The 144179-nt window shown below is 40.2% G+C and overlaps 1 protein-coding gene across 3 annotated transcripts; it reads right to left on the bottom strand.

Annotated features, from left to right (window-relative positions):
- Nucleotides 1-33849: 33849 nt before the first annotated feature.
- Nucleotides 33850-103704, bottom strand: LOC149202555 (pentatricopeptide repeat-containing protein OTP51, chloroplastic-like). Of its 3 annotated transcripts, none has more exons than XR_016253900.1 (3): nucleotides 103006-103704; nucleotides 35846-37972; nucleotides 33850-34972 (listed from the first exon to the last, which is right to left on the bottom strand). XR_016253900.1 is itself a non-coding variant. In XM_089403184.1 (2 exons), exons 1-2 carry the CDS (start codon nucleotides 103573-103575, stop codon nucleotides 36044-36046), a joined length of 2499 nt encoding a protein of 832 aa, XP_089259310.1. In that variant the 5' UTR covers nucleotides 103576-103704; the 3' UTR covers nucleotides 35608-36043. The 3 variants fall into 3 exon arrangements, 1 of the variants encoding a protein (XP_089259310.1); XR_016253901.1 differs by having other exon boundaries at nucleotides 34904-35306; XM_089403184.1 differs by lacking the exon at nucleotides 33850-34972 and having other exon boundaries at nucleotides 35608-37972.
- Nucleotides 103705-144179: the final 40475 nt, after the last annotated feature.

Here is a 144179-nt window from a genome sequence, read left to right as displayed (position 1 = left end):
AGCTCCGAAATTTTGTGGAGGGGATAGAACACATGAAATCTCCAAGACCCATCAATTGTTTGGTGAAATTCCACCCGAATTGTATTTTATTAAAATAATTAATATTTTTAATGGGGTTCCTAAGTCTAAACTTAGGAAAATTAATATGTTAATGGGTATTAATGAAAATATGGGTGAGAAGCTTATAAGTGACGAAGATCAAGTTTGTTTTAATCTTAGTCGTTGATTAGAGATTAGATCACGGTCATTGATTTCTCAACCGGAAAAGTAGAAAGGAAGGCTTGGGGTCAGTTGGAGAACACACACAGAGAGATTGAGGAAATCGATTTTCTGAGGTGAGAAGTTCATAGGAGAAAAATCGATTGGGGAGATCTTGCAGCTGAGGGGCAGGGATAGTTCGGGAATAATGACAAAGAGGCGGAGAGAAGCTTGTGGAGGCAGCTCAGTATCCAGGAGAGCTGACGCTGGGCCAATCTAGGCCCATGCAGCCTTGACGCAAAGCCAGAAGTGCCAGCGCAAAGGAGAAATTTGTCTTCCACGCATAAAGACGAAACTACCGGAACATCCAAGAAGGTTGACGCAGTGGGCAAAAGAGTTGACGCAAAGCCTCAAAGAGCTCCACTCAAGCACATGCAGTTATTGCGAAGGGGCAACGCAGTTGTAGTCAGGGCTAGCCAGTTTTGTTGCTGAATCAGTCAGAATCTGTCGGTGAAGTGAGTAAGACTCGCTCAGGTTTTTTGCCATTGTATTTCTCTGTCATTGGTTTGTCGGGAGGGCAACCAGCATTTCTATTCAGAACTACTGCTTAATAATAGAAAACCCTTAGAGTTGTTGCACCAGTTTTCCCGCATTGGGTTTTTCCAAGGACGTTTAGTCCAAAAATAAGTGTGTCCTTTGTGTGATTGACTCATTTATTTTTCTATACTTGATCTATATATTGGTGTAGGCTGCAGTGTATTTGCATTAATATTCTCTTAATATTTCTGAAAATAACTTGTTAAACTGAAGAACACAAGTAGGTAATGCAAATCAGTTTACTACAGTAGAATTTCTGGTTTGTTAGATTCAGAAATTTTCACACGAACCTATTTCTCTAAGGGGGAAACCTCACCGCATTGGCCAAATTCCTCCCATGTGTGCACTCAATGTGGGCTTTTAACTTATATTCCCCTGCATATATTTTTTCACATTCTTCAAATGGACAAATATGATAGTTCTTTGGCCAAAGTGTTCGCATATGTGCATGCAAGTTAAAATCCAAAGAAAATGTCTTACCACAAAATTCATGTGAACATGAAAAATGTTTTTCCCCTATATGGATGAGAAAATGGCTCTTCAACTTGGCATTATCTAGAAATTTCCTGCCGCAACCTTTATAATGACAAACATGTAGTCCCTCCTCGTGTACATGTGAATGCTTTCTCCAAGCATCAATAAAAGTATTTTCCAGCCTTTATAACTATAAAAGAAAATCCTTGGGGAAAGGGATTTGGGCCTTTGCTCCTTCTCTTACTGCCATAGAGAAATGATAGCATCCTGATCTTCAATCTTTTCTTCTTCCACTAAATCACTGCTTATGCAGTGATATTGACCAATCCATACTTGTTGTTTTGTATCTTTTCCATATTCAGTGTTTGTATCTACTAATTGCTCTGTAGCGGATGTTTTGAAGACCATCATAGCGCTTCTTTCCTTCCTTTACTAAATTTCTATGGGCACTTGGCTGATTTTTGTATAACCATGACCAATCATTGGAACGAACCTTTGTTGTTGAGTTGTGTTCAAGGTGAAACCTTGTCATCACGCTATCAAAGGGGGTACTTATGTCTTCACCTTCCTCCCTGCTAAGGATACCTTCAATCTTTTATTCAGCATTTCACATCTCTGAAAGAATGGCGTTGTTATCAGAAAGGGTGTCCCTTTCCCTAAGACAACTATTATGTTCCCTGATATTTGGTTGTTTTTAATTAGTACCATTCCCATGAGATATGGTTTCGCCTTTGGAATTTCCATTATGTTTAGGAGGATACAGCCATGTCCATGCTTTTGTCTCTATTTTGGTCTCTCCTGTACTTTGTTTTGTGGACTTGGACTTATCATCAGTGTCGCTTGATTTTTTCCAAAGATCATCCCATTTCCATATACATGTTTTCTGTTCCATGTTCTCATCATCAGGTTCAAGGAATGGATCCCCTTCATTCTCCTTAGATGTTGCAGCCTTTTTGTTAAATTCTTCTAATTTTATAAGGGCCACTCTACTCCCTTCTTGCAATCTTTTAATAGTTTCTGTTTGCTGCTCTTCTAACTTCCACCAAGACTCTGCAAATCCCTTGCCAAAAATTTTGTCTAGCTGCCCCATATTCAAACACCATCCAGGCTGGCAGGATTTTTGCTTTGATACCATTGTAGGGTTCTAGGCCAATTTTTGCACTAGGGTTTCATAGTGTGCTAGAGTTTCAACAACAAATTATTTCTTCAATGCACAATTAATACAATGCAATCGATATAATAAGTAGTATCAATTGTCTTAATGATACAATAGACTAACAGAGCAATGTAGCATTTCAATGAAATCAACCCAACAGTACATCATATGATTCATCAAAAATAGTGCACAATGTCACAACATGATCCAGAGTTAATTTGACAACATTATGATACCCTAGCCAGAGATTCGACTCTTGCTCAACTGTTAAACCCTCTACAAATCCATGTCTGCTTTAGAATATCTAAGTTATTTCAGGTCAACACCAATTTACAGTCTCAGATAACTCCAATGATTATGGGTTGGTCTCCTTAGCAGCCTATCTACTTTGCCACAAAATTCGCAACTGCTTCAGTGGCTTGGGTTTGCTTCAGAGATCTATAAATCAATTGCTTAGGAAACTCAGGTTTGCTATTTGCAACGGAATGTTGGGGCCACCCTCCAAACTACTATAGGAACCCCTGTCACAGGTTGGTTCAGGACATTCGGACCATTATAGAACGTAGACAATACCGCAAGGACCCTCGACTTCTGCTGAATTAGGACTTTGCTTGCTCTCGGGCCATTTGTCTACCATAGGAAGAATGATTTTGTTTGTCACAAGCAACTCATATGGCCTCAGACGAATACTGACCAGAAATCCGCTATGGTTTGTTCACAAACAAATTCGTTGACCTCAGGACAATTTGTCTGCTACAGGAATAATTGCAGAGAAAATTAGTATGACCTATCTTTGCATGTCCATAGAAATTCGCTTTAATCTGACCTCCAAGAGACTCGCTGGCCTCAGGGATAAATTCAGTTTAGTATGCTTCAGCCTTCAGATGGACGTTGCCTTTAGAGCAGATTTTTTATTTGTTAGTCCTTCCTTCAAAACAGATTCTTCTCCAATGACGTGTTGCCAGAACAAGTAGAAAAAGAAAATAGAAAAGGAACTAACTAGGGTGGAATCTTTCACCACCGAAATTAGTAGGGAAAAGGGGCCCTAAAACCCTCATAGCCTCAGGCTCAAAGTAGAACAAAAAAAAAATGAGCCAATCGAAGGAATTCAATCCTCTTGTATTTATAGATTTCTTTGAAGGGATTTTTCTCCTTAATTGATTGAGTGAGGTTCACTCAAAACCCCAACTTTGGGTTTCTTTGCCCAGCTGCCCGAAAAATAGCCCATACATTGGGTATTTTGAGGTTTTCCCCTTTATCCAGGACTATAACCTATAGGGATCGATGGGCTATTTTCAATGTTGTTAAAAGCGCGAGCGGGATTAAATCGGCGCCGGGAATAAAGCGGAAAAAATCGGAAAAAGCGGGAAAAAAGCGGAAAAAAGCGGGAAAAAAGCGTTTGGCACAAAAACATTCATTTTTTTTCCAATTTTTTTAATATCTAAACCATCTACAACATAAAATAAATACATTGACACATAAATATGATAAAAAAACTAATATATAAGATGTTTAATATCATTTCTAGCGCTAAAATCACACATAACATTGAATCATGTCCTGAATAGTAAGTCCTGAATCCCAACTCAGCCTCAAAATATCAACAAAAAATATGATAATGTATCTCATCATGTCATAATGACATAATGTCATATACAATAAAATGAAAGTCTAATCCTATTGATTTCCTCTGCCCCTCTTGCGAGAAAATGGCACAGCTTTCTCTTTCCCTCTAGATGTAGAAGTTGGTGCCTGTGCTGGTGGAAATGGCAGTGGAGTCTGACGTGCTCTAGAAGCTGAAGAACTAGTAGTAGCAGCTACAGGAGGCTGAGGTAGACGGAGACCACGTCCTCTACTGGTGGTAGTGGTAGCCCGAGTAGGCGGTGTCATCTCCTCCTCCTGCTCCTCCTCCTCCACCTGCTCCTCCTCCTGCTCCTGCTCCTGCTCCTCCTCCTCCCCCTCCTCCTCCCCCTCATCCTGCACTAACCAATCATCAGTGGGATCCATGAGAGGCCTCTCGGTCTCAACCCTCCATTCAGCAGTGGTGTCAATCCCATCCAATGAGATGGCTTCCATATCAGGTGTCCTCTCTAGTTGCCTCACCCACAATCGAAGATTGTAGTAGACATAGACCATGTCATTAAGTCTATGGGACTCCAACCTGTACAAAGTTCATAAAATAATAATTAAAAATTAATATTATAAAAAAAATATTGTTTAAAACTTTAATGAATTCAAAAATTTATTTGGAAATTTGCAATATTTTAAATGTTTAAGTGTTAACCTATTGCGCTTCTTGTTGTGTATTTTTTCAAATACACTCCAATTGCGCTCACATCCTGAGGAGCTGCATGTTTGGCTGAGGATGCGTACGGCAAGCTTTTGCAAAAGGGGTACTCTGCCACCATACATCTTCCACCATGCGTCTACAACAAAATTACAAATAAAATTTTAAATAAACATAAGAAAAAAATGGAATTTGAAGAGACAATGAAATTTGAAACAAAGTTACAAAGTACAAACTAAAAAATACCTGGCATTTTAATCGTCCTATCAGTGACAGCCATCTCAAAGCCAAATGTGCCACCTGACATCTTATATGTCTCAATTTGTCTAGAGACCTCTATACGTTGTTCTGGAGATCTCACCATCTTCTGGACACAGGTTAATAATCCTTCCACGACCTCAGCATCAAAATCAAACCCACATGCATAAGAAAATGCAGGGTTCAGGAAAAGCCCAGCAGCATGAATGGGACGATGGAGTGTGTTGTTCCATCGCTCATCAATCACTTCCCATAGAAGGAGTTGTTTCTGAAACCCATCATCTCCCTTATCATCATAGTAGGACCGAATGGCTTCTTTGGCCCTGTCCATGGCTTCATACAAATAGCCCATTGCGGGCTTCTCACCATCAACCAACCGAAGAACCTTTACCAAAGGTTCAGTAACGGCACACACCTCCTGCACTCCCGCCCAGAAGTCTTCCTGGTATGAAACTAGTCTGCATACCGCCTCTCCTTCTGGTTTGCGGCTCATTGACGAAGCACGCCACTCCTCTGAAAGAAACATTCTCTTCAAATCCCACATAGAATTCAAAAGGGATTGAAGAGATATGAAACTCATCGCAAACCGTGTAATGGCGGGGCGCACCAACTCTTTGTTGTTGGTGAATCTTCTCATCAAGCTAAGCACAGATGTATGATTATATATAAATTTTGTGATGCTTTTTGATGAGTCAACAATATCTTTAACAAAGGGAATTTTCCCTATGTCCTCTAACATCAAATCAATACAATGGGCAGCACAAGGTGTCCAAAATAAAGTAGGATGCCTGTCCATAAGCATTCTACCAGCAGCAACATAATTTGCAGCATTGTCTGTTATGACTTGGACAACATTTTCTGCACCCACCTCCAAAATAAACACATCCAGCAAATCACATAAAGTTCTTGCATCTTTGATTTGATGAGTTGCATCAATAGATTTGATAAACATAGTCCCCTTGGGACAACTAACCAAGAAGTTTATAAGGTTCTCCCCTTTTGGTCAGTCCAACCATCTGACATAACAGTGCATCCTGTTTGTGCCCATGATGCCCTAAAATCCTCCAATCTTTGGGTGCAGTCACGCTTTTCCTCTTGAAGAATCCGGCCTCTGAAATCATGATAAGAAGGGATTTTGTACCCCGGGCCAACACTGGCAATAGCATCAACAGTAGGTTGGAAAAATGGATTATTCCTTACAATGCTGAAAGGAATATCACTCCAGAGGAGAAATTTTGCCATCAACCTATCAGCTTGTTCTTTTTCAGTTCTTTTTAGCATTGAACCGATAGTTGGTTGTGAACCAAGTGTGGTTCGAGGAACAAAAAATGATGATGCAGCTACCGGATTGACTGACGCTGCAGTAGAACCAGTGCCACTTGGTCCACCTCCTTCAGCTGACCTTCTTAGTTGCCTTTTGAGTTCTTCTTTGGCCTCTCTAGTGTGCTCTAATTCTCCCAATGCTCTCATGGCTCTTTGGATAAGTTCAGGATTTGTATTTATACAGGGCCCCACATCACGTCCAGGGATTTGTGCAAGGTGGTACTTCAACCTGTACACCCCCCCGCTTATCTCCTTTCCACACAACTTGCAATTCAAGTTTTGTCTATCATTCGGAGCTTTAGGTTCACCATATTCCCAGAAAGGATCCAATTTCCTTGGCATGTTTGTTTTTGAATTTTGAATTTGCAAACCTATGGAAAAATAAGGATTAGGAAATAGGAATTTAGGATTACATAATACAAATTACAATTTAGCATTTACAAAATTACAAAATACAAATTTCCAAAATCCAAAGTTCCAAACCCAAGTTACCCAACCAAATGGCAATGCCAAAAAACAATGAAAAAACATAAACAATGTTTAAAAAAAATGAAAAATAAAATAAAATTGGTTCCCATACTCATACCAAGTTACCCATCCCAAATCAATGAAAAAATACAATAAATTCTTTAAAAACAAAAGGAAAATGGTGCCCACTGCCCATATGAAATTTGCCAACCAAAAACAATGAAAAACAAAGTTTTTAAACAAGGAAAACAAAAAAAAAAAATCTACATACCGTTTTTATGGAGAAATTTGTGATCTCCTCTTGAAATTCTCCAACAAGCACTTGGATTTGCTTCCAAACCCTTCAGCTCCTCTCTCCCAACACTTCTCCTCCTCCAACGCGCGCCCAAGTCAAAAATGACATAAAAAAAAATCGCATTTTGGCTATTATAACCCGCTGCCCCGCGCCTCGCCGATTTTTTCCATAAAAATCGCGCTTTTTTCGGAAAAAAGCGCTATAAAAAAAATCCGCCGATTTTTTGGGATAAAACGCGCGATTTATGCGTTAAGGTGAAAAAATCGCGATTTTTTGAAAAAAGCGCGATTTTATCGCGCTTTTAACAACACTGGCTATTTTGTCTTTTGAGCAATTAATTTCTCGGGCGCATTACATTTCCCAATTTTATCACATGTGTTTGCAAGCTTGCAAGGGGTTTTCCATGTAAACAGGGGAGGAATTAACTTTGAAACTCTGCAAATGAGACATCAAAGCATTCTTTTATAATATGCAACAAATCTGACACTCAACCTTTTCATAATCAACACAATTGAGTGGGCCAGTGAACTACAATGTTCATCAGATACTCCCATAAAACCACACACATAAAGAGGGTAGTCTGTATTTGGTAGAAATGCAACCCACATGGACATTAGTTTGGCATCCAAATTACATACCAAAACATTCAGACTCTTCCAACTATATTCGTACATACAAGCACAAAGCTACCTTACATAAGAAACATACAAATCTTGTTCAATCTTCATAATTGCTGAAAAAAGGAAGAAAACCCATCTTCAAATAATCAAAAAAAGACTCTGGAAGCAGACAAACCACCAGACAACCAAATAAAAAACACCCCTGAACATTCTTTGAAGGTTGAAGCAATAAATAGTTTTAAAAGAGAACCGTATTTGGAAACTAGCCATTTTCCAAGTACTTTATTCCTATATAGTGCATTCTTTTTTCACAGCGTAAGGAAAAAATCATAAGTGACCAAAATGTGAGAACCCCACAAAATATTATGAATGCTGCAATAATAATACCTAGGGACAGGATGAAAATTTATGAGTGCCAGAGAGAATGGTCTAAGGAAGAAAACTGACTGACTAAAGCAAGGGCTCAAATCATGAGAAAGATGTAGGTGAATAAATGCACCAACACTTGAGGAAAATATTCAAATGTTAAGGGAAGTTTACTTATTAAATCATACTGAGTCCTACAAGTAGCCATCAAGCTGCAGTTTTATGTTTTTACTTCTCGGAACAATTAAATCATTTTGTATGATATAAAGAGATTCTATCCCTCCTAGCTATCAAAAACATGGATTATAATTACAATGTTTCTAATAACGTTAAATTGATGATTACAAAGAAATTCAGCGGGATACCTTATCATATCTTATGATATAACAATGCATTAAAAATTTCCATAAGCATTCAATAAAGGTGGAAAACTGTTCAACTTGTAGAGCTTTTATTATCTTTACATACAGCCTAATGAAACATTTCCAATTTTTACAGTCATCTTACAACACAATGACTAACTTCTAACCCAATGTAATATCGTTGTAAAGCATGACACCTTTTCAAAGAGTAAGATTGATTTCTCATATTTTAATTCATTGGTATACACAAGATGGATAAGCATATCCTCAACAAGAACAGTTTTATGCAGCCCTATAATGGTATTCAGGTAGCTCTATGTCAGAACGCTCCACCTATTGCTCCGGTTAGTTCTCTTGCCCATCTAGCATTCTTCTTGAAGGAAGGTGGATCATCTATCAACAGGTAGTCTAACCATTTTAGCAATCATGTGCTCTGATTTAATGTTAAGGGCATATTGATATGAACCACAAGGCAAACTGGATGATTGACTGCTCCTGATTGTATCATTGTTCCCATGCTTCACCTAAGAGGTTAGCCTTTAACCCGAGTCCAGTGGGGCCTCTAAATCCTTATGGTTTAGGAGGGGCATTGATTGATATAGCATGTCCATGGTAATCCATGTTTACCACTTTCCATCCTCCCCTATTATTCATCTCCATTCATTGGGTCGACTGCCATTGGTCATTAGGATTGGCACCCTATATCCACATCCTTGAGTCAGGGCCCAAAAACTTGGCCCCACAAGTTGATGCGACTGAAAGAATAATAAAAGCATATAAAGCCACAATAGGAAGAAAATGTAAAATGCAAAAGATGGTTGGGATTTATTTAGCATGTCACAAAACCTAGCATGAGCTCTACCCCCTCATTAGTCATCATCTAGTTCCTCAAGCATTTAATGCTTCATCTAAAATAAAGGAACTCTTGAATACCCAAGCCCGATGAGCGAGAAATTGCTACATCTTAAAGGGGTATTGGAAATGCACAAAGCAAGCTTGGTGTCCTAAACTATTCACCCAAGAAAGATAAATCATTAAAGCGAAAGGTGCACCAAAGGGGTGGAAAAAGTAGACCAATGAAAGTGTTAACTCATTCCTCCACAATTTCTCTCTCATATCATTATACTCAGAATATTGCACCTCCATTAGCTAGTCTCATGGTTGTGGTATCTTCCTTGAAGTCTTTCCCACTCCATGACCACATTATCACTTGCACCTATGGATTGATGTGTCTACTTAAAACATGTCACTTCCTTTGGGGGCTAGAAACACCTAATAGGGTTGTTGACCTAATCATCCCTAAAATAAGTGAGGTAATTTGTTTCCAAATCTTGAGCTAGTTAGACATTTGAAGGTAAGTCTTATGTGCAGTATCCTTGTGCCCCTAGCATTAGATATGGTCCACTATGATGCTTTAATGGTTTTTGTCCATAATGATGTTGATCTCGCTTGATCTTGAGAAGTTTGTTCAAATGGTTTCACACATGCAACAAAGATCCCTTTAGGGATGGTTTGACTCCTTTCCAGTGCATTCTAGAGGATGCTTTGCCTCGTTTTGAGAGCATATGTGACCTTATAGCCCCAATATCGCCCCTCCAGAGATAAGCATTGGACCTTGAGCAGATTCCACGTGGTTCCACACCTCTTAATATACCTCCAAATGTTGAAACATTGACTGAGGAAGCTTGGACGTTGGCTTAATTGATGATGTGCCTAAACAGACACAAAATGCCCTCACGCTGGCCTTGACCCTATTTGATGGATGTCGCCTTGTTCAAGAGCCCAAACTATTGGAAATACTAAGAGGGGGGGTGAATCAGTATTTCGTAATTTTCAACAATTTAAGTATCAACATGATCAAACAATAACATCACATCAAATGAACACAAGATATATATATATATATACACTATTTTTATATTACAAAGGGAGCTACAACTTTCGGTTTACCAGCTACAACTGGAAGGACTACAACCCCAAGATTTACCAGATCCCACTTGAAGGAGGCAACAACTTCCTGAATGAAGCTACAACTTCCTTTCCTAGCACCACCTTGCAAGCCCATAGAATAAAAGATAAAATAAGATTTTCTTGGGCTCCTATACCAAGGACAATGGCCCAGTTACAATAATACTCAAATGACTTTAGTTCTGCCCCTTTTCATATCAATAGTTCAACTTAAGAAGTGCATACCTTAGATCACAAGTGATCTTACCCTAGCTTGTCTCAAAGTCTGCTTCCAAAGGAGGTCTTCAACAAACTCAATATTTGCTTTCAAGGTTTGCTCAAGAAAGGATTCGTCTAAGGTTGCTTCAAAATCTCATCCAAGGAACTTCAATCTTCCTCCAAGAAACACTCCAAAGACTGCTCCAAAGATGCTTCAAAAAGTTGCTCCAATTGGTCTTCGAGAACTGCTCCAATTGGTCTTCGAGATCTGCTCCAATTGGTCTACTCCAAAGCTACCTCAGTTCTACTCCAAAAAGTGTTTCAAGAAGAATTCCAAATTGGTCCAAGGTATGCTTCAAGAAAGGTTGCTTCAAAAATCTTCAAGAATGCCTCCAAAAGAGTTGCTCAAAAGTCTCAACTTATGCTCAAAGTATGCCTGGAAAATGGGATATAGGCAGAGATGAGGCGGGTTGAGTCTACTCCTTTTGTAGGACACAACATAGAGGTCAAGTTATGTTACAAGGTCGAGTTACCACAGGGATGTAATTTTCTTCCTTAAGGCCAAATTTTAGACCTTCAATAGGCCAAACCACAAGCTGAATAAAATCCACAATTTGAACTGTCACACAAAGTCAAAATGCCATAGAGGGGTCGAATTTTAGAACTGTAAGGAGGCTAAATTATATAGTAAACACAGTTAGAGCATGCGCTGAGTTGTGTCCTTTAGAAAGTGTGAAAATTCGAAATCCCTGAATCACTACTGCAGCAACTAATTATATTTCTCCTACTAAATCAAGTTATTTACAATATTATACACTAAACATCAAAATAAACAACACTGCAGCCTTCACAACTTAAATAATATGCAGAAACAAGAACTGAGCAAGAAAGAAAGAGCACACACAAGTGACATCGTTGTTTTTGGACAAATGTCCCCGAAAAAACTCAATGTGGGAAAACTAGTGCAGCAGCTAAGGGTTTGTATCTATGAAACCGGATTCGCTCAAACTAGGCGACATGTCCGAAGCCAACGAATCGGACACGATTCGTTGGAAATTCAAATCCCAAAAAAGTGAGGGTTTATGAGGTTTTTCAGGGAGGGTTTATGAGGTTTGTGAGGGTTTATGAGGGAGGGTTTATGAGGTTTGTGAGGGTTTATGAGGTTTATGTGGGTTTATGAGGTTTGGGAGGGTTTATGAGGGTTTATGAGGTTTGTGAGGGTTTATGCAGATATTTGAATTTTGTATGTACTATGCATGCTATAATGTTACTAACTTACTTTGTAAACAGTAAAACTAACATCTAGATGAAGATCTATGTTTGAAATCAATGAATTTGTATCATTAATGAGAATTTGTGTAAGAAATATCTAATTTTTAATTATATATATATATAACGAATCCTACGTGTCTTGTTTTGGAGGGTCAACGTGTCTGAATCCGACACTCGAATCCCTGTATCCTACGAACCCTGAATCCCCATGTCAGGTGACTTAGGTTTGTATTATTATGCAGTAAATTTTTAGTACAATTCTTCGGATGTCCAAACTGGAAATCCTATACAGAGATCTAACTGGACAAAAAGATAGTGAGATGATCTCACCTTGTCACTGGGAAATTCGGCACTGATTTATGCTAGAGATGAGCCTCTGTGCAATACTGCGTCACACCCACACAGTTACTGCATCACTGCTGCTGGGACTGTGTTGCACCTCCTCTCAATCCTCTGCTCGCTAGAAACTTCGGCCCTCTAGCCTCCCGATCTCACACCCCAGGCTCCGGCACTAGATCTCGATTGGTCCCCAACAGAAATATTAACTCCCTCTGAAGCTCTGCGCTGCCACAGCGTAGCTCTACGCTACCTCTGCATGGCCCAGTGCTGCCTCTCCGGACTACTCTCTGCCCTCTCTGCCTTGCACTCTCTGGATCAGGAAAACTTCCTTTGGAAAATTATCCCTACCCCTCAATGCAAGAAATCTCCTAGATCACCTTCTTCGGCAACTATTGCGCTGCTCTCTTGCGAAAATCGATCTCTGATCTCCCACCCAATGTGTTTTCCAAATGCCCATCAAGCCTCTTCTTATAATCCTCTCATTGATCAATCAACGGCCCAAATTAGATTCTAATCAATGGCTCAGATCATCTTGACTTGATCCTCGTCTTCTTCTAAAAGTTTCACCCCCAATTTAATTAATACCCTTTAATTATTTTAATTTCTTAAGTTTAGACTTAGGCATCCATTAAAAATAATTAATTATTTTAATAAAACTGTCTCCAGGTGGAATTTCCCAAAACGATTTATGGGTATTATGGAATACATGTGTCCTAGCCTCCCTGCAAATTTTGAAGCTTAGAGCACATCCGATGCTACCAAAAATCAACACTCCCTCTTAGTGAGGAATGTGCTCTAGTAATGCAACCTGTTGAAGCATCACCCTGACTCTGTAACATCTCCCTCTACATTGTTGATGTCTAACATCACTGCCCACCAACTACTACGCAAATGTTGCATCTGTGCTACCGCTGACTCTGCATGTTGCTGCCAACTGCATCTGCACTGCAACTCTGCTCCAACTACTATTGCTGCCTTTTGCAACAACTGCAACGGAAAAACATCCAAAATACTAAACCAACTGTGTTCAGTATGATGCATTCTTTGTTCGAGTTCTGACTGCGGCTAGCCTCTATGCTGTCACTGAAGTCTCTACATTGTTGTTGACTCTGCTCTATGCCAACTACATTGTTGCCAACACTAGCTTTGCACTGCTTAGTATCTCACTGCTACTAGCCATTACATTTGTCACTCTGGCACCTGATTGCACCACCTGACACTGGTTCATCCTGCTACTGCTGATTATGGGCTCTCGTAGCAAGGTATTGATCCAAGCGGTGGACCCCTCAAGGATCCTGCCCATCTACAGTTCTTTCGAACTATAGTACTAGATCACCCCACCTCTCCCCTGGAGGTATCTAGGCAATCATGGCAAACTCCTCGATATTAGCGGCTGCAGCCTGCGGATCATGTTTCTCATCCTTGTCCTTCTTCTTGAGAGGACACTATGTAGCGTAGTGACCAAATTCACCACACCAGAAACATTTTATCTTTGAGACGTCCTTCTTCTGCCTCTATTGCCCCTTTGATGCAAGGGTTGCGTTCTCTTCCTCCTCCTTGGGCTTCGTCCCACTGCTCCTACTGCTATCAAGTTTGCACTTTACTAAGTTTCGTCTCATCTCTTCCTGCAGAAGAGCGGCCCACATCACTTCCCAATCCGGTAATTTCTCTCTACCCAAGATACTCTAGACAAATACTTGTCATTCTTCTGACGCTAAATTCAGGGCCAACCTCAACATCTCTAGAGGCTGAGGTGATGACCCTACAGCTTCCAACTGATCTCGAACTTCCTGAAGCTTCAATAGGAATGGATCAATGTGTTCCCCCTTTTGCATCCTCACAGATCTCATTTTCTCCTCCAAGTACATCTTCCGCTGCTCGGAAGATCCCTGATACAATGTAGCCAAGGCATCCCACATCTCCTTGGCAATCCCTTTGCCAGCAATGTGACATACAACATGATCCCTCACTCCGTTGAGGATCAACTGCTTGGCCTTCACCATTTCAGCCTTGAATTCTTGAATGGATCCGCATTTGCAGGTTCAGCTACCACACTATCGACATAGGTTTTGAGATCATGCTTATCTAGAAGGCAGGAGATCCTAGCCTTCCAGATCACATAGTTGGATGCTTCATCTAATCGATCTTGATCTCTCAGCCCATTGGCTGCCATCTCTGCCAACAAAGTGTCGAACTTCCTCCTCTCTCCTCTGCACTACGGCTAGGTTGGCCTACGCACTTCCTGTTGGAGTTAGTAGATTTGCTCCTCTCTACTGCGGCTCAGCAATTGAGAAATCGAATTCCCTGGCTAGGACTTCTCTAAGGAAGAAATTCCCTCAAAAAGTGTTTGCTTCCTTCTTCTGACGTTTTTTCTACCCCAGCAACTGCTGCAAAAAACTTCATCTCACCTGAAGACTGCTCTACGCTGAAGCTTCTGCTGCGTTACTCCCTCTGCCGCTGACAAATCTCGATCTGGAAACCTTACCTCTCTGTCAACTCACTACTGCGCAATCCCTCTGGGGATTCGATCTGTTGCCTACGCAGCACTTCGATCTCCCTCCTTCTCTTCAACGTTGGGCTCTTCCGGTCTGCTCTCTTGCTTCACCTGCGCTCTGATACCATGTGAAAATTCTGAATGCCTGAATCACTACTGCAACAACTAATTATATTTCTCCTACTGAAACAAGTTATTTTCAGTATTATATGGTAAACATCGAAATAAATACAATTGCAAACCTTCACAACTTAAATAATATGCGGAAACAAGAATTGAGCAAGAAAGAAATAGCACACACAAGTGACACCGTTGTTTTTGGACAAATGTTCTCGGAAAAACCGAATGTGGAAAACTGGTGAAGCAGCTGAGGGTTTGTATTATTATGCAGTAATTTCTAAGTACAATACTTTCTGATGTCCAAACTGGCAATCGTATACAAAGATCTAACTGGACAAAAAGATAATGAGATGATCTCACCTTGTCACTGGGAACTCTAGCACTGATCTGCGCTAGAGATGAGCCTCTGCGCAGTGTTGCGTCACACCCATGCAGTTATTGTGTCACTGCTGTTGGGACTGCGTTGCACCTCCTCTCAATCCTCTGCTCGCTGGAAACTTCGGCCCTCTAGCCTCCCGGTCTCACACCCCGACTCCGGCACTAGATAGCCATTGTTCCCCAGCAGAAATACGAACTCCCTCTAAAGCTCTACGTTGCCACAATGTAACTCTACGTTGCCTCTGCATGGCCCAGCGCTGCCTCTCCGAACTACTCTATTCCCTCTCTGCCTTGCACTCTCTGGATCAAGAAAACTTCCTCCTGAAAAGTTTCTCTACCCCTCAATGCAAGAAATCTCCTCGATCACCTTCTCTGGCCACTGTTGCGCTGCTCTCTTCAGAAAATCGATCTCTAATCTCTCCCCTTATGTGTTTTCCAAATGCCCATCAAGCCTCTTCTTATAATCCTCTCGTTGATCAATCAAGGACCCAGATTAGATTCTAATCAATGGCTCAAATCATCTTGACTTCATCCTCATCTTCTTCTAGAAGCTTCAACCCCAGTTTAATTAATACCCTTTAATTATTTTAATTTCCTAAGTTTAGACTTAGGCATCAATTAAAAATAATTAATTATTCCAATAAAACCGTCTCCGGGTGGAATTTCCCAAAACAATTTCTGGGTATTCTGGAATACATGTCTTAGCCTCCCTGCAAATTTTGAGGCTTAGAGCACATCCGATGCTACCAGAAATCAACAGAAAGGGGTTGCGATCAGGCTACAAAAGAGGTGAATCACAATAGAGAATTGCTTCAAGAATTTGATCAATGATTCACCAAATAACCTTACCCAAAAGTCAAAGAAGCCATAACCAAATACCAAGCATTTTCTTCTTTTACTTTGCCACAAAGATTCATGAGATATGAATCGCTTAACCTTCTTCTTTTGATCCAAATTGCCTCATCTACTTCTCTTACTTGTGTTTATATGAGTGGAGCTCAAATGAGGTTGAATCATTATCAAATTTTGCCTTTCTTGTAATCTCCTTTCAAGGGAGATCTGAACCAATGAATTTAGGCTTTCCTAATTCAGGGATTTTGACATTCCTTTTTAAGGCAACAACGAATGTTTAGGCCAAAAACCCTTGGAGAAAATGTGTTGATGCAAAACCCATTGATTGGGGCACCAATCTTTAAAAATTAATATCTTTCCAACTAGGAGGACCCACAAAATGTTCCACCTATCAAACGAAATCGTATGACAAGGACCATCACTCTAGGAGGTCCTTGTAACCAATTTCGTTGAAATGTGCATGCAAGTCGTCAAGCATGTACTGGCCCATTCACCCTTTGACATCAATGATAAACTTCCAACAATCCCCCCCTTTGTCATTGATGTCAACACGCATACTCCCCCTATCATCGTGTTCCCCCTATCTCTATGCTTCACTTCATCTCCATTTTGCCCTTCGTTTTCTCTCCCCTTTTGACATCAATGGAAAAGGGTGACTCATGTCTTTGGGGTTGCTACCCCTAAACATATGTCACTCAGCATGACTTTTTTCTTCTTATCCTTTCCTTATTTGTTGTTCTTACAATTCTTTTGCTCGGCTGCAATTTTCTTCTACTTTGCTTGGTCTAGAACATATATGTTGTTTGGTCTTCTTGTGGTTGTTGCAACCAATCTTCTTGAGTCTTCTTTGATTTCGCACTTTTGAGATTCAAACAAGAGATTGTACCCTTGATCACACATCTTGCCAACACGTACAAGATTGTGCTTCCAATCCTTAACTAGCAAAACGTTTTATCTCCGAATGCAACATTATTGCTCTTTTCTTTTAAGCTGACAAATTTGTTTCGATCTCCAGTCATATGTGTGAGCATCCACTGTCTATGTACCATTCATCTTCTTTATCTTCACGATCAATGCTAAGTTGTAATCTTCCTTCTTTTTCCCTTCCCATTTCATAGCTGGTTTTTATGTCTTTATGATTGGAGCCTTTTCAAAATGCAATCTTGTGCCTTGTGACCATCATTATTGCATTTGAAGCACACAATATTTTGATTCATTAGCGGTTCAAATGGATTGTAGTTTCTATTGGTAGATCCAGGAACATTTCCTAATTTGTTCCTTCCATAATCATTTATGCTTCTTGCATAATTGTATCTTGTATTGATTTTACAATGGATTGCTTTATGCCCAAATTTTTGCAGGAATAATAATGACCATAAAAAATATTTTCATACCCGGGAGAGCAGGATGGTGTTCTGAAGTTGTTATGTCTTGAAGGTGGTTCAATCCATTGTTGATCTTGGATGTTCTTGGGAACATGAGCAAAACTTCTCGGGGTAGTAGCATTTCTATTTCTCCTTTAATTTCCTCCTTCAAAGGCTTGGAGCATGTGCCTTCCTTGCTTGAAGATGTGCCTTCATAACCAAGACCTGGAGATCTTTGACAGCGAAGGATGTTATCTAGCCCTAGTGATTTATTCTAGTTCTTGTTAAGCTTATCAACTTCAGCCTTCAATGTTACTTATTTTTCAAGCTTCTTACACTCTTCTTCATTCTTTTGCATCTAGATCTTCATCACTTCCTAAATTATTTTTGCTTCTTCAAGATGAACTTTTAAAGAGACAATTTCCTCATCACACTTTTCAAGAATGTTTCTCAATTCTATGTTTTTATTTCTAAGCAAGGCATTTTCCTTTTCACTATTCTTCAAATTTTCTTGAAAGTCTTCATCTTCCTGTTTGGTTTCTGAATCTTTTTTGAGTCCCCAGAGAGAATCTATTGGTTCTTCATCATCTGAATCATTGACCTCTTTGTCATCATGGTCATTATCTTGATTTTCTTGAGTTATGAAGAGAACTTCTCTTGCATCGGGTTCTTTTGTATCACTTTCTTCTGAAGAGCTGTTGTCCTCTTTAGAATAAAGATTTTTCTTGTGAAAGCTTTTATTTTCCTTAAAAGGACATCTCTTAGCATAATGACCTATTCTACCACATTTGAAGCATTTAAAAGGTAACTTACTTTTTTGTTTTCTAATTCCCCTTTTTAGCTTCCTGATAAAATTTGCTTCTTCTACATTTGAATCATCATAGTCTGGAGTTTCTTCCACCTTGAGCTCTTTGTTTCTTGTCTTCCTTGTGGCTTTAAAAGTTGCTTCTTTGGATGATGGTCCGTATTCTGTATATATTCTCATTTCATATGTTGTAAGAGTGTTATGTAATTCTTCCATTGTCATCTTGGTCAAGTCCTTGGTTTCTTCTATAGCAGATACCTTTCCATCGTATTTCAAAGGAAGAAATCTCAGGATCTTTTGTACGACCAAAGGATCTTCGAGTTTTTCCCCTAATCCTCTGATGGAGTTGACAACTTCATCTACTCTGAGTAAGTCGCAACATCTTCATTTTCATCCATTTTTGGATTTTCAAATTGAGTTCTATAATTTTAAATTTTGACCTGCTTGACTTTCTCATCACTATCATACAAAGTTTTTAAGTTTATCCCAGATTTCTTTGGTTGTGGTACAGGTCATCACCTTGGACTTAATGGTTCTTGACAAACCACCCATGATGGTATGAAGAGCTTTTGAATTGTAGCTAAACAACTTCTTCTCATCAGGATCAATTGGAGGATTTTTAGGAACTTTGTAACCATTTATGATGGAGATCCAAACATCCACTCCTAAATCCTTCAAGTAGGTTTCCATACAACTACTCCATAGTGGATAATCATTTCCATCAAACACCAGAATTGTTCTTGAAGAGATGCCTTCCATTTCCATATCTGCTCATGATCTTCCCTCCAGTGATTAGACTATTAGAGGGTAACCTACTCTGATACCAATTGTTGGAAATACTAAGTGGGGGGTTGTTAATTTTAGATAACAATGGTATGTTCTATGCTTGAGACAATTTACTTCAATGTTCCTTTAGCAACCCAATGACAAATTCCAATTATATCCAGTAGCAATCACATTAACTTATAAACATTGACAATAAATGCAGATAGAACATAAAATCATATGCATAAGATAAGCCAAGACAAGAGGACACAACATGTGGCGCATGCCAGGGACAAACCCCAATGTGGGGGAACCCTTCGATCAAATCTTCTTATTATTCTTCAATAGTTCAGCACAGAGAGAGAGTACAAATATAAGCCCAAAACAGATCTACTAAAACAACAGTCAAATCAGCCCTAACCAGAAAGTTAACGCTAATCAAACCAGTAGAAAATCTCCTTCAAATGAGCTCAGTCAAACCCAACCAACTCGGCCTCCAAAGACAGGGAAAGTCACCTCAAAACAGTGCTAAAAATCTCAGTCATACTCAATCAATGCAGAGTCAACGTTGCAGTCAAAAATTTTGCGGTCAACACAGGTCAACGTGCTCCAATTGCCTCAGTTTTTGTGCCAGGAGATGTGGCTTCAAGAGATCGGAATAACTGCCTAAAGAACGCAATCAAAATAAGTGAGTTGACCCTCGGTCAACGCCCCAGCGATTAGCCCAAAAACATTACTGTGATTTCTGCCTAAAATTTTCGATCACCCTTGGTCAACAAGTGAAGAGAGAAGAGTTGCTCCTTTGTTGTACAAACGAATGAGGAGGGGAGAGAGAAAGAAGTGTTTAGTGATGAGGTCCAATTGAGGAAAAGGTCTCTCCTATTTATACACAACGTTGAGGGTGAAGAGACACATCTATTGGGCTTCATGAGCCTACATTTGACTAGAGCCGACCTTGACAATTTGTCCATTGGAGAAATAAATTCATAATTCCATTTCTGCTTGTCAGAATGAGATAATCTTTATAGCAAAATTGTAACTCTCCGAAAGAGGAATCCAATGCAATAATCATCTCCATCATATGAGCTGTCCTAAGGTGGAATTTGGCCTTGGTTGCCAATTTAAATAGGGGTGAATCAGTGTTTTGTAATTTTCAACAATTTAAGTATCAAAACGATTAACGAATAACATCATATCAAATGAATGCAAGATATATATGTGTGTGTATATGTACAGTATTTTTATATTACAAAGGTAGCTACAACTTCCGCTTTACCAACTACAACTGGAAGGGCTACAACCCCAAGATTTACTAGCTCCCACATGAAAAAGGCGACAACCTCCTGAAGGAAGCTACAACTTCCTTCCCTAGCACCACCCTACCACCTTATAAAATAAAAGATAATATAAGATTTTCTTGGGCTCCCGTACCAAGGACAATGGCCCAATTACAATAATACTCAAACGACTTTAGTTTTTCCCCTTTTCATATCAATAATTCAACTTCAGAAGTGCATACCTTAGATCACAAGTGATCTTACCCCAGCTTGTCTCAAAGTCTACTTCCAAAGGAGGTCTTCAACAATTTCAAGATCTACGTTCAAGGTATGCTCAAGAAAGGCTTCGTCGAAGGCTACTTTAAAATGTCTTCCAAGTAACTTCAAGCTTGCTCCAAGAAACACTCCAAAGATTGCTCCAAAGATGCTTCAAAAAGTTGCTCCAATTGGTCTTCAAGGTTTGCTCCAAAGCTACCTTAGATCTACTCCAAAGCTACATTAGGTCTACTCAAAAAAGTGTTTCAAGAAGACTTCCAAATTGGTCCAAGTTCTGCTCCAAAAAATGTTTCCAACCAGGAGGACCCACAAAATTTGCCACCAATCAAACGAAATGGTATGACAAGATCACTCTAGGAGGTCCTTGTAACCAAATTAGCTTAACTATGCATGCAAATCGGTACTGGCACATTCACCCTTTGACATCAATGACAAATTCTTCCAACCAAACAAGGATGGACATCACCAAGATGACTTAGGAGGGCTAGCACACCATTCCTTGATGCCAATGCTCACTCTAGATGATGCCACATCAACCCTATGTGCCCTAAGAGGGTGATGTAAGTCTCTTTATCGATGATGTCATGGTGGGGGAGGTTCCTTTTGGAGATGTACCCATGCACTTCGATGGTTTCTTGGAGTGAGGAGCACTCATGGACTATTTCATCACTTGTTTGATGAAGATTCATCATTCCTAGGGGATGGCATCATGGTGGAGTCTTATTTCCCACACAAGTGGGTTATTTTGGCACTTGTATTATGTTTTTGAGCTATCTCAAAGTCAGCTTGAGACCTTTGACCTAGTTGAACACTTAAACCAAACTTTTTAGGGTTTTCCTTGTAAAATTAGGGGAAAATGACTTAATTACCCTCATATAAATAGAGGGAGTAACTTTCCATTATCATCCAACCCTGGACTTATTCACTTAGTCTTCTACATGATCCAGTTATATACATGTTTATGAGGCTACCCTATTATTGTGTCCTTTTTTACTTCAGTTCATTTTATCATAGATTTAGCTTTGGCATTTTCTACGAGTTGCATTTGCACTCCCACGTTGTACTCATATTCGTTGTATCGTTCAATGGTCATTCATTGGATATTAATAAAATTATCTTTATCTTTATCTTATCTTCTTCAAAAAGTGTGCACTAGCTCTTACCTTGACTATTGGATGCAATGTGATCTTTTGTGAAGCAAATTGTCTTGGGAGAGAGATGTTTGCATGGAGAGACTTTTGGGATTGATTGAAATGATTCTTGTTGGAATTGTGTAAATTTAATGTCATTTTCTTCCATTTTGCATGCTATATTTCTAAAATTAGGGTTTCTATGTGTGCCATATTAAAAAGTGCAACATCTTTCCTTACAATCTTGATTCTTTATGGTACATAAAATTTGTCTTGCAAGGATCCATAAAAGGAACTTGGCCCATGCATTACTTGACCTTAAAATCTCCCGCATAGAGAAGCCACTAGGGTTTTCTAAGAGAAGATATTCAATCTTCAACCCTCTTCATCCAAGGCTGTCTATCATTAACCTCACCCTAATTGACTACATTGCCCAATTGCATAAAGCCATTGGTCTAGTTCGTGTTGATCATTTTAAATTTCTCTTTAATTTATCGTATCTAGAGTTAGGGTTAGCTTAAAATTTGCATTTTATAGCATTTTTATGTCCATATGCTATTGCCCTATTAGAAGGGATTGCATTTACGAATTAATAAAAGACAAAATAAAGCATTAATTGCATATTCAACCTTAAAATTAGAGCTGATGTCTTCGTATTTATTGCTGTCATGCATTTTTCCATTCAAAATTATTGTTTACTTAAACCTAGCTTGTTTCTTTCATAGTCTATTGGTCCCTTGTTGATCTTATCCCTTATAGGTTATTTTCTAGAGCTGTTATATGCCATCAAGTGCCCTAAATCTGCATATCTTGCAATCCCTAATTTATAACAGCTCTCTTCTAAATTACGTAGGTTTTAGGGAAGTGTACTTGAACTTTAAGAAACTCCTATCTTAGCCCTTCAAGGCTCTACTGGTACCTTTTCCTCCAATCATTATAGCTTGCATTACCATTAAGCCCTCCAATCGAATACCTTTCTGGTCTCTTGTAGGGAAAACTCCCTTGTGGGGATAAATTCCACCACTAAACAGCCAAAGAGAAGCCATTGAGGTGACAGCGGTGGCTGATCTCTTGTTGCCATAAGACCTAGGTTGCCTAGTGGGGCTTTGCACTAGACTGGCTAGATTTTGCGGTATCAGAGATACAATTTCAAATATAGATTAACAACTTCCAGTTGTAAATGATACAAGTTGTAGAACACTTCCAACCAGGATTAGCATTTATTTAATCAACAAAGCATCGTTTGGTTTCACTGATATACTAAACCAACAATGATTTAAGCTAACTTCCAGTTATACCAGTGATTGTAGCTTGATAGAATGAGCTATGACAATTTTTTGTTTGTGAATTGTTCAGATACAGCAACTCAAACTCACCGTTTGTCATAGTTACAAAATGGATACCACTGCATCCTGCAACATCATGACAGTAGAAACATATAAAAAGCCCCATGGCCTGCTTCGATTACTGGAGTGCTTTGAGCTTCATGCAGGAGGTCTTAGGGTCCCAGGCTGGGTGCCTCTATTGCATGTCTCACTCGACATCTTACCAGATCAAGTGTTGTAATCAGCGCCAACGAGTTTGCACAAGGTACTATCCATGATCATGGAGAAGTGCTCAAGAGTTTCCCCATGAGGTTTTCTTTATAAATTGAAAAGAAAACAAATAAGACATGGTGGCAACAAAAATGGAGCAAAATCTTGATGTTGATAGCTCGAACAGGTGCCTCTGCATAGGCTAGGTGTCAAGCATGTAGAAGATGCCCAAAAGCATCTTTGGGTACTTGCTTATGTTGAGCAAGTGACTTTTATGATTTCTTTCCTAAGTTTAACTTACGAAAACACATTAATTAATTAATGTTGCCTATTAAGCTACGAGTTCTAATGAAAAATGAATTTAATTCATTTTAGTGAAGTAGATCTAATATCTATTGTTGATCTAAGTAGGTTGGGATGTAATCCTACCCATCCATCACTTTCGAGATTGAGGTTTAGGGAATTGGCTTAATGAAAATTATAAAAAAATCCAAAGGGAAAGGCGAAGGCACATCTGTTATTGGGAGAGCAATTTTCTTGTGTGAGTGAGAGACTCAAAACTGAAGAGAGGTGAAAAGTGTTCAACTACAGGATTCATGTGAGCACAGGTTTGCAGGTTGAGCACACAAGAGACCGAGGCTCATCTGTGGACAGGTTGAGGGTGTGCCACGTGGAAGAGGAGGCTGAAAGTGTTGAGGCTGAGTTTCAGCAGGCAGGCTGAGAGAGTCGACACCAGACTTGGAGGATGCCGAGTTGCTACAAGGGTGCCCAAATTGTGAAGAATGGACAGCACAGGTGCAAGCCAAATTTATTAGGGGGCTCAGTTGCCAGGTTCCACTGCTGAATTTTCTGTGTATTCTCTAAGGGTCGATTTCCTTATTAAAGGCCCTGATTTTCCTGAGTAATAGAAAAGTGAAGGAAAATTTCTGCTGTGTTTTGTGGCTGATTTTCTAATAAATTTCCACTGCAAATTATTTAAGTTAAATGCCAGTGTATTTTTTATTCAGCAGTTTTCACTGGGGTGAATCTAATTTTTGGATATAAAAAAAATTGCTGAGAATAATAAATCAAAAATTTGGTACTGAAAAATTTAATAGAAATATGAAACATTTTTAACTTCCTGTGTATGCTGATATATGGCTTAGCTGTCATCTTGTATCATCTGAGGGGATAAAACAATAAGAGTGCTGGAGGACGGGATCTAAGATCAGGGAATGGGGAGGGAAATCAGGTTATTACAGACAATGGCCCAGGAAATACTCCACAAGACAATGACAACAACTAATAACTGGAGAACTAATTAGCGGGCAGAAAATAGGAAACTCAAGTTATTAAAGGCAATGACTCAGGACAGGCTCCTCAAGCCAATGATTATTGTGAATAATTAAAGAACGGTTTAAAAACAAGGAAGAAGACACTACAATCTGGATACCAGAAAGGCTACCCTTAAAAACTGACCAATCATAAAGTTAATGTTGGTGGAGGGGAAATAAGAAGAGAATAAATTAGTGATGACAACAATTATTTAATGTTCTTGTACACTTTCAAAAAGGAGCAAATAACTGTCTTGATTAGCTCTCCCCATGAAGCTGACATATGCTAGACATGAGCTGTATCAGTGTTAATGCTTCATTCTAGAGGTAGCTCAATGCTGTCATGCATTGATAGAACCATTTGCTTTCTGCATAACCTCTAATATCTATGTTAGTCTATTGAAAAGCTCCTCATATTGGTATAACATTGTGGGTGAGTCTCTCATTAATATAAATATCAATATTGTGAAAATCGAAAATCACAGTTTTTTAATTTCACCGATAATATCGTGCGATAATTATAAAGTTTTTACGATTTTTTGATATAATTGCGATTTTTTTCCAAAAAATCGTGATTCAATCTGAAAAAACCGCCGTCCATGCGGACAGCGCGTTTATAAAACAAAAATCATGATTTTTTGAAATTCATTTGCACAGACAGCGGCATGCCGGCAGCGACTGGGTTTTGGAGTGACCTCTTGGTCGTTTGGGAGCTGAATCCGCTGATTGGAGGAGAAAAATGGAGTGATAGCTAAGGAGGAGACGAATTTTCTCCATAAAACTGGTATGGGCACCAAAATTTTGTGTTTTGTAACTTTGTTTTGGTTTTTTTTTATATTTTTTGTTGGGTTTGGAATCTGGATAACTCATTGTTTATCAAAAGAATTCAATGGGTTATCAAATATTTTTTAATTGATTTAAATCTTGATGGGGTTTTTGTCATTTGATTTTTCATTTTGTTTGTTAAAAACTTAAATTGTCAAAAATTCCATGTGTTTTGTCATGTTACTAATGTATGTAATTTTTTTTTAGTTTTTGTATATTGTAAGTTTGTAACTTGTAAATTGTAATCCTTATTTTGCCATAGGTTCACCGAATCACCATTCAACTTCAAAGTTCAAAGTCAAACTTCATCTTACAAATTTAAAAGTTAAAACTCAAGAATCCAAAGTTCAACCAAGTTACAAACATGCCAAGGAAATTGGACCCTCTGTGGGAATTTGGTGAACTTGATGGAGAGTTTGATAGAATAAACTTGTCTTGCAAGTTGTGTGGGCAGCATATATCAAGGGGGGTTTACAGATTGAAGTATCACCTTGCACAAATCCCTGCATTTGATGTAGAGCCTTGCACAAATACAAATCATGAAATCATCCGAAAAACCATGAGATCATTGGAAAATTTAGAGCACAATAGAGAGGCCAAAGCAGAAATGAAAAAGCAACTAACAGAGTCTGTGTTAGGCTCAGGTGAACAAGGAAGTGGCACTAGTTCTACTTCATCATCAATATCTACAACCAACCCGATAGTTGCCTCATCATTTTTTGTTCCTAGAACCACGCCTGGTTCACAGCCATCTATCACTTCAATGCTTAAAAAAACTGAGAAAAAACAAGCTGACAAGTTGTTGGCCAAATTTCTTGTTTGGAGTGATATTCCTTTCAGCGTTGCAAGGAATAATCCATTTTTCCAGCCTGCTGTTGATGTTATTGCAACTGTTGGCCCAGGGTACAAAATCCCTTCTTATGATGACTTTAAGAGGTCGGATCCTTCAAAATGAAAAGGTTGACTGCACCAAAAGATTGGAGGAGTTTAGGGAATCATGGGCATAAACAGGATGCACTGTGACGTCAGATGGTTGGACCAACCAAAAGGGGAGAACCCTTATAAACTTCTTGGTTAGTTGTCTCAAGGGGACTATGTTTATGAAATCTGTTGATGCATCCTCACATATCAAAGATGCAAAAACTTTATGTGATTTGCTGGATGTGTTTATTATGGAGGTGGGTGCAAAACATGTTGTCCAAGTCATAACGGACAATGCTGCAAATTATGTTGCTGCTGGCAAGATGCTTATGGAGAGGCATCCTACTTTATTTTGGACACCTTGTGCTACACATTGTATTGATTTGATGTTGGAGGACATAGGGAAAATTTCCTTTGTCAAAGATATTGTTGAGTCATCAAAAAGCATTACAAAATTTATATATAAACATAGATTTGTGCTTAGCTTGATAAGAAAATTCACCAACAACAAAGAATTGGTGCGCCCCGCCATTACACGGTTTGCCACCAGTTTCATCTCTTCAATCCCTATTGAATTCTATGTGGGATGTGAAGAGAATGTTTCTTTTAGAGGAGTGGCATGCTTTGACAATGAGTCGGAAACCAAAGGAAGAGGCCATATGCACACTAGTTTCATACCAGGAAGACTTCTAGGCAGGAGTGCAGGAGGTGTGCACCGTTACTGAACCTTTGGTAAAGGTTCTTCGATTAGTTGATGGTGAGAAGCCCGCAATGGGCTATTTGTATGAGGCCATGGACATGGCGAAAGAATCCATTCGGGCCTACTATGATGATAAAAGAGATGAGGGGTTTCAGAGACAACTCCTCCTATAGGAAGTGATTGATGAACGATGGAACAACACACTCCATCATCCCATTCATGCTGCAGGGATCTAACTTAACCCCGCATTTTCTTACCTATGTGGGTTTGTATTTGATGCTGAGATCATGGATGGATTCTTAACCTGTGTTCAGAGAATAGTGTGATCTCCAGCAGACCGTACATAAATCTCCAAAGAAATTGAGACATACAGGATGGTAGGTGGCACATTTGGCTTTGACATGGCTGTGACTGATAGGATGACTAAAATGCCAGGTATTTTTTAGTTTGTTTCAAATTTCATTGTCTCTTAAAGTTCATAACTTCATACTTTGCTTCAACTTTCAAATTTCATTTTTTTCTTATGTTTATTTGTAATTTTGTTGTAGATGCATGGTGGAGAATGTATGGTGCCAAGGTACCCTGTCTGCAAAAGCTTGTCATTCGAATCATCAGCCAAACATGTAGCTCCTCAGGATGCAAGCGCAACTGGAGTGTATTTGAGAAAATACACAACAAGAAGTGCAACAAGTTAACACTTAAAATATTGCAAATTTCCAAATAATTTTTTGAATTCATCAAACACTATTTTTTTTTATAATTATTATTTCATGATCTTTGTACAGGTTGGAGTCCCAGCGACTTAATGACATGGTCTACATCTACTACAATCTTCGATTATGGGTGAGGCAACTTGAGAGGACACCTGATGTCACGCCCTACACCTGCGGTAGTCTTTCAACCGCTTATAGCGAGGTGCGACACCACCGAACACTTTCTTTTCACCAATACTTATGTTCGTGGACTACGCCTTAAGTCACCTTCTCCTACTTAATTTGTGTTTCGCAACCAAGTATTATTATGTTTAGCCTTTATACCAATGAACACCCATACTCATTCATTATCAACAGCAATTATAAACAAAGAAGACAATTGCACAGTATAAAGGGAGGGGCAACTCCCTGCAATATGAGTCTGCCTGAATCAATATATTATATAATCTTCACTTTTACAATATACAAGCTAAATCTTGGGAAACCCCAAATTTACACTTAGCCAATTTTCACAACTTCGGCAAACTCGGTTGCCCAGCTCGTCGACACCTCCGCACAGTCGCCGCACGACTCACCAACCTGTCGTTCACCTCGTCGCACGTCTTCGCCAGTTCGCTCTTCGTTTGGTCGCAAACGCCCAAACCGTGTACACCTGCCCACACGTAGTCCCACTTGCCAACTCTTGACAAACGCCCAAATCGTATGAACAGCACGTAGTACCGCCTGCCCAACTTTACGACATTCGGTTCCAACCTTCGTTCACCTTTGTGCACACTTGCACAATAGACGGCCGCTCACCCGAGCCACCAAGACACCCTGGACAAGTCTCGGCACAACAACACCTCCGCACAATCAACACAGGCACGCCTTGCCCAACGCGTCCACCTCTCACCAAGAGCATTTACCAAGTGCGTTCTACCAAGGAGAGAGCATGAGCCATGCGCTCATCTCTCCTCCAAAATTGCGCACTAGTACTTCTCTTCCAAGAGCGAAGAACCTTGATCAATTGCGTTGTTCGAATGATGATTGCAAGTGCTCCAACGCACTACAATATATAGGCATCTTTATACGTGGGTGGGCTGCCCAGCCGACCGCCCACACACCCCATACACACACCCATTCGGCACTCCACAAGTCGACATCACCCGCCCATCGCAAGTCAGCCAACCCCCATCGCAAAGCGCTCCTCATGTGGGTATAAACAACGCCCAACACTTAGTCGCTCAAATGTTCGTCGCACCTTTCGTCGCAAACTGTCGCAACCGCAGCTCGCCCATGTGCGCGCGCCCGGGTCGTGCAGCCCAACTCGCCGTGCACGCCCGCGCGCTCGTGCCCGGTTCACCCGCGCACCCGAGGACCTTACATCCTCCTCCACCTGAAATCGTTGTCGTCCTCGACAACATATCATCCTGGTAGCCATCCACCAAGATCATCAATATCCATGATGTCAACTCCTCCACATACTGCAAACATCCCTGCAACATATGTACAACCACCGTCTCCATCATGTCTCGCCTCGGCAACCACCTGTCACCAAGGTAAGCATACCAAGGTATACACCTCATTGGTATGTCATACATCAGAGATCAACTCAATCCATGATCATCGACCACCCTGTCACAATCTCCACATGCTGCTCCCCATCATGGAAGGCTGGCCCCTCCATCTCAAGCTACATGCTCACTGCAACATATCGTGTCGACCTCATCATGCGTTGTCCTCATGTGAACTGCTGCCATGATACTCCAACAAATGCTAACACATTTCTGCACACTACGCATCCCCATGTTCGAACTAGTCGGGTGATCAGTCCAACTGTCACGCTCAAATCATGAGAGTGAACATCCTCATGCCACCATCAGTTGTTTCGCAAAACATCCTGTCACATCCTCAACTCGATCAAAAATCCATCTCCATATAAGTATAAGCCATGCTGAGGTCCATGAAGTAGTCCTCATTTCATCTGCAACATGTTGTCCATGATGTTTGGTGTCAATGTGTTGCATGAAATCAACCACATCTATCCCAACATCATCCATATGTGTATCTCCTCCATGTGAAGAGACTATCTCATCAAACCGACTCTCGATGTGCCACATCCAGGTCCATGAAGCAACCTCCATCATATCTGCAATGTGTCATTCCTCAAGTCTGCCATAGAAACAAGTATACACCTGTCTCATCTATCCATGTGCTGCCCATGATCATAGATCAATCAGCTCCCATGTCAAAAGTAGTTGAGTCTCTGCTCAACCCATGCCCAAGTGTTGTCACCAAGGCATCATCATCGTCGTAACTCCATCACTCCAAAGTGGCTCATATCGATCCTCCACATCAAGTCACTCTTCCAAGCCATACCCATACATGTACTCAGAAGTATGCACCCCATCCTGCATCAAAGTCTCTAACCTCGGCTCCTCAATGCATCAAATCCTCTAAGTCCACCATATATGAAGTCCCCAAAAGTCACAACCTCATGTCATCATGAGCTCCATGAATCATCTCCAACCAACACTCTAGCAAGCATACAAGTCTCGGCCCAAATGTCTCTGCAAGATGCCTCAGCTCTCCATGTAGTAGGAATGCTCCATAGTCTGCTCACAACTCCATCCAAGTCCATGGCCTTGTTGTACATAAGTGCACAACCTCTCCATCAGCTCATAAGTAATAAGTCCCCATGTCACATCAGCAAATCCACCTGCACAACACCTCTGCCTTGGCACTCCTCATTGGATGCCCATAAGTGACACCTCTACAAGTGCTCCTCCATCATGTTCCTGCATAAGACTACCATGCTCCATGTCTCCAACCTGATGTCCATGACTAAGCTGCCCATGTAGTCCAACCAAGTAGACCCATCACAACAATCGGTCATCCTCATCCAAGTCTGCAATCCTCGGTTTAGTGAACTCGGTCACCCAACCATATCATCATCACATGAGTCTCTCCATCATAGCTCCTCCACTGAAGGTTCCACCAAGACTTGCTCTTGGTCTCGGCCATGAGAAGTCCACCCAAGTATCATCATACCTCAAGTGTGTGCCCTCCTCCAATCTGTTCATGAGTCATGCCAAGCACTTAGCCAATTTTCCATATGGCTAAAGCATGACCCAATCCCCTACAACGATCATCATGTTCCTCCCTTGTCACGGGCCTTTGCACCTTCTGCCACAAGGTCACAAACAACCCCAACAAGTCCTGCAACAATCAACAATCCTTGCTTCTCCATACAAGGTCTCATCATAGTCATCCATGGTAAGATGCTCCTTTGCATTGACAAACTGACTTTGCCCTTCCCTGCATACGATCCATCTACCAAATGCTCAAGTGAAACACAAGTATCAATAATACTTACATCATCATCATGAGGTTCCTCCAAATGAGTATCCTCATTCATCCATGTCTGCAAACTGCACGATCCTGATCCAACTTGATCAATCTCAACTTCATCCTCCATCACAGTCATGTCTGCAACATCTTCAACTATCACGGCTTCCTCTTCCTTGATAGCACAACCTGCAACTTCACCTTGCTCCATTGTCCAACCAAGTTGAAGAAGTTCGTCTTCAATATTCTTTTCCAAGACTTCAAGTTCCTTTCGAATCCGGGGACTCTCTTCTTTCAACCTCTTCAACCTATATAAGGTAAGCAAGAGCTTCCCTTCGCATTCTTCCAAACTTGCCATGCCTTGTTGTTCAGCTTGGTCCAAGCACTGAGCTTCACCTCTGCTAAACCTGTTTCACCATTCACCAGCTTCACCAAGTTCCCTGCAACCATGAACCAGCCCTTGTTCCACTTGTATGCGAAACCAACTTCCTTCATCTGCAAGTACCTGCTTCCACTGTCATCAATTGTCAAGTGCATCCACACCTGCACTTCGTCACGAGCAACCCTGCTCTAACACCAACTCCAACCGAGCTCTGATACCAACTATCAAGGTTGGTATCAGCTTTTCGTCAAGCTTCTTCAACCCTGAATCGGCTCTGATACCAACTGTCACGCCCCTACACCTGCGGTAGTCTTTCAACCGCTTATAGTGAGGTGCGGCACCACCGAACACTTTCTTTTCACCAATACTTATGTTCGTGGACTACGCCTTAATTCACTTTCTCCTACTTAGTTTGTGTTTCGCGACCAAGTATTATTATGTTTAGCCTTTATACCAATGAACACCCATACTCATTCATTATCAACAGCAATTATAAACGAAGAAGACAATTGCACAGTATAAAGGGAGGGGCAACTCCCTGCAATATGAGTTTGCCCGAATCAATATATTATATAATCTTCACTTTTACAATGTACAAGCTAAATCTTGGGAAACCCCAAATTTACACAGCCAATTTTCACAACTTCGGCAAACTCGATTGCCCAGCTCGTCGGCACCTCCGCACGGTTGCCGCACGAATCACCAACCCGTCGTTCACCTCGTCGCACGTCTTCGCCTGTTCGCTCTTCGTTTGGTCGCAAATGCCCAAACCGTGTACACCTGCCCACACGCAATCCCACTTGCCAACTCTTGACAAACGCCCAAATCGTATGAACAGCACGTAGTACCGCCTGCCCAACTTTACGACATCCGGTTCCAACCTTCGTTCACCTTTGTGCACACTTGCACGATGGGCGGGCGCTCACCCGAGCCACCAAGACACCCTCGCCAAGTCTCGGCACAACAACACCTCCGCACAATCAACCCGGGCACGCCTTGCCCAACGCGTCCACCTCTCACCAAGAGCATTTACCAAGTGCGTTCTACCAAGGAGAGCGCATGAGCCATGCGCTCATCTCTCCTCCAAAACTGCGCACTAGTACTTCTCTTCCAAGAGCGAAGAACCTTGATCAATTGCGTTGTTCGAATGATGATTCCAAGTGCTCCAACGCACTACAATATATAGGCATCTTTGTGCGTGGGTGGGCTGCCCAGCCGACCGCCCACACACCCCATACACACACCCATTCGGCGCTCCACAAGTCGGCCTCACCCGCCCATCGCAAGTCGGCCAACCCCCATCGCAAAGCGCTCCTCATGTGGGTATAAACAACGCCCAACACTTAGTCGCTCAAATGTTCGTCGCAAACTGTCGCAACCGCAGCTCGCCCGTGTGCGCGCCCGGGTCGTGCAGCCCAACTCGCCGTGTACGCCCGCGCGCCCGTGCCTGGTTCGCCCGCGCACCCGTGCCCGGTTCGCCCGCGCACCCGAGGATCTTACACCTGATATGGAGGCCATCTCATTGGATGGGATTGACACCACTGCTGCATGGAGGGTTGAGGCCAAGAGGCCTCTCATGGAGTTCGCTGATAATTGGTTAGAGCAGGAGGAAGCAGAGCAACAGGAGGAGGAAGCAGAGCAACAGGAGGAGGAGGTGACACCACCTACCCGGGCTACCGCTGCCACCAGTAAAGGACGTGGTCTACCTCCTATAGCTCCTAGTTCTTCAACTTCTAGAGCACAGCAGAGTCCACTACCAACTCCACCAGCATCTACATCTAGAGGAAAAGGGAAAGCTATTGCATTTTCTCGCAAGAGGAGCAGAGAAAATCAGTAGTATTAGACTTTAGTTATTTGGTTCATTTCATTGTATATGACATTATGACTCATGATATGACTCATGAGATATATTATTATATTTTTTGTTGATATTTTGAAGCTGAGTTGGGAGTCATGAATCAGGACTTACTATTCAGGACATGATTCACTGTTATGTGTGATGTAGCACTAGAAATGATATTAAACATCTTATATATTAGTTCTTTTATCATATTTATGTGTCAATGTATTTATTATGTTGTAGATGCCTTAGATATTAAAAAAATTGAAAAAAAAATGGATATTTTTGTATGTTACAATTTTTTCCCGATTTTTACCGATTTTTTCCCAATTTTTACGATTTTTTTCCTATTTTTCCCCTCGCCGATAATATCCCGATAACGATTACTGCAACATTGATAAATATCAAATTCATGAAGGAATATAAAGCTTGCTATAAGAAAGTGATTATCTTACCATAATATAATAGAAGCCAATATATCAACGTGAAAAGCACACAATGCACATCTCCCAGAACAATTAGGGCATTTGTTTCCTTCACTGTTAAATTTGTGTATCTTAATACATCCAAAAGCAATGCATACCCACTAAATATAAAGGATATTTGTGCCAAAGATGGCCTCATAATATTCTTGGAATACATAACCAGGGGTGCCCATCTTCATCTGAGAATTGTTTGCATGGAGCCCAGTTTTCATGCTTCCAAAGCTAGAGATAATGGCTCAGTGCCTCTGAAAATATGTCTTCTCTGTACGCATGAGACATGTTTCAAACCCATCATCAGTTTTAACATCAGGTTTCATCTCCCCTCCTTGGAAGCAACCATCCCTGATCTTGCAACATCCTCAATATTCCCAATAAACAATACTCATAGCATGTCTCCACAATCATGAGAACCATCTTGATAAGCATGAGAACCATCCTGATAAGCATGGCATCTCTATTCTTGAGGAATTTGGGTTGTTCTCAAAATTTTCACTAGACAGTCTGTCTGCCCCCTGCAAATTTAATGTGGTAGGTGACCAAACCAACACAGGAGCATAGCCATATGCATTTGGAGTGGCCCAACCAATTCTCATAAAAATGGAGCTGATCTGCCCAAATGCATGCGATTATTTCTAGCATGTTCCCATGCATACAAGCCTTTGTTAGCATGATAAATTAAATGTTGGTCAAATAATACATTTGACGAAGCGTTGAAATTTCAGCATAGGTTGATTACAGATCTCCTTCATTTTGGATGGCAATAGCAATAATGTACACGAGTATGAATGCATACCAAATGTCAGCCCAAGGAGTTGATGGCTTTATGAATCAATCCCTCTCTTCCAAACTTTTCTTCGCAAAATAGTATCTAAATGCAATAATGTTGATCAATTGTAAATTCAACAGTGTTAATCCATTGTAAAAACGGCCAAGGTAACTTGTTTCTCCAACACCACAACCCTGTGCCATTAAAATCAATGTGCTCTAATAGGCAGCACTTTACCCCAGATAACCTGATAGCCAGCTTCAATCTGCATACTCTCTGTACACGACCTAAAGTTGTTAAGATTCTTTCATCTTGAGCATAGTTTGAATTGGCTAGTTGAGGCCCAAATTCAAGGTTACAGCCTTGCAGACTCAATGCTTTCTGGGTAAAGTGTTTGCCAACAGCATTGCATCAGATCAGTGCTTCAAACCCAGCATATCAGCAATAGTGCAGATCACTATCACTTGGCAGAATAAAATGACACAGCAGTCTTGATAGCCCTTCAATCTTCTATATCCAGCACCTGATTCAAACACCCACAGTGATTCAATTCCTTGCAAGCAGATCCAACAAGGGAACTAAACCAGAACACTCAAATTGACACTGCATTTCCCTGGATCCAACCAAGAATTCTTCCTAAATATGTTGGACCCCCGCAAAATTTGGAATGCACCCCTCTGTGTGATTCAATAGTTACAGCAATCATTTACATTCATATGCAGACATCTCCGTACCAAAATAAATTCATGTCCATATAACAGCAAAGGCGCACAAGATCTCAAAATGCATGATAAACCACCAAAATGAATATTGTGTATACCACATGCATGATCACATAACACTGGAAGATTTGAAGACTGCAACAAAATCAACGTGATCAAGATCTAAAGCACCCAAACAAAAACAAAGGAATCTAAGCATATTGAAAACAAAGAATTTGTTTCTGTAAAGCAGAGTATCTACACCAATAGTTCCTTGCCTAATGTAAAGGAGTTTGCTTTCCTAACTCCTCACTATCGCCCTCTTTTATTGGAAGAAAAAAAAATACATATCATTCATTTGCCTCTCATCCCCCGATTAAATGGCTGATTTTTCACTCTTTTTAGTGCCTGCTAAAAATGAATTTTCCAGTGATGATGTTTTGATTACATTCATTCATGTAGAAGAGGAATCAATTCCCAACTCCTTGTGCAATTTTCAGTTACATTTTGCTAATTCCTACTGCAACCCTAAATACTAAACACAGACTTTTAAGTGTTGGCCAGCCTGATTACATGCCAAATGATTCACTTTTCTTATATTTATCTCATGATGCATGTCACAATTCTTTTCCCGACAAAAAGTTGGAATATAAACATTAAATTCAAGGGGACCATGAAAATGTGTTAACACTTACATTCAGATCATCTACTCGTGTCACACATCCATCATTGAATCCCATCATTCTTAACTGCTCATGAACTAGAAGAAATGGCATGCTCTTTCATGTCAGAATGTTCGATTCTCATCACTGTAGAGAGTATTCTCATGTCCTTGAACCAAATGCATTTTGGATGCTAAATTATGTAGCCAAAAAAGTTCATTCTCTCTGTGCTTACTGTGTTAAAATTTCCGACTCTGTTTCACTCTCTTTAATCCCTTCCTGAGAGTCAGAATCACTCATGGACTCGGAACTCCCCTCATTAAACTCATCCTCTGAATAAAAATCAGTATCTTCATTTCCTCCTCCATTTTCAATAACTCTAGCTTTAGGTTTCAAAACCTCTTTCAATGGATCCAATATGTAAGGCTCCATCAACTCCCAAACCCAGATTGCATCCTTACCTTGACATCGTATCTGAAACTGCTTTCCCTTCCTTTTTATGACACAATTTATTGACTTCATTCTCAAGGCTTTCCCAACACATTCAATATCTTCAACTTTGTAGTTTTGTGCATAAAATATAACATCTCCAGAGGTGCTCTTACGTCCACCATACATATACCAGTATGCTAGAACACGGGGAGATAGCCACCGATGTATAAGCCGTGGCATTACCATCTGTCCCCGTGGTCTAAATTGATTGGCATAAAATCGAAAACTACCATGACTCACAGTAGAAAAATGAGGCGGTATGTCTTCAGCTTGAATTTTCAATCGATCAACTGGTTTCAGCCATTCATAAAATGTCTCGTATATGTGTGCTTTCAATACATCCTGTACCTCAAGTTTTTCATTGAACTCAAAATGAACTTCAAAAGTCTTGTTCTCATCATACGATTCTACCTTAGCACCAGACAAAAATATAGCAATTAAAATCTCACGCTGCTCTGCAACAAGTTTCAAGCTGAGACGCTTATTAACATCTTCGTCGCCCAAATTGAGCAACGGTTTTATTTGTAGCATCAATGTGGGCTCAACATCATATTTCTTATGGCACATTTCATCATACAATTGTTTGATCCTTTCTTCTTGACCAGCATTGAGATATCCCTCTAGCATTATGTTGCACATCTTGGATTTAATACCAATTGCACCATCCTTTTGCAACTCTGCAAAAACCCCCTCAGCCCTCTCCAGCATGCCACATTTAATCAAGGATTCAAGATATATTTCATAAGCTGCCCGATTAGGTCGACACTTTGCCATACATCGAGAAAATGTGGATTCTACTTCACCATACATAGACAGGCACATATACATTTGCATCAAGTCCACATAGGATGGCTGCAATGGCTTCAGACCACTATCCTCAAATTGCTTCATAAAATTTTCTGCATGTTCTTTTTCTTGGGCTTTTGACATTATCTCAATAATTTTCAGATAAGCAATCACACTCATGGAGACTCCTTCCTCCTGCATTTTTGTGAATATCTCCAAAGACTTCATAGGCTGTCCAGCCTTGGCATAAACTTCCATTTGATACACATAAGCCTGAGAAGTGAGACCTACACCAGTGTCAAGTAACTTTGCCCAAGTTCTTTCAGCCTCTTTTACATCTGCATGTTTTGAACAGACCCTGAGTATTGAGACAAGTAAGTCTCTACTTTCCTTAAATCCTGTTTGCTTCATCTCATTTCTTAGACAGACTATTCTTTCATGATCTATACAATCTTGGTAGCTGTGAAGCCATATTAAACCTTCATAAATATCCTCCTTTATCCTATGCCCTGCTGTTTGCAAATTCTGAAACACAGCTTCTGCTGGTCTTAAATAATGTTTTGCAGTCCCTCCTGTGCCACGTAATAGGGCCTTAAAAAGAGAATTTTGTAAGCTGAGACTTGGCTGATGCCCTCCAAGTTGAATCATGCGATTGTATATGTCACAGGCTTCATCAACAAAACCTTTAACTGGTGCTTCAATGTAAGCCATAATGAGAAGAATGAATGTAGATTCGCAAGGCACATGGCCTCGGTTAATGATATCATCAAACACATCACGGCATCTTACAACTTTGAGGTCCTTGGCCAGAATGTCTGCTAGTTTACTAGCAAGTTCAGGGTCAAATTCAAACCAATCTTGCTGGATCAGCCATTTATACACCTAAGCAACATAAAAAGGGAAACAATGAGAGACAATTATATGATATAATCAAATGCTCCAAAATATAGTGACGGTGCGCAACCAATAAGCAACATAAAAAGGGAAACAATGAGAGGCAATTATATTATATAATCAAATGCTCCAAAATATAGTGACCGTGCGCAACCAATAAAGTAATCATCAGAATAATATCATTACATGCCAAAATACTCCACAAGAATTCTGGAAGTACAATGAAGAGATATACCTTGAAAAGAAAAAAAATTGCCAGCAGACAGATGAATTAAATGAAGAACAAATTGACCTGTTCAAGTCAGGAAATGCCGTGCTTGAACAGACAATCTAATAAAAAATGATTCCATAACCAGCTAAGTCAAACCTAAACCATTAAGCGATTTCCCAAAACAGCATCAATTTAATTGTATTCCCTCCACATTCTAATTGAAGCCACAAAGAAAAAGAAACTCCTTGTCACTGTACAATATGAATATTAAGGCCCTCAAATTTGCATTAAGCCATAAACTAGTCATGACCCTATTTTAAATTGAATTAATGTTTTAAAAAATAAAAGGGCCATCACCATACAGAATATTGACATATACATGACAATATATATTTGGATCATGAAATGACATAAAAATCCTCTCTTGAAAAAAAGAACTATAACAGGCATGCTTTAAGAAATCCTCTCCATAGTCCAAGAGTTACTCATCTTCCATCAGAACGAATCAAAACCCTTATTTTATATATATATATATATATATATATATATCACAGGTATCTTTTTACAAGAAAACCATGGAAGGAAGCACTCTTACAAGAGAAAATAACACTTGTAATAAATATATATATATAACAAGTGTACTATATATATATATATATATAACAAGTGTAGGTGTCTATTTTACAAGAAAACCATGAAAGGAAGCACTCTTACAAGAGAAAATAACCCTTGTAATATATATTTATATCACAAGTGTAGGTGTCTTTCTTACAAGAAAACCATGAAAGGAAGCACTCTTACAAGAGAGAATATTTTCTCTTGTAAGAGTGCTTCCTTTCATGGCTTTCTTGTAAACAGAGACGCTTGTAATATGTGTATGTGTGTGTGTAAATATATATAATAAAAATCCCTCATGAAAAGAAAACCATTAAGGAAGCAATCCTACAAGAGAAAATTATATATATATATATATGAAAAGAAACCATGAAGGAACCAAACCTACAAGAGAAAATTGTATATATATATATATATATTGGGGGTTTGATTTGTCTTAATGGAAGAAGAGGAACTCTTGGACTTGGAGAGGATCCTTCAGAGCTATCAATATTCAGATCTGATGAGGAAATTATTGCCATCAGAATAAGGATAAGGACCAAAACCTCCTTTTGGATGAGTCAACTCCAAGAACACTAAGTTCTTTCATTGACTATCTTGGAAGAATGGAAAGGAATAGTTCTAACACACCAAAACAACAAGGTAATGGAACCTCCTTTTCTAGGGCCCCATCCTATCACCTTCAAAATTCCCAAAACTTCAGTAAAACGCATCCACAACCTATTGATGTTGGAGGTAGGGTTCATCTCATTTGGAATACGTGTAGCGGATTCATTTTGTCATATTTGGCATGCATTTGTCATGTGATGTTGGTCTCCATCCTCAAGCAAACATTCATTTCCCAATCTTTCTACCTTGTCTAGTGAAGGAGATAGAGCATTGGTTCGAGGTTTAGACAACTATCTAACTAGTACTCTAGTGGAACCCGAGGAAGGTCTCTAATACACAAAATGGCAATGTAATGGAACCTCTTTTCTATCTAGCAGATGCCTCATGTGATGTTGGTCATCCACCCTCGGGCAAACATTCATTCCCTGATCTTTCCACCCTATCTAGTGAAGGAGATAGAGCATTGATTTGATGTTTACAATTGTGTGGTAGGGTTGGGTTACTAAGCTTTAACATTGCAAAGGAGAGAAGCTCTAACTCATCCAACCCGTCATAGGTATATGAGGATCTAACACTTGAGAGAGAAAACTAGGAAGCTAGGAAGTTGGCTTCCAAAGCCAAAGTCCCCAAAGGTAGGAGAAAGTGCATGAAATTAAGAACTAAGAAACTCCAATTGGTGGTGAGGGAAGATGTCCTATTCAACCAAATTATGCCAATTCAAAAAAAGCTTTGGTTGGTAGGTTTTTTGGGAGGTTTATGGCAGAAATAGACCATTGGGACTGGATAGACAAGGGCCACATAGGGTTGTTAGGAATCATGATACATCCATATGTTTCACATTTTATCCAACGGTTGGATGACATTTGTTCCAACAAGGAGGACACAAATAAGATTCAAAGGACATGTTGGTTTTGGCGTTTATCTCCATTTATTTTGAATTAGTGGTCCTTTTGCTTCAACTTGAAGGTAAAGAAGGTAACTATAATCTAATCTAGGTGAAGTTACGAACATTGCCTCAGATATGTGGAATAAGTACATGCTAAAGTACCCAAGGTTTCTTGGATTATAATGGAAGGCCAAACTATTCAATCGTTAAAACAACGGCACATATTCATGTGGAGATAGATTTAGGATTAGGGTTACGATACAAAGTGAAAATCTTTGCATGTCCTTAGAAATACACTCAAATATTAGACTATGTAAACATGCCATGTCAACACAATTTATGTCATATGACATAAATATATACATTTTAACTTCCATTGCTATAATAAGAAGTCCTTTTTCCATCATATGAATCAATTCGTTTACAAGCTTCCAAAAGGAATTGTTCACGAGGGAATTGGGGCAAAAGGTGCAAAAGTTGGGGTGAAGAGTAAGATCTCAAATCCTAAACTACAAACTTAGGAGAGCAGCAAAAGGGTTAGTTTCACCTTCCATCAAAAGCTAGCAAGGAGACCCCTTCCATTATTGACACTAAAGACCGGAAGATAAAATCCTTGGTTCAAGGCAAGAATGGCATGCTAAAGGACTCTGCATTTTGTGTCAATTTCTAAAAAGATAAATATCCCTCCTTCTACTTGTTGATTTTTCATAGGTCTTCTAAATCGATAATTACTTCTAATGATTTTAATATTTTTCACATATTCATTCATATTTAAGCAATTACACATAAGACATCAACAGTAACATTTAAGACAGTAGGATCATAAAGAGACAGCCAATCAAGAGACACAAGTAATTATCCTGGAAAACCCACATGGGGAAAAAACCCAGCAACCTTTTCCTTAGAGAAATCATTCAATTCAACAAGAGATGCATCTAATCCTTTCAGTCAATAATATAGTCAAACTAACCAGCTAAACAATCCAGGTCAAACTTGGGCAAACTACCCACTTGACAAGAGTCATAAAGTTGCCCAACAAACTCAGCCTGATCTAATGGTCGAATTTCAATCTCTTGTGCCCAGAAAAACTCAGACCTGCTGCCCAGAGTTGCCCAGATATTCCACACGTGCGAAACTACAGAGAGAGAAGGATGCCACATGTGTGAGGTCAAACAAGAGAGAGAAACTTGGTCAATTGCTGGAGAACTTCAGCCTTCTTCTTCTTTGTCTTCTTTGTCTAGATGAGCAGAAAATATCTTCTTAATGAGAGATCTGAATTGTGCTTGAGGAGGAGGTCGAATGGCACATATATAGTGATTTTGGGAGGTTGAAATGGTGTGTCCCTTCACTGGGCCGACTTGAGGCCGACCTTACATTTTGGAGGCAAAAATTCAATATTTGAAAATTCATAATTCCCTCTTTTTGAAGTCGACATGAAGAACATACCTTGTATTTATTATTATATATATTTGGAGGGTTAAAATATCAATTATGAATACCGACCATAGCAACAAAAATTCAACACTACCCTTCCCCTTTTCTCTTTCTCTAGGGAAAATAATGGCTATAAAGCAAATCCTACTTTGAGCTCTAGGGTCAAGGGCAGTATAGAAAGAGGAGGGATTGCCTTGGTTATTTCTCCTAAGCCCCTTTATCTAGGTAATCATTCCCAAGTAGTCCATTCTCTCCAAGCTATGTGGAGCAAGCTCTGTTGAAGAATGTAACTAGTTGTTGATTTTGGGTAGCATCGGATGTGCTCTAGCCTTTAAATTTGGTGGAGAGGTTAAGACACATGAGATCTCCAAGACCCAGAAATTGTTTGGAGAAATTCCACACGGATGAAGAGATATTAAAATAATTAATATTTTTAATGAGTTCCTAAGTCTAAACTTAGGAAAATAAAAATATTAATGTGTATTAATATAATATGGGTGAGAAAGTTCCAAGTGACAAGGATCAAGCCAGTTTTCATCCTAGGCGTTGATTAGGGACTTAATCTCGGCCGTTGAATCAATCAACAAGAAAAGTATAAGAGGAGGCTTGAAGGTCAGTTGAAGACACACCAAGAGAATTCAATAATTCAATTTTCTAGGGCGAGGTTTGCTGAGGAAATCGAGTTAGTGATCAGTTGCAGCGAGGGGTAGTTCAAGAAGGGATTTTCATCTGAGGCTGAAGAATACATAGCAGAGAGGCAACGCAATGCAGGAGAGACAGCGTGGGCCCTAGAAGGGCTGATGCAAAGGCAGTAGGAGCTGAAGCAAAGGATGCAGAAGGCCATAGAGGTTGACACAAAAGTCGTAGAGGCTAACGCAGGCAATGCAGAGGGCCGTAGAGGCTGACGCTGGGCTTCAAAGGCAGTGCTGGTGAGATTTTGTGGGGCAGACTGAGAGCAGATCAGCCGAGAGAGGGTGACGCAGTTCTAGAGCAGTGCTTGGAGCAGCTTTCGCTGTCCAGCACAAGGAACAATCGGAGTCACTATGGGGTTGATCATCCCAGTTGCTGATTTGTCGGAATATCTATCTTCGGATAAAGGTACTACTGCCGAGGACATTCTCTGTTGGGTGAGCCAATTCTGGCACCCTAGTTGTATTCACGAAATCTACTTAATAATAAAACCCTCATATATGTTGCATCGGTTTTCCCGAAATGGGTTTTTCCGAGGACGATTGTCCAATAATAACGGTGTCCCTTATGTTATTGTTTTTGTTTACTTCAGTGCATGATCTGTATATCTGTGGAGGCTGCATTGTGTTTACTTCGATGTTTATGCAATTAAATAACTTGTTAATGTAAAGAACAAGTAGGAGATAGTAAACCAGAAATTGCAGTAAGCCTTAAGGGTTTCTAATGTGTTAGATTTAGGAATTTTGACATGGTATCAGAGCAATTGTAGATTAGAGTCAACTGAAAACACCAGCCGAGAAAATCTGAGAATTTGTAGAAGAGAAGCAGCTGTCCCAAGAGACAGCGTTGTTCCAGAGTTGAAGAGGCGAGAAGAGAAGTGACATAGTGCAGAGAGTGTAACACAGAGGCTCACGCAGTGCCTGTGTCAACATTCTAAGCCGGGAGAGGAAGATGCACTAGCTGGGAGGAGCCCACGCAATAGCTGCGTCAGCTGTCCAGGCCAACACAGAGGCAGAGGGAGGCAGATCAGGCTTACGCAGTGCCAAGTCATCTTTTTGAGCCAAGAAGGATTGATGCAATGGCTAGAAGGAGTTGATCCAGCTCTCACTGTGATTGCGCAGAGCCAGAAGGGCTCAGATTCTTCAATTGTCAGGGCTGAGGGAGCTAAGCAGATTTTGATTTGTGGAGCTAGTAGGACGTTGCTTCTGTGAGTGCAGAACAGTGTCTAAGGAGACTGAACCAAGGTAGAGGGAAGCACTACCTCGACAGGTTTCTAGCCAAGAAATCTAGATCCGGGTTGCAGCAGCAAAGGAGGATTGGAGAGGAGTGATTCGACAGTTGGCCGGAAGATTTCTGAGAGGGAAATCAGGACACAGAGGGAGTCTAGAGAAGAGAAGCAGGACGGGGCTTCCAATTTTGTCATCTGGAAGGCCAAGATCCTTGCAATCCTGGATAAACATCGCATCAAGAACTATGCCTTGAAAACCATAGTTGTCCCAGTTGCCCCTAATGCAAATGAGAAGTATGAGGGATCATATCATACCACATATTGCTGAGAAGAACACAACAAGGGAGATGTGGCAGACATTGACCACCTTATACCAGGGCTCTTCCGTGCAGCGGAAGATGTTATTAGAAAATCAGCTGAAGTCTTATCAAATGCAAAAAGGAGAGGAGATAGATTTGTTCCTTCTCAGGTTGCAAGGAATTCGCGACCAGCTTACTTCCGTGGGGTCTACACCAGATCCAGAGTTCATGGTCAGGACTGCTCTGAATGCAGTCTCTGAGGACTAGTAGACATTTGTCCAAAGCATTTTGGGCAGAGCGATTCTCCCCAATTGGGAGGAGATGTGGGCAACTCTTCGACAGGAAGAGATCAGTTGATTCACCAAGGCGGGGAGCAACAGTAAGGGAGTTTGAATCAAGAAAGAGGAGGAGGAGGATGCAACTCTAGAATCTGCGGGACAGCAGGGGGTTCAGAAGAGGAACAGAAAGATATCTGCAAGGTCAAGTGCTTCAACTGTGAGGAACTGGGACATTATACCTCTCAGTGCCCCAGGAAGAAAGGCAAAGGAGAAGCTTCTGACTCAAAGGCTGCTCCAGCAAAAGCGAAGAAGGATGTTGAGACTAATGACGATTGTGCCATGAGTGCTCATGCGAAAGGCCAGGATCCTCGTAATCCTGGATAAACATCAAATCAGGAACTATGCCTTGAAAGCCGTAGTTGTCCTAGTTGACCATGCAAATGAGAAGTATGAGCATGATCCTAGACCGGGTCAAGGATCATGTCATACCACATATTGCTGAGAAGAACACAGCAAGGGAGATGTGGTAGATGTTGACCACCTTATACCAAGGCTCTTCCGTGCAGCGGAAGATGTTATTAGAAAATCAGTTGAAGTCTTATCAGATGCAAAAAGTAGAGGAGATAGATTTGTTCCTTCTCAGGTTGCAAGGAATTCGTGACCAGCTTACTTCCGTGGGGTCTACACCGGATCCAGAGTTCATGGTCAGGACTGCTCTAAATGCAGTCTCCGAGGACTGGGAGACGTTTGTCCAAAGCATTTTGGGCAGAGCGACTCTCCCCAATTGGGAGGAGATGTGGGGAGCTCTTCGACAGGAGGAGATCGGGAGATTGACCAAGGCGGGGAGCAACAGTAAGGGAGTTTGAATCAAGAAAGAGGAGGAGGAGGATGCAGCTCTAGAATCTGCGGGACAGCAGGGAGTTCAGAAGGGGAAGAGAAAGATATCTCCAAGGTCAAGTGTTGGGACATTATGCCTCTCAGTGCCCCAGGAAGAAAGGCAAAGGAGAAGCTTCTGACTCAAAGGCTGCTCCAGCAAAGGCGGAGAAGGATGTCAAGACTAATGACAATTGTGCCATGACTCCGACTCCGACTCGGCCGAGGGTCGACTCTGACTCCGACTCCGACTCGGTATCGACTCGGCCGGCTCGATTTCAATGACTCGGTAGTTGTAAAAAATACATTAAATATTTTTTTTTATAAGAAAAACATAATTTTAAAGATTTTCATTCATGTTTCCAAACACACAGCATTAGAATATAGATAGAAGACAACATATGATCAAAGTAGGCTCATGGATATATCCATTATATCAAAAATTAAAATGGCACCCAGTGCACTGTCCAATACATACATGATGATGATATAGAGATCAAAACAAAAACACATAACCAAGGAGGCTAGAAATGGCCTCTACAACAAAAGTAAACTGTGACCAGTACTACTGGCTAGTGGCCACTACTAGAGGAGCCAAGATCATCTGGATCAACCACTAGTAGCATATCTACATGCTTCATAGTTTGTAACTCATTTTTAATCTTGTACCCTCATCAATCATCTTAGACCATCTCACCAAGATGGATGTTAATAGATGTATTCATGAGAAGAACTACAAAAGCAAATTGTATGTGACACAGTCTACAGATCAAGATATAGGATCCCTAACGCCAAAACTTTTGCATCCACATCTACATGTAGTCATGACAAACCCATCTACACTCCATAGAATATTTTGCGGCTATTCTCTAGTTTTAGGATCCCTTGGGGCAAATTCAAGTTTGTTCCCATCAACTTTGTAATATGTATAAAAATAAACTGCCATTCTCCAAGAGAGAATTGCACCTATAAACATTCTAACTAGGATCACATGTCTGATCAGCGTTTCAATTTCATGTGCCCTCTTTATTACATAGTTCTCAAATAGTATCATTGTTTACTTAGAAATTCACATTGTTCCTTGAGGAATTTTATACAATGAAGGCAACAAATGTCTTGCTCCATTCTTACAAGAGATTTCATGTTCTGGCAAAAAGTTCACAACATTAGATCCTATCAAATTGCCAGCGCTAGACTCATCACTTTCTATTTTCAAGCACTAAATGATTCATGCCACAAGAAGCCAAGTGAACAAGTAAACAACCTATGAAAACAGTCATCTAATATGGAATTCATGTGTCCACCAACTTTTAACACAAATCTCTTCACCAAAAAGCAAGTAAAAAAAAATCGTTGTCCGACTGGTTCTTAAAACAAAGGCCATGAGTGCTCATGCGCCTCTAGAGAAGAGGTGGGGAGACATTGAGTTGTAGTCGAGAGGACTACAGAAGAGGGGCAAGATTCTTGAGGTGCTCAAACTCTTGGATCACATACCGCTACGGGAGCCCTTAACGACAGTAGTATGATGACAGGTGTCGGGTGGAGGAAGGTGTGATGGAGCGACAAGGCAGTGCTCGAGTGCAGAAGTTAGTAGTAGCGCAGTGGAGGTTGCAGCAATGTGAGAGGCACAGAAGAGGTTGCACCAACGCAGTGGCAACATAGAGAGCACAGGATAGTGGCAGAGGTAGCTTCAACATCACAAGGCTTCCAAACTGACGAGGATGTCAGTGGCTTGGGTGAAGGCATTTACTTACTTCTCGGTAACTGAGTTGCAGTGCAGCAGTTAGCAGTGGTAGTGCTATGGGCAGTGTGATGCAACATGATGAGATGGAGTTGTAGTACAGATATAGCAGTGGTACTGGCAGTGTCATGGGCAGCAGTACAGGAAGCAGCAGTGCAGTGGATGTGGGGCAGCAGGCCAAGCAACAGCACAGATGTTAAAATTGGCAACTAAGGCCAAACTCCATGTGGGTCATCTTATTAATGGAAGCTGATACTTTTATTGGATCCCTCTCATCGAGAAGTGTAGGATTGATCTAAAGATCATCTGATTCCGATAAGTATTCATGGAGATATGAATTTATTTGTGTTATGGGACAATTCGTCAAGGTCGGCCAGCAACCAAATAAACCCCACTTGTGCTCAACGTTTTAGTATAAATAGAGGTGGCCTTCAAGTCATTTCAACACTTGGGATCTCTTCCTCTCTACTTGTCTTTGGGTTTTAGTAGGAGGAGAGATCCTAAGGGATAACACTGCCCTGATCCAGAGGGCAGAAGCCAGAACTGTCGAGAACAACCAGAACTGTCGGGAACAACCGAAATTGCCAGGAACTATCGGGAAAGCTAACGCAGAGTGCAGAAGCCAGAACTGCCGGAAACAACCAGAATTGTCGGGAATTGCCGAGAAAGCTGACGCAAACGGCTGAAGCCGGAACTGCCAGGAATAGCTGAAACTACCAGGAACTGCCGAGAAAGCTGACGCATAGGGCAAAAGCCGGAACTGCCGGGAAAGCTGACGCAGAGGGCAGAAGCCAAAACTACCGGGAACTGTAGAAACAACCGGGAAAGCTAATGCAAAGGGCAGACGCCGGAACTGCCAGGAATGGAGATATGAATTTATTTGTGTTATGGGACAATTCGTCAAGGTCAGCCAGCAACCAAATAAACCCCACTTGTGCTCAACGTTTTAGTATAAATAGAGGTGGCCTTCAAGTCATTTCAACACTTGGGATCTCTTCCTCTCTACTTGTCTTTGGGTTTTAGTAGGAGGAGAGATCCTAAGGGATAACGCTACCCTGATCCAGAGGGTAAGGAACAACCAGACTTGCCGAGAATTGTCGGAACTACCAAAACTGTCGGGAAAGCTGACGCAGAAGGCAGAAGCCGGAACTGCCAGGAACAACCAGAATTGTCGGGAACTGTCAGGAAAGCTGACGCAAATGGCAGAAGCCAAAACTGTTAGGAATAGCCGGAACTACCGGGAATAGCCAGAACTGCCAGGAATTGCTGGAACAGCCGAGAAAGCTGACGCAGAGGGCAGAAGTCGGAACTGCCGGGAAAGTTGACGCAGAGAGTAGAAGCCGGAACTACCAGGAACTCTCTGAACAATCGGGAAAGCTAATGCAAAGGGCAGAAGCCGGAACTGCCGGGAACAGTCGAAACTGCCGGAATTGCTGGGAACTGCCGAAACTACCGAGAACTGCCAGAACTACCGGAACAATCGGAGCATCTGTCTCCGAAGGAGAGCAGCATGCAAGGGACAGCTAACTAACATTGGGATAGTTATATGGTACTTAGCAGCAACTACACCAAGCATGCAATGTTACAACTAGCATGCAAGGGATAGCTAGCATGCAACAGCAAGCATGCTCAGGACAACAAGCAAGCAAGGTGCAGCCAACGCATAGGTCAGTATGGCAACATGGTGCAACAATGGCACATAATGCAGTACAGTGATGGGTACAGTCATGATTAATGAAGCGTGATGAGATGCATCATAGTGATGATGGGTGCAGCATGGTCCAGCGCAGTGAGGTGCAACATGATGACGAAATACAACACAATGATAGGTGAAGGAGTCACCTTGGAGAATCAGTTGAAGCAGTATGTCTTCAATTGATCTCATGTATCATCTTCTTAGAGATGATCTATGCTCTTATCTAGATAAGTCAAAGTGTTGACTCCTATTGTAAATGTACTATCTCTCTCTCTCTGCTGAACTATTGAAGAACATATAAGAAGAATTGATCAAGGGTTTCCCCACATTGGGGTTTGTCCCTAGCTAGCACCACATCTTGTGTCCTCTTGTCTTGGCTTGTCTTCTGCGATTTATGTTTATGTTCTATCTGCAGTTTATTTTAATGTTGATGTGATTGCTAATCTAGAAAAGATATTGAGCTAACTGTGAAAATTGAAATAAGTTGCTCTAAGCATAAAACATACCTAAAATTAACATGGTATCAAAGCTAAGGTGAAGGCAATGCCCAAGCAAGAGTGAAAGAACAATCACCGAAGACAATTGGGAAAGAAAAAAAGGATTAATGGATTCCTCATCCCTCTTCAAATTCACAAAGGGTGAAGTCGAAGCAGAGAATATTATCAGAATGGCGCAGCAGAAGTTTCTGATGGCCTACCTAAAGATCACTTCAATGGGAAGTTCGGATCTAAGGGTGGAAGGAAAAGCATATGCCTTGGTTGTAATAAGTTCGGCCATTATGCGAAGGAGTGTCTGAGGTAGGGACACATCACTTGATGATGATAACAATCATTCCAGGGACATCTTCAATGATCAAAGGAATGACAGGTAATGCAGGTCATCAAGGAAATGGCCAACTCTTCAAAGAAAGCAAGGAACCCCAGGTATGAAGAATCAAATGTTGTTTCTGATAAGATAAAAAAGCGTTATCTTGTATTGGCCCTCTCCTTTAGATTCTTTGGGAATCTGGCTTATTGATCGTAGTGCTTCAAGGCACCTCATCGGATAGAAGGGTGCTCTCTTGAATTTGGTAGAGATGGAAACAACCGCGAGATTTAACTTGGAGTCGATGCCACCTATCCCGGAAAGGGTGTAGGGAATGTTACCCCTCAATTGAATGAGGGTAACTCTTCATTTACAAGAATCTCTTTTATGTACCTAATCGCAAGAAGAACCTGGTGTCCATCTCGGAAATGGAAGTCAAAGGTTTCAAGATGGCATTCATCGATGGAAAGGTACATGTTAAAAAATAGAATTTTCAAAGATGCTTTTTCTCATGGGTTCAGGGCTGGCAATTTGTATCAAGTTGCAGGATGGTCCATTGGGGATCATGTCAATTGACATATCGCATCTATAACACCGGAGGTCTACCTATGGGGCCTTACCCGATGTGAGTCAAATGGTGATAGGGATGCTTGAATTCAAGAAGAGCATGAAGGTACATGTCTGAGATGTACCAAAGGAAAATCTTATAAGGGGACCATTCCCCTCATGCAGCAGGTCCACAGGTTTGGAACAACTCGAGGAGTTTGAGATTCATGATCGGGAATCTCATGTATATAGGTGGAAGAAAGCCCTCTATGGCTTGAAGCAAAACACCCCGGGCATAGTATGAGAGGATTGATAGCGATCTGATGAAGCTGAGATTCACTAGGAGTGAAACCGATCCAAACCGTTACCCGGAGGTTGGATGATAGACCTCTCATACCGGCACCTTATGAGGACGACCTACTTCTGACAGGTGTAGACCCTCTCATTTGCAGAAGTAAGAGGGAGTTGGATTTCAGATGTGGAATGATAAACTGCAAGCCTGTGACCACCTCTATGATCTTAACTTTCAGAAGTTATATGGTAGTGATGTCAAACCAGATTTGGGAAATGCCACTAAGTTTCATAAACTCATTCGTGTTGATGTTCTTGGTGAACTTCCGTTCGGACATATGTTTTGCAGTTAGCATGTGAGCTCATATTTGGTTGAGCCTCACTGGATTGTTGCCAAGAATCTTCTGAGATATCTTCGGGGCACAATCTCTCATGGATTGAGATACACTGCCCGAAATATGAAACTGCATGATTATTCGAATGTTGACTGGGCAGGCAGTGTGAAGTATCATTAGAGCACTTCTCAGTGCTGGTTCTCTTTGGATTCTGCTTCGATATCATGGATGAGCAAGAAGCAAAAGTCGGTTGCTATAGGCACCGCCGAGACCGAATACATAGCTACGAGTATGATCTCGTGTGAAGCTGCATGGTTGCAGAAGCTCTTAAGTGAGTTGTTTATACACATGATGAATACCACTGTGATTCTTTGTGACAACCAGATGGGGGGATTCGATTATTGAGGAATCCTATATTCGATGATTGCTCCAGCCGATAAACATCAGATACTGCCTTATCTAGGATATGTTAAGTCAATGAGCGAGGAGGCTCCATCGCATTGAGACTGATGTACATGTCGTAGACATTTTGTCAAAGCCTCGGGGAAAGGTCAAATCAGTGACTTTCCCAAACGGTTTGGAGTCATTGAGAGACCTTCTTATAAGGGTCCTACATGTTGCATGCATTGAGCTCTAGGAGCTCTGGGGGCTTGGGGTACTTACTGGAGCAACATAAGACCACAGGGTGACTCACCCTCCCCTGGTGGTGCGCTATGAACAGGATGATTAGTTCTCCTGTGGGCCGAGATGATTAGTTCTCCCGTGGTGACTGTGGAACAGGATAATTAGTTCTCCTGTGGGCCGGGATGATTAGTTCTCCCGTGGCGATTGTGGAACGGGATGATTAGTTCTCCTATGGGCCGGGATGATTAGTTCTCCCGTGGCAACTGTGGAACAAGATGATTAGTTCTCCTGTGGGCCGGGATGATTAGTTCTCCCGTGGCGACTGTAGGGCAGGATGATTCGTTCTCCTGTGGACAGGTTGATTAGTTCTCCTGTCGAGGCATCCCACCCATGTAGTCTGGGACTCATGGGAAGTACCTCTCATCTGATCAATGAGCAGGGAAATGGGGTTAGGGACCATAGTAGTACTATCGATGGACGCATCGATGTATCTACCGTACTCCCCATGCTAGGATGACCTCCACTGATCTGGGATCAATGAAACTGATCTAGGATCAGTATGAATGGTTTGAGACACTCTCTTGTGATATTGATCTGGGATCAATAAAACTGACTTCGGGCCAGTAAGAGTGATGTGACACACTCTCTTCAAATGAAACTGACTTCGGGTCAGTAGAGAATGGTATGAGACATTCTCGATCAATTCTTCTTCTTCATGATTCAGCAGAGTAGAGCAGTGCAGGGCACTAATGGCAGAGATAGTATAGTCAAACATATGGATCAACGGATGGAGTTCACCCTAGTTGAGAGGAAGTGTTAAAATTGGCAACTAGGGCCAAACTCCATGTGGGTCATCTTATTAATGGAAGCTGATATTTTTCTTGGATCCCTCTCATCGAGAGGTGTAGGATTGATCTAAAGATCATCCGATTCCGATAAGTATTCATGGAGATATGAATTTATTTGCGTTATGGGACAATTTGTCAAGGTCGGCCAGCAACCAAATAAACCCCACTTGTGCTCAACATTTTAGTATAAATAGAGGTGGCCTTCAAGTCATTTCAACACTTGGGATCTCTTCCTCTCTACTTGTCTTTGGGTTTTAGTAGGAGGAGAGATCCTAAGGGATAACGCTGCCCTAATCCAAAGGGCAGAAGCCGAAACTGCAGGGAACTGTCGGGAACAACCAAAACTGCGGAGAACAATCGAAATTGCTAGGAACTGTCGGAACTGCCAGGAACAACCGGAATTGCTGGGAAAGCTGACGTAGAGGGCAGAAGCCGGAACTGTCGAGAACTACCGGAACAGCCAGGAAAGCTGACGCAGAGGACAGAAGCCGGAACTACCGGGAACTATCGGAACAACCAGGAAAGCTGATGCAGAGGGCATAATTCTTCTTCTTCTTCATGATTCAGCAGAGCAAAGCAGAGCTCAGCAGTGCAGGGATGGCAGAGATAGTACAGTGAGACATATGGATCAGCGGATGGAGTTCTCCCTAGTTGAGAGGGAGTGTTAAAATTGGCAACTAGGGCCAAACTCCATGTGGGTCATCTTATTAATGGACGCTGATATTTTTCTTGGATCCCTTTCATCGAGAGGTGTAGGATTGATCTAAAGATCATCCGATTCCGATAAGTATTCATGGAGATATGAATTTATTTGCGTTATGGGACAATTCGTCAAGGTCGGCCAGCAACCAAATAAACCCCACTTGTGCTCAACGTTTTAGTATAAAATGGAGGTGGCCTTCAAGTCATTTCAATACTTGGGATCTTCTCCTCTCTACTTGTCTTTGGGTTTTATTAGGTGGAGAGATCCTAAGCGATAACGCTACCCTGATCCAGAGGTCAGAAGTCGGAACTGCCGAGAACAACTGAAACTGTCGGGAACAACCGGAATTGTCGGGAACTGTTAGAACTGCGAGTAAAGCTGACACAGAGGGCAGAAGCCGAAACTGCTGGGAACAACCAGAATTGCCGAGAACGCTGACGCGGAGGGCAAAAACCGGAACTGCTGGAACAACTAGAAAAGCTGACACAGAGGGCAGAAGCCGGAACTACCAGGAAAGCTAACACAAAGGACAGAAGCCAGAACTACCGGGAACTGTCGGAACAATCGGGAAAGCTGATGCAGAGGGCAGAAGCCGGAACTACCGGGAACTGCCAGAATTGCCAGGAACCGCCGAAACTGTCGGGAACAGCCACAACTGCCGGAGCTGCCGAAACAGTCGGAGCATCTGTCTCCAAAGGAGAGCAGCATGCAAGGGACAGCTAACTAACATTGGGACAGTTGTTTGGTACTTAGCAGCAAATACACCAAGCATGCAATGTTATAGCTAGCATGCAAGGGACAGCTAGCATGCAACAGCAAGCATGCTAAGGACAACAAGCACACTAGGGACAACAAACAAGCAAGGGACAACAAGCAAGCAAGGTGCAGCCAACACATAGCTCAGTATGGCAACATGGTGCAACAATGGCACATAATGCAGTACAGTGATGGGTACAGTCGTGATTAATGAAGTGTGATGAGATGCAGCATAGTGATGGTGGGTGCAGCATGGTCCAGTGCAGTGAGGTGCAGCATGATGACGAAATGCAACACAATGATAGGTGAAGCAGTCAACTTGGAGAATCAGTTGAAGCAGCATGTCTTCAATTGATCTCATGTATCATCTTCTTAGAGATGATCTATGCTCTTATCTAAATAAGTCAAAGTGTTGTCTTTTGTTGTAAACGTACTATCTCTCTCTCTCTCTACTGAACTATTGAAGAACATATAAGAAGAATTGATCAAGGATTTCCCCACATTGGGGTTTGTCGCTGGCTAGCACCACATCTCGTGTCCTCTTGTCTTGGCTTGTCTTCTGCGATTTATGTTTATGTTCTATCTGCAGTTTACTTTAACGCTGATGTGATTGCTAATCTGGAAAAGATATTGAGCTAACTGTGAAAATTGAAATAAATTGCTCTAAGCATAGAACATACCTAAAATTAACAATAGAGGATTGATGCGAAGGATCAATGTGATGCTTCTATGGTGAAGCATTGCTAGAGAACATTCCTCACTAAGAGGGAGTGTTGATTTTGGGTAGCATTGGATGTGCTCTAGCCTTGAAATTTGGTGGAGAGGCTAAGACACGTGTTAAAATTGGTAACTAGGGCCAAACTCCATGTGGGTCATCTTATTAATGGCAGCTGATATTTTTCTTGGGTCCCTCTCATCAAGAAGTGTAGGATTGATCTAAAGATCATCTAATTCCGATAAGTATTCATGGAGATATGAATTTATTTGTGTTATGGGACAATTCGTCAAGGTCGGCCAACAACCAAATAAACCCCTCATGCTCCACATTTTTGTATAAATAAAGGTGCCTTGAATCATATGAGAAACAACTCTCATGATCTCCCTCTCTCCACTTGTTTTGGGTTTGTCTTCTCTCAAAAAGGCACAGTGGAGAGGGTCATCTAAAAGAGCCCTAGATGCAGTCATCTAGGAGAGCCCTAGCCACAGTCTTGGAGGAGATCTGGCTACAGATCTAAGAAGCCCTAGTTGCAGTCAATAGGAGTTCTAATGCATAGTAAGGGAGCCCTAATCCGCAGCAAAGGGAAGGCTCTAATCCATAGCAAAGGGAGCCCTAATCCGCAGCAAAGGGAAGGCTCTAATCCACAACAAAGGGAGCCCTAATCTGCAGCAAAGGGAAGGCTCTAATCCGCAGCAAAGGGAGCTCTAACCGCAACAAAGGGAAGGCCCTTATCCGTAGCTAATGGGAGCCCTAAACCACTGTCAAGAGGAAGCCCTAAACTGCTGTCAAGAGGAGCCCTGAGTCAAGGCCTTAGCCGCAGCATAAGAAGGACTTCATCCGCAGCAGAAGGGACCTTATCATAGCATGAAGCAATGTGGGCACGTATAACAACAAGATAGGGAAGCCGCATTCACAAGGAGGAGAGATTCAGGGTTGTATATGTATGTGTTTGAGTGCAGTTAAGTGTTGTCAGCTTGCCCGAGTTCATGAGGAAAGAAACATTGTTGTTTGGGTATCATTTGGGAAGGTGGAGTGCTACAACTAGCTGTTGTGCTAGGCTGCAAGCCAGAGCACACAGCTGAGGTTGTGTCAAGGACTGTCAAGGGTGGACAACACCTTCAAAGGGCAGCGTGGAATGAGGGAAAGCTCTTCAAGAAACTGAAGTCCTAAAAGGACTTGTCTCATGACTGTGTGGTAGCCCTAACCTGAACACAGTCATAACAACAATGGGCAGTGATACATATGATCAGTATTGCTAGACATAGGTGCTGCAATGGGATAGCATGGCTATGATGAAGTATTATAGCATGCATGGTAAAACATGATGCAACATGGGACAGCTGCAAGCATGAAGAATCATGGACAGCTGCAAGCATGAAGAATCATGGACCGCTGCAAGTAGAGTGTTGTATGGGACAGCAGTATAGTACTTGATGCAACTAGGACACAAAGCAGCAATGGTGCAACAAACACACGGGCATAGCATGGTGCAGCTGTGGCACTAGGTAAACACTGGGACAACAACAGCATGAGGTCCAGTACTGTGATGATGGGTGCAGCATGGTGCAGCATATGGACGAGATGCAGCACATGATAGGTGAATGAGTCACCTTGGAGAATCAGTTGAAGCAACATGTCTTCAACTGATCTCATGTAGAGATAATATATTAGTCGAAGTATTGACTTCTGTTGTAAATGTACTATCTTTCTCTCTCTGCTGAACTATTGAAGAACATATAAGAAGAATTGATCAAGGGTTTCCCCACATTGGGGTTTGTCCCTGGCTAGCGCCACATCTTGTGTCCTCTTGTCCTCTGCGATTTATGTTTATGTTCTATCTGCAGTTTACTTTAATGCTGATGTGATTGCTAAAGATATTGAGCTAACTATGAAAATTGAAATAAATTGCTCTAAGCATAGAACATACCTAAACTTAACAACATGAGATCTCCAAGACCCGGAAATCGTTTGGAGAAATTCCACCCGAATGAAGAAATATTAAAATAATTAATATTTTTAATGAGTTCCTAAATCTAAACTTAGGAAAATAAAAATATTAATGTGTATTAATATAATATGGGTGAGAAAGTTCTAAGTGATGAGGATCAAGCCAGCTCTAATCCTAGCCGTTGTTTAGGGACTTAATCTTGGTCGTTGAATCATCAACAGGAAAAGTATAAGAGGAGGCTTGAGGGTCAGTTGGAGATACACCAAGAGAGATCAAGAATTCGATTTTCTGGGTCGAGGTTTGTTGAGGAAATCGAGTTAGCGATCAGTTGCAGCGAGGGGTAGTTCAGCAAAGGGATTTTCATCCGAGGCTGAAGAATACATAGCAGAGAGGTTGTGCAGTGCAGGAGAGATAGCACAGGGCCTACAAGGGCTGACGCAGAGGATGCAGGAGGCCGTAGAGGCTGACGCAGGCATTGCAGAGGGTCGTAGAGGCTGAACTAGGCTTCAGAGGCAGCGCTGGGGAGATTATGTGGGGCAGACTGAGATCAGACCAGCGAGGAGAGGGTGACGCAATTTCTGAAGGGTGACGCAATTCCAAAGCAATGGGGTTGATCATCCAGTTGTTGATTTGCCCGAATATCTGTCTTCGGATAGAGGTACTACTGCCGAGGACATTCTCTGTTGGGTGAGCCAATTCTGGCACCCTAGTTGTATTCACAAAATATGCTTAATAATAAAACCCTCATATATGCTTCACCATTTTCCTGCATTGGGTTTTTCCGGGGACGATTGTCCAAAAATAACGGTGTCCCTTGTGTTATTGTTTCTGTTTACTTCAGCACATGATATGTATATCTGTGAAGGCTGCATTTGTGTTTACTTCGATGTTTATGCAATTAAATAGCTTGTTAATGTAAAGAACAAGTAAGAGATAGTAAACCAGAAATTGTTGTAGGAGTTTCTGATGTGTTAGATTCAGGAATTTTCACACTAGTGTCAGTCTTCATAAATTGTACTTGAATCATAATGAAATGTATTTATCAAAAGAAAGAAAAAGAAATTGACTTATTAAAACATGGGTTTCATGCTTGGGTCAATTGTTTTTAGGACAAAGTCTCCATTGAAGACTTCTAGGGTTTATGTCAAGTATCCGTGTTCATGTCACAATGTAAAGAACCCTTCTTGGGAATTATTTGTCAAGAAAAAAAAATATTTTAATGTAAATTAGGTCAATTAGGCCTCCTCCACCAAGTCGGCCTCAAGGGAAGAATTCGATCACCTAGAAGGACTATATATAAGCAGAAAGTCGACTCATTTGAAGGAGACAACACAAAAATTTGAATTGCAGTAGCGGGAAGCAAGAAAAAGTGTGAAATTCAAAGAAGAAAAAAAAGAAAGGGCTAGCGAAGAAGGAGGTCATTATTTTGCTAAAGAAGTCGCTCTCTTGTCTCACATGTGCGAAGAAACTGAAGCTACTAGAGGGCCGAAATTGCAGTCTTGAAGCTGGGCTGAAATTCTGATGCAGTAGGGTCGAAAATTTATCCTTAATGTTGTATTGATGCAGCATCGAAGCAGGGTTGATGCAATATCGTTGCAATTGATCTTTGAAGGTTGAAAGAACAGTTCAAGGGTTGACTTGGTGGAGGAAGGTTTATTGGTCTAGGGTCTTGGTCTGTCTAATTTGAATTACTGAAGGAAGAGTTCTTAACTAGATTTTCACCCATATAGGGATTTTTCCCTGGCTGTGCACCTACATCTGGTGTCCTTGATCTTCGTGTTTTGGTTTTGCTAATTGCTTGATGAACTAAGATAAAAAGAAAAACATAAGAAAGATAACAATAACTCCAGGAAATCACAAGTAATTATCAACAAGAGAAAATCTTTCTGCCTTTCCGAATTTCCAACATGGTATCGGAGCTAAGGTGAAGAAGAAGGAAAAAGGCAGTTTGAAGATCTATTGAAGAAAAGGAGATTGAAATAAGGTCATTTCGTAAAAGGACTATATAAAAGGAGAAATCTATTATCTACAGGAACTATGTCAAACTCAATAAAGGGAGAAAACAAACTAAAAGGAGCCTCCAACTACAGAGCCTGGAAAAGAGGATAGTCCTTATCCTCGAAAAGAACAAAGTTTTGGATCTGGTTCTAGGAAAAATCAAGAAGCCTACAAATCAAGCAAAGAAAGCAAAGTTCAGAGAAACAGAAATATTGGCTATGAAACTAATAGTGGATGGAGTAAAGGGCAACCTCATTCCATACATATCCAACATAGATTCCGCTCAAGAAATGTATGAGGCTCTATATAAATAGAAAGTCTCAAGAATGAATTAAGAACTATCAAGATGACCGAAGACGATACTATGTCATCCTACTTTATAAGGATATCCAGAATCAGAGATGAACTCCCCAGAGGTTCGGAGCAATCTTAAGGCATCAGTTTACAACAGTAGTGTGGATCTTTTTGGTATACTATAAAGGGCAGTCTGTATCTCTGTTGAACCCTCGTTCTCAGATCTCTATTGAAGAAGTTTGAACCTCTGTTCTGATATCCATCCTACTCGAGAAGACCAAGGTATGTAATCAGTTGTTATAATATGAAGAGTTTCCAAGTAGTCTAAGGACTACTTCAGGCTATTATTGTTGAATAACATTAGCTACAAAATGATTGTTGCAAAGTCACAGTTATAACATAAGTATGACAAACCCCTTTTGCCTTGTTGTAAGATGCATTCAGTTTATATGTGAAGAGTCTATAGTCTGTCATCCAGGGTTGTAATGATATGACAATCTTTACAGTTGGAATACTACATTGTGGAAACTATGATGTATACAAGGATATATGGTCCTTGTTGAAATATGTAACTAGGTTTGGTCTTCATAAATGTATTTGAGTCACAATGAATGTACTTATCAAAAGAATGAAGAAAATATTTTTATTATTATGATTACGACTTATTAAAGCATGGGTTTCATGCTTGGATCATCAGGTTTTAGGTCAAAGTCCCCATTAAGGACTTCTAGGATTTATTCCGAGTCATTAGAGTCATTGTCCATTAAAAGAGACCCTTCTTGGGCTTTCGAATCATGTAAAAAAAAAAATTTAGTCAAAAATGAATTTAGTCTCCTCCACACCAAGTCGACCTCAAGAAGGGTAATTCGACCTCATTGGAAGGCTATATATACAAGGCAGTTTGAATTCATTTGGAGCAATTCACTCTTTCACACACAATTCGATACCCTGAAGTTGGACGCTGGGAAGTGCGAAGTTGGAAAAGAGCTAGAAGGAGATTGGAAAGAAGTGAGTTTTTGGAGAAAGATAGAAGACACCAAGATCGAAATTTTGGGCCATCTCTCTCTCACTTCTGAAGAGTATCAAGGGAGATCGAAGTTTTCTTTGTCTAGTCGTAGTTGTTGCGACTACTGCTACTGCAAGTTGATGTTGCTAGGTCAAAGTTGCTTTTGAAGGGTTATCATCTACAAGAAAGATTGAGGGTTGACTTGGTGTGGAGGAAGTCTTTGTCTAGATCAAGAGTCTTGGGTTATCTCGAGAAACTATTGAGGGAAGAATTGTTGACTAGCTTTTCCCAAAGATAGGGGTTTTGCCCTGGCTGTCCACCTGCATCTGTTGTCCTTGTGCTATTGTTTTGGTAATTGCCTGATGAACTAAAAGATAAAAGAATCACAAGTAATTATCTATATAAAAAAAATATTTCTACCTTTTTGATTTTCTAGCATGGTTTCAGAGGTAAGGTGAAGAAGGAAAATAGCAGTTTTAAGAATCTACTAGGAGTCTAAAGGATTGATCAAGGGATCATATAAGGAGCTCTTATAAGCGAAGAAGATCACTATCTTCAAGGACAATGTCTAACACAATAAAGAGTGAGAACAAATTGGAAGGAGCATCAAATTATAGGGCATGGAAGAAGAGAACTGACCTCATTCTTGAGAAAAACAAGGTCTTGGATTTGGTTAAAGGAAAAGTGAAGAAACCTACTGAAGAATCCAGTGATGCAGACAAAGTGAAGTATAGAGAGTCAGAAATATTGGCTCTGACATTGATGGTAGAAAACATAAAGGACAATCTTGTCCCATACATTTCCAATATAGACCATGCTCAAGAAATGTATGAAGCTTTCTCAAAATTGTTCACTATCAAGAACATCGGTCAAGTAACAAGTTTGAAGAATGAGTTAAGGAATACAAAAATGACAAAGGATGGTATTGTGGCTTCATTCTTTGTAAGAATATCTAGAATTAGAGATGAACTTCAAGCCATAGATGAAATTGTATCGGAAAAGGAACTAGTAATCACTGCATTATTGGGATTGCCACCTACTTGGAGTTCTTTTGCTTCAGGTCTCAACAGTTGGAAAGAAGCTCCTACCTTCGAGCAATTATGGAATGCTTGCACCCAAGAAGAAATGAGAATCTCATTAGTATCCAACAATGAAGAAGAAAAGGTTTCAAATGCATACTCCGCTTCTCACAAGAAAGGAAACTCCAAGAAGTCAAGAGGGCCAAGAAGGAAGGTCGATATGTCCAAGATAGAATGCTACCAATGTCACAAAATGGGTCACTATAGAAGTGACTATCCTAACAATCCGAAGAACAAGAAAAGAAGTAGAGACCAAGCCAATGTTGTTGAAGAAGGATCTCCAAAGAAGAATAAGCCCGAAGAACTAGATATAAGGGACTTACACTACTAAGTCCTTTGACCTAAGCTTTAGTTATTTCATTATTTGATTTCTAGTATTTGTAAGTTTAACATATTTTTAGGAAAACAGTTTTGATTTGTTTTTAAGGTTATAGGTTTCCCTACAGTTTGGAGGGAGCCCTCACCAACCTCCAAAGACAAGTATCTTATTACCTTTTTCAATTTTAGTTTTTATTACTTACCTATTTTTGCTTGCATTAAATACTAATCACATTTCTATTCATATTTTCCTTATTTAGGAAAACTTGTTGAAGACTCAAGGAAGAAGGCCTCACAAGACAAAGCATTGGAATTACAAGGTTTGTTAAGAAACAAGAGGTATGTTTTGAACTACAAATTTTTGCTCTCTTCATATTCATTCTTGATAAACTATTACTAACATCATTGTGTCTAGCTCGCTTGAATCTTAAAGATTCTTGATTGGGTGATTCACCATTAGATAAATCTACCCTTCTCATATCTTTTATTACTTTACTCTTGTTGAACCCTAGAAAGGTTCTTTGTGAAAAGAAAAAAACCCTAACTTAAGGGTATGTCGATGATAATGTGTGGAACCCTAGCCTACTTTGGGTTATTGTGAAGTCAAAAGAAAATTTATGATGCTTTGATGATGTCATGTTTGGCATTTTGGTATTGGTATGGAAACCCTAACTTGTTAGGGTTGAATGGTAATGCCTGAAATCCCGAACCTTTGAAGTATTGGTAATTTAGGGTTTGCAATGTTTTGTATTAAAACCCTGGATCATTAGGGTTTGGTAGCAAGACCCTTATAATGTCCTAGAAATGAAATCCTTTGCATGTGTGTGTTTGTCTGATCAAACCCTAGTCTGATCAAGTTTGTTATATGTCTAACTTTTATTGATATTTGTCTTTGGATTTGACTAACACATGTTATGCTATGAAACTAAATTCGTCCCCCAGGTTTGTCGTGTCTCGAATTAGGCAAATCGGACACGAATCCAACTAGTGTCCGATTGGAACATGATCGAATTCAAATCGTGTCCCGATTTTCGTATTCGAATCCGGAATTTAGCAACCCGTGCAGTGTTATAAACGCAGCTTTCGCCATTCTATTTTCACATTGACTTGTTTAGGTTGTTGTGGGTGTTTGGGAGCAAGGATCAAAGGGTGTGGAAGCATTTTCAAGGAGATTCAAGCAACATGTAAGTACATTTTCTCTCTATTTTTTTTGCATTTTTATTACAGTAGTTTGCATGTGCATTTCTTTTACAAATTTGTGTATTTTTTGTTTATATTTTTACAGCATTCATGGCTCAATCAAGCACAGCAGGGAAGGGTCAATGGAAGGGGAAGAATGTCCCCATTGGAGATGCCCCTCCTCTCCCAATTTCATCAGGGTCTGCTGCAAGTGTTCCCTCTATTGCAAGTGGGGCTACAACAGCAGCTTCAAATGTTGAGGGAAGACTTCCTCCTCAAGATAACAAATATCCCTTGTGGAAATATGTCACAAGAGAGCAAGGGCCAAGCAACAAGGTGAAGGGAGGAGGCAATGTGAGTTGGAAATGCAGCTATTGCAACACTACTTTCACGAGCACATATTTCCGTGTGAAAGGTCATTTGTTGGCTTTACCAGGTTGTGGAATTGCAACTTGTACAAAGGTGCCTTTACCAAAGAGGAAAGAAATGGAAAGAGAGTCCAATGTTGGTATGGAAAATGTGGCTGCAAAATCTAAAAAAACCAAGAATGATGACCCCCTTCCATTCTTGAGGAAAAGCAGCAACAAATTCCCATTTGAGAGTTCTGGTGGAGGACAAGCAACAAAAAGAAAGGCAATTTCACTTGGTCCAATGGACAAGATTTTTCAGAAGAAGAAACGGGAAGAGCTTGATCTCACCATTGCCTTTTTTTCTATCAAAACTTCATATCCTTTAATGTTGCACGCTCACATCTATTTATTGAGATGTGACGAGCTCTGACTCAAGGGGATCCATCAAGGTATGTGCCTCATGGGTCAGAGAAGCTTAAAACCACATTGTTGACGAAGGCAAAAAAAGAGGTGGAAAATTTGCTTGAGCCTATTAAAGCATCATGGCCAACATCTGGGGTTAGCATTGTTTTTTATGGATGGACAGATCCAGCACAGCACCCACTCATCAACTTCATGGTGTCTTCCTTGAATGGTCCAGTTTTCTTGAAAGCAGTGGATGCACTTGGACAATACAAAGATGCACAATATATGTGTGAGTTGTTTATTAAAGTTATTGAAGATGTAGGTGTTGATTCTTGTGTGCAAATCATTACAGATAATGCACCTGTTTGCAAGGTTGTTGGCATGATTGTGGAAGCTAAATATCCACAAGTATTTTGGAGACCTTGCATTGTCCATTCATTGAACTTAGCACTGAAATCTATTGCTTTTGATGTGCTTTGGATTGGTAATATTATTGAGGATGCACGGCATATCCGTAACTTTGTACAAATTCATACAAATTCCCTCACTATCTACAAGGAGTACAACAATCAATCATTGTTGAAGATTGTGGATACACGGTTTGCCTCTTCATTCATCATGTTGAAGAAGTTGAGGGAGGTCGAGACCACTCTTGGGACCATGGTTATTTCAAAGTTTTGGTCTTTTTGGAGAAAGACAGATCAAGCAGCCTCTAAAAGAGTGAAGGACATAGTGTTAGATGATGCTTGGTGGGAGAAGGTAGATCTACTTATTCAGATCATGGACCCTATCATTTCTTTGCTTCGATTTGTAGATACAGACCAACCCATCCTAGGAGAGGTTTATGAGGGATGGGATTCCATGATTGAGTCTGTGAGGAGCATTATTTTATAGAGTGAGTGCCCCGAGTATGAGACATCATCAGATGCCTTCTTCACCACCATACAAGATATTCTTGTCAGCACATGGGACAAGAATTGCACACATTTACATTGTTTCGCTCACTCATTGAACCCAAAATACTACAGCCATGAGTCGCTGAATGGACCTTCCTGCATATTCCCTCTTCACATGGATGGTGAAATCTCACAAGGGAGGAAAGATGCATTCAGGCGGGTTTTTCAAGATAGAGCATCCCTTGATGAGGTGGAGGATGCCTTTGCAGAGTTTTCCACTGGCACTGGTCGATTTACAGGATATGATCTGATTAGAGATAGGGGAGCTAAGAAGCCCTATTCTTGGTGGGAAAATCATGGGGCAACAAGCCCTCCTCTACAATAGTTAGCCATGAGGCTCCTCTCTTAGGTGACTTCATCCTCTTGTTGTGAGAGGAATTGGAGCACATATGGGAATTTGTATAGTGTCAAGAAAAGCAGGCTTCAGCGGTCCAAGGCAGAGACAATGGTGTATGTGCACACCAACCTTTGTCTTATTTATAGGCAAAGGGATGAGTGGTTGAAGGGAAAGATAAAGATGTGGGATGTCTTTCCTGATGATATGGGTCTGGACAACAATGTTGAGTTGGCATTGGCCGACTTGGATCTCAATGATTCAGTGCTAGAGCTTGTCACATTTGATGATGGTGATACTGTAGAGGGGTCATCCTCCACACCAGTAGATGCAAAGATGACTTTGGATACAGGGGAGGAAGATGCAGCAGAGGAGAACAGTGGTGACCATGATGATGAGTACAGTGATGTTGACTTTGATGATGACTATGAGGATTGATGACTCATGAGTCATGAGCTACCTACTGTCTTGAGGCTTGTATACTTGTAGTTGTTTTGTATTTGCTATTTCTATTTTCCATTGGCATTGCACTACCTATGTAACACATTTTGATTTTGATGACTAAATGAGAAAACTACAGTATCTTTATCTTACTATCTTGTCTTTCTCCTATTGGATCATTGATGAATTGAATATGTATTATCATTTATCATTTATGTCACAATTGTATTTGTATGCATAATTTTAATTTGTAAAACTTACATCTAGATGAATATCTATGTTTGAAATCAATGAATTTGTATCATGAATGAGAATGTGTAGAAAATATCTAATTTTTAATATATATACAATGTATCCGAACGTGTCTGTATCCGACTCTCAAATCCCTGTATCTGTTGAATCCTGAATCCCCGGGTCAGGTGACTTAGATGTTATGTTATGCTTGTGCATGATGATGAAGTCCTAGATCTATGTGTTGACCTAATTCTTGATGGTCATGAGTCCTAGGGTTTGAAACTAAGCCCTAGTCGAAGTTTGATTCTCTAAGATGATTGTATTTGTGAATTCTAGGGTTTTGTAATTAAACCTTAGTAGAAGTTCAATCTCTGATATATGATGACAATGTGATAATCCCCATTTATAAGAAGTTGATAACATATGAAATTGCATTGTGGGTGTTGAGAATTAGTAAAATCTAGGGTTTACAACAAACCCTAGTGGAAGCTAGTCATGTTGTTACTTTGAATTGAGTTGCGATTGGTTTTGATTATTAAAGCTCATGTATGAAATCTAGGGTTTTACACAAAAACCTAGTAGGAAGTATAACATATGAATTCTAAAGTTGTTAAATGCAATGTAGACCTATACTTGTTTAAATTGCTTCTAGGGTTTGCAATATGTTGTAATAGGGAATGTCATACCCCTGGAAGAAACATTGAAACCCTAGATGTAATGAAGGTTGTTATGTTTTCGTTATGATATAGTCTATGGTCTATGACAAAAACCCTAGCAAGAAGTTGAAGAGTATGTGTCTCTTAGGTATCTGATATATAAAGTGAATGCTTCCATTATTATATGATTTTGATATGGTTAACTTCATGCTTCTATAGATTTGGTTGTACTTGCTATCTAAGTTGTGCAGGGACATAATCTTCAAGATGGCGAAGATGCTTGTAAAGTAAAGTTGATATTATAAGCATGATGAAGAAATTTGTGTGAATGATGATGATCATAACTTTGATAAGAAGGATGGAAGCCATATAAGATTCTCCAATGCCGTAGAAAAGAAGTTAAGCCCCCTAAGTTAAGAGGGAGCTTGGATGAAAAGAATCTCCCTAAGTTAAGAGGGAGCTTGGATGAAAGGTATCTCCCTAAGTTGAGAGGGAGGTCATATCATAGTCATGATGAACACCTTGAAATAAGAAAATCAGAGAATGTATTTTGAGGGACTGCTGAAATAAGAAAAGTCGGATCTATGTATAGAATATGTTGTTGCATGTGAAGTAGGAATGGAAAATATGATTAAGGAATCTTTTGTCAAGATTCGTTTGGAAGTCCTACTATGATAAGCTGAGAAACAACATCAGTTGTTTGGAAGACTCTGGAGGTTTGTATTCATTTATGTGCATTTGAAAGTTTGTTACTGATTGGGGTTGTGCTTATACAGGTAAATATCTCTGAGGTTTGATAGGATGCAGGGTACACGAGAGAGATTTGTTACTAATCTGTTTGATCGGGGAGGACTTGTTACCAATTGGAAAAATCGGGAGAGTTGAGGCTTTGTGTGTGAGACACGTTGCCTGGGAGGACATCTAGTCAGCACTTTGTCTTGATGTCTAGTTCCCGAAGTAAGGAGAGTGGTGTTGGTCATGGAGCTCTAACCTCGGATACGCACCTAGATCCCTGGGTTGATGGTTAGCAAATAAGCCTAATGGTACCTAGAGAAGCTGAAAGTTTTAGTCCATCTTAGTCCCACCTAGATAGATTGCCCTGGTCAGGAATATAGTCCATGGCATTGCAATGCCTAAACTGTTAAAGAACCTTGGATAGATTACCCTAGTCGAGAATTTAGTCCATGGCATCGGGGTGCCTAAATTCTTCATGGTTCATGTATTCTGAGATCTTCCTTATATTTGTACTTATGAATACCTCCCTAGTCAAGAGAGAGTGTTGAAATATGTAACTAGGTTCGATCTTCATAAATGTATTTGAGTCATAATGAAATGTACTTATCAAAAGAAAGAAGAAAATATTTTTAATATTTTTATTATTATTATTGACTTATTAAAGCATGGGTTTCATGCTTGGGTCATCTTGTTTTAGGTCAAAGTCCCCATTGAGGACTTCGTCATTAGAGTCATTGTCCATTAAAAGAGACCCTTCTTGGGCTTTCGAATCATATAAAAAGAATTATTTTTTAGTCAAAAATGAATTTAGTCTCCTCCACACCAAGTAGGCCTCAAGAAGGGAAATTCGACCTCACTGAAAGGCTATATATACAAGGCAGTTCGAATTCATTTGGAGCAATTCACTCTCTCACACACAGTTCGATATCCTAACGCTGGAAGCTGGGAAGTGCAAAGTTGGAAAAGAGTTGGAAGGAGGCTGGAAAGAACTGTGAGTTTTTGGAGAAAGATAGAAGACACAAAGATCGAAATTTTGGGCCATCTCTCTCTCACTTCTGAGGATTATCAAGGCAGATCGAAGTTTTCTTTGTCTAGTTGAAGTTGCCGCTACTACATGTTGATGCTACTAGGTCAAAATTGCTTTTGAAGGGTTATCATCTGCAAGAAGGATTGAGAGTTGACTTGGTGTGGAGCAAGTCTTTGTCTAGGTCAAGAGTCTTAGATTATATTGAGAAAATATTGAAGGAAGAATTGTTGACTGGGATTTCCCCTAGATAGGGGTTTTGCCCTAGTTGTTCGCCTACATCTGTTGCCCTTGTGCTATTGTTTTGGTAATTGCTTGATGAACTAAAAGATAAAAGAAGAACATAAAGATAAAAGAATCACAAGTAATTATCTATATAAGAAAATCTTTCTACCTTTCTGGTTTTCTAAAGGTCCTAACCTATATTGCTACAGAAGACAAAAATCTATTGTTCTATAGGAAACCAAGGTTGGACTCAGACCAGTCATGACTAGATCACTTGCTACAGTTGACTAAATAGAAGGTGACTGAACCAAGGATGACTAGACCGAGGATGCATCAATGATAACAGTGACATCTGGATGGAGTGTTAGTGATTGAACTTGTTGGGCAAGCATACTGACAGTAGCATGGATTGAGCTTGTTGGGAAAGCATGTGTTGTTGGCCCTAAGCGGCCTGATGTGTTACATCTCATTGGATCTCTTTCTGTTGAATTATTGATATTAATCAAATAATAAGAAGAATTGAGTTTGGGTTTTCACCCTTGTGGGGTTTTTCCCTGGTCTCCGACCTAAATACTGGTGTCCTTATTGTCTCCACTTTTCTTCTATTTGGTCCTAACTATTATACTGCATTACTATTATGTATATTGTTGATAATGATGGAATGATATGGACAATGAAAATTTTAAATGTCTGCATACAATAATCTTCAGCTCAATGCCCTAAACTTAACAAGCTGACAATGTAGAAGGCGATATGTCAACCCATATATCCAAAGGTGATTTGGTATAAAACTTCTTTGGCAATAGATTCAACAGCATATAACTCATCATAAAGATTGGTTGAGAAATATCATGCCTTGAATTTTAATAAAATTGTTCAAGTAAGAAATGATAGTAGACATAAAATGCATAGAGTGTGAGTGTTGGACTGCCTTTGGAGATGGAGAAAAAAGGAACTCAATGGAAGCGTGCATGTTCTCAATTTGACTAAAGATTTGTTATATGTAACAAAGGTAACATATTTGGGACTAAAGGTAGAATTTGATTGGAAGACATGTTTCGTTAAGGATTAGTCTAGCAGATTAGCACTGCTCTTATGCAGGTTCCTAGGAAAGGTAACCTCTACATTTATAAAATGTATACCAATGTTGTATTGCACATAGCAGGTGAGAAAAATTGGAATTATGGCATCAGCATTTTGGATGCACCAATGTCAGGGCCTTGTCTTAGATTTGGCAAGAAGAACATGGTAAATGCATTGCAATTATAGAAGTGTGCAAAATAGGGAGAGCGTGACATATGTGCCATTAGTGTGTAGTGTCAGAAACCATTGTGAAAATTCCCTTGAAATGCAGCAACTAGAATTAATTCTCTTAACTGATTAACAATTTATTAATTTCCTGATTAATATTGAATTAATCACACTATAATTTCTTCACCAAACAAAATATTGCAGAAACAAAAATAGGAACTAAGAAATAATAACACACACACAAAATTAACAAAATTGTTTTTGGACAAATGTCCTCTGAAAAACCCAATGTGGGAAAACCAGTGCAGCAGCTGAGGGTTTATTTTATTATGCAGCAGTGAAACTCTAAGTACAATCTTTGGAAGCCCAGTTGGCTATCCAATCAACAAGATCTGACAGAAAATATTTGGAGAGAAGGTTCTCTTCCTCTACAAGCAAACCCTGAACTCTGAAAACTAGTCGTCCAATCTCTATGCAGACCGTCACGACTTTTGATCGTTCCACGCGGTTGTGCTGGGAAACCCTGCGTGATCCTCACGATTGTAGTGAGAAAACCCACGCCACTATAACTGCGACTCGTCAGGAAATTCCATGCAACCGTTGCGGATGATCTGGATTAGTTGCATCACGGAATACTTCAGTCACTCGCTTCTACCTCTTCCAGATATGGAAATCCTCCTCCGAATTGTTGTCTCTGCCCCTCTAACACTTTGCTACTCGATCTTTGATTTGATCACTCTTGTTGAATCACTTGCACCAGAGAATCAATCTGTCTAGATCACTGAGTATCTGCAACTGGTCTCACACTCTCAAGTGCTTCTCACCTTCAAGTGTTCTCCAAAGTGTATTCTCCATCTACCCATCGACTTGTTCTTATAATCTCCAATTGGAACTGTTCAGAAATATAGGGCATCGGATTTGGTGAATTCTCTTCTTATGATAACTGCTTGTGAATGCTTTTTACTTAGATTAGGATATCTTCTTTAGATTAGGATATTTTATTTACTTAGATTATTATTGTGTTCTTCTTCATCAAACAGCTACCAATGCATAAACAATAAAGGGACAAGAGACACAGAATGTCGGCGATCAGCCAGGCCCTAAACCTCTCCAACTTGAGAGGAAAACCCACAACAAATTCTTCTTCTTATAGAGACTTCGATTGATGAATACCAAGACCCTTGACCAAGATTCCTCCAAGATCAAGTCAACTTTATACTTTAGCTTGTTTCTAGACTTCAACTTCGATCTTAGCAACACTCTTACTGCAACCTCATCCCTCTTTACTGCAATTCGGCTCACCTGCACTTTCTACAACTTTTTGGTCTTCCCTTCAGAAACCCTAGGTTAAATGAGGGAGGAGATCATGGAGAGATTTGTCCTTCTATGCCTTCCTTGGCTTCTTAGTGAACTTAACCCTCCAAGTAGACCATGTTGATACCAATCTTAAATACTTTGGCATGACTGCAATTCATCTTATCTGCAGCGGATCAAACCCTAGATCCTTTTGCACGTGTGACAAAAAATAAGCCCTAAAACAGATCCAAAATAGCTCAGCTTTTAGTCCCTTCGCTTGGATGGAGGTTCTTCTTATATGTTTCTCGCACGTCTTCTTGCTTCAGACCTTCACTGGATTCCTTATCCACAAATGAAGACCGAGCTACCTATTTATAGTGGTTTGCCCATGTACATAAGCCGACTTGACTGAGATCTAGGTCGACATGTCCTTGGCCTAGATTCATCACTTCATCTTGAGGTCGACTTGTTGGAGGTTCTTGAGCTTGGTCTTGGAGGGATCTTTTTACTCTTTTCAATGACTCACATACATATGTAACATGCCCAAAAAGGGTCCTTCATATAGGACATTGACTCAATTTGACTTTATGACCAATCCTAAGAGCTCACAACTAAAAATAATATTCCTTGATCATGAAACCCATGATTCAAGCATTACAAAAATAATTTTCCTTTTTTTTTACATCAATTACATAAAATCACAGTTACACACGTCATTATGAAGACCGAACCCGGTTACACTTTTCCACACTCCCTCTTAACTAGGGAGGTATTCATAATGATATTTGGTCATTCTCAATCTGAAGAATTCTCATAAGAAGAGTCGGATTGGTAACCTATTTGTATAGCATCATATCATCTAGCATTGTCACATAGCAAGGCCTTGACTAACCGCTCTATCTCTCCATAAGATCAGAGCACAATGTTGGCGAGACCAATGATGTATGGTCACCCTCATCATTGTTTCTCTCGGAACATACCCCACCCGGGTTCTCTTAGAGTATGTTCCACCAGGACTATCCTTATCTTGGATTCCTAATCCTAAAAGAATATCGGTCCTCTACGACTACTCTTATCTTGGATGCCCTAACTCATCTTCAAAAAGTATCGGATGCCAAATGTTTACCCAATCCTCCATTTTGTCTTCCCAAGTGAATACAAGAATGATGTGTCTATCTCTCCCTCTTAATTAGGAAGGATATACCTATTCCAATGAAGGAATGTACTCATTCCTATGGAAGGAATGTACCTAAGCTCCCTCTTGGATTAGGAATTTGCTTCCAAGTTTCTACCAAGATAGAAACTTGTTTCCAGGCTCCATCTTAATTAGGGACCTACATCAACTCTTTAGGTGGAGATAATGGGACAACCAGCTGCTTGAAGAACTCCTCCTCACAATGTCATGAACTTCTTTTCTTTATTTAGGAGTCTTCATGTTTTGGGGACTTCTTCGTAGGGCACAGACCATCCATCACTTTCATCCATGAGTCAGTCATGTCATTATTCCTTTCATCAGAAAGTGATCCATTAATTCGTATATGGACTTCCTTCATGTCATGTTGTCTTCTTCATGCCATGTTTCCTTAAGGATCTTTCATCCTACTACATGGACATCAGTGGTGGAAGATATCCATAGCTCTTCCCTTGGTAGCCCTGCATAAGCCCATCCATATATCATTCAAAAATAAGGAATGAACATTAAATAAAAATTACCTTTTTGATGGTCTTTCATCATGACATCTTTTAGTTTGCATCAGCATCCTGCATACACATTGACACATCTCCAAAAGATATATATTGTCAAGGGTCTCTTTCTTTTTCAGACTTCATCAAAGTCTTCATATCTTTCATGGAGATATCCTAGTCAAATCTCTTAGTCCTTGGATGTTTATTGCCTTTTCCATAGTTGCATATTTCATGATCTCTTCCTTTCTTTCTTCACACATTTCCTTCTAGGAACTTCCAGTCATAGTTCCTTCAATTTTTTCAACCACCTCATATACCATATGAGGACATATTATGTTGATTTCATCTAAACAATGTGTGACCCATGCCTTCTTGCATCCTTTCAAAGGAGGAGATCCTTTCTTTTGATCATGCTCTTGAGATAGAGCATTTATCCATGTTACCTGCAACCATATGACATGACTCTACAATATCGAATACAAGCATACATATCTCATTTTCCTTCAAGTCATCTTAGACTTCCTTCAGCAGCTTCCTTGATTGAAAGAATTTCAATCCCTTGATCTACTTCACCTCTTTTGTCATCATACCATCATCCATGAATTCCCACAAGATGGAATTCTTGATGAAACCCTTACTTCCTTTTGATTGGTGAACCTTCCAATGAAGATTCCAATAGAGGATCTTGAGTATCCTCATCCAGCAAATGTTTCTTTTTGAATGATGTATGATGAGCTTTGTGCTAAATGACCTTTTTCTTCATAAGTGCCACTTATGCTTCTAATGAGGTTACCAAGAGTTATATACTTCCATAGGTGACTGCCATAGACTTCAGCTATCTTCCATGCTTTTCTATGATGATGTCACGAGCTCTTGCTTTTAATGCTTCTATGATGCCATGATGCATCCTATCATGCTTCTAATGATTCCTATCATGATAGTTATATTCCATAACAAAAAACCAGAAACTTGAGAAGAACTAGGTGAGGAAAACTTATCTCAATAATAGTAGAGATCTTTTACTTCCTCCTCCTTGAATTTCTTCTTTTCAGCTTCTTCCTCTTCTTTAGTGATATGGGCTTCTTCCCTTCTTCATTTGTTTTCTGTCCTTCTTGAGCTTAGGACAGTCTCTCTTGAAGTGCCCATATCCTTGACATCCATAGCATTGGATCTGAGACATATTGATCTTCTTCTTTTTCTGAGGACCAAACTTGCCAAATATCCCTTTGCTTCTTGACATGACAGCAAATGTTTGACCCTGCTCATTTGTATCACTTTTTGCCTTTAACTTGTTTTCTTCACTCTTGCATAGTGACCACAAATTATTGAATGGGATAGCTTTCTCCTCTTCATAGGCCTTTGATACAAGGTTTCCTTGTTCATCAATTAGAGCATTTAGAACAATGGTAATCATTTCTTTATCGGATATCATCTCTCCTAGATCTTGAAGTTGATTCCTTATTAGAGATGCTTTTGTGAGACATGTAGATATCCCTTCATCCTTTGATGCTTTCAATTTGCATAGATCAGATCTCAGTGATATGATTTTTCTTGTTGTGCTTTCAGAGAATAATTCTACTAGCCTATCATATATCCCTTTTGATGTCTCCAACTCTGCTACATATGGGATGAGGGAATCCTTGATGGATTCTATAAGGATCCTTTGAGCCCTTAGATCCTTTTTCATATATTTAGATAGTGCTTTCCCTTCAGATGGTTTGGAGACTTTGCCATTGACATGATCAATAACTTCATTTTCCTTGAGGACTAAATCTATCCTCCTTTTCCATGCAAGGAAGTTCGATGACCCAACCAACTTGTTGATCTCCTTGCAAAATGAAGTCATTTTACTAAATTTAATTTATAGAAATAAAGATACTTGTCAAGTGAAGATGAACTCTTCAACTTGATCCCTTTGTTGATGATGATTGATGACTTCTTGATGATGTCTTGATGCTTCTTGGATGATCTTCTTCAAGGATAAGGATTTCCTTTTGAGATGAAATCCTTTGCTTCAGAGAGAGGGAGATTGCCTTGATATCTTTGATGATGACAATGCCCTATCTACCCTTGGATGAGCCAAGTTCGAGAATCCCAGAACTTCTTTTCGTGAAGACTTCTTCTTCAATCTAGGGTTTTGACACTTCTTTGTAGATCTTGACTTCAGGATGATCTTCTAGATTCGCTTTGATGCCTTCCTCGAGATTTGGTCCTTGAATGCTTGAGTGTCCCTTGATGAGATGCCCTTTCTGTGATTTTTTCACCTTAGCTCTAATACCATGTTGAGAAATCTAGGGCATCGGATTTGGTGATTTCTCTTCCTATGATAACTGCTTCTGAATGCTTTTTACTTCTTTAGATTAGGATCTTTTCTTTACTTAGATTATTATTGTGTTCTTCTTCATCAAACAACTACGAATGCATAAACAATAAAGAGACAAGAGACACAGAATGTAGGCAATAAGCCAGGGCCAAAACCTCTCCCACTTGGGAGGAAAACACAAAACGAATTCTTCTACTTATAGAGACGTCAATTGACGAATACCAAGACCATGACCAAGACCCTTGACTAAGATTCCTCCAAGACCATGACCAAGACCCTTGACCAAGATTCCTCCAAGACCAAGTCAACTTTATACTTTAGCTTGTTTCTAGACTTCAACTTCGATCTTAACAACACTCTTACTGCAATTCAGCTCACCTACACTTTCTGCAACTTTTCAGCCTTCCCTTCAGAAACCCTAGGTTACATAAGGGAGGAGATCATGGAGAGATTTGTCCTTCTATGCCTTCGCTATGCCTTCCTTGCCTTCTTAGTGAACTTGGCCCTCTAAGTAGACCTTGTTGATACCAATCTTAAATACTTTGGTATGACTACAATTCGTCCTATCTGCAGCAGATCGAAACCCTAGATCCCTTCACACGTGTGACAGAAAATTAGCCCTAAAACATATCCAAAATAGCTCGACTTGTAGTCCCTTCTTCCTCACTTGGATGGAGGTTCTTCTTATGTGTTTCTCGCACTTCTTCTTGCTTCAAACCTTTACCGAATTCCTTATCCACAAATGAAGACCAAGCTGCCTATGTATAGTGGTTTGCCCATGTACATAAGCCGAGTTGACTGAGATCTAGGCCGACATGTCTTTTGGTGTAGATTCATCACTTCATCTTGAGGCCGACTTGCTAAAGGTTCTTGAGCTTGGTCTTGGAGGATCTTTTTACTCTTTTCAATGATTCCCATACATATGTAACATGCCCAAGAAGGGTCCTTCATACATGACATTGACTCAATTTGACTTTATGACCAGTCCTAAGAGCTCACAATGGGAGCCTTAACTAAAGATAAAATTCCTTGATCATGAAACCCATGATTCAAGCATTACAAAAATAATTTTATTTTCTTCTTTACAACAATTACATAAAATCACAATTACACATGTCATCATGAAGACCGAACCTAGTTACACTTTTCAACAGAAACTTCAACGGCCATGATTAAAACTTAATCAATGGTTAATATTATCTTCTAAGTCAATCTATATGAGTTTCTAGATAATTCACACCCTTCTCAATTAATTTCTATTAACTAACCCCTTTTCCTAAGTTAGACTTAGGAAAAATTAAATGACGGTTAATTAATTTAATTGAGCCATTTCTAAGTTGAATTTCCAGAAAAGATTTCTCGGTTTTGGAGATCTCATGTGTTTGAGCCTCTCCACAAAGTCTCGAGACTAGAACACCATCTGATGCTACAAAAACTAACAGCCTCTCTTAGCGAGGAAGGTGTTCTAGTGCTAAACTGCTCCAACACCCTGTTTTTGCATCACACTATGTACACGTTGTTCATGTCTGACCATAGTGATTGCCTACCACTGCGCAACTCTAATGTTGCATTGTGTTGTTGTTGACACTGTTATACTACTGCCAACTCTGCATTTTCACTGCAACTCCTTCTCATTTGTTGTCACTGCTACTGCAACTAAGAAGCAGCCGAAATACTGAATCAATTGTGTCTCTGTGTTGCATTTGTCCACTAGTACTAGCCTCTACACTATCCACTGAAGAATTTTCGCTACTGCTAACTCTACACTGAGCGACCTGCTCTGTTGTCAACACTGCATCTGCGCCTCTCAACACCTGACTGGAACTAGTCTGCAAATGTCACTCGAGAATCTGACTGTATCAACTAACACTAATCCATCCTGCTACTGAATATTGTGGACCCTCGTAGCAAGGTAATGATCATGAGGAAGACACCTCAATGGACCCCACCCAAATTTGCCCAACTCTGGGACTATAACTCCATATCGCCCCACCTCACTCCTAGAGGTATAGCTGCATACATGGCAAAATTTGATCTACTCATATTGTCGTTGCTACTGCTCTATTGATGCTTCCCCACTACTACTGCAACAACTACAATAATGAGTTTGATCTCCCTAGATACTAAAGTACTAGCTTCCATAGGGATGCTCACTCTGAAACTAGACTCCCTATGAGCCTTGATCTCCCTATGGGAAATCTCTCTGCTCCCTCCTAGCAACTCGCATTGACCTCCTTTACCAAAAACTGGACTATGTAGCTTTACGATGGGAATCTCTACTGGCTGGAACTACACCTGCATCCTACAACTACAATTCTCACTGCCTGGGTTACTACATCTAGCTCTGCAACTGTCTCACGTGTACTAACTGCCACTAGATTTGTAGTTGTAATTTGAATGACTGGCTGCATCTGCTGACATTGAACCTGTTACTATGATACTATGGGTCCCTGCAACAAAGGTGATGATCCTGCTGCAACAACTGGAACTGATCTAATTGATCTTCTTGTTGCTTCTGCTTTGCGAAAAAACTAAGTTGTTTCTGCTCTACATACATTGCACTCGCGGCTTTTTCTGTACATGTGTGGATGTTTAGTCTGAACTCACACGATCCGCGCGTTCATACAGAAAAATCTTGCGAGGCTCTTGTGGTTGTTGAAAGCTAACCCACGCAACCCTCCGAAAAATTCATTTTGTTGTTTCTTTTGAGCTAGAAATTTTTCCTCTCCACCTCTGAGCCTCCTGTCCGTCGATTACACTCTACTACCATGTGAAAATTCCCTTGAAATGCAGCGACTGGAATTAATTCTCCTAATCGATTAACAATTTATTAATTTTATGATTAATACTGAATTAATCACACTACAATTTCTTCACCAAACAAAATACTACGAAAGCAAAAATAGGAACTGAGGAATACTAACACACACAAAATTAACACGGTTGTTTTTGAACAAAAGTCCCCAGAAAAAAACCGAATGTGGGAAAATCGGTGCAACAACTGAGGGCTTATTTTATTATGCAGCAATGAAACCCTGAGTATAATCTTTGGAAGCCCAGCTGGCTATCCAATCAGCAATATCTGACTAAAAATATTTGGAGAGAAGGTTTTTCTCCCTCCACAAGCAAACCCCCACCTCTGAATATGAGTCGTCCAACCTCTGTATAGGCCCTCGCGACTTCTGATCGATCAGCGCAATTGTGCTTGGAAAACCCGTGTGATCCTCGCAAACGTACTAGGAAAACCCGCGTGACCGTAACTACGACCCGTCAGGGAATTTTGCGCGACTCTTGCGGCTGATCTAGAATACTTCAGTCACTCGCTTCTGCCTCTTCCAAATCTGGAAATCCTCCTCCAAATCACTGTCTCTGCCCCTCTGACACTTTGCTACTTGATCTCTTACTTGATCACTCCTATTGAATCACATGCACTGGAGAATCAATCTGTCTAGATCATTGAGTATCTGCAACTTGTCTCACACTCTCAAGTGTTTCTCACCTTCAAGTGTTCTCTTAAGTGTATTCTTGATCTACCCATCGACAACTTCTTATAATATCCAGTTCAGAGTTCAACGGGCATGATTAAGCCTTGATCAATGGTTGAGATTATCTTCTAAGTCGATCCGTGTGAGTTTCTAGATAATTCACACCCTTCTCAATTAATTTCTATTAATTAACCCCTTTTCCTAAGTTAGACTCGGGAAAAATTAAATGATGGCTAATTAATTTAATTGAGCCATTTCTTGGTTGAATTTTCAAAAATGATTCTGGGTTTTGGAGATCTCATGTGTTTGAGCCTCTACACAAAGTCTTAAGACTAGAACACCATCTAATGCTACAAAAACTAACAACCATTTACAGTCACACATGTGGGGGAGGAGCTGTCAGTATGTTGGAATAGGTGCACTCAGATATTTGTGGACAAGTGAGTGTAAGATCCATCAGTGGTGCACAATATTTTCTTACTTTTATTGATGATTTCAGCCAGAAAGCATTTGTTTATTTCTTTAAGTCTAAGAATGGTGCTTTTGATGCTTTTAGGCAATTTAAAGCGATGGCAGAGAACAAACAGTTCGTGTAATTGAAGTATTATGTTCTAATAAAGGACGGGGATGGACATCTACAAAGTTCATTTCTTTTTTTGGCCAACAAGAAGGTACATTCAAACAATTTATTTTTTCTTACACTAATCGACAAAATGGGGTTGCAGAGAGTAACAAGGGAAAATAGTTATGCATTCGGATGCATATTACCTCAAAATGGTTTGAGAAAATGTTTTTGGGCAAAAGTTGTTGCCACTTTGTATATCAATAGACTTGTAACAGTGGCATTGGATGGTAAACTAGAAGAAGCTTTGTTAAGGATGAACTGTGAAATATTTATTGGTTGTGGAGCATATATGCACATTCCTGAAGAAAAGCATGCAAAATTAGAAACTAAAGGCTTTAAAACTATTTTTGCAAGGCACTCTTTGGAATCCGAAGGGTATAAAGTATCTAATCCTTTTAGTAGAAAGGTAGATGCCATATTTTATTAGTATAAAATTGGAATAGCAACTAATGAACCTGATGTGGATTTTGCTCCAAATACATTTTCTCTTTGCAGCACTTGGAGGTGATGAGAAAAACATGCATGATGGTAGTTTCGTGAACATAGATAGTGAATATGCTACAGTTATGGAGGATCCATCACTTTTAGAGGAATTGAGTTAGAAGCATGTTTGCAAGATAACGCTCCAAAAAATTTAGCACCAAGTCAAATGATTCTTCCACGAACAAGAAAGCCTTCGTTGAGGGTAAAATAGATTGTTGAATTTCATTTACAGATGATGAACTTCAAGAAGTATGTTCATTTGTATATCTGTTGTGGAACCCAAGAGTTAAGAAGAACTTTAGCAACATAAAAATATGAAGAATGAAAAAAGAGATGAACGAGGAATATTCTTCATTATTAAAAAATGAAATGTGGGAATTAACGCCTCTTCCAGAACTTAGAAGGACAAATCCTAGTGGGCGTAGGTGGGTTTGTAAAGTTAAATATAAAGTTAACGGTAGCTTGGCTAGACATAAAGCAAGACTAATAGCAAGACACAAATTAGAATGGATCATTGTGATTCGTGAAACCTTCTCTCTGGTGGTTAAAATTGCAATTGGCTTTTTCCATTGTTGCTTATGATCTGGATAACCATCAAACGGATGTAAAGTTACATTTCTAAAATGGAAACTTATAAGAGGAAAATGCATGCACCGAACTGAAGGTGTACCAGGTTCTAAGCATTTGGTCCACAAGTTGAAGACAAAATTTTGTGTATTGAAGCAAGCATCACAAGTGTTGAGAAATCTAGGGGCGACTAGATTAGGTGATTTCTCTTACTTTGATAACTGCTTGTGATATATTTTTACTTAACTTGATTAGCTTCTTCTTTGACTTGATTATTATTGTGTTTTCTATCGTCAAACAGCTACCAAACAATGAAGAACAATAAGACAAGAGGACATAAGATGTAGGTTATAAGCCAGGGCCAAAGCCTCTCCTCTTGAGAGGAAAACCCACAAGAACTCTTCTCTTCTTATAGAACTTCAAATGACAAATTCCAAGACCTAAGACCCTAATCAAATACCCCTCCAAGACTAAGTCAATCCTTCCTCCTTGATGACCTTTCCTTTCTGCAACTTCAATCCCAGCAGTTTCTTTTGCAACTTTGACCCCCAGCAGTTTCTTCGACCCCCAATAGTTTCTTCTGCAAAAACCCCAGCTCTTGCATGTGTGACAAAGATGGTGATTTCTTCTTCACATTTCCTTGGCTTGATTTGGTTCTTTCTTCTAAGGAATTTGGCTTGCAAAGTATATCTATTTATCCCCAAACACGATTTCTACAATCTGATCTAACTGTTGCAATAGGTGCCCTAGTTTCTTCGCAAGTGTGAAGGATAGTAGCCCAAAGACAATCCAAAACTTCGCTTTTCCTCTGTCTTCTAGTCCTCCTCTTCTTCACACCCTTTGATCTCTTTCTCTCTTCCTTGATCGAATATCTTGTGAGTTGGATGGATGATCTTCAAGTGAGGTCGTTAAAATTGTAACTAGGGCCAAACTCCACATGGGTCATCTTATTTATGACAGTTGATATTTTTCTTGGATTCCTCTCTCTGAGAGGTGTAGGATTGATCTAAATATCATCCGATTCTGACATGTACAAATGAAGATATGAATTTATTTATGTTATGGACAAATTGTCAAGGTCAGCCAGCAAACTCACGTAGGCTCAAAAGCGCAACGGTCACGTCTATTCATTCTCCACATTAGCCTATAAATACATGATGCCTCATCCTCATTTGGACATCACTCACATTCATCTTTCTCTCTCTCTCATTGGTTGGGTACGGATTTCTGGGCAGCAACTCTCTCCACACGTGCGAAGGAAAGGAAGGGCCTTTTATGTTTCTGCGTTGACCAAGTTTGACTGAATTTTGGGCTGCATTGACCAAGAATTGACCTGTTTTGCTGCAATTTTGGGTGGAGGAATTATGTCCTAGCAAGCCGCATTTCTGGGCACATAAATCGAGGCAATCTGTTGACTATTTGACCAATCTTGACTGTGATTAGGGTTGACCGCAGGTTGACTATTTGACCAGACTTTGACTGGGCTGAATTCAGACTGTTTTGAGGGTTGTTTCATTTTACTGTTTGGAGGCCGAAGTTCACTGAATCTTTGAGGGTCAAATCTGCCCTGTTGACCAATGTTGACTTTTTTAGCTAGGGCTCTTTTGTTGTTGTTCTAAATTATCAGAATTTCTAAATTGTATTATCTCTCTCTGCTGAGCTATTGAAGACTAAAAGAAGAATTGATCAAGGGTTTTCCCACATTGGGGTTTGTCCCTCACTGGAGCCACATCTTGTGTCCTCTTGCCTTGGCTTGTATTCTACTGTTTATGTTTCTGTTCTATCTGCATTTTACTATCATGTTGATGTGATTGCTAAATTGGATATTGATATTGGGCTAGTAAAGAAATTGAAGTAAAATTGCTCTAAAGCATTAAACATACCATTGTTGCCTAAAATTAACATGGTATCAGAGCTGAGGTGAAGACAAAGCCCAAGCAAGAGTGAAAGAGCAATCACCAAAGACAGTTGGACAAGGACAAAAGATTCAATGGGTTCCTCATCCTACTTCCCAACTGAAGACAAGCTCCATGATAAATCTGACTATCATGGATGGAAGATGTCTCTTGATTTGACCTTGGAAGAAAAGGAAGTGATGGATTATGTGCAAGGTAAAATCCTTCAACCTCCTTCAAATGCACTGACTGCTGCGAAGCCCAAGTACAATAGGGTTGAAGTCAAAGCAAAGAAGATTATCAGGGATTCCATTGACAAGCATTTGGTGGCCTATATCTTCGAATTGAAGACCTCCAAGGAGATCTACGACAGGTTGGTTGGCATGTTCAAGGTTAGTAATGCTAATCAAATTATTTTTCTCAAAAATAAATTGAAGGTTATTAAGAAGGGCAAGGACGAGGACATTCAATCCTATTTCTTGAGGATCACTCAGATCAAGAATGATCTACTCCCGATTGGAGAAGTCATTCCTGACAGGGAACTTACTCTCACCTCCCTTGGAGGACTCCCACCTGAGTGGTATGTATTTAGAACCACTATACTCAACAATGATCGATCGAATTCCAGGGTTTGAAGAATTAATGTCGAGATGCATTCAAGAAGAAACAAGAATGGTGGAGCAAGAAATGCCTTCTAATAGAAGCAACCCCACTGCATTCTCTGCTCGTGCCAAGAGAAAGAATAATGCAGGTTCAAAGAAGCAAAGTCAAGGAAGATCGGGATTCAAAAATGGAAGGAAGGGAAGATGCTTTGTTTGCAATAAGTTTGGCCACTATGTAAGGGAGTGTCCTAATAGAAGGGATACACCTTGAGATATGACTATCATAACAACTCCAGACGCAACTTCAACAACAACGATCAAAGGAATGGCAGGTCCAATGGCAAAGGAAAAAGGAATGTGGGACATCAAGGAAATGGTCGACCCTCCAAGAAATCAAGGAACTCCAGGTATGAAGAATCCAATGTTGTTAACAATAAGCAAAAAGAGTATTATCTTATATCGGCCCTCTTCACTGCCTCTCCTCTGGACACTTTGGGAAATTCGCTGATTGATAGTGGTGCCTCAAGGCACTTCACCGAATACAAAGAAGCCCTCTCTAATCTGATAGAAAAGGAGACAAACTTGGAGATCATCCTTGGAGACAATGCCACCTATCCCATGAAGGGAGTAGGGAATGTTACCCTTCAATTGAATCAAGGTAACACTATTCATTTGCAAGAAGTACTATATGTACCTGATCTCAAGAAGAACCTGGTGTCCATTTCAGCAATGGAAGATAAAGGATTCAAGGTGGCTTTTATCGACGGAAAGGTACATGTTTGGAAAAGAAATTTCAAAGATGCTTTTACTCTTGCGTTTAGGGTTGACACTTTGTATCAAGTTGGAGGAAGTCCATTGGGAGCCATGTCTTGCGACACTTCTCTACAATCTGAACTATGGCACCGAAGGTTTGCCCGTCTTCATTATAAGGCTATTGGAAATACTGAGAGGGGGGGTGAATCAGTATTCATTTTCAATTGTTATTTTTACCAGTTAAATCATTTATATTTAGAACACAAAATGAACAATAGGAATAAATGCTTTTATTAATATAATCTTTACAATAAATCAGGTACAATATATATAAGGCTCCAACCTGTTGCCAAGCACCAACTTGGTCTTTTGTGAGGCTCCAACCTCTAGGGCACCAACCCTATCTTCTCAAGGCACCAACCTTGTGTTTAGGAGCACCAACTCCAAGGACACCAATCCTTCCAATTCTGAGGCACCAACCCCAAGGGCTCCGACCCTATCTTGTCAAGGCACCAACCCCAAGCGCTCTAACCCTATCTTGTCAAGAAATGTTTTGATTGTATTATACTGCTCTCAAAATATTCTTCACTGTGTTCTGTCAATTTACAGTTGCACTGCTACATCAATGACAACCTGCCTTCATATGAAGGAGTCTTCACAATCCTTCATATTGCCCAAATAGAGTCTGCAAAGTTACCTCATGATGATTTCAAATAGCCATCATGATCTACAAGAGTCTTCACACAACTTCAATGTGTCTACAATGAACTGCACTAAGCTCTGCACAAAAAACAACTCTTTGTTTCAAGCCTTTGTTCTCACTGTCACAATAAATGCTTCAGGAGTGACTGCTTCAGGATTAACTGCTTCAGGAGTGACTTCTTTAGAGGAGTGACTGTCGCGGTTTCATATGTGCGTTCAATTAAAAAAGAAACCATGTTTATACTCAGATAATCTTCATAGATCTGCAGAGCGTCCTTTTGAACTGTTATCTGAATAACTATCAAACACAGGTCCAAGCATTTCAATAAATAACCCAATCAACAGAATGTTCAACCTTCGGCTTCGTTCTTCTTTCGTTGGACCTTTCGGCTTCCTTCTTCGCTCGCTCGACCTTTGGCTTCCTTTTTCTTCAACTAGACCTTTTGGCTTCCTTCTTCGCTCGCTCAACCTTCGGCTTCCACTTTCGTTCGCTCGACCTTTGGCTTTCTTTCTACTGTTCCTTCGGCTTCCTCTGTCTCTTCAAGTTCACGAGTTGTGAACTTCTTTATGCTCTATTTTTATGCCCGAGATAGATACTCAGAACTGAAGCATTTTAACTCGTTTTTATACGAGTTTCACCAATGACCAAAGGACACATCTATTGGAGGGAGGCCGACTTGTATATTAAAAAAAAATATCAGAGAGTCTTTTATCCATGGACTTGATTATTCACGGAAACCATATAAGCGTTGTTATACCCACATGGAGGTCCCACATGCCACGTCATCACCTTTAATCCCGCAATCGCAACGTCATAAAAATTGGAGGTTTTACAAGTGTGCACATGCTCTGTATTCCGATGGAGCGGATGTAATATTCAATGAACTGTTTTTAATGAATCCATCGGGTCCACAACTCTATCGCAATCAGAGGTTTTAACATCCTTTGAAACTTGTGATACTGCAGATGCGATATTACATTTAGTCATGTTAAATGGTGCAGTCGGGTCCATAATACATATATCGCAATCAAGGGTTTTATCATGACATCCCTTTAAGACGTGTGATATGAAAGTTTCGATGCGGCGGATGCGATATTATATTAAGTCATGTTGTAATGGTGCAATCGAGTCTGTAATATATATCGCAATCGGGGGTTTTAATGTAACATCCCTTTAAGTCTTGCGATATGAAAGTTCTGATACGACAGATGCGATATTTCTTTAGGGCATGTTATAATGGAGTGACCAGGTCCGCACCTTATATTGCAATCGGGGTTTGCGAGACTTTGGCTGGCACACGGATTAAAACGGCCTTAACCCCCGCAGTTGATTGTGATCTAAGAGTTGAATATGACATCAACGGCTAGGATTGAGTACGGGACTTCAACCACGATCAAGGAAATTCGTACTTTCATACCCCCGCAGTTGCTAATCACCGTCAATCTAACAAATCTATCGATCTGACGATCTAGATCTATTCCTCCGCCATTCTTCTTCCGCAAGCACTTGGGTTTGATCTCTGTCGTTCATTTCTTGACTCCATTATATTGCAATCGGGGGTTTGAGCAGTGTTTACATAACTTAAAATAATAGAACCGCCGATAACGCAACAATATAATTTCTCTGATAAAGCGTCGATATCTTAACTCCTCCCTATAAACTGCTTCCGATAAATTGTTTATCTTCTCTCGCGGGCTTTCAATGACTTCTTCCTCTAACTCTTTGCATATGTGATAGATCTGCATTGTCTTGGCTCGTCGCTCCTGTGGTTTCTCTTTACTCCTATCCGATACACTGCTCCGATAGCTCTTCTTCCGATAGTTCTTCTATGCTCCAATAACTCTTCTTCTGATAGCTCTTCTTTGATGGATTTTGATGAACTCTTCCTGCTCCTGTTGCTTCACGAATCTACTCTGCTTGGCTTCACATCATTATTTACTATCCAAAATATTGCCATATTGACATCAATGACAATCTAGATCAACAATCTCCCCCTTTGTCATTGGTGGCAATATTCTTCTTCTCTCCCCCTTTGACATCAATGGCAAAGGAGTGCACAAGGACTCCCCCTGTCAAGTTGCTACTCTTCTTCATGAATAGTAGATCTTCATGGGTATGTTACTCCCCCTATCATAGTGCTCTTCTTTTTACTCAAGATAGAAGGATTGTTGCCTTATCATCAACTAGCACATTATCCCCTCTTCATGTCTCAGAACTTCTTCATAATGCTTTCAACAATGCTTAAATATGCTCCACTTCAATGCTTCAAAACAAACTCCAAATAGTCATACACCAAATGTCCAAGTCCAATTTTTTTTTATGCTTCTACACTGTATTTTGTTGTCTCCACAGTTAGAATTAAGAGGCCTTCACAGTCCGAATCAAGAGAAAATGCCACTGAAATTGTCATTCTCGCTATCTTTCTTCAAATCAGGATTCCTTTGTATCTTTGTGCTTCTCCTTAAGTTGTTGAGCTATATTCGACAGCACAACATTCTCCCCTTTTTTAATATCTAATCCTTCGTTGTCTTTTAAATTCTTTCTACTGGTTGACAGCTTTTTGCAATGCTTCAATTATGCTAGATTCTTCCCGCTGCTCTTGCTTCAAGCTCCATTCCCAGATGTGTTTGTTTGTTTGAAGGTTGCCTCTATTACTATCCTTGATTTACCTGTTCTCACATCATATCCCTGAGTCGAGATATTCAACTTCTGTAATAATAGCAACATAGTTCTTTGCCCCATTTCTTTAGCATTAGATGGCCTTCTCTGCTGCTCCAATTTCTACTTAGTAATCAAGTAGAAAAACATCTTCAACAACAATCCATTGGATAGATAAGAGATCATGTTCTTCAATGGAGTGTTCCTAAGAAATGATCTATCAAAGAATGATTGTTAGTATAGCTCATCAAGGATTTCATATGGACCCTTTTACGGATAGCTTCTGCAATAATGATCAAGAATCACAAGCTCCCCCTAACTGTATGCATGGTCTCCTTTTGGCAGAATCCCATCATCAAACACTCAGAATATCAAGGATATCTTCATCAAGTCAACAACATGTGTTGTTGGCTGGAGAGTTCAGGAGATTTTCGGATTGTATTTGCTTTCTTCTCCATACTTGTGTGACTTTCTTCTCTGGCATGGTTCTAGCTTGTGTAGGAGCCCAAGTCAAGTTACAATCACGTGCCATATGACCAATGTTATGACACTTGAAGCATTCTATGTTGTTCATGAATAAGAATTCATGATTTCTTGTTGCAAAATTGCTTCTCGGAGATTGTCAGGGACCATAGTGTCTATCTTTGTGGTATGCCCTACAATCTTTTGCCATGTGTCCAAAGTTTGTACAAGAATAACAATAACCAAGAAATATACTTTGGTACCTGGGAGAAGAAGGTTTCCTTGATGTACTTCTGAAGTCTTTCTGCCTTGAGATCCTTTGATTATAACCATTGCTTCTTGCGTCCTTGACATCATCTGCATTTCTTCTTGGAATAGGATTTCCTTCATTGTTGCCTTGACTCTTATCCTTGCCTTTGCTAGAACTGGGAGCATCAACATTTCTTTCTGGCTTCCTCACATCCTTTTTGTTTGAAGCATTATCATTCTTGCTTGAGGATTCTCCTTCATAGCCAAGACCTGATTTATCAAATGGGAATCTTTGATGGCTAAGCATGTCATTGAAGGCTTGAGAGCTCTTCAAGATTTTGTCCATCCCTTCAACCTTTTCCCTGAGGGAAACAATCTCTTCTTCCAATCTTTCACAATCATTATTCTTCTTAGCAAGTTGTTTCTCAGTTTCTTCCTTGATACGAGTAGCTTCATTTGCTTCTATTTTAAGGGAGATGATATCTGACTTCATTTTGAATATTTCTTCATTTTCTTTTGCTAGACTGCTCTCCATTTCTTCCTTGATTCTTGTAGCTTTACATTTTCGACCTTGAGAAGGTTGAGGTCGGATTTTAGTTTGAAGATTTCTCCATCCTTTGCTTTTAGTCGACATATCATGGTGTTTCTCTCCTTTTCTGCTTCATCAACCTGTGGTCCTGTCCTTCTATGATTGCCAATGCTTCCATTGTCTTGTCAGCTCCTTGTGCTAACTTTCTTGCTTCTTGTAGTTGAGATTTGAAAGAGGAGACCTATACCTTATACTGACCAATCTCTTCTTCAAGTTTGTTCAAGCTCTTGTGCCTTTGTTCAAGTTGACTTGACAAGGTATCTTCCTGTTTCTTTGCTTTATCCAATTGATTTGTCATGGATATGACTTCTTCATGATGCTTTCTTTTGCTTTGATGAAATTCCTTCTTAAGCTTGGCAAGCTCTTCATCCCTTTCTTGTACTTGAAGCTTGACAAGGTCAACTTTCTTCCTTGTTTGGTCTTGGTCACCAACTAGTGCTTTCTTATTAAGTTCCTCGTTTTCCTTTTTCAAATTGATAATCTCTTCCATGGCAGCCATAAGTTTAGTGAGGAGATCTTCTTCAAAGTCTTTTTCATTCTCTTCATTTTCTAGGTCTTCTTTAGCCTTGATGTCATCAATCTTATCTTCAGCTTCCTTGATGGGCTCTGGATTTTCTTCTTGTTTTCCATCATTTTCTTGACTAGAGATCATTGTCAACACTCCTTTTGAGTGAAGATCATGAAGTTTGTCCCATATACCCTTCGCTGACGAACATTTTCCTAAATTGTTCTTTATAGAATCTGGTAGCCCATTCAAGATTGCCTTCATCGCTTTTGCATTGTACTCCTTGGATTCTCCATTCATCATGTTATCAATAATTATTGATTCCCATACTTCAATGCCTTGAGTCTTTAAGAAATTCCTCATTCTTGCCTCCCATATATCAAAGTTCCCATTGAACAATGGAGTCGTCACAAATTGATTGACTTCAATTTCGGTGGTTGAGGGAGACACATCTTTAGGAGGATTGGAGACTTTCTTCCTTGGCTTCGCCATTTGTGTTCTAATGATCAACCTTCAAGCTGTTAGGTTTTGAGTGAAGGTACTAGCTCTTATACAAATTGTTGGAAATACTGGGGGGGTGAATCAATATTCCTTTTCAATTGTTATTTTTACCAGTTAAATCATTTATATTTAGAACACAAAATGAAAAATAGGAATAAATGCTTTTATTAATATAATCTTTACAATAAATCAGGTACAATATATATAAGGCTCCAACATGTTGCCAAGCACCAACTTGGTCTTTTGTGAGGCTCCAACCTCTAGGGCACCAACCCTATCTTCTCAAGGCACCAACCTTGTGTTTAGGAGCACCAACTCCAAGGACACCAATCCTTCCAATTCTGAGGCACCAACCCCAAGGGCTCCGACCCTATCTTGTCAAGGCACCAACCTTGGATTTAGGAGCACCAACTCCAAGGACACCAATCCTTCCAATTCTGAGGCACCAACCCCAAGGGCTCCGACCCTATCTTGTCAAGAAATGTTTTGATTGTATTATACTGCTCTCAAAATCTTCTTCACTGTGTTCTGTCAATTTACAGCTTCACTGCTACATCAATGACAACCTGTCTTCATATGAAGGAGTCTTCACAATTCTTCATATTGCCCAAACAGAGTCTGCAAAGTTACCTCATGATGATTTCAAATAGCCATCATGATCTACAAGAGTCTTCACACAACTTCAATGTGTCTACAATGAACTGCACTAAGCTCTGCACAAAAAACAACTCTCTATTTCAAGCATCTCTTCTCACTGTCACGATAATGCTTCAGGAGTGACTTCTTTAGAGCAGTGACTATCGCGGTTTCATATGTGCGTTCAATTAAAAAAAAAAAAAACCTGTTTATACTCAGATAATCTTCATAGATCTACAGAGCGTCCTTTTGAACGGTTATCTGAATCACTATCAAACACAGGTCCGAACATTTCAATAAATAACCCAGTCAACAGAATGTTCGACCTTCGGCTTCCTTCTTCTTCCGCTGGACCTTTCGGCTTCCTTCTTCGCTCACTCGACCTTCGGCTTCCACTTTCGTTCGCTCAACCTTTGGCTTCCTTTTCCTTCCGCTAGACCTTTCAGCTTCCTTCTTCGCTCGCTCGACCTTCGACTTCCACTTTGATTCGCTCGACCTTTGGCTTTCTCTCCACTGTTCCTTCGGCTTCCTCTGTCTCTTCAAGTCCACGAGTTGTGAACTTCTTATGCTCTATTTTTATACGAGTTTCACCAATGACCAAAGGACACATCTATTGGAGGGAGGCTGACTTGTATATTAAAAATATATATCAGAGAGTCTTTTATCCATAGACTTGATTATTCACGGAAACCATATAAGAGCTACTATACCCACATGGAGGTCCCACATGCCATGTCATCACCTTTAATCCCGCAATCGCAATTTCATGAGAATCGGAGTCATTCCTTTAATCCCGCAATCGCAACTTCATAAAAATCGGAGGTTTTACAAGTGTGCACATGCTTTGTCTTCCGATGGAGCGGATGCGATATTCAATGAACTGTTTTTAATGAATCCATCGGGTCCACAACTCTATCGCAATCAAAGGTTTTAACATCCCTTTGAAACTTGCGATACTGCAGATGCGATATTACATTTAGTCATGTTAAATGGTGCAGTCGGGTCCGTAATACATATATCGCAATCGAGGGTTTTATCGTGACATCCCTTTAAGACGTGTGATATGAAAGTTTCGATGTGGCGGATGCGATATTATATTAAGTCATGTTGTAATGGTGCAGTCGGGTCCGTAATATATATCGCAATCGGGGGTTTTAACATAACATCCCTTTAAGTCTTGCGATATGAAAGTTCCAATACGACGGATGCGATATTTCTTTAGGGCGTGTTATAATGGAGCGATCGGGTCCACACCTTATATCGCAATCGGGGTTTGCGGGACTTCGGCTAGCACACAGATTAAAATGGCCTTAACCCCCGCAGTTGACTGTGATCTATGAGTTGAATATGAGATCAATGGCTACGATTGAGTGCGGGACTTCAACCACGATCAAGGAAATCCATACTTTCCTACCCCCCCAGTTGCTAATCACCGTCGATCTAACAGATTTGACGATCCAGAGCTATTCCTTCACCATTCTTCTTTCGTAAGCACTTGGGTTTGATCTCTGTCGTTCATTCTTTGACTCCATTATATTGCAATCAGGGGTTTGAGCAATGTTTACATAACTTAATATAATAGAACCGTCGATAACGCGACAATATAATTTCTTTGATAAAGCACCGATATCTTAACTCCTCCCTATAAACTGCTTCTGATAAATTGCTTCTCTTCTCTTGCTGGCTTTCAATGACTTCTTCCTCTTACTCTTTGCATATGCGATAGATCTACATTGTCTTGGCTCGTCGCTCCTATGGTTTCTCTTTACTCCTATCCGATACACTGCTCTGATAGCTCTTCTTCCGATAGTTCTTCTATGCTCCAATAACTCTTCTTCCGATAGCTCTTCTTTGATGGATTTTGATGAACTGTTCCTGCTCCTGTTGCTTCATGAATCTACTTTGCTTGGCTTCACATCATTATTTACTATCCAAAATATTTCCATATTGACATCAATGACAATCTAGATAAACAAAGGCCTTACCCAATGTGAGATAGATGGTGACAGGTATGCCCAAGTTCAAAGTAGAGCATGAAGGTGTATGTCTGGGATGTGCCTAAGGAAAACTTACAAGGGGACCATTCCCCTCAAGTAATAGCAAGACCACAGACATATTGCAATTGATCCACTCTGACATATTTGGTATGATGCCCGTAAACTCCTTGGGAGGATACTTATATTATCTCACCTTTGTGGATGATTATTCTCGCAAGACCTAGATCTACTTCTTGAAGAAGAAGGATGAAGTGTTCACCTGGTTCTGACACTTCAAAGCCTTGATCAAAAACCAATTCGAGAAGAAAATCAAGATATTGAGGACTGATAATGGGACCGAGTATGAATCCAATGAATTCCAAGATTATTGCAGAGAAGTTGGCATTAAGAGGGAGACTACAACGCCATACGCTCCCGAGCAGAAGGGTCAGGCTGAAAGAAAGAATCGCTCTATTGTAGAAGTTGCTCGTGCCATGTTTCATGATCAAGGCCTTCTGAAGTTTCTATGGGCTGAAGCTGAAAATACCACCGTGTATGTTCAAAACCGATGCCCTCATCAAGCATTGGACTCCAAGACTCCCGAAGAAATGTTCACTGGTAAGAAACCCGATGTCTCTCATTTTAGAATTTTTGGAAGCCCCATATATTTTCATGTGCCGAAAGAGAAAAGAAGCAAATTGGGTGCATCTGGGAAGAAAGGAATCTTTGTGGGCTATAGTGAAAATTCTAAGGGATATAGAATTTATGTGGCTAGTCAAAAGAAAGTTGAGATAAGTCATGATGTCACCTTTGACGAAGATATGGCCCTCTGGAAGATTAACAACCTTCCTATCCTAAGAAAGGGCAAAGACGCTGACACAGGAAATCAAGGTCAAAAAGAGGACGAAACGATGCCTGATGTTGATGAAACTATAGATCCTATTGATCCTCCTTATCATGAGCCTTCCTCCTCCAAGAGGAGACCCTCATGGCTAAGGGAGACTCTCGAAGATGCCGAGAGACACAATGCACCAAGGGGGACTTTCTATGAAAGCAAAAAGCTGAACAGGTATCAAGGATATTTGACCACCATGAGCACTATCATTCAAAATGAGCCTTCATCATTCGAAGAAGTCGTGAAGCAACAAGTATGGAAGGATGCTATGAATGAAGAATTCGAATCAATTATGAAGAATGATGTCTGGGATGTGGTCCTTAGACCCCAGGACAAATCGGTTGTCACCTCTAAGTGGCTCTACAAAATCAAGCATGGAGTTGATGGAAGTGCAGAAAAGTTCAAGGCTCGCTTTGTTGCTCGAGGCTTCTCTCAAAAGGAAGGTGTAGATTACGATGAGATATTTGCACCTATTGCCCGATACACCACCATCTGCTCGATCATAGCCCTTGCTGCTTCACAAGGATGGAACCTACATCAGATGGATGTCAAGACTGCCTTCTTGCATGGTTCAATCAAAGAGGAAGTCTATGTGGAACAACCCGAGGGATTTAAAGTTCATGATCAGGAATCTCATGTATGCAGGTAGAAGAAAGCTCTCTATGGATTGAAGCAAGCACCCTGGGCTTCGTATGAGAGATCGATAGCTATCTGATGAAGTTGGGATTCACTCGAAGTGAAGTCGATCCAAACCTTTACTTTAAGGTTGAAAATGATAAACCTCTCATTCTGGTCCTTTATGTGGATGACCTCTTTCTGACAGGTGCAGACCCTCTCATTCTCAAATGTAAGAGGGAGTTGGCTTCTGAATTTGAGATGAAGGACCTAGGACCGATGCTCCTAGGGTTGAAGGTCTGGCAAAAGTGAGGTGAAATTTTCCTCTCTCAAGGAAAATATGTTGTGAAGATATTGGAAAGATTTGGGATGGTGGACTGCAAACCTGTGTCTACTCTGATGGAACTCAACTTTAAGAAGTTATGTGGTAGTACTGTTGGACCTAAATTAGGAAATGCTTCTGAGTATCGTCAACTCATAGGAGCACTGATGTTCTTCGTGAACTCCCATCCGAACATATGTTTTGCAGTTAACACATTGAGCCAATACATGGTTGAACCTCATCATATACATTGGATTGCCGCCATGAATCTTCTGAGATATCTTCCGGGCACAATCACTCATGGACTAAGATACACTGCTGGAAATGTGAGGCTGCATGGTTATTCTGATGTTGATTGGGTTGGCTGTGTGGTGGATCGCAATAGCACTTCTGGATGTTGTTTTCTTTGGGTTCTGCTTCGATAACCTGGATGAGAAGGAAGCAGAAATCGGTTGCCTTGAGCACCGCCGAGGCCAAATACATCGCTGCTAGTATGACCTCCTGTGAAGTTGTCTAGTTGAGGAAGCTCTTCAGTGAGCTATTTGGACATGTGCTGGATACCACCGTGATCCTCTGCAACAACCCGTGTTTCATGATCGCTCCAAGCATATAATATTAGGTACCACTTTATCCGGGATATGGTACAATGAGGAGCAATAAGGGTCCATCACACTGGGACTGATGACCAAGTCACCGATATTCTGACAAAGCCCCCTAGGGAAGGTCAAATTCTTGGCCTTCCAAGAACGACTTGGAGTCATGGAGAGACCCTCTTATGAGGGTCCTGTATAAGACAGACATTGAGCTCTGGGAGCTCCGGGGGGCTTGGGGTACTTCTTGGAGCGATGAGCAACCACAGCGTGAGTGGTTCAGCCTTCCCCTAGTGGTTTGTTGTGTACATGGTGAGTGTTTCATCCTTCCCTTGTGATACCCCTTGGCGACATGTGAGCAGGACGAGTGGTTCGTCCTTCTCCTGTCGAGACATCCTACCCATGCAGTCTGACACTCATGGGAAGCACCTCTCATCTAGCCAATGAGTAGGGAAATGAGGATAGGGACCATAGTACTACCGATGGACGCATCGTGTACTACCGTACTCCCTATGCTAGGATGACCGATATTGATCTGGGATCAATTGGAACTAACTTCGGGTCAGTGAGAGTGGTATGAGACACTCTCTTTTCATTGGGACTGACTTCAGGTCAGTAGAGAATGGTATGATACATTCTCAATCACTTCTTCTTCTTCATAGTTCAGCAGAGCAGTGCATTGATGACAAAGATAGTACAGATTGGCAGATGGATTATCAGACGGAGTTCTCCCTAGTTGAGAGGGAGTGTTAAAATTGGCAACTAAGGACAAACTCCACATGGATCATCTTATTTATGACAGCTAATATTTTTCTTGGATTCCTCTCTCCGAAAGGTGTAGGATTGATCTAAAGATCATCTTATTCTGATATGTACAAATGAACATATGAATTTATTTATGTTATGGACAAATTGTCAAGGTCGACCAACAAACTCATGTAGGCTCAGAAGCCCAACAGTCAGGTCTATTCATCCTCCACGTTAGCCTATAAATAAATGATGCCTCATCCTCATTTGGACATCACTCACACTCATCTTTCTCTCTCTGACATTGGTTGTGTACGAATTTCTAGGCAGCAACTCTCTCCACGCGTGCGAAGGAAAGGAAGGGCATTTTTTGTTTCTGCGTTGACTAGGTTTGACCGAATTTTTGGTTGCATTGACCAAGCGTTGACATGTTTTGCTGCGATTTTGGGTGGAGGAATTCTATCCTAGCAAGCCACATTTCTGGGCACAGAAATCGAGGCAATTCGTTGACTATTTGACCAACGTTGACTGTGATTAAGGCTGACCATAGGTTGACTGTTTGACCAGACTTTGACTGGGCTGAATTCGGACTGTTTTGAGGGTTGTTTCATCTTGTTGTTTGGAGGTCGAAACTGACTGAAGTTGACAGAATCTTTGAGTGTCAAATCTGCCCTGTTGACCAACGTTCACTTTTCTGGTTAGGGCTCTTTTGTTGTTGTTCTAAATTATCAGAATTTGTAAATTGTACTATCTCTCTCTGCTGAACTATTGAAGACTAAAAGAAAAATTGATCAAGGGTTTCCCCACATTGTAGTTTGTCTTTGGCTGGTGCCACATATTGTGTCCTCTTGTCTTGGCTTGTCTTCTATTGTTTATGTTTATGATCTATCTGCATTTTAGTATCATGTTGATGTGATTGCTAAACTAGATATTGATATTGGGCTAATAAAGAAATTGAAGTAAAATTGCTCTAAAGCATAGAACATACCATTGTTGCCTAAAATTAACAAGGTGTCTTCTTATATATAGGCTTCACAAGGTGGTTGAATAGCCCTTCATGAGGCTGACTTGCTCTTCCATGTAGCTCGACTTGTTGCAGCTCGTTGACAAGGTCTTAGAGGGTCTTTTATGACTGTAATAAATTTATTTTACATAATACAAGATGCCCAAAGGGTCTTCCATACATGACAATGACTCAACTGACTCAATGACAAGCCCTAGAAGCACTCAATGGGTGCTTGACCTAAATAAAATAACATTGAGCATGTAACCCATGCATCAAGAATGACAATAATAAATTTGTTTTTCTTCTTTACATCAAACACATAAAATCATGATTACATATGAACCTAGTTACATATTTCAACAAGAAGCATGGTATGTAAGAATGGATTCCTTTTTGTATGCTAAGGATTATTAGATGTGAAATTGATGAAAATGCTTATGTTAAGAGAGTTGGCAAAGCATCAAAGGATCTTAGCTTGAGTGGTTTGGTGAACAATTCTTTTCACCAGCTGCGTGGGTTCAAGTCTCCAGAGACATGTTGTAACTGGCCCGTTGTGGCATTTATGGAATAGTTGTATCCAGTGTAATCTTGGCAACCAATGTTTCGAAATTACTCATTCTCCATAAAATTCTCATTCCAGTTTTAAAAAAAAAGACAAAGTTGATAAAGCATTTGTCATTATTGCTTTGGATGATATGTTGCTATTGAGTAACAACTTAAAACTCATGAAGAACATAAAGGGAGGAAGGGGCTTTGAATTTGAAAAGGTCGATTTTGGTAATGTTCATTATTGTTTGGGTTCGGTAATTCATTGGGACAGGGAGGGAAAAAAAAAAGGAAAAAGAAAAATTTAGTCAAAATAAGTATGTAGAAGAAGCACTGAAGAAGTTCGATAACAGTGAATGCAAAGTTGTCTCTGCACATGATCCAAAATGGATTTTGGATAGACTCCTATGTCTAAGTGTTCACCACAAAGGAAAATGAAAGTCCAAGGAAGTTCCTGGAAATAGCCCCATTGCAGAGATCTTTTCCTTCTGAATCTACTGCAACTTGAATGGGCTAAAATGGACTTAGGATGCAGAAGTTATCACAGAAAGAAGATGCCCTGTTTCTTTGGAAAAAGAGGCAAAATCCCCTAAAATTGGCAAAAAACCCTTATAAAGGGATATCACATCAGAAAAAGGCTAAAGGCCGGACCTAAGCAGGGGCGGAAGAAACCCCGATCCGTCGATCCGATGTATCGTATCAGAGGCAGACACATATGCAATATTGGGACCCTGGATCTAGCGATTGCGATCATGCGATACGCCGATCGTCGATGATCGGATTGGTGAATCGACATCGGCGGTGCACAGAACCCCTGGGGCGTATGCGACATGATATGCGATAGCAATCGCGACAGGCAATCTCAGCAGTCAGATCGTGAGAGGAACAGACGGCCAGGATTAAATCGACGATCGGTGATTGCCGGACCCGACAGATTTCATAAGCGAAATGCATAAATTTTGAAATCCGAAAATTTGGATTTTATGTGTATTAATGTTTTTCGGTGTAAAACTCGAAATACAAAGGAAAACGCCCGAAGGCGATAAAACGGACCCGAAGGGGAATTCTAAGCCCGATTGCATAGAAATTGAGTTCCGTAAAGGCAGGTTTCGGGCAGGCCTCAAGCGGTAAATGGTTTTGGGCCAGCTCCACCCGATCCCACACACTGGTCGACACATCTCTGGCGGAGGAGAGAGGAAAACCGCCTTTTCGAGCAGGGAACCTCCATACTCCTAAGCCGCCCGAAAATGCATGATGACCGTTGGATCAGAGGTCCCATAGATCGACGGTGGAGAGCGCGATAGCTGCCAAAGGCGAACCCGATGCGATATTATGGTGGATACTATAACATTTGAAGTCCGATATGGGGAAAATTGTCGAGATTTTCTTTGTATTTGGGATTTTTCGTAATAAACTCAAATACAAAGGAACCCGCGCCTATGGAACTTGCAATAGCGATTTAAAGGCGGACCCGATCGAATATAGGGAGGATTTTATGATATTTCAGGGCCGATAAACGGCAGATTAGCGGATTTTCTCGTGTTTTAGAGTATTTCTCTGTGTAAACAGAGAATGACCATTCTGAGGATTTCAAAGGCACTGATAGTCCTTCCGTTACAGAACAGGTGGCCACAATCCCTGAAGGCATTTAGCAATGATTGCTAAGGCTCAAAGGGGTATTTGAGCAGACAGAGGCCGGGAGCCAGAGAGCGAGGAAACGAACGGGCAGTGTCGATTGGCTTAAAATCCACAGAATGACAGAGACAGAAGGCAGTGTTGAGACAAGAGCGCAAAAAGTTGAGCCAAAGCAAGAAGCAGGGGCAAAGAGAGCCAGAGCCAAGAGCTAGAGCCAAGAGCCAGAGCCGAGAGCTTCGAGAGCCAAGGATAAAATGGTGTCTAAACCCATTGTTTCTGTGTAAAAAGGTGGAGTTGAGCCAAAAGCTTGTAAAAGGACCTTGCCATAATCCCAGAGAGCCTAGTTGAGTTCACTAGAGCTCATGGAGATGTAACCCAAGAGTTTTGGGTGAACTCCTAATTAAATTGTTGTCTTATGTGTGTTGTTTTATTGTTGCATTATCTCTGCTGCTTTAGTTGCTGTTATATCAATTCAAGCAAATAGACTTAAAAACACATAAAACAGTCAACAATAAACATAAGCATACACCTATATTTTCAAGCAATATTAACAATTCCGCATTGGTTAATCAATAAGACTTGGGAGTATTTAAGCTTTGGAAGTGGGAGAGGTTCTTGTAAGTTAGACAAGAAGCCTAAATGCCCCATTTTCAGATCAGGGGGTATCAGAGCTTGAGATTGGTTAACCACACCTTCAAAGAAGGTTATATCAAAATGCTTGAGTGACAGAGCAAAGGTTGCTTGTCTGAAAGGTGTTTGGGCAGTCAAGGATTGATTGTCTGATTGATGTATGCTTGGTTGCAGACTGATTATTGTTTGAGTTTGCAGAGGTGAGGGGAAAGCTATTGATAGCTCAGCCCAAGAATGACAAGAAGGAAGAAGGGCTGAAGGCATTCTTATATCCCAAAGAACCTCAAGGCAATCCTTGAAGCACACGAGGTTTGTTGCAAAAGGTTGCTTAGATAAGCTCTTTATTAATCTTTTTTGAAGTTCTTTTGTTCATTGGTATAATGACAATTTCTACAAGTGTATCCTCAAATTCCTCCTCCATCACAAGACTCTTTGATGGAGACATGAAACAAGACTTGTCCACCATGATGGATATGGTGAGAGAAATGTATGAGGATGGAAGGAAGAGCAGCATACTTAGAGAGCAGTTGAATTTCATGAAAGAAGAGAAGCAGTTGCTTTCTGACAAATTGAAGGAAATGGAGAGGCAACTTCATATTGCAAATATGAACCTGAAAAGGATGCATGAGTTGGAGACGCAGCTCTTTGTTGCCCAAGAAGCCTTAGTCAAGTATCAGCTTGAGGAAGAGGTAAACCATTCCAGTTTGTCTTCAAATTCTTCTAAGAATGCTTATATTGGTTCTTTTTTTAAATAACATACCAAAGGCATAGGTTCCAAGCTAATGTCCAAGATGGGCTATGAAAGAAAGGGCTTGGGAAAGCATGCACAAGGTATTATTGAACCAATAATGGTTGAGGAAAGGCCTAAGTATTTGGATCTTGGCTATGGACAATCTTATGGAGAGAGTTCCAAAGCTACCATGAAGGCCATTGAAACAATCCCAAGAAGGAGCTTCATTCCATGTCCTCTACCTCAAAAGTGTGAAGATTGTATTTAGGAGGAATGCAATAGCTTGAAACATCATTTGCAGGATGCAGGTGTTCAGAGGCACACACTTGAACCAAAGAGTTGGGGAGACTCTGACAGCCTTGAAGAGATTGATGGTGTTCCAAAGGGAGCCACTTCTTCATTCAATTCACCTCCTCATGAAGGCAATAAAGGTGAAAGAGGCAGGTATAAATCTGGTTCTAATCATTTTCCTTTTGATTGTGCAAAGCATGATAAATTTCCACATAGATATGGGAAAAGTATTGCTTGTTCCTTTTGTGGTTTGGATAACCATAATGTTTCTAGATGTTGGAAGAGAATGGCCACATACAAGAAACTTTTGAAGGAAAGAAAGCAAGAAGCCAAAGGTCCATTGGACAAGGCAAATCATGTTGTCAAGAGGATGCACATGCAGTGCACTTACTGCCATAAGCAAGGGCATCTTGCTGCAAAATGTTGGACTTTGAATCCAGCAATGCTTCCACAAAAGTTGAAGAAAGTGGAAAGAGAAGATGGCAGAAATGGAAAGGAAGATTCCATGGATGATGTGTCTCAGGATGATTCACATGATGATGCTGATGTGCAGACAAAGGTAGTACCTTTGAAAGGGATTGGTAAGAAATGGTTAGAGTTGTTATCTAATTAAAATTACATGTCTATTGATGCATCTGTTTGCACTTCTTGTTGTAACATTATATTTCATTTCATCTTCAAAAGTACAGTGTGCTTAAGTGAAAGATGAAGGATGAAATGCATGCATGAGCATGAGATGCATGAACACAGGGATGTTGATGATTTCCTTGTTTTTGAACATGTATGTGTAATTAGCTTACAGGGTTGATTGCTTTGACATGCATGTGATGCCATGTTGACTTGGGAGAAGTTAACTTGGTCTCCAAAGGGAGATAATGATGAAGTGTATCATCTTTTGAAAAAGAGTCCTAATGGTCTTTTTCTACATGCTTGACTTGAAGGGTCGTTTGTTTAAAGGCATGTTTTGTGGGCTTATTATCTAGTCCATCATTTGTATGCAGATGTAAGACATGGAGGTGTTCACAAGATGTGAAAGTTGCTTCTTTTGTTGAAGCATGAGTTTAAGCCATCCAGTTGTTGTCTGTATTTCTGTTGTTGTTAACAGTTGTTGTTGGCAACTTGTTAAACAGGTACAAATGAAAGTTTTGTGGAGCAAATGTACTTCACATTTGTTTGAGCCACCTTGGATCAATGATCAAGGTAGAAAAGTTCAAACTACCTTCTATGACCATTTCAACAGAAGTCCTGCATGAAGGCAAGAAGGAAAACAGTTCTTCCCAGGAGAACCAGCACATCTAAAAAGGAAAGTGGTCAGAGACTTTGGTTCAAAGGCACTATGCAAGGCAAGTGTGTGGAGGCTGAAAGAAGAGGGTGTTGTTACTCCCATTTACTATTCAGATCAGTATGTCAGTCTTTTGGAGACCAAAATTTCTTTAGTGGAAAGCGTGATCCAAAATGGATTTTGGATAGACTCCTAAATCTAAGTGTTCCCCACAGAGAAAAATGAAAGTCCAAGGAAGTTCCTGGAAATAGCCCCATTGCATAAATCTTTTCCTTTTGAATCTACTGCAAGTTGAATGGGCTAAAATGGACTTAGGATGCACAAGTTATTGCAGAAAGAAGATGCCCTATTTCTTTGGAAAAAAAGGCAAAATCCCCTAAAATTGGCAAAAAATCCTTATAAAGGGAAATCGCATCAAAAAAAGGCAAAAGATCGGACTTAAGCGGGAGCGGAAGAAACCCCGATCCACCGATCCGATGTATCGGATCGGAGGCAGACACATATGCGATATCGCGACCTTGGATCTGGCGATTGCAATCATGCGATACGTCGATCATCAATGATAGAATCGGCGAATCGGAATCAATGATGCACAGAACCCCTGGGCTGTATGCGATAGCGATCGCGACGGGCAATCTCAGCGGTCGAATCGTGAGAGGAATGGATGGTCAGGATTAAATCGGCGATTGGCGATTGCCGAACCCGACGGATGTCATAAGCAAAATTCATAAATTTTGAAATCCTGAAATTCGGATTTCTGTGTATTAATGTTTTTCGATGTAAAACCCAAAATACAAAGGAAAACGCCCGAAGGGGAATTCTAAGCCCGATTGCATAGAAATTGAGTTCCATAAAGGCAGGTTTCGGGTGGGCCTCAAGCGGTAAATGGTTTTGGGCCAGCTCCGCCCGATCCCACACTGGTCGACACGTGGCTGGCAGAGGAGAGAGGAAAACCGCCTTTTCGGGCGGGTAACCTTCGTACTCCTAAGCCTCCCAAAAATGCATGATGACCGTTGGATCAAAGATCCCATAGATTGACAGTGTAGAGCGCGATAGCAACCAAAAGCAGACCCGATGAAATATTAAGGTGGATACTATAACATTTGAAGTCCGATATGGGGAAAATTGTCGGGATTTTCTTTGTATTTGGGATTTTTCGTAATAAACCCAAATACAAAGGAACCCGCGCCTATGCGACTTGCGATAGCGATTTAAAGGCGGACCCGATGGAATATAGGGCGGATTTAATGATATTTCAGGTCCAATAAATGGCAGATTGGAAGATTTTCCCGTGTTTTAGAGTATTTCTCTGTGTAAACAGAGAATGACCATTCTGAAGATTTCAAAGGCGCCGATGATCCTTCTATTACAGAACAGGTGGCCACCATCCCTGAAGGCATTTAGCAATGATTGCTAACACTTAGAGGGGGATTTGAGCAAACAGAGGCCGGGAACCAGAGACTCCAGAAGAGGAAACAAACGGACAGCGTCGATTGGCTTAAAAGCCACAAAATGATAGAGACAGAAGGCAGTGCTGATACAGGAGCGCAGAAAGCTGAGCCGAAGCAAGAAGCAGAGGCAAAGAGAGCCAGAGCCAAGAGTTTGAGCCGAGAGCCAGAAGAGCTGAGAGCTTCGAGAGCTAGGATAAAATGGTGTCTAAACCCATTGTTTCTGTGTAAAACAGTGGAGTTGAACCAAAAGCTTGTAAAAAAACCTTGCCATAATCCCAGAGAGCCTAGTTGAGTTAACTAGAGCTCATGGAGACGTAGACCAAGAGTTTTGGGTGAACTCCTAATTAAATTGTTGTCTTATGTGTGTTGTTTTATTGCTGCATTATCTCTGTTGCTTTAGTTGTTGTTATATCAGTTCAAGCAAATAGACTTAAAAACACATAAAACAGTGAACAATAAAAATAAGCATACACAGATATTTTCAAGCATTATTATCAATTCCGCATTGGTTAATCAATAAGACTTGGGAGTATTTAAGCTTTGGAAGTGGGAAAGGTTCTTGTAAGTTAGACAAGAAGCCTAAGTGCCCCATTTTCAGATCAGCACACATGGAAACAAGGAAAGTAGTGAAAGCTATGTGAAAAGAATCAAAGGATTATGAAACATAAACCTTATCAAAAATTGATAAGAGGTTTGATGTACATAATTGGTATGTACTAGGCCTGATATTGTGTTTGTAGTTGTTGCTTTAAGCCAGTTTAATTCCAATCCTGTACATTGGCATTAAAAAATGGCTAGGGGGATTCTCGTGTATTCGAATAGTATTGCTAATTATTCATTGACTTATGCTGATTTCTCAAGTGAGAATGATCTTCGGCTTATAAGGAATGCAAATTCTAAATGTAGGGGTTGCCCAGATACAAGCCGAACAACAAGTCAACGTTATTATTTGCTAAATGGCGAGTTGTGCCCTAGATAAGTAAAAAGCAAATGGTTACCGCAATACCATCTGCAGAGGCTGAGCATGTTGCAGTTTCGTTAGCAGCTCATCACTTGATTTGTTTGTGTAGACTTTTGGCAGAGATTCATGAAATTCAGAGAGACCCAACTTTCATAGTGTGTGACAACCACAGCTGCATTTATTTATGTAAGAATCCATATTTTCATGGGAAGACCAAACACATGGCCTTCCAGTATCATTTCGTCGGGAGAAAGCGTGTAAAAGCGAGATTGATGTGCAGTACATGCCAACCCAGGAAATGATGGTAGACTTTTTTACAAGACCAAAACTAAATTTGAGTATCATAGGCAAAAATTAGGGTTAAAAAATTTAGGTGCACATGTCTGAGGGCGAGTGTTATGAATTCGGACTTTGTGCATGTGTGAACATGTGCTAGATTCAAATCCCTGTCTTGGGCACACCAATCTACACCAAGGAATGTGGGGAATCCTCCTCGGCTTTCCCCTACACACACACACATAATATAATTTGGTAATAAAAAGACTTGCCTCTTGCGAAGTGATTTTTCTGTTTTCTTGACTGCTGTTTTTGGTTTTCTTCTTTCTTTGTTATTTTATCTTCTACATATTGACTTAACAGTATTCGCTACAGGTTGATTCTCTAATATTCTGGTGGTAGGGAACCCAAGATTTAAAAAATGCCACTTACTCTGTGACCGATATTGTTTTCGCGTATTCGAAGAAGATGGGTGATGATATATTTGACATCCTCCTGCTGAATCCATTTCCGTTGTCTGTTGAGGATTCTGATCATGGGAGCCGGGTCATGTGCAGGCAATTCCTTGCAGAGCCAGGCAATCTTCCTCCTCCTCCATTCCTCCGAAAACTCCTCCAACTCCTTTTCATCGTTCCCACCTGAGCTATCGCTTAAATGGGTTTCATCATCTGTCTCCACATCGGCCCAATTCTCCTGTAGGCCAGCCGTGGCAGCCCTTGCTTTGTATAGTAGGCTCTGCTTCTTCACAGCTGGCTCAGCCGAAAAGCTCTCGATTTCGAGAGTGGGGCGGTGGGGTTTGTATGCGAATGAACGAGGGTGGAGGGCATATAACGCACTTTGGACATAAACCCTTCTAAAACCCCACTTGGTTATGGGTATAATGGAGGGGCGTCTGTGAATTAAATTGGTGGAAATTGATTTGGGTGCGAGTGAAGTGCATGGGAACGGGATTTGAAAGCGTAAAGCAGATGTGGAAATCTCGTGAGCTCCTGCTCGTAACATGGTCGTATTCTGATTCCACTGCCTGCTTGCTTGCTCGCTCGCTCTACCCTGTTCTCGTATGCGAGCTCTGCTGTTGTAGCATGTTGCAGATCAGGTTTTCAAATAAACAAAATTTATAATATTACTGAAAAAAATAAAAATAAAAAAGTTTTCGAACATCAAAATGTATAACGAATTTTGTCGGAACAAAATTTTATAATGAAGTAGATGTTAGAGAATACTTAAATTTTTAGTTTTATTAGTATCTGACGTGGGTACAGTTGGGATTATAGTAATCCAAAAGGTAGTATTAGTTCCGTTGTTTATTTTCATGAATGGTTATGAATAATTAAAGTTTTTAGGTTCATTTTTTTTCATCATTTTATTTGGCTTTTCTTTCGAGGCAGGGAGGGGAAATCATATGTTATATTCATACGTTTGTTTCCCATTTTAAAATTAGTAAAGTAACAATTGAATTAATGTTAACATTAATTCTCTAATATTTAATGTTTATTATGAATGTTTATTATTTTTCATTTCCTATGTTTTCTATAAAAAAATTAGTTTGACATCTCGCTCTCTGGGTTTTGTGTGGTAAATTATGGTGTGTTTTACCATGCAGCACTTTTCTACATAGACCTCTATCTAGAATTACATCTTGCAGATTGTTTTAACTTTCTTACTTCAGATACGTAATTATTAAGTTCTCTTTACTTCTTCGATTCACATCATAGTCTATAAGCAAAACCAGCAAGGACATGGAAGGACAGAAGTCAACTTGAACTAGTTGCATAGCTTCATCGATCCACCACTTCACTCAATACTTCTCTGGTTAATCTACACCTAGAGGTACAATTTTGAAATTAATTTAATGCAAAGATGGTAACATGATTAAGCTGAGCTCGTTATATTGAGCTTGTTATATCAACAAGTTCTAAGTTCATCTATAAGTATGGTTCATTAACATATACCTTGAATTTTTAAGTTATCAAATACCTATATAAGTGTAATTACCACTAGAGAACATTTTTTTTCCTACTAAACAAAAAAAAAAAGATGGATTCCTCCATGTCAATGTATATACAACATTTTCCTGAAACCAATAAAACTTTGAAAATAATACTCAGATCTGTATATAAAGAATATTATCTTAGATATTCTAGATTATTGTTACTATGGATTGTACAACAGAAAGTTTCATCTATGCAAGTTCCTTAGCATACTTGAGGAAAACATCTTTGTGATTCAATTGCAGTGACTAAGCCACCGAGATGTATCACTGTGATATTTTGCTACCAATGTAAATATCAAAATCAAAATTTTAAGGCCTTCGTTTGCCTTACCCAGAACCCCGTAATAACATGAACTGATAGAGCTAAAACAATATTACCGTACACCTGAAAGTTGTTGAGATTCAGGCCTGACAAACACACAAGCCCATATATGTGGTTTACAGGTTCAAGGCTCAAGCCAACCTTTTACCACATTCATCAATTGTATAACATATAACCTGTTTCAAATGGTAATCTTTCGTGTCAAACTTCAACAAAAAATAAAATAATGACCGAAACAAATTGAAATTCGGGCTTACCAGCCTCTACCAGTTTTCAAAAATGGCATACTATAAGAATCCTAATCTCTTGGCACCGAAAGCAACTCTCTTATAAATGGCAGGCATTTTGAACTGCCTGGAACATTGCAAAAATCAAATTGGCATGCAGATTATACAAATTAAAGAAATTTACCTCTTCCAAAAGATTCTTAGCTAACAAAATATTATTATTTTTTTCACGAGGAAGTTGCATTATGCATTCCCTGTTACGGGCATGTATAATACACTAAGCAGCAAAACAATGTAGCAAAATGAATCATACTAATAAACAATGAAGACTTCACTTCAACTCTGGATTGGTGATTAGTCCAGTAGCAGATCCACATGCCATAGCGCAAAGCTTAAGTCATTCAAAAAATAGACAGAACTAGTAGAAAAAAATATTGTATAGCACACATATCTGAGAGTCGGTGATTCTGAAGACTTTCCATCTCTCTTTGGAATCATTAAATGAAGTTGAAATTAGTTGCCATAACAGCAACACTTCATGGAGCAGCACATCATAAAGCATCTAGTTAATTGATGAGCCTAGGTATTGCAACAAGAATGATGCAACTCACAGGGCTACCAGCTTTACTTATCAACCCAGGGTTCATACAAACTTGGAGGTGACAGTGCTATATGCACAAGTAAAAGTGAAGGTACCGCCTGCTGTCACTGCTCATCTGGCAAAAGACCCTAGGGGTTCCAAGCCAAACCTCTATATGGTCAGAAGAAGCTTAACTCTTTGATGGAAGAAGAGCAAATATATCCCAAGGGAGAGCTACTTCTACTGCAGTATTAAAGAAAACAGCATGAAATGATAAACCATACCATAACCTAACTAACCATCCAAACAGTTATGCTAAGCAGAATTGCTAAATTAACACTAATCTAATGCTACTATCTAAGTTGCAAACGTAAAGAGCATCAAAACCAGACTAAGATGTAAGCAAAGGAAACTAAGCTAAATCGATTTTCAAGCGAAAGAGCAATAGGAGGTCGAAATCAATGAAAGGAGGACGTAAGGATGAAGTATTGCATAGGGACCGTTGGATCGATCAATGAGCAAAAGATGGATGGTGGAGATCTTATCGCAGGGTCTTAAGTGAATAAATGGATGAACAAGGTTAATGAAGCGATGAACGACGAAGATCGTATCGCAGGGTCTTAAGCGAGTAAATGGATGAACAAGGTTAACGAAGCGATGAACGACGGAGATCGTATCGCGAGGAATTAAGTGAAGAGATGGGCGGACAAGGTTAATAGCAGATGACTGGCTGAGATTTAATCGCATGGGTGAAGTCAAGCTATGGATGGACGAGGTTAACAAGAGAGATGAATGGCTAAGATCTTATCGCACTGGTGAAGTCAAGAGATGGACGGCGGAGATCGTATCGCGGGAAAAAGAAACATGCACAAATGATGGAGCGGGTTTCTAAGGCGGTAAGTAGTTTCTCACGCGCCCTTCAGGCTGTAAGTTGTATTTTGAAATTTCATGCGATTAGACTAACTACGCGACATGTAGCATGAGGAAACCACTTTTCTCGTGTGCTTTCGGGTGAATAACGGCCGTGCACTAATCCACGCAAGATTGCACGATAGTCGTTGGATCAGGCAGGGTTGATCAACGGTGGAGATCGGCCAAGCTAGTTGGCGATCGGGTGAAGCAACAGTCATCAAATCAGGCGAGGCAAATCGACTGTGGGGACTTAAAGCACATAAAGTAAGTGGCAGTTGGGAAAACTAATGGATCAGAAGGTGATTATGAAGGTTTGTTGGTGATCAGACGGTAAGGAAGTGATACATGAGGAATGTGCTGAAGGTGGTTTTAAATGAAAACAACAAAGAAAACCAGTGCAGGTGAACAAATAACTACATCAAATATCGAACTCCCTAACTCATGCGAGAACCAGAAACCTGTGTTTTTGTGGCTGTTGAAGGGTCCCTTCCTCAAATCATGGTCCCAGAGGGAGGAGATGAGGGCGAGACACCTGTGCACAACCTGATAGTGATATTTTTCTCCTAACTAACCTGTGAACTGACAGAAGACATAAATGGAAGTAAACTGAAGCAAATGCAGCTACTGAAGCAACTGAACAGAAAAACCATGAACAATCTACACTATACTATTGTAACAAAAATGCAACTACTTAAGCAAATAAATGGAAAACCAAGAAACTACTTAAGCAAATGAACAGAAACAAAAATCTATGCTACTTAAGCAAATGAACAATGAAAACCAGAAATCTATGCTAGCATACATGTACAGTAAAGAGGAGTTGTGGCTTCTTGGGTCGGGCCCTAACCCAAGAGCTTCAGCCCTCGAAGTTAACTCAGAGCTGGCTTAAACAGAACTCATCTTTATTATGAAAACCATGGATTACAGAGCAAATTGTCACAAGTCTTTGCAGCTCAAAAATAAAACAGAGCTTTACAACGAAAGTCTGAATCCTACTGAGGTCCCAAGCCTCTCTATTTATACGTTTGAAGTCTCTAACGACTTTCTTCCCATTAGGGAGGTTTGGCCTATAACTCAAGAAAAACTAGTTTTTCTCCCTTTCCCTTGCTTAGTTGTCTTTTAGTCTTCAAAGTGATCGTTGTGTGCACTCTGAGCTGATAGTGGAATATTCAAATGGAGGGGTAGTAAATGAGGAGGATTTACCTCCTATAGTTACTCTCCCTTGTCCCACTCGAGTCTTTACCAAGGTCTTTGCCATAGTTCTTTGCTTTTATCCTTTATACCTGCATTTTTCCTTGCTTTTATCCTTTTTTCCTGCATTACATGCACATTAGGCCACAAAGCCAAATATCCAAATCTAACTCATTTCATAAACAAATTATAATCAAAAGTATGCAATAAGTTGTGAGAATAGTTGGTTTGACTAAGCTAGGAGGTGAATTAAAGCCAATTAAGGCCCATATAATTACTCAATGATGAGGTTCATCATTAATCTATCTAGTATGTTTCATAAAAGTTATGGCCACAAACAACCGCTTTCGTTCTTTTACATGTAATGCTTATAAATATACCATATGTGTTTTCTATAGCATCATAACATTTTGCTCATCCTTCCTCTTTAGATCAACCCCTAAAGCTGAGGATCTTGAAACATTTATTATCTCTTCCTTGATCTCACGTGTGTTTGACCCTGTGAACAACCTTTATAGATTTTCGAAAAAATGTTTAAGGAAATCGGTCACTATAAGAGTAACCCATTTGTCATGAAACACCCCTTCAAAACTCTTGAAATTTGAAACAATAACACCTAAAGAATGCTTCTATATTGGCAGCGTGATTGTGCCCTTCTTGACTACACCCTTCTTGCTGCCTTTGAGTGTATGAAGTAGATCCAACTTTAATGTAGAGAGTTTTCATTAAAATAAAACCTCTCAATTTTAGATTTGGCACCCGTGACCATAGTTATTTTGATATTCTTTAAACGCACACAATGATACACACCCTGTAGACTTCTCTCTGAAAGCTAGTAAAGGGATCATAACTTGAATATGCCTTTTGAGCCCAACAGAGCTATATTTTAAGGCTACTATAATAAATACCTACAGGCCTCATTCTTGCTCTATTGTCTTCAAGCGTATTGATCTCAATAGTAGGCAAAATGGGCATTATCCTCTGCTACTATCCATTCTCATTTCATGGAGTGATCTTACAATCAGATGAAACTACTAATGTATCGAGTTGTATAACCTTTGAATAATCTATTGTTAAGCACTAAGATTAATAGCTCCTATTACCAATTCTAGATGAAATAGATGAATGCTTGATGGGTTACTATAATCTGGGAAGTACACCCTTTTTGTTGTTACTGGATAATGAATACAAGCCAATGATTCTGTCAACAAATACATGTTGTTGATCCAAATGCCTCTGATAACATGGTTGTAGCAAAATATTCTTATTATTGTAGCTAAAACCCCACTTGTGTCCTGAAAATAATGCCTTGAACGAGATATATATTTGACAAGAATGCTTAGCTAGCAGATGATGGCAAGAACATCTGCATCTCGGTGAAGGGATTTTCGATGGAATCGTGCTTTTGATACAGACACCCATCTGCGAGGAGACCTCACAATGTAGGTGAGAGGACCATGATTGAACTATGTTCTATTATCAAAGCCATGGATGAACAATACAGTGCCCAAGGGAACTAAGAGCATCGAAGATCACACAGAAACCATTCCATTTCATGTCCATTATAAAATGCTCCGTATAGTTAGTACCATGGCGCTTATACAAGTGTGGTACTTCGAATAGTTAGTATCAAGGCACTCATACAAGTGTAGTACATGCATATGAGGTCACAGCTGGCACACTGCATGATCCACCCTCGCCACAACTAAAAGAACTAATCAAAATTTAATGTTCAAAGTTTTACTATCTTCCATTAGAGTACATAATGCTTTTTGGTCAGCTATAATACTATTAATGGGATGGTTTAGGTGGGACGGAGTTGTAAGGGTGGATCAATATACATGTGTAGCATACAGTTGACCTTGACTAGCGATTATGACGACTAGCTGTAAGCAATTACACCTGGGATAGCAAGTCTCTGGTGGTAGGGACTTTCTACCCCGCGGCCCTTCTTGTTATCTTTTTAAATACAAGATTAGTAGAGATAATTTATATTATTGTTTAAAAAAAGCAAGCAGATTACAACATTGATGTGTTTATTTGGTCTTATATTAATGTGTCTATTTGGTCTTCTAATAGGAAGGTTCGATCAATAATGAAATACAAAATTTCCAAATTGTTTTTTAGGTGTTTGACTTGTTGGTCGAAGAGATTAAACCAAAGATAGGGTATGAGACAAAACAAAAATTACACACAGAATTACAGACATAGTTGCGGATAAAATTAAATGCATAGAGAGACCAAAATGTATGTTGAGACCGGTTGAGGTGGAAAAACCAGGTCGAGTGTGTAGCCATTCAGTTGGGTGATGAGCAAGAGTTGGGGAGGAACAATCCTCGTTCTTGGTTCATGGAAGTAGGGTGGTGCGAAAGAGAAAGATGTATAGTTGAGCAATTTCCTGATACTTTGTCTTCCACTGCACCTAGGATATTTACTCCAACCAAGGTTCCAAAACTTTGGAAGTATAATTGAGCCCCTCATTTGGGAGTCGATCCACCGACACGTTGCTTGTTCTAAGGATGTGTTAGGGGATGAGAGCATTACAAGTTAGGAGTTGCTCAGTAATACTTTTCAGACAAGCCAAAAGTCTCCAACATGTTGTCACTTTGGCTGCGTTGGAACCATTTTGGATTCTTTTTAGCATGTTAATGATCACCATTGAGTCACCTTCATCAACGAGATTTTGAATGCCCAATCTTCTGTTGAAAATAGCAACAAGAAATGCTAAAAATAGAATTGCTATAAATAGCATTGTTATAGATAGCATTTCAGGATATATTCCAATTTTAATTTGTCCTTGAGTTAAAATTGAGAATTAAAATTCGAATTTAGTCTCACCAATTGTTTGAAAAATAATTAATTAATTCATCTTGAGTTAATTAGTTGGTGAAATTCAAACATGAATTCTTTGTGAAGACATGCAACAGTTATCCCTTTGATTGAGGAAGTTATCCCTTAATTAAGGAGATAAGGATGAGTTGTATTTGAGTTGTAATTAGTTAGCTCAGTTAACTGAGTTAAGTCCAGTTAAATTAGTTCCAAATAGTTTGTGGAACTAATTGTGAGTTCAGTCAGTTAATGCATGCATGCATGCAACTAGTGTTCTCCAGATAACTGAATATTCTCTCATAAATAACTCATGCATGTCAGTTCAGACAAAGACCCAGTTGAGATTAAAGGCAGGGACAATGTACTATTAGTTGCTAGAATATTCCCATGTGAATATCTCTTGCATGCAGAAGGAATTCATTCCTTGAGGATTGTGCAGTTACTACAGAGGTCAGAGCAGTGTGTGAGGTGAGAATCACATAGGTGGCAGCTGGAGGACCCAGGAGAAACTGCACAAGGAAATAGGAGGCTTGGAGGACTGAAGGAAGGCATATGTGTTGTCTATTCTGTCTATGAGCAGCAGTGAGGGATTGTACTGAGAGCTGGATAGCTTGAGAGCTAAAGCTTTGTGTAATCCTGATATATTTCCACTTGTATGATAATACAGATAGCGGGGTTTTTCACTGAGGCTTTCCCCAGAGTATTCTTTTGTGTTTCATGTGTGATTGAATCTTCTTCTCTGTTATATGTGTTTTGTTTGATCTTGCTCAAAATCGATTAAGCTTCTGCAAGTTTGATTGTAGAAGTAGATTAAGTATTTTGCTTTAGTACATTGCATAATCAGTTTAATCTACAGTGAGAATTTCTACATGGTATTAGAGCAAAGGTGATCAAAGCGGAGAATTGTATACAAAGAAGGGAGAAGTTCGAAGTTCTTGATTGTAGGTACAAAATCGATTTCTTATCACATCTCAAAGTTCACCAGTGGCGTTCAATGGCTTGAGACTCGAGTATGCCCTGGATGGCAGCTCGAATTACATAGCATGGAAGGATTGCATGGAAGCGATATTAGAGGACAATGGTTTGAAGGGCATCATTAATCAAGAAGTCCCCAAGCCAATAGCAGCTAATGCCTAAGAATTGGCGGAATGGAAGAAATGTGTGGCGAGAGCGAGGAGGATTCTTCTAGAGGGAGTTCGAGATGATATTGTCTCGAGTCTCTATGGGAAGGAGACTTTATTTTCAATGTGGAAGACATTGAAGGATCTATGTCAGAACAACAACGACCAGAGGAAGCTGGCGCTGAAGGACAAGCTTCGGAAAATCAAGTGTGAAAAGGGCAACACAATCTCTACATATCTGAACAAGCTCACCACCTGCAAAGATGAGCTTGGAAGTGTACGAATCACGACAGCTAATGATGATATGGTGAGTCTTTCTCTCCTCGGTCTTCCTAAGAGTTGGCATAGCTACCAAGACTTAGTGAATGGAAGAGAGAAACTGCAATATTAGGAACGACTGTGGTCGGATCTGATGCAGGAGGAGATCAGGAAAAGCACCAGAGATGGTTCTTCATCTAAGCATGATGATGAAGAAAATCTAGCCTTAGCGAGTAAGGCAAGGAAAGGGAAAGGGAAGGCTTCCCATTCCAAATCGAGTTCTTCCCATGGAGGGAAGAAGATTGAAAAATCTAAAGTGAGATGCTTTAATTGTCATGAGGTGGGCCATTATGCAACTAATTGTCCATTGAAGAAATCCAAGAAGGGATCCTCGAAAGGATCAGATGGTGAGGCATTGGCCTCACAGTTTGAATTGGATTTTACCCTCATCACATGCATGGTTTCATCGATGGTGGGTTGTGTTTGGTACCTGGACAGTGGAGCCTCATTCCACATGACCGGCGATAAGAGTTTATTTAGTACCTTGGAGGAGAAAGACCTCCAGATGCACATAGAGATGGGCGATGATGGAAAGTATCGTGTTTCAGGTGAAGGTATGGTTGTGTTTCAAAGGGAGCATGAAGCTCCTCTCACCCTGACTGATGTAAAGTATGTGCTTGGACTAAAGAAAAACTTGGTATCGGTCGCGATGTTGGAAGACAAAGGCCATGATGTAGTCTTCAGTAAAGGAAAGGCATTCCTAAGACACATAGCCATGGGTCAGACCAAGAGGTTTGGGATTCGAGTGAAGAATCTCTACAAGCTGGAGGTATATGATTGTGTTGCATTGAGTTCCAAAGCAGAATTGGTGCAAAGTCAAGATCTGGGCAAGTTATGGCATAGAAGGTTGGGCCACTTGCATTATGGGGCGTTGAAGATAATGTAGCAGATTTCTACTGGACTTCCCAAAGGTAAACTTGAGCAAGTGAACACATGCAAAGGTTGTACCTTGGGTAAGTATGCAAAATCTTCCTTTCATGATCGAGACTGTTGAGCTGAAGCAATCTTGGAGCGAGTTCATACAGATGTGTGTGGACCATTCTTGACAGCCTCCACCGCTAAACAAAGTTTTTATGTGATTTTCATTGATGATTTTTCTCGTAGATGTTGGATCTATTTCATGCAGAAGAAGGATCAAACCTTCTCAAGGTTTTGTGAGTTTAAAGCCTTGGTTGAGAAAGAATCAGGAAAGAAGATCAAGGCCTTGCAAAGCGACAATGGTGGAGAGTATGTCTCTCAAGAGTTTAAGGAATTTTGTGTTGCAGAAGGAATTAAATAGGAGTTGATGGCACCCCATAACCCACAGCAGAATGGGGTGGCCAAAAGGAAGAACAGAATGATTGTGGGAGCAGCTTGGGCGATGCTACATGACCAAGGCCTACCACTTCATTTGTGGCCTGAGGCATGCAACAGAGTGGTTTACTTGCAGAATAGAAGCCCACATCGCATGCTTGGGATGAAGACACCAGAGGAAGCTTTCTTCGGGAAGATACCAGATGTGGGTCACTTCAGGATCTTTGGCTCATCAGTTTATTGCCATGTGACTAAGGATGCCCGGAAGAAGCTAGAGCCGACAGTAGAGTTGGAGATACTTGTGGGGTACACAGATACTCCCCACGACTATCGGGTGTATTTGCCTACCAATCAGAGGATAGTGGTTCGCAGAGATATTAAGTTCGATGAGCTGAAGGCCATACAAGTTTCCCCTGAGAGGGAGCTCAAGTTGCAGGTAGAGGAGGAACTTTTGGTTCCTAAGGAGGAAGAGCCTTAGACTGACGCGGAGTAGCCGCATGCAGAGGTTTCAGGAGTGGATACATCCACTAATGTAGAGTCTTCCAGAGATGGGCGGAAGGGCACGAGAGAAGCTAACATATTATTGTCGGATGCGAGAGAGAATGTGGGAGAACCATCTTCTCAGTGCAGACAGAGGAGGTCACCTGAGCAGTACACTGGTTACATGGCCCTTGTTGGGGAATGTGTAGAGACAGAACCATCTTTCTTTGAGGAAGCAGTTGAATAGCCAGTTCGGGTTGATGTTATGGTGGAGGAGTATGACTCCATAGTTCAGAACAGTGTTTGGGATGTGGTTCCAAGACCGGAGAACAAGTCAATTGTGAGTTCCCACTGGCTTTACAAGGTAAAGCATGCTGCTGATGGTAGTGTGGAGAAACATAAGGCAAGGTTTGTTGCCCGTGGTTTCTCATAGGTCGAGGGGATTGACTATGATGAGACTGTTGCTCCTGTAGCAAGGTACTCGTCTATCAGATCGATGTTGGAACGATCAACACATATGGGTTGGAAGATCCATCAGATGGATGTGAAGATTGCATTCCTCAATGGCAAGATTGAGGAAGAGGTGTACATAGAGCAGCCGAAAGGATTTGAGACCTTCGATCATGAGTCACATGTGTGCCGACTCAAGAGAGATTTGTACGGGCTGGAGAAAGCACCTCGTGCTTGGTACACTAGGATTGACAACTACTTCACAGGGTTGGGCTTCACAAAGAGTGAAGCAGATGCGAACTTGTACCACATCATGGTGGAAGGTAAGCAGTTGATCATTATTCTTTATGTTGATGATCTGATATTGACATGTGATGATCAGTTGATCATATCTTGCAAGGAGGACCTTGCAAGAGAGTTCAAGATGAAAGACATGGGTCTCATGCACTACTTTCTAGGCATGGAAGTGTGGCAGAAGGATGGGGAAGTGTTTGTGTCTCAAGGCAAGTATACCAATGAGATACTTAGGAGATTCCACAAGGAGAAGTGCAGGCCCATGCAGACTCCTCTATCAGGTAACTGGAGGAAGGAGGATGCTACTTCAGGTGAGGTAGTAGAGGCTACTGTATATCAACAGCTTCTGGGTTCATTGATGTATTTAGTGAACACATGACTATATTTGCGCTTTGCATGAACCAGCTGAGTCAAGCTAGGGTTCAGCCTACCAAGTTGTTTTGGAAGGTAGCGAAGCATGTTTTGAGATATGTTGTGGGGAAAAGTATCCTACTCGGATGACCCTATCCCTACTCTAAGGGTGACAGTCCTTAGCAACAACTGAAAGTAAAGCTTTGATATTTTCCTTTATGAAAGTATAGAGAAGGAAGAAAAGATTGACCAACCGGTGTCTTTCGCTTTTGTCGATCTTGTCCTCTCTCTTTGTCTCTTGTTCCCAGCTCCTTGCTCCCTTTGCCGGCCCAGCTACACACAGATCCTGCACAAACAAGAGAGGGAAACTACAAGAAACATGTACTCATAACTGATGCATGGATTAGAGTGAATCAGATATACAAGTAAATACAATACATCAATGCAATACAAGTATATAGGAGAACATTCAAAGCTTTATTGATAGAAGTAAAAGGGTTCTGAGAAGGTTACAACCATCAATGGCTCCAATCCAGCAGCACCTCCCCAGCAGCAAGAAATCTCCTCTTCACCTCTATGAAAGCAATCACCCAATAACTCTAACTGTAAACCAACAACACTTCCTTGCTTTGCACAAAATTCCAGCCTCCTTAGACCTCATAGAAGAGCTCTATATATAGGAAAGAAGAAGAGAGGATGAGTCAGCTTGAGACTGACATAAAGTTGCCTTGTGTCCTCTCCCTCTTCAGTTAAACTTCAGTTCTTGAGTCCACTTGGAGATCCTTGCTTACACATGGAGATCAAGTACCTCTTACTCATCACAGGGCGAATCCCTTGAACCAAGTGTCAGTTTGGAAGCTTCCTGGGCAATTGACACCTTGCAGAATGACTGTGCCACTTGGCCAATCTCGCCCAGCGCAGGTAGCCTTCATTAGATTTTACTTTCAGCGCAGGTACAAGGAGGAGCAGTTGCATTCCAGCGCAGATGCTCAGTGGAGCAGCTGACATGATCCAAAAATAGCCTGTTTCTGAGTGTTTTCAGGTGGAGAACTGACGGGAAGTGCTGTAGTTTGCTGACCTTGTTCTTCTAGGGGTAAGAACAACATGTTTAGGGACTGAGGATCCCTGTAATTATTGACATTTCATGCTCCATGCTGCGAGGCACAAAAATGTCTATAACAGTTGCCCCCTAAAGTATGAGGCCGTTTATCGGGTGAAATGCTTTATCTAGAGGGTCCGAAGTTCATTCCAGTGCTGAGGAGGCGCCCTGTAATACAATACAATACAATACATTATTTTTCATTCTGATTTCATGATCTAGCTGAGGCGGGCATTCCCATGCTCAGCTTTATAAATACATTTTGGTACATAGAACAGACGATCGTCTGATGGTAGACTGATAATTCTCTGCTGAAATTATCATCCTTTGAATAGGATGATCATCTGCTGCAATGATGTACATGACAAATGCTTTTATATTCCCTGAATATATATCGCAGCCCGGATGGATGAAACTAGATCTGGGGTCTTCAAACTCGCTCGATCTTCACTCTAAGTACAAGTCAATCCATGTGAGAATTGCGCTGAAGTCGAACATGGAACGACATCGCTTGATTACCGGCCAATAATGAAAACCGTTAACAAGCGCGAGAGGAATCACCGATAATGATAATGACCCTCAAGGTACTGCAGTACAATTCACGTGGCGTGAATAAAGGACTTGGCGTCGAACGCCACGCAAAATCTTCTGGTCGAAGGTCATTGATGTATACCTGTCGCCGGAAGTGAGAAACTTGCCATTGAGGCATGCAAGCTTCAAAGTACTGATGGGGTTGTTCCTAGATCAACTTCTTGGATAATGAGCTGAAGTCGACAAGAAGCGATCCGTCAAAGGAGGGCCTTAATGAATCCCACATCAATGACACGGAACGGAGCTAATGATTTTAGTGGAGGTGAAAACAAACTGTGACATATGATTCAGGGTGGCGATCATGAGTGGATGAAGGATAATGTATGGCAGTGGATGGGACACGGTTGACACTTTCAGAATGACCTCTCTTGAACATACAACGACACTGATGCGATGGATCGGTAGCATTACCCCAAATGTGGATGGTTTGGCGAGGACCATGGTGATGAGACCGGTGAATGAAACAACCCAACCCGATATGGAACGGAGGAAAAGTGTCATGTTCAAGAGCGACTTGCCACCATTAAGCTTTGATGTTCTCCCAATTTTTCCCCAGTCATTTCTGACCAGTACCTCTTTATTTTTGTCAAGCTTGAGGAGGATAACATATGCTTGTTCTATAACCTGCCCTTCGGGCAAGCCCATCGCTATGATTTAACGAGCTTAGCGATAGGGAAACTCGTTCTCGTCTAAAGACAAGTTTGTCGCTATTTAATCATTTTAACGAGTCTAACGACAAAGAAAACTCGGTCCTTTTCATTTTTAGAGAGTCTGAAAAGGTACATAAAGTTAACTCCATAATTCCTTTTTCGTCATCTAATCCCTTAAGTCCGAAAAAGTATAAAACAATACAGAAGGGATGGGTGTTCGGTACTTTTAACGAGCCGAACAAGACAAGCGCTCGATCTTTTTGTGCAATAATCCCTCAGGTACACAAAGATTAAAATCTAGAGGAGGGATAGCTCTTCCGGTCGTTTAACGAGCTGGAAGGCCAAAACTCGGCAAACTTTTCATATTTTACGAGTCAGTGAAAAGAGCTCAAAGAAGACTCGTCTTTTGAGGAACAAGTGATAAACAGGGATAGCAGCAGATTCCAGGTACAGGTTGGAATTTTCCAATCACGGTAGTGTCACAAGGATGGCTAGATGAAATCACTCTTCGCAGATGCTCCTCAAAATGGGTAAACACACATATGGGGGTAAACGACCGGCCAAATGACAGTGGAGGTGATGGATGAAAACACGACCAAGGCTTTTAAGGCTGATAAATTTACGATCGCAATGGTTATTTACCGAGATAGGTTCATTTTTTAATGAGCTTGAACTCTGGTGGAAACTTTTGCTCACACTTTTCTATTTTTTAACGAGCATAAATTCCGCGGTAAAACTGCTCGATTCATGGTTAAATTTGATTTTTTACTTTTACTAGCTTTTCTCTTTTCAAATGTAGTACTTCACCATCAATTGCTGCAACAAATTTTGTTAGAAATGGACAATATTTGCATGAAAATGAGATTATAACCCTAATATTTTAACTTTAAACTGTGTAAAAAGTCATAAAAAGGTGTTTTTACCTCTCATTTACCATTTCATTTGCATTTTTCTTGTTGGAGCTCTGGAGGTGCCTCTTCTTCCTTGATTTTCACCAGCTGATTCCGGGAGATTCTGTGGACGATTTTCGGCGCCGTTTGGACCAGGTAGGAGCTAAACCTTAGCCTTTCACTTTCATGGTTTCCTTTTTCAGTTTCATGCACATTTTTCAGGGTTTCTGAGCCCCAGGGGTTTCATCAGGGCGCCCTGGCATCAGCGCAGGTTCTCCTTTCGAAACTTGCGTTGTATGTCAGGTAGTCTTAAGGCAGACTGCGCTTCAGCGCAAGGGGAAGACTCTCTGCCTGCGCTGTGCCTAGAAAAACTGATCCTACATGTGTTTTTTGATGATTTTTCGCCAGTTTTTCATCAAAATTAGGAACTTACTCCTTCTCTTGTTTGATTGCAGGGAACTTTGAACAAAATGTCCCTTACATGGCGAGAACGAGAACATGAAGCAGAGGACATGGTTGCACTCCATGACCCGGTCACGGTGAACGCGCTTCGGAACTGTGGCCTATTGAAGTTCTTCCGTATCTCTAGCATGAGAGCACAGATTTCTTTACTGCAGTATATGCTTGATGCTTGGGATCCTGTTAACCAAGTATTCCAGATTAGGGGGAAAACCATCCCCTTGACCATAGAGGACATGTACTTCTTGATTGGGTTGTCAAGGCGGGGTGCTCCCATTTCTTTGTCAGGTACGGCTCGAGGGACTGATTCCACCAGAGACTACATCCGTCAGTATTGCCGGGAAGGTTCACAGCCGAGCAAAGACGGCAAGATCAATATCCGTGACATCACTGACAGGTCTCTTAGGTCCATTCTGTTTACCATTGGTAGGATGGCCGGTAGCGCAGCTTTGCATGTTGCCAACAGATCTTATATGCAGCACGCCTTGGAGTGTCTCCAACCGAAAGTGTTTAACTGGTGTGATGCAGTACTTGTTCAGATGAAAAGTCAATTGACCAAGGTAAAGGACGGGAGGCTGAAGAACTTTGGATTTGGTTCTATTCTAACTGCCTTCGCCTTGGAGAAAATCCCATTGATGCAACCTCAGTACATCATACTTGACTTGCCTTCTCCGACCAAGCCACGCATGCAGAGGTGGGTTGACCACATGTCCCGACATGCTGGTCAACCTCATATTACTTTCACTGAGGCCTTCTTCAGGTGGTTCGAGCGTCAGGAGATGGCGTTTTCTGAGTATCCATATGTGGGTATGGACTACCGAGGTGATCCGGACTTGGTGCTACCGGATGGCGAGCAATGGGGCGCTATTGGTAAAATCTCTGACCATGTTTCTGTTTATTGTTTTTACTCATGATGTTACTGTGCAAAACTGATCAAACTCTTGGGTGCATGCAGATGTTGGTCCTGTTCGTCCAGCAGCTCGTCCACGATCGCCAGTTGCTGCCCCAGCAGCAGAGCCTGCTAGGCGAGTTGTTATTCGCGACCTTGGTGATGCTGAGATACTTGCAGCTGTGCAGGAGCAGGTTGAGAGCCTTACTCGTGGTCTTCCGGATGTACAGATTGACGAGTTACCTTTACAGTTGCAGCGGCACACTATTGGCGTGCCTAGACGATGGACTCGTCTCTTGTGCATGATTGCACAGACCGTGACGTACTATCATGAGCACCACTAGGCTAGGGTGCCACCTAGCATCTTTTTGAGTTCTAGGTCATACGACCAATTTTGTTTTGATTACAACACATTATGTACAAACTATAAACAGCTTTATATATTTTGATTTTCGGGGTTTATTTTGGTTTATTTGTGATCCACTTGCATAGCACCGATGCATCTCTTTTTATATATGTTGCAAATGTCTATCTAATACATAGTTTGCTAATGAATCTGTTAATGTGTTCAAGTTTCTGGAAATATGCTGGTATTGAATTGAATCAAACTCTCTTTCCAAAATCTTAACCCTTAGAAACATTCGATAAATGGCTGGATTGCGGACTGAATATATACCAGTGAGTTGTAGTATCACAAGTTGTGAGTCTAGCCTAACAATTAGTCGGCGTATACCATGAGCGATGGTATCAGAGAGGAGTTCAATCAACGCGCTATACTCAGCGATGTTGTTCGTTGACTGTCCAATACACACACCTCTGAAACTCACTAACTCGCCACTTGGATCAAAAATGGCCCAGGCTGCGGAGGACAAATTCCGCGTACTACGACTCGCTCCGTCGGCATATCCCACATATGTCTCAGAATAATTCGACATCTGCAACAAACGAGAAGGGTGGATTACTAAACCGAAACAAACACTTTAGCGAAAACAAAATACAACAAAAGCACTCAGGTTACTATTCAGGCATAGTAACGCTTGAGGTACAACCCGTTGCGGGGTTGCGCCAGTGGTATCCCGTCATAATCCATTAACTCGTAGGCTCCTTTTGCTAACACCCTTTTAACAATATAGGGACCCATCCATAAGGACTTAAATTTTCCTGCTCCTAATTTGTTGGATTCTTGGTCGTAAAGCAACACCAAGTCACCCTCAGAGAAGATACGAGGTTTGACATTCTTGTCGAACTGTGCTTTGACTCGTTTCTTATGGGCTTCGTTCGCCAAAGCGGCGTCACGACGGTTTTCATCCAACTGGATCAATTCCAAGAAACGAGCCTCTTCTTCTGAGGTTCCGGGGAGGAGGTCAATTGCGAGTTTAAGAGACGAAATTTCGCACTGGATCGGTAAGACTGCCTCCAGGCCATACACCAATTGGAATGGTGTGAACCCAGTGGCGTTCTTTACCGAGGTTCGGTAAGCCCACAATGCTGAGTACAGGAGTAGGTGCCATCTTCTTTTGTGAACCCCGATCATCCTTTGCAACATACGCTTCAGGACTTTGTTGATTGCCTCAACTTGTCCGTTGGCTTGTGGATAATATGGGGTAGAGCTGTCATGCGATAGCCCTAGTTTGGCAGCTAACTCAACCATCATGTGATTGCGAAAATGCGATCCATGATCTGTCACTATAGCCTGCGGAACGCCGAACCTGGCGACTACATGATTAAAAAAGAAAAGGGCAGCTGTTTCACCAGTGTTATCCAATGTAGGCATCGCCTCGGCCCATTTGGTAAAATAGTCACCAGCGACTATAATATACCCATGCCCCCCGGTCGAGGTGGGGTTACATTGCATGAAATCGATGCCCCACTTGGCGAAAGGCCCAACAGCAACTATAGGCTGCAAAGGTGCGGGCGGTCTCCTGGTTTTGCTATCAAAGATCTGACACGCATGGCAACTTCTGACAGCTATTATGCAATCTTTAAACATAGTTGGCCAGAAATATCCTGCTCGTAAGATTCTTTGTGCTGTTGCATATCCAGATTGATGCCCCCCGCACGCGCCTGAATGACAATCATTCAGGGCTTTCTCGGCCTCCTCATGGGTAAGGCACCTCCTCAGAACCGTATCGACACCACGACGGTAAAGCGTATCACCGACGATCATGTAGTCTTTAGATTGGTATCGTATACGCTTCCGTTCCGAGTGTGAGGTATTAGGCCTAAATTTTTGGGTTTGGAGATAAACAATGATGTCTCCATACCACTCATCGCTTACCGATATCAGAAACAAATTTTCATCCACGATTGACTCTTCTGATATTTCATCGTTGGACGACGATGGGAGATCGCACAATAATTCCGCGAAAACTAGAGCTTTCTTCGATTTGGATTTTACAAAATCCAGATCAAACTCTTGAAGGATCGCTATCCATTTCGAATATTTGCCCCCAAGCAACTGTCGCGACAGTATATACGTCATGGGGTTGCAATCTGACAGAATGGTAGTTTTCCTAAAGAGGACATAATGTCGAAACCTTTGAATCGCTTGAACAGCAGCAAGCGCTAGTTTTTCAACATAGGAATATTTACTTTCTGTGTCATTTAAGTTTTTACTTAAATAATAAATAGGATGTTCAATTCCATCGACTTCTTGCACTAAGACCATCGCAATGGTCGTATCTGCTGCAGCTAGATACAGGTTAAAATCTCTTTGATAGTCCGGGGCGTACATTAATGATGCTCTTACTAGAGAATCTTTCAGAGCGTCAAAGGAAGCTTGCGCAACCTGGTCCCAGACAAAAGGTACATCCTTTTTCAAAAGACGAGTATAACCTTTGGCAAGTTCTGCGTAATTTGGAATGAACCTCCTCAGAAAGTTTGCTTTCCCTTGGAGTTTCTGAATCTGAAGCAAATTTGAAGGTGGAGGCAAATTAATGATTGCCTGAACCTTACAGGGGTCGAGGCGAATCCCATCCTTAGAGACTACAAAGCCAAGTAAACGACCAGAACCGACGCAAAACACACACTTGTGTGGATTGAGTCTTATCTTGTAGTGTCGGCAACGTAGAAAAATTGCTCTCAAATGCCGCGGATGATCAGTCCGCTTCCGCGAATGAGCCGGAAGATCGTCGAGGTAAGGTTGAACGATGTTCTTGATGTCATGGAAGGCATAATTCATTGCCCTCTGAAACGTCGCCCCTGCGTTCTTTAAACCAAAGGGTAATTTTCGATAAGCGAATGTGCCCCACGGACAAATAAATGCAGTCTTAGACTGGTCCTGTGGGCGGATATTTATTTGATTATACCCGGAAAATCCATCCATAAAGGAAAAGATTTCACATCCGGCGCATTCGTCAATTATCTGGTCGATGAAGGGTGTAGGGTAGTTGTCCTTTGGACAAGCTTGGTTTACATCCCTATAGTCGACGCACACTCTTATCGTCCCTTGTTTTTTCATAACAGGGACAATATTCGATACCCAATCGGTTAGAGGAACCGGGTAGATGAATCCAGCATGGAGAAGTTTTTCAACTTCCGCCTTAATGGCAGCGGCTTTCTTGGGGTGTACCTGCCGAAGCCGTTGTCTTACTGGTTTGACATCAGGATACATTTTAATCTCATGTTCAACTATGCTCGAGTCAATGCCTGGCATTTCATCATATGACCATGCAAAGACATCTCTAAATTCGCGAAAGAGAGCACTATATATTTCCAGTTCTGAAGGGGAACAACTTTTGTCGACATGAATATTCTCTACAACATCAGATTTTGTCGAGATGTTTATGGCTACGGTCTCTTCAATATTGGATAGGTTTTGCTCTGAATCCACCGTATTTACAGTATTTGTTAGGAATTCAAACACTGAAGGGTGATATAGATCGTGTTGAGTTTCTTCTTCACACTCTGGAAGAAGGGAACGATGGTGGTGATCATTCCATGGTGCCCCCTCAATCATCATTGATTGCAAGATTCCTTCGTCAGTCCCATGAACTTTTGACCATGGATCTAATGGGGTACCATATTCTCCAGACCTATCTACCCAAATGCTTGACGAGCGTTGATTTGGGCTCGCCTCCCATGCCTGAAACATTGATTGCTACAATATTTCTATAGGGCTAGGTGGCAAAACCACTTGATAATCCATGACGACTTTGTCTCCTGCGACCTTCGAAGAAGATACCATGTTGCATGTTGCTACAAACGGGATATCCCCTACATGGAAAGGAGGTGGCAATGCGAAAGTCCTCATCATTGTGGGGTCTTTTAGCAAGCCTACTCCAATATCTTGCACTGAATGGTCGCTCCCATGGATCAGGGGAATGCTTCCAGTAACTTGTGAACCATTAGGGAGGAAATTCTGCTGGTCGACGATTGTAATCCCTCCTTCAAAAGGGAATGCGATCTTCCTAAAATATGTCGACACTATAGCTGCCATGGCATATATCCATGGTCTTCCCAGTAGGATGTTATAGTCAAGATTGCCATCAATGACTTCAACATCAATTTCCATTGTTTTTCCTCCTAGTTCAACCTTAAAGTTATTTAGGATACCGTACGGAGTGTACGTCCTACCGTCAAATGCTTTCAATGTCGTCGAAGATCGCGACAAGGTTGGAGATCCAAGAGTTTTCCAGCAACTCATCGACATGATACATGTCAATGCTCCCTCATCAATAATCGTTCTATGAACAGTTTTGTTGAGTGCTTTCACTTGAATAAGGAAAGCTAGTTGCGCTGGTAACTGAGGATCATATCCTTTGTGATCAAAGGATACAAGATTGGAATCTTTAGGATCCACTCCACCAATTGCTGATAACAATGCCTGCCTTTGGGATGGACAATTTTGCAGTACTTCAAGAGTCGACATAGCAGATCGCGATTGGGCCAAATCTTCCACTATGTTATAATGCTGCGCCGCTCTGGCGCGAGGATTAAATGTCGACTTGTGTACTACTCCCTTAGGTGGCTTTATTGTTAATTCATGCGTGAGGGGGGGTACAACTTCTGCCGAAGTTGTTGTCGAACTACTGGGTTGATCTTTCCCTTTGTCGTTCGACACCGGCGGATTCCCATAATCTTTATTCCTGGTCGAGATCAAAGCATCATTTTGCTTAGAAACCGACAACATAAGCACTTGAGACGGGGAAGCATTTCCACTGTCAACCATATTTTGACCTGGGGTGGGAAATGGATTAGTCAACACTGCTGAAGTTTGGGAACTTTTAAAGAACCTCTTTAACTCAGCTTTGAACGGACAGTTCTTTGTCGAATGATTTTCATCGCATATCTGACATGGATAAAATTGTTTCCCTTGCCCAGGAGGGTTTGAAGAAGTTTTTTGAGGGGATGACTCACCCTGTTTCTTCTTCTTCCCTTTGTTTTGTTTCTTCTTGCTTCCTGGTTGATTGGGGTTTTTGCCTTTATCCGTAGATACAACATTTACCTCCGAAGCAAGAATCTCTTGATTTGCTTTTTGATTCGAAGTCTTACGGGCTTTCTTATTTGAATCCCTTGTCGAATTAGCGTTTGCAGTCCCAATCACGCCATCATCGGCGTGAGAGTCACTATTTGATCCGGGAGGAGGAGGGATTGAAAATTCCGGTCTGGGGGCGTCAGGTATCTTATCATAGAGCGTGCCCGACTGAGTATATACTAAGTCCAAATATTGAGCACGAGAAATAACCTGCTCCTCTGTTACGACGCCTCCCTTGGCCACATCTTCTGTTATAGCAGGAAGAAGTGACTTTATAAACCACTCAGCTAATAGCTGATCTGGAACATAGGTCTTTACCATTCTGCGACGACGACGCCACTCATGTATATGATCTGATATATGTGTGGCTGTTGTCTGCTTGAAATTGGTCAAGATCTCTGTTCCAGTTTCGTACCTTATAGGTAACTGAAAGTGTGTTAAGAAAGTCGTGGCTAGGGAACTAAAATTGTCGAAAGAGGCTCTAGGTAATTCAATATACCATTTAGCCGCCGGACCAGTCAATGTCCTCTGGAAAAGGCGAAGCCTTATCGAATCATCATTCAAGGTATTCGACGAACACCACAGATGGAATGTCATCACATGATTTGACGGGTCTTCGCTAGGATTCCCATTGAATTTAGGGATGTCCGAAGGAAGTTTGTGAGGAATCGCTGGCCACCAATGGGCATAGGCGATTGGATCGTTCGTCAATCGATGTAAATCTGGTAATTCTAGGGTCGCCACGAATGGCAACTGCTGATTCAGGTTTGGCGAGGCGTACCCAGGATACGATGGAATCGCCTGAGCAGTAGGCCTTTGCATACCAGCATAATGCAACTGATGTTGATATGACTGATACGGCTGGTGGGCTTGGCCACTGTAAAGTGGTTGATTTAACCCGTTCTGAATATAGGGTTGCCCACTATTCGCAAAGATCTGTTGCTCAGATCCCTGGTACACCTGTTGAAACTGAGGTTGTTGGTATTGCACCATCCATGGTTGTGAAGCCATGTTTTGCTGTGCGACACTAACCGACGGACCAAGATGCGGGGTTATGGTTCCCGTTTGTATCTGTGTTGTCCCGGCAGTTGGCGATTGTGGTTGTGTTGCAGGGTCAATGGGCTGTTGCATTACAACTTGGGGTTGACATACAACAGGCATCGATTGAACTTGCGACACGGTTACAATTGCTGGCGTCGTCGTGATACTAGACATAGGTACACACTGTTGCATGGAATATACAACTCTTGGTTGTTGGGGTAACATAGGTACCCAACCACTCGTCGTTACTTCAGTCAAACCTGAATGTTGTTGAAAACTGCCGTATGGGTATCCCCCCGGAAGGGGAAGTGAAAGGGCATATTGCCCCCCATACGGTAACAATCCGGAGCTCAAGGGTATAGATTGCCTTTGAGGACTGGATGGCCCAAACTGATTTCCAATGGGATCAATTTGTCTAGTTTCAACATAAGAATTACCGGGTATTATACCGGAAGAACAAACTGGAACAGACCAAGTTGTCGTAAAGGTCCCTGGGTGGACTCCTTCTAGCTGATGAGAGCTAGTCGGGACAGCTGGTATGCCGGCAAACATCATTGGATTGACAGCAGGAGCTTCTGTTGTCGCTGTGTCATTTGGCACAGTCCTAGATGTCGACGGTTGCTCAGACATTTTAAGTCTATCCAATAAACTGCCTATCGATTCTACAGGAACTTCCTGTGGCGATGGACAAACTTCTGATGCAGAAGGAAAAAGAGTGGTGCCTACTCCAAAATGAGTTGGAGTATTTGCTTGCTGGTCCTCTACGATTTCCTCTATTGCGATCAGACCAGGAGGAAGAGGAAGACCGTCAGGTCTGTAAAAGATTTCTGGTGCCGAAGAAGGGGTTGCTTCGACAGCGACAGTTGTTTGAACAACAAGACTCTGTGGACCGGTTTCAAATGGAACTGGTTCAGTTATGCAAGTACTTGTCTTCAGACTAGGATCAGTACAACTGTCCCTCTGTTGCTGTTGAACTTCTTCAATAGAGGCAGGGATTCCAGAAATATCAGGAGTGACCAGAATCTCAGATGTCGTTGGAACTGTTGTTCTAACTTTAATGGGAGATTTTGACCCGGTCAAGCGAGTTCGCTTTGTCCGTACTACTCTCGATTCCGGAGACAAAGACGGTTGACTCGCGAGTCTCCTCGAACGACGGAGTTTTAATTGACTTTCCTCCACGGTTGCGGATTACTTGATCAACTAAAATACAAAAAAGGGGAATTATGTTTCCGTATTGAATGAATTTTATTAGATGCTTTTAGACACAACTTTGCTTTTTCATGTTTTAAGAGTCGAGAAAAAGCTAAAGATGACTCTAGTCGCCTTCGATGTATTAACGAGCCCGAAGTGACAAATGCTCGGTTGGACCTTTTCAGTTATAGAGTTTGAAAAGGGCCAAAAGAAACTGCTCTGGAGATCTAGGCAGAGGGTGTGCCAAACCTTTCGCGAAACCACAGAATACGTTTTACGGTACGGGTGGTCGATCTTCGTGAATGCTGTGTTCACTGCATCGCGATCAGTAGGGCAGCCGACACGGCTTCCTAAGGATAAAGGATAAATGCCTATAGGGGTCTCCCAATATACGCGACGGTACGCGGGAGCACAAGTCCGTATTAGTGCTATCGTCTCTCAGGAGGAATCACCCACCTTCGTAGAGATCGACAGTCACTACGTTTAACGACGCCGGAACACGTCTCTACCTAGACCTCTATTGTGAACGTTATGTTACAATGCGTTTTTAGATTCATTCAATATATTTTAAGTTGATCTTGTTTAGCAGTTTGTCTTTCAGGATCACCACGAGATGTATTGGTACAAATTCCTAAATGCAGCTAAAATGATAAGCAAGCTTTACAATCCTTTTAGCTTTGAAAATCCTAACTACTGAGGGGAGAGAAAAACATTATCTTTCCACACAGAGCACAAAGCACAAACTAATGCACTTTCTTCTAGATCAATCACGCAAACTTATCAAAATGCAAATGCAAGATGCATGTATTTCTTTTCTTTTCCCTTAATGTTGATGTAGACAAAAGGAAACTGTTGTATAACTTTCGAATTCAATTTGAAGCGTAAACAAACAAGTTTTGTCTAAAATTAAAAGACGCTTTACAGGTACTTGTTTCAACACTAAAAATGTATGAATTCAAACCATAAAATGAAAAGCAAACAAACTCAAACAGCCATGAACAGTAACAAAACTAGCTCTTAAGATCACAACAACACTTTTACAGTTCAGGATCTAAGAGGCCACAGCTATGCTGGTTTGCTTTTCACAATGGGAAACTGTAACTGAAGTAAGAAATACTGAAAGAACAATCACAATTTCATCACACAACTGAGGCGGAATAATGTCAAGGAGAGTTGGTTTACAACAAGTATAATGACAAGCAATCAGCAACAAAATAACAGTGAAAACAGGGCTAAGACACAGTGGGAAACCTCAGGAAGACATAGCCTAACTGGACCAGCGCAGGCTCTGGTCTGTCAAATTGACTCTCAGCGCAGTTCCCGAAGGGAGTACCTGCGCTGGAATGCAGACTGCCTGTGGACAGCCTGCACTGAGACACGAGAGTTGCGTTTACAAGGATTTCCGGGTCATAAAAAGCTCAAAAATTCACTGTTTTTGTTGAAATAAAAAGCTATAGGTCAAGTACAAGCTAAGGGATGATCAAGAGGATGAAAAGCTATCACAAAGAGTACAAGAGTCTTTTGTAGATCAGCTCTTCAAATCATGAATCTGCTCAATAAATGAGCAAGAGTAGCAGGCCCTCTACTTCGCTTTTGATATAGTCAAAAGCTTTTCGATTTGGTACTCTTTGGTTCAAGAAATGAATAGCAAAGATACTACAAACACCAACAAGATACTAGGCTCCCCAGTGGAGTCGCCAGTTTGTTGTGGGGAAAAGTATCCGACTCGGATGACCCTATCCCTACTCTAAGGGTGACAGTCCTTAGCAACAACTGAAAGTAAAGCTTTGATATTTTCCTTTATGAAAGTACAGAGAAGGAAGAAAAGATTGACCAACCGGTGTCTTTCGCTTTTGTCGATCTTGTCCTCTCTCTTTGTCTCTTGTTCCCAGCTCCTTGCTCCCTTTGCCGGCCCAGCTACACACAGATCCTGCACAAACAAGAGAGGGAAACTACAAGAAACATGTACTCATAATTGATGCATGGATTAGAGTGAATCAGATATACAAGTAAATACAATACATCAATGCAATACAAGTATATAGGAGAACATTCAAAGCTTTATTGATAGAAGTAAAAGGGTTCTGAGAAGGTTACAACCATCAATGGCTCCAATCCAGCAGCACCTCCCCAGCAGCAAGAAATCTCCTCTTCACCTCTATGAAAGCAATCACCCAATAACTCTAACTGTAAACCAACAGCACTTCCTTGCTTTGCACAAAATTCCAGCCTCCTTAGACCTCATAGAAGAGCTCTATATATAGGAAAGAAGAAGAGAGGATGAGTCAGCTTGAGACTGACATAAAGCTGCCTTGTGTCCTCTCCCTCTTCAGTTAAACTTCAGTTCTTGAGTCCACTTGGAGATCCTTGCTTACACATGGAAATCAAGTACCTCTTACTCATCACAGGGCGAATCCCTTGAACCAAGTGTCAGTTTGGAAGCTTCCTGGGCAATTGACACCTTGCAGAATGACTGTGCCACTTGGCCAATCTCGCCCAGCGCAGGTAGCCTTCATTAGATTTGACTTTCAGCGCAGGTACAAGGAGGAGCAGTTGCATTCCAGCGCAGATGCTCAGTGGAGCAGCTGACATGATCCAAAAATAGCCTGTTTCTGAGTGTTTTCAGGTGGAGAACTGACGGGAAGTGCTGTAGTTTGCTGACCTTGTTCTTCTAGGGGTAAGAACAACATGTTTAGGGACTGAGGATCCCTGTAATTATTGACATTTCATGCTCCATGCTGCGAGGCACAAAAATGTCTATAACAAGATACCTCAAAGGCACATCTCAGTTTGGATTATGGTATAGACGGTCAGAGGGAGTGAAGTTATAGGGCTTCATAGATGTAGATTGGGTAGGGAGTACTTCAGATTGGAAGAGCACATCAGGAGGAATTTTCAACCTTGGTTCAATTGCAGTTTCTTGGTATAACAAGAAACAGGGGTCAGTTGCACTTAGCTCAACAGAGGCTGAATACATGGTTGCAAGTCAGGCAGCATGTGAGGCCATTTGGATGCGGAAAATTTTAGTTCGTTTGTTTGATCAGAGGATGGATCCAACTGTGATCTATTGTGATAATCAGAGTTGTATCAAACTCATTGAGAATCCAATATGTCATGACAAGTCCAAGCATATCGACATTCGGTGTCATCATCTCAGAGACTGTGTGGTGAGGAGGATCATGTTGTTGCAATATATTTCGATCGAGGAGAAAGATGCTGACATTTTGACTAAGGCATTGTCAAAGTGTAAATTCGAGTTTCACAGAGACAGGATCAGGGTGGCAGATAATCCCTTTCTCGTTGGGAGGGAGTGTTGAAAATAGCAACAAGAAATGCTATAAATAGCATCTTGGGATATATTCCAATTTTAATTTGTCCTTTAATTAAAATTCAAATTTAGTCTCACCAGCTGTTTGAAAAATAATTAATTAATTCATCTTGAGTTAATTAGTTGGTGAAATTCAAACATGAAGTCTTTGTGAAGACATGCAACAATTATCCCTTTGATTGAGGAAGTTATCCCTTAATTAAGGAGATAAGGATGAGTTGTATTTGAGTTGTAATTAGTTAGCTCAGTTAACTGAGTTAAGTCCAGTTAAATTAGTTCCAAATAGTTTGTGGAACTAATTGTGAGTTCAGTCAGTTCATGCATGCATGCATGCATGCAACTAGTGTTCTCCAGATAACTGAATATTCTCTCATAAATAACTCATGCATGTCAGTTCAGACAAAGACCCAGTTGAGATTAAAGGCAGGGATAGTGTACTATCAGTTGCTAGAATATTCCCATGTGAATATCTCTTGCATGCAGAAGGAATTCATTCCTTGAGGATTGTGCAGTTACTACAGAGGTCAGAGCAGTGTGTGAGGTGAGAATCGCACAGGTGGTAGCTGGAGGACCCAGGAGAAACTGCACAAGGAAATAGGAGGCTTGGAGGATTGAAGGAAGGCATATGTGTTGTCTATTCTATCTATGAGCAGCAGTGAGGGATTGTACTGAGAGCTGGATAGCTTGAGAGCTAAATCTTTGTGTAATCCTGAGATATTTCCACTTGTATGATAATACATATAGCGGGGTTTTTAGCTGAGGCTTTCCCCAGAGTATTCTTTTGTGTTTCATGTGTGATTGAATCTTCTTCTCTGTTATATGTGTTCTGTTTGATCTTGCTCAAAATCGGTTAAGCTTCCACAAGTTTTATTGTAGAAGTAGATTAAGTATTTTGCTTTAGTACATTGGATAATCAATTTAATCTATAGTGAGAATTTCTACATGGTATCAGAGCAAAGGTGATCAAAGCAAAGAACAATATACAAAGAAGGGAAAAATTTGAAGTTGAACTTCTTGATTGTAGGTAAAAAATCTATTTCTTTTCACATCTCAAAGTTCACTAATGGCGTTCAATGGCTTGAGACTCGAGTATGCCATGGATGGCAGCTCGAATTACATAGCATGGAAGGATCGCATGGAAGCGATATTAGAGGACAATGGTTTGAAGGACTTCATTGATCAAGAAGTCCCCAAGCCAGCAACAGCTAATGCCCAAGAATTGGCGAAATGGAAGAAATGTGTGGCGAGAGCGAGGAGGATTCTTCTGGAGGGAGTTCGAGACCATATTGTCTCGAGTCTCCATGGGAAGGAGACTTTGTTTTCAATGTGGAAGACATTGAAGGATCTATATCAGAACAACAGCGACCAGAGGAAGCTGGCGCTGAAGGACAAGCTTCAGAAAATCAAGTGTGAAAAGGGCGACACAATCTCTACATATCTGAACAAGCTCACCACCTGCAGAGATGAGCTTGGAAGTGTAGGAATCACGACAGTTGATGATGATATGGTGAGTCTTGCTCTCCTCGGTCTTCCTAAGAGTTGGCATAGCTACCAAGACTTAGTGAATGGAAGAGAGAAACTGCCAGATTGGGAATGACTGTGGTCGGATCTGATGCAGGAGGAGATCAGGAGAAGCACTAGAGATGGTTCTTCATCTAAGCATGATGATGAAGAAAATATAGCCTTAGCAAGTAAGGCGAGGAAAGGGAAAGGGAAGGCTTCCCATTCCAAATCGAGTTCTTCCCATGGAGGGAAGAAGATTGACAAATCTAAAGTGAGATGCTTTAATTGTCATGAGGTGGGCCATTATGCAACTAATTGTCCATTGAAGAAATCCAAGAAGGGATCCTTGAAAGGATCATATGGTGGGGCATTGGCTTCAGAGTTCGAATTGGATTTTACCCTCATCGGATGCATGGTTTCATCGATGGTGGGTTGTGTTTGGTACGTAGACAGTGGAGCCTCATTCCACATGACTGGCGATAAGAGTCTATTCAATACCTTGGAGGAGAAATACCTCCAGATGCGAATAGAGATGGGCGATGATGGAAAGTACCATGTTTTAGGTGAAGGTATGGTTGTGTTTCAGAGGGAGCATGGAGCTCCTCTCACCCTCACTGATGTAAAGTATGTGCCTGGACTAAAGAAAAACTTGGTATCGGTCACGATGTTGGAAGACAAAGGCTATGATGTAGTCTTTAGTAAAGGAAAGGCGTTCCTGAGATACATAGCCACGAATCAGACCAAGAGGATTGGGATTTGAGTGAAGAATCTCTACAAGCTGGAGGTAGATGATTGTGCTTCATTGAGTTTGAAAGCAAAATTGGTGCAAAGCCAAGATATTTGTGAGTTATGGCATAGAAGGTTGGGCCACTTGTATCATGGGGCCTTGAAGATAATGCAACAAATTTCTACCAGACTTCCCAAAGGTAAACTTGAGCAAGTGAACACATGCAAAGGTTGTAGCTAGGGTAAGTATGCAAAATCTTCCTTTCATGATCAAGACAGTCGAGTTGAAGCAATCTTGGAGCGAGTTCATACAGATGTGAGAGGACCATTCTCGATAGCCTCCACCGCTAGACAAAGGTATTATGTGATTTTCATTGATGATTTTTCTCGTAGATGCAGGATCTATTTCATGCAGAAGAAGGATCAAACCTTCTCAAGGTTTTGTGAGTTCAAAGCATTGGTTGAGAAAGAATCAGGAAATAAGATCAGGGCCTTGCGAAGGGAGTTGGTTTACTTGCAGAAAAGAAGCCCGCATCGCATACTTGGGATGAAGACACTAGAGGAAGCTTTCTCCGGGAAGAGACTAGATGTGGGTCACTTCAGGATCTTTGGCTCATCGGTTTATTGCCATGTGACCAAGGATGCCCGGAAGAAGCTAGAGCTGACAACAGAGTTGGGGATACTTGTGGGGTACATTGATACTCCCCACAACTATCGAGTGTATTTGCCTATCAGTCAGAGGACAATGGTTCGCAAAGATCTTAAGTTCGATGAGTTGAAGGCCATGCGAGTTTCCATTGAGAGGGAGCTCAAGTTGCAGGCAGAGGAGGAACTTTTGATTCCTAAGGAGGAGGAGCCTCAGACTGATGCGGAGCAACCGCATGCAGAGGTTTAGGAGTGGAGACATCCACTCATGCAGAGTCTTCCAGAGATGGGTGGAAGCGCATGAGAGAAACTGAGAGATTGTTGTCAGATGCAAGAGAGGATGTGGGAGAACCATCTTCACAACACAGACAGAGGAGGCCACATGAGTAGTACACTGGTTACATGGCCCTTATTGGGGAATGTGTAGAGACTGAACCATCTTCCTTTAAGGAAGCAGTGAAGCAACCAGTTTAGGTTAATGCTATGGTGGAGGAGTATGACTCCATAGTTCGGAACAGTGTTTTGGATGTGGTTCCAAGACCAGAGAACAAGTCAGTTGTGAGTTCCTGTTGGCTTTACAAGGTAAAGCATGCTGCTGATGGTAGTGTGGAGAAACATAAGGCAAGGTTGTTGCCCATGGTTTCTCACAGGTCAAGGGGATCGACTATGATGAGACTTTTGCTCCTGTAACAAGGTACTCATCTATCAGATCGATGTTGGCACTATCAACACAGATGGGTTAGAAGATCCATCAAATGGATGTGTAGACTGCATTCCTCATTGGCAAGATTGAGGAAGAGGTGTACATAGAGCAGCCGGAAGGATTTGAGGCCTTCGATCGTGAGTCGCCTGTGTGCCAACTCAAGAGAGCTTTGTACGGGCTGAAGCAAGCACCTTGTGCTTGGTACACCAGGATCGACAACTACTTCACCGGGTTGGGCTTCATAAAGAGTGAAGTGGATGCGAAGTTGTACCACATCATGGTGGAAGGTAAGGAGTTGATCATTGTTCTTTATGTTGATGATTTGATATTGACAGGTGATGATCAGTTGATCATGTCTTGCAAGGAGTACCTTGCAAGAGCGTTCAAGATGAAAGACATGGGTCTCATGCACTACTTTCTAGGCATGGAAGTGTGGTAGAAGGATGGGGAAGTGTTTGTGTCTCAAGGCAAGTATGCCAATGAGATACTCAAGAGATTCCACATGGAGATGTGCAAGCCCATGCAGACTCCTCTAGCAGGTAACTGGAGGAAGGAGGATGCTACTTCAGGTGAGGTAGTAGAGGTTATTGCGTATCGGCAGCTTATGGGTTCATTGATGTATTTAGTGAACACACGACCAGATTTGTGCTTTGTGGTGAACCAGCTGAGTCAAGCTATGGTTCAGCCTACCAAGTTGTTTTGGAAGGCAACGAGGATGTTTTGAGATGCCTTTGAGGCACATCTAAGTTTGGATTATGGTACAGACGGTCAGAGGGAGTGAAGCTACAGGGCTTCATAGATGTAGAATGGGTAGGGAGTCCATCAGATCAGAAGAGCACATTAGGAGGAATTTTCAACCTTGGTTTAGCTGTAGTTTCTTGGTACAGTAGGAAACAAAGGTCAGTTACACTTAGCTCAGCAGAGGTTGAATACATGGCTGCAAGTCAGCCAGCATGTGAGGCCATTTGGATGAGGAAAATTCTAGTTGGTTTGTTTGATTAGAGGATGGATCCAATTGTGATCTATTGTTATAATCAAAGTTGTATCACACTCTCTGAGAATCCAATACTCGGGTTCTTGGGAAGGCGATGATATAAACATCGTTCGGGAAACATGGTATCATTGGCACAAAGGATCTAAACTACAGAGTCTCCCTCTAATTATCAGTTGGTACCTATGGTTGTCCTGGAACCGGATCATCTTTGATGACAAACCTGTGAGCTGGCTGCATCTTTCAACACTCATAATATCGGCTTATAATGAGATGCCCGAACCTCCCCTACCTCGCTCCTGAAGACTCCACGACCCTCCACACATTGATAAAAATATCCCTTGGGATTTTTTTGATGGCGCAACCCAACAACAGGGATACGTGGGTGGGTTCATCCTGTACATCAACGATCAACATTTCTACAAAGTCCGGATGGGTTTGGGGATTGGCTCAAACAATTTTGCTGAACTCATCACTCTACGTCATCTTATGCACTTCTCATTGGGACATAACTGCATGAACATTCATATTTTTGGAGATTCGAAGATCATTATAGATTAGTTCAATAATATTACTATTTGCCACACACATACACTCAGTAATATTTTGGATGAAATAAATATATTGAAGGCTCATTTTAATGACATTACTTGCAATCATATCTACAAGGAACAGAACAACAGTGCCGACCAACTATCCAAGGCGGCCACGACACTTCCCCGAGGAGAGTGGTTGATCCAAGAGCAGTGTGGGTCAAATGCATACCAGTACTATCATCGACCTTACATAGACCCACATTACCATAGGGCGGACAACCCTTGAACTGAATATCTGATATAATTTTTTGATATTTTGGAATAGTTTTTATGTATATAGTGGACAAAAACTTACTACAGGGCCCTGCGTGGCAATATGTACATATAAATAGAAGAACTACAATGAACATCCTGCGTAATGTTTCGGGTTTTATGTTGATATTTTTGATCTTATACTGAGGCCCCAGAGGGTTGACAGATACAATAGCATATGCATCAAGCATCTACAGTATGTAATTTTTCAAGATAATGAAAGATTATGATTTTTCCAGTGGAAAAAAATAATAATAATAATAATAATATATATATATATATATATATATATATATATATATATATATATATATTTTCCTTTTAGATTCAATTAAAAAAAGGTTATTAAATTAAATTAAATTATAAAATATTTTGATTGTGAAATAAGTTATGGTTTTCACGCATGTGGTATTGATAAGCTATAGTATTGGCCCATGGTATTGTAACAAAACCTATTTACAAGTTAATTATATCCAAGGTAAAGTGCGGATTAATATCCATGGTTAAGAATCTTGTCATATTGTTATAAAATATTTTGATTGTGAAATAAGTTATGATTTTTGGGCAAGTGGTATTGATAAGCCATAGTATTGGCTCATTGTATTATAACAAAGTCTATTCACAAGTTCATATTAATGGAAAACTGGGGATGAATATCCATAGTTAAGAATCTTTTGTATTTTTATAAAATATTTTGATTGTAAAATAAGTTATGTTATTTGGGCATGTTGTATTGATAAACCATTTATTGGCCCATAATATCCTAAGAAAGTCCATTTACAACTTAATAATATCCATGGTAAGGTGGGGGTGAATATCCATAGTTAAGAATATTTTCATATTGATATAAAATTATTTGACTGTGAAATACATTATGTTTTTGGGCATGTGGTATTGATAAGCCATGGTAATGACCCATGGTATTATAATAAACTCTATTTACAAGTTTATAATATCAATGGTAAAGTGGGGGTGAATATCCATGGTTAAGAATCTTGTCATATTGTTATAAAATATTTTTGTGGCAAAATAAGTTATGGTTTTTGGGCATGTGCCATGGTATTGGCCCATAATATTGTAACAAAGTCTATTAACAAGTTAATAACAAAATCAAAATATAACAAATTGAATTTTAATATTTTTATTACTTTAACTTTTTATTATTAATTGAGCCAACATTTAAATGTTGACACTCATCTCCAATATTGGGGCTTATATTAATTTTTATTTATTACTTTTAACATTTTATTATTAATGTAGCGAACTTTTAAATGTTTCCGTTCATCCTCAATATCACTTTTAACTTCTTATTATTTTTTAATTGAGCCAACATTTAAAATTGTTTATATACTTACATTACACCTACACATGTACTCTATACTGGGTTGTAAAAGTAGATTTTTATTCATTTTGTTTGTGGGTTGACCATGAGAACTTAAACCTTGAATTTCATGGTTTACATAATACTTTATAACACAATATCTCTAATTAAACCATCCATAGACCAATTTTTAAGTTTAATTTTTTGTATTCTTGGTAGGACCTTTCTTTTTCATTATTATCAAAATAAGGCAAGTTACATCCATCTCCATATGGTTAGGTAGCCTCAACTGGCGAGAGGGAAACCAAATCTGTTGGCCACCTAACGACATGATAAGCGATACAATAACAAAATGTGATATGCCAAGTAAGTGTGATTGTCTTTATAGTGTCTAGAATCTAAATAATTGTAGACATAAATAAAAACATACTAGGCATTATAGGACTATTGCATACAATAAAAAGAAAGATGCAACGACATACCCCTCAAGTCATGATCCTAAAAGAGAAAGATGAGGTGAAAACCACTATCCATATCCCTCAAGTCATGATCCTAAAAGAGAGAGATGAGGTGAAAACCACTATCACCAACTTTTCTAAAATGCAAGCTAATCATTTTTGGTAGACTCTATAGTAGCAGGGTCCTTCGCACTATAAAGTCATAATCCCAAAAGAGAGAGATGAGGTGAAAAACACTATCACAAGGGAGAGATGAGGTGAAAACCACTATCACCAGCTTTTCTGGAATGCAAGCTAATCATATTTGGTAGACTCTATAAAAGTAGGGTCCTTCGGGCTGGAGCCAAAGAGCTTTGTTTGAGGGATACATGGTATGTGTGAAATTTGATCTAATACTTTGGCCAGAAAACTCTTCATCAACCAATACAAGTGCAACTTTTGCTTGCTTAAATTGCGAATCAAACACTAATATTTGCCAATCATCCAAATTTATATCTATTTTTTAATTTTAAAATATATTAATTTTATATAAAATTATATTAATTTTTTAAATTTAAAATATATAAATTTTATATAAAATTATATTAAAATAAAATTTATGATATTTATCCATCTTTTACATTATTAATTTTGTCAAATTCAATTAATTTTATAAAATTCAATATTAATATTAAAAAGAAGAAGAAGAAAATTAACTAAAATAAAAATAAAAGCCATAGAAAGAATTATAAATAAATCAATAAATTAATTAAATTAGTTTAGGAATTAATTAGATTAATTAAAATACTTTTAGATTCTTAGGTTAAATAAAATAAAAATAAAAATTAATAAATTAATTAAAAAGAAAAAATAATAACTAATACAAACAATAAAAACTAACCTATAATCCAGGGAAATGAATAGGATTAATAATCTACATATTAAAATCAATTAAGTAAAACAATTAAAATAATAGTCAAAATTGAAATAATTAAACTAAAATTATTATAATATTCATATGTCGGCTTCAATATAAATTTATCAAGATTTAGGTTTATTTATACTCTGGTCGCAAGATTATTCTCTCAAGGAACTTTCAATCATATTCTAAAAAATTAGTCCTGATGATAGACCCTCTTTGGAGTTTGAAACGTCGACAGAATGAACATGATACTGTGGATAACCCAGATCATGCTACTCCAAAAAACAACCATAAAAGCTTAAAATCTAACATTACAATGACATTTTTGATGTAAGCTATTTTTTTTCGTGCTAACGTTCGTTTTTTCTTTTATTCTAACGTCCAAAAGTAAATGTCCTCTTTTTCGCTCTGATATTCTATACATAATAAGGTCGTCATGATTCTTGATGTATAAATCATATAATTATTTCCCATTGCATTATTTTAATCTAAATATTGATAATGTTTCTATAGTTTTTTTTTTCTTCTCTAATAAATTTGATATCTTTGTCCTTTTTAATAAATTTGATATAATTTATTCTAAATAGATATGTATTTTATTTTTAACTTTTTATTTTTTTAATTATATATATAAAAAAGATAAAATCTTATCTATTACTATTAATATGTTATTTGTAAAAGTAGATCAGTAACATAATGGTAGTGATATTTCTCATACCAATTAAGAATATGCTATCTATTTTTTAAAGGTGATAAAAAATCTAAAAATATGTGAACTAAAAGATGAAAATTGAAACCTATTTTGATGATTATACATAATCTCATTATACCTAAAACAAAAGAAATATACTAAAAAGATAAACATATTATGTTGATAGAGAGTCCACGTGAATGGTAGTAGGAGCCTCAATATCCTCCTCGAAATTAGAGAATTCTAGGTTAGTTATTTTTCTGACCACGATTGAAACTTTGTCATCGAATTTTGGAACTTGTCTTTGAACTTCATCAATACAAAGAAGAATTTCCTGTTGGGTCTCTGACCTAGTTTTCAATTGCTAATACAAATCTACTATATACATGCAATGGGTTTATCAGGTACAAGTGTCACCAGTCTTGGGAATCCAACTATTAACTTTTTGTTAAATGTTTGTATAAGATATAAACCTTCTTTCCATTCAAGCTTCATCTTCAACCTGATGGATTTCTCTACGGATTTCAAGAGTTGTAGTAGTTATGTAGATTACAATAGAACATTGTGTAGCAAAATGGACTATAGAGGAGGAAGAGGATTGGGCACCTCAATAATCCCTCCAACCTGAGGGTTAATGAAACCTATGTATCAAAACGAACCACACTAAGGGAGGAAACCCATGGCAATAATAGACAATAGTGGGAGAAGCTAAGTCAACCGTTAGCTTCAAAAGAAGGTACAATGATGGGAACAGAGAAGAAAACCACCTTGGAAAAGCAATAGCAATAAAAAACACCCAACCATTAAACCTAATAGAATCCTCAAGAGGGAGATTAGAACAAAATACAAGGCCTTTTGACACAAAGTCGAAAGGCTAAAAAAATAGAGAGGGTGTGACCTTGATTGATAAACCTAGTAATGAAATAACAAACAAACCATAAACTAGACTTCACAGTTATGAGCATAGGGAAAAGCTTAAATATTAAAGACCAAGTAGGAACAAAAAAGGAAGGAGAGAATACTCTGGTGTGTTAACGAAGTTGAAATCAATTGTCTAGAACCTAAGAGGGATAAACCAGAGGAAGAGGGATACAACCACCGAGGAAAGTTGGGTCATTATTTTTCAACGGTAAGTTGTCTAATTTGAACCAGAACTCACTCAAACCACCTAACCTAAATTGAGATTTAAAACTCTGCAGAAAAACCACCTCCCACTTCCCTCCAAGGTAGCCAAACTACCACAAAAACCAAAAAAGTGATGTTGGAAGAGAACACTTATGCCAAATTCGCATGGTTTCCATTCCCATGTATTCCAACTCCCCCCCCACCTGCATGCCTATTTCCACCTCCTCCACCATGATTACGAGGATTCAACAAAGAGTACATACATGAGAGATCAAATGCTTGGATGCCATTGAACTATCAAACAAACCACCACCTTTCATTAAACCTTTCATTAATGAAATTGCATGCAATCTCAAAATGTACAAATGCTAAGTGTGTGGGTGGAACAACCCCAAAACCCATTGTCCCTTAAATCATTGCTCATCGTCATATCAAGGTGACACCTATTCCAAATATACTTGGATTTCACTAACAAAAATAATTTTCTCTTAAATCTTTATGTTGAAGATGATTATATCATAATTTGAATTTACTATCATCTAACATATTCTTTACTTTCATTTTGTAATCTTAAAAGCTCCATTCTCCGCTCTTAAAAAAAAAAGATTTCAATTGAAAATTAAAATACAAATTATGTGCTTGTGTGTGTGAATTTGATTATCTAAAAATATATGATGCTACATATTGACATATGTCTTTGATTGGTCGACTACTTGGGAAACTTAACAACCAAACATTTTTTTTTGTCTAAATCCATACTGTCTAGACTAGATTCTTAGTTAATACATTGCCAAATGTATCCAAAAATACAATAAAATAGCTAAGTTTCCTATCCCTTCATAATTGATAGGCCCTAGTAGGTTGTGACAAATAACAATCGATATACTCATGATAAACTAATCTATGACGTGGAGATTGTCACTAGTGACTATCTAGGGGCCTGCATAAGTTGCAATTGAGTGGTTTGAGGTTTGATAAGAAGAGGTTGGCAATCTAGGCTTAATTCCCTTCAGCTGAAGCAACACCTCTTCCAAGTGGAGCAAAATTTCCACTTTTACCTCACCCTTGTGTTGAAGAATCTTTCCAATTATTGTTTTCATATGTCGATATAGTTCAATAGTTTTCTAGTGTTTGGTATCTCTAGCGCTCAAGTTGCCTACATATAACACCCAATTTCCAATTTCATCGTTAATGTCCTAGCCACACATTGACCTACAATCAAGCTAGATTTCGTTATCAACATTGTAGATATGATCACATATATCGGGAGGTGTTTGTTCCCAAGATATATTAGAAACCTTTTGTGTTGCCTCTTGAACTCTCTCACCATAAGGCCCTCTCTGACCTTTGCCACCTTTGCCTCAACTACCACACCCACCATGACTACCCATTCTCCTTGCCATGACTTCCAGAAATAAGATTAAAAACAAGGGAACATAATAAAAAAAGGATAAAGGAGAATTTGAACAATTGAACATTGTTGGTTAAAGGAAAAACTAGGAAAGCAATGACACTGAGAGCAAAAACCAAAGGTGGGACACCATAAGAAGGGACATAGATAAACATGGAATCATTGTGACTTAAAAAAAGCGAATAATTTTGAGGAGTAGAAGTATAGCCCAAGGACATCTCAACAAAGTCTTGTGACTTATGGAAAGATATACCATGAATAACAAGTGCATGCTTCTTAATCAGAAAAAAGATTTAATAGAGTTATTGACTAAACTTCTCGAGTTATTTACAAAGACAATATAAGAAATAAAAATCATGATGAATCTTATACAATTGGAGAGCAAGCAAGCCAAGGGATTTGCGATACCTATAAAACCACAAATAATCTCTTTAAGGGAAAGTGATAATCCTCTGTAATCTAGATAATCATGGTGGAATGTGAATTGATAAAGATAATATTATGCAATATCTTTTTCACTAATAAAACCATACAACAAGAATATATTATGTAGCACACTTATAATAAACATAAAAATTCAATCACTTTCCCTTGCACAAACATTACTACCATTATTTTCGTTTTGTTTCCATCCCTCCAAAAAATTTGCTTAAATTGTATATGCAAAACACCATTTATCCTGTCTATTACTTAGAATAAATAAACACAGTAGCCAAGGCACTCATAAAATATTCATACTTAAATAAAAATAATCAATAATATTACTTTTTAAATACTTTACGCTCGAAAGTCATTATAAAATTCATAAATATATCTTCCTTTCCTTCCTTCGAGACCTATTTTCCTTTACATATTTTTAAATCAAAATTAAGCAAATCTTTCCCCTTTTTAATTCATTATTCTGATAAATAAGAAAACAATTACGTAAATCGTATTAACTTTCAACCAATTTTTTAAGTATTTATTAAATCGTATTTAATTATTCTCAAATAATACCCATGGTGCACAATCCAATTTTACATGAGGGTGAGTGTTTACCTTCCCGTCAATAAGATCCTACTCTAGTTCAAATGTTGATGCGTATTTCGTATGATGTGAGGTTTAAATTCCTTTCACGCATGTTCAAATCTCCGCAAAGAGTGTCGATGCATATGTGGTATAGCGTTGAAGTTTATTTTCCATCATCAAATCCAATAAAGTATGATTATATTAATATTGTATATAAATAAATTTATATATATGAAATTCACTATACAATTTATTTGGATTTTTGAATAATTAAAATTAAAAGTTTTTTGTTTTTCTCTTTTTTTCCCGGAGATTTAAACATTTCATTAAATTTTCTATAAAAAACATAACACTCTTGTAATCTCTTTCGGCCTTTGATAAATCTAGAATTAATATGAATATATATAGATTTAAATTATTTATATTAAAGGTGAACCACATTGATTAGTTTAAAATATCAATAATTTAAATATGTATGTAATGGATCAGAAAGATATATCTCAAAATAATTATAATTATTATATATATATATATATATATATATAATTTTTATTTATTTTTATTTTTATGTAATTTAACTTAGTCAAAATGAATGAATGATATTTTAACGTCCACTAGATTAAAAATAGTCTATAAGACTACCAACCTCTTTGTTTTTTGCATTTTGCAATTCAATCATCTTTTTACTCAAATTGATGATGAACTGATCCAACCTTCTAATAGTCCTTGAAAAGACAATGCCAAGGAATTGATGCTAACACAACATTGCCATAAGTGTCCTTGATGTCTCTAAAAGCATCACATTCCAAAATGAAATGCTTTTCCCATTCCGCTGCTCCACAAGTGTAAAAAGTACACAACCCTTCTTCCCAATCTTCTTTAGGTCTCTTCCACCTCACCAAAGTTGATGTGAGTTAGTTCTTAATTGAGCAATAAGAATCTTTTCTCCCCATGGAATGCTAGCTTCAATGTACTCGTTTTTGTTGAAGATCACAAGAACATAGTACTTCTACCAACTCTTTCCCCCATATAAGTTTACAAAACTTCTCCATAACAAAATTCTTTAACTCTTTGCTATTTGTGGGACATGCATTGAGGTAAATATTCCATTTTTGCATCCATTTGTTGTTTTGTCTCATCCATGATTTCTTTCTTTCACTCATGCCTTCATTGAAAATAACTTTTGGCCATCTACCTACTCCCATTTGCTCATTTCTTTTTAGATACCTTATAACACGCACCATAGCAATTGCTTCGATGAGGAACCAAATTTTTTTATTTTGAACTTGCTCATGATCAA

Source organism: Pinus tabuliformis, chromosome 2_1 (assembly GCF_031772625.1).
Source record: "Pinus tabuliformis cultivar Carrire ecotype Pingquan chromosome 2_1, CPIR1, whole genome shotgun sequence".
Taxonomy (NCBI): Eukaryota; Viridiplantae; Streptophyta; class Pinopsida; order Pinales; family Pinaceae; genus Pinus; species Pinus tabuliformis.
This window is presented reverse-complemented; position numbering and strand designations above follow the sequence as displayed.

Coding starts and splice junctions, on each gene's coding strand:
- LOC149202555 (XM_089403184.1), bottom strand. CDS start 103,575: ATGTTACGAGCAGGAGCTCACGAGATTTCCACATCTGCTTTACGCTTT. Junction 37,973..103,005: donor AAAACAATATCGGTCACAGA/GTAAGTGGCATT, acceptor TATGTTGCTTAG/GTGTATAAATGGCTGATCCA.